Genomic DNA, 144,179 nt, shown 5'->3' with positions numbered 1-144,179 from the left:
TTTATCTCTTGGATAAAATTTCTCTTGGGTCCATTTGTTCTTGGTTTCTTGGAGACACTTGCTTCGTTTCATTGGCCAAAATTCTTTCCGCTGTTTCCTCTGGGTTCAAACTACATCAAGATGGCTTGTGTTTCATAATCATTCCCCCAGAAATCAAGTTCTGTATTATTGTTCAAGATCTTTGTCAGAGAATGTGGCTTTCACGTGGAAGAGGGGATGTATAGACAAATTTGTTCCAGGTTCAAAGGGACTTTGCTTAATATTCTAAGGAAGTAGGAATATATGGATCTAAAAATAGAACATTATCAAGGATCTACAAGCAAGGAAGTAGCAACATTCACTTTGAATTTACATAGCAGTAGTATGAAAATGGATCATGAATGAAAACATATCTAACTCTCAAGGAAATTGTTTTTCAGCAACTTCAACCTTTATCATTCAAACCTTTTTTGTGAAGGCCTGCACCACTTGTCTCCATCATATTATTTATCACTAAGTAATAGTAGTATCTCTCTCTTCCTCTCTTCTCTCTCTCTGTCTCTCTCTCGCTCTTGCTGTCTATCTATCTATCTGTCTATCTATCTATCTGTCTATCTATCATCTATCTATCTATCTATCCTTATTTAATTCCACTGTGCTAGCAAATTTAAAAATGTAATAATGTATGATTGTGACACAGAATAGAGTCTGTGTGTTCACAGTATGAACATCTTGGTAAATGTCCTACGTTCACATAGAAAGAATCCATGTTCGGCCAGGTGCAGTGGCTCACGCCTGTAATCTCAGCACTTTGGGAGGCTGAGGCGGTGGATTATGAGGTCAGGAGTTTGAGACCAGCCTGGCTAACATGGTGAAACCCTGTCTCTGCTAAAAATACAAAAATTAGCTGGGTGCAATGGCAGACTATTGTAATCCCAGCTACTCGGGAGGCTGAGGCAGGTGAATCGCTTGAACCCCGGGAAGCAGAATTTGCAGTGAGCAGAGATTGCACCACTGCACTCTAGCCTGGGCAACAGAGCCAGACTCTGTCTCAAAAAAAAAAAGCATGTTTTGCTGTGTTTCAGTGGAGTATTCTATAAATATCAATTAGACCAAGTTGGTTGATAGTATGCTCAGGTCATCTGTGTACTTACTGATTTAATGTTCTATCAGTTGGTGAGTTTTGAAGCTTCCAAATATAATTGCAGATTTTTCTATTACACTCTTAGTTCTATCCATTATTGTTTCATATATTTTGAGGGTCTACTATTGGATCCATACAAGTATTTAGGATTATTATTTCTTGTTGATAAATTATGCCCTTAATAAAATTTGTAATATTCTTCATCTTCACTGGTAATAACCCTTGTTCTGATGTCTACATTTTCTATTATTAATATAGAAACATAAGCTTTCTTTTGGTGTTTAAATAGTATTATTTTCCCATCATTTTGCTTTTAATCTGTCTTTATGTTTAAAATTAGTCTCTGCTAGATAGCATATAATTGAATCTTATATTTTTAAATCCAATTCAGCAATGTTTGACTTTTAATCGAGTGTTTAGGACAATTGTACTTAATGTAATTATTGATGTGGTTGGATTTTAATCTATTATTTTGCTACTTATTTTCTTTTTTTCTATTCCCTTTCCTTCTTTTCTGTTTACTTTTAGATTAATTGAATCTCAGGTTTTTTTTGTTGTTTTTTTTTTGTTTTTGAGACAGAGTCTCACTCTGATGCCCAGGCTGGAGTGCAGTGGCACAATCTCAGCTCACTGCAACCTCTGCCTCCCGGGTTCAAGTGATACTCCTGCCTCAGCCTCCCGAGTAGCTGGGACTACAGGCATGTGCCACCACACCCGGCTAATTTTTGTATTTTTAGTAGAGACGGGGTTTCACCATGTTGGCCAGGATGGTCTCCATCTCCTGACCTCGTGATCAGCCCACCTCGGCCTCCCAAAGTGCTAGAATTACAAGTATGAGCCACGACGCCCAGCTTCAGGTTTGTTTTTTATACTCACAATTGGATTATGGCTCCTAAAAGTATTTATTGCTATTTGAGAATTATTACTCTTTTAAATTGTTTTTGAATTGCCTACCCTAGAGTTTACAATATGTATCACTAATTTATCACAGGCTACCTTCAGGTAATATTATGCTACCTTTTAAAGAGGAAGAAATTTACACAGTATACATTCAATTCTTCCCTACCATACTTTGTACTATTGTTGATATAATTTTACTGTTACTTATGTAATAATTCTACAATATATTTTATTTTTGAGTTAAACAATTAGTTATCTTTAGAGTTTTTAATAAGAAAATATATTTTACTTTATGTTTATTTTGAACATCCATGGATTGTTTATTTCTATGTGTTGATTGAGTTTCTGTTTTGGTATCACAGTCTTCCTGCCTGAAGAATTTTCCTTAAGATTTCTTTTTTTTTTTTTTTTAAGTTTATTTTAACTTTTATTTTAGGTTTAGGGGCCCATGTGTGGGGTTCTTATAGAAGTAAACTATGTGTTGTGAGGGTTTGGTGTTCAGATTATTTAGTATCTCAGGTAGTAACTACAGTACCCGATAGATTTTTTTTTAATCCTCTCCTTCCTCCCACTCTCCACCTTCAACTAGGCCCCAGTGTCTGTTGTGCCCCTCTTTATGCCCATGTGATCTCAATTATAAGTGAGAACTCTCACTTATAAGTGAAAACAAACAGTATTTGGTTTTCTGTTCCTGCAATCATTTGCTTAGGATAATGTCTCTAGCTCCAATCATGTTGCTGCTAAGAACATGACCTCATTCTTTTTTATGAGCATTTCTTATAACCAAAGTTTGCTGGAAATGAATGATTTTGACTTTTACTGAAAAAGTTTTAATTTTCCCTTCATTTTGAGAATATTTTTGTTGGGTATAAGACTCTGGGTTGATAGATAGTTTTTCAAAATTATGTATAAACCACAATTATCTATTACTCTCTTGTCTTATGATTTCCATAACTTTTGGATCTTTTCTATGTCCTTCTCTTCTGCGTGTATAATGTGTCCTTTCTTTTTTTTCCACTGGATGCCTTTAATGTCTTCTGTTTTTCTACTATTTTCAGCAGTTTGTCTATGATGAATTTCTATCCTCCCTCCTCCTCCCATCTTGCTTGTGCTTCTTTGAGATTTTTAGTCAGCAATTTGATGTATTTTATTATATTTGGAAATTCTGGGTCAAATATCAAATGTCCTGTTAGAAGTGGTCAGGTTGGGGAGAGAGAGAGATTGAGATTTTAAGGAATTGGCTTAGGCTCACAGGCAGGAATTTCCAGCAGGTTCCAATGTTGCAGTGTTGAGTTCAAAGGCTGTCTGTGGACACATTACCTGTCTTTTTAAGGAACCTTAGTCTTTTCTCTTCATGGCTTCAACTGATTGGTTGAGGCCCACTCATGTTATGGAGAATAGTCTGCCTTACTCAAAGTCTAGTGATTTAAATGTTAATCACACCAAAAAATTTTCTTCAAAGCAACATCTAGACTGATATTTGACCCAACAATTGGGCACTATAGTCTAGCCATGTTGACACATAAGACTGACCATTATAGGTGGAAGCTAATCTAGTGACAGTTGAACTGGATTAAGGTTCAGTTATTTCTACAGTTACCTTCCATGGACTTCAGCTTAAATTCTCCAAATGTTGCATTAGTGCTTAGAATGGAGGCAGGGTGCTGGAGAAATTCTTCTTATAATTATGCCTCCACCATCTTCTTTCAGCCATGCCAGAATGTGAACTACATAAAGCGTTCTTTTACTGCACTCTTGCTTCTCCCTCAGCATTAGACTGTTCTTGCTTAGTGCTCTGTGCTAGAATAATTTGTGGGGCAGGGAGAGTTCTCTGTTGTTCTACTGCATCTTTAGTCTTAGTGAGGCGTTGTGTACCTTACCCTTAGGAATAGGTTTCACTGTTTCTCTCAAGTAGAAGCCAGTTTCTGCTTTGTATATACAGTCTGTCTAGAATGCTGTCTTCTTGTCCGTCTTCCAGTTACAGGAGATGACTACTTGTTATTAGCATGTAATCTTAGGCTCAAGGCATTTCCTATAATTTTCCCAGTATTTGAATTTTTTCTTTCATTCTTCCCTCAACAGCAGTGTGTCTTTACCTGTGCCTTGTAATCAAGAGGGTTTGCTGAATCTTCCTCTGTAGCTTAAGACATTTGCTTCATCGGAGAAAAGGGTTTGGAGAAATGCGTCCTGTCTTTTGCCTGTATCCTTTGAATTGCTAACCACCTTTTTAATCCCAATCACCAGCAAGTGTGGGCTCCTTGGTCTCCTGCCCTGCTGTCACTCTTTCTCCTTAGCACCTGATAGAGGCTTGTGGAAAAGAGGTTGTAAATGACTGCAGATTCCTTTTTGTTTCAGGTGCTCCCAGAAATTTTGGATTTCCATGTTATCCTACCTTTGAGTTGGAAGCTGATGTTTTATCTCATCAATTTACATGATTTTATGCAGCTAGATTGGTGTCTCTTCTTAACACGCTCTGCTAGGGGAGACCACCCTTTGTTTCTTGCTTTCGAGGAGAGATTGTCCTATTTTTTTAGATTTTTATTGCCTTTAGAACTCACCTTTTAAAAAGTAAAAGTTTGGATTTCAAAGTTTATCTGGGTTTTTATTGCTGTTAGAACAGGAACAACATTCTTTGCAGAATCTACATCCTAGACAGAAGTAGCATCTTCATATTTACTTGTTATTCCCCATGCCACCAAATAAGATGTGGACAATCTTATTGAATATGTTTGTTGCTTAATTATCCCACTTCACACCTCATGACTGAAGTCATGAGGCTAACTAAATGCTAAAAATATTTATTGATCAATTCAGTGTTAAAGATCATTTCACCATCAATGTATAAGATTTCCCCCCTGAAACTGAATCATATAATATCTAGAAGCTGTACTCTGAATGTTAAAATAAAATAGGCATCGGTTTCCTATTTGCAATTGGTTTTGGCCATCTAATTAGTTGTATTTGTTTTACAGAAACTTACAGTTTAATGACCATTACCTTGATAGCTCATTTCTTATGGTGCAGTTTCATTATACCTCTGTGGTTTCCCCAGACTTTCCTCAGGTTTATGATCCAAACATCCTTTCTCTCCATAGCTCTTTAGTCGAGAATAAAATTTTCATTATTTGCAGTGAGAGAGAGGCTAAGCAGCAACTGAAGCTTGTATTGTTGATTATGTTTTTAATGTTATTACCATTAGGAGTACTAAGCATTGATTAAATGCCCATTGTGCAGTAAACTAAGTAAGATAGCAAAATCTGGTATCCCTGCACGGGAAACTTGCATCCTTGAAAAACATGATAGACATTTCCTCTTAAAAAATATCCAGTAGTACTTAAATTTGCTTTGTGACACTAAAAACCTTAGACTTGCTGGAAAGTTGGTTGTCAGCTGATTTAAAGTCCTCAGGTGGGTCTGAGTTCCTGTACAACATCCCTTTGCTTGAATGGTTTCTGTGCTTTTCCAGGAAGCAAGCTTCATTACTAGATAGCTCTAAATGCTTTCTTCTCCTGAGATAAAGCCCAAGATAAGTTATGGATGAATTTATCTTAGACAGGGGGTATGGTCAAGATAACCCCTGAATATTAGGGTCATTATTTTGAGCACAAGACAGGAATTATTTTTACCCACCTCTTCTTGTGCAGAGGGGAAAAGTCAGGTCATAAGATTAGGTCAATAGGATGGTTGGGAGGCATTTTAGCTGAGCAAGCCATAAGGAAAGTCCAGAAGACATCTTTTTAGCTGTTATTCTGTAGTCGGTGTTTATTTCTTGGTCAGGATGGTAGGGAGGACAAAACTGAGCATGACAAAGGTGATCATATTTTTCTTGTGTGTAAACTCCTAACTCATCACCAAGTTTTGACATACAGTGTTAAACTGAGCGCATTTTAGTTAGAGGACATGTCAGGGTGTGCATCCATTATTTATAGAGAGGAATATGCACTTAATAGAATGTGAATTCATAAGCGGTAACTATTTGTGCATTGCATTAGTTTTTGGGGGCCTATGTGATACTGTGAAACATATATTTAGTCTTCATCCCATTTCCTAGCTTATGTTTTCAAAGAATGTCTTTTGTATGCTAAGAAGATGGCTGGTAGCTGGAGGGCTCTAGATAGCCTCAGGTTCAGGGCTGGTTGCCAGGTCAAACAACCTTGTGATTATCAGATTGGAATTTTTATTCCCTACCCCTACTCCATTGACCTCCATTGAGGAGATAAGGACTGAAGGTTGAGTTGCCAGTGATGTCATCAGTCATGCCTATATAATGAAGCACCCATCAAAATCCAAAAGGATGACTTCTGGGGGCTTCCATCTAGCTGACCATGTTGAGGTTCCTGGAAGGTGGTGCACCTGGAGAGGGCATGGAAACTCTGTCTGCTTCTCCCATACTTCTCCCTCTGCATCTCTCCCATTTGGCTGTTCATTTGTATCCTTTGTAATATCCTTTATAATAAATAGGTAAATGCAAGTAAAGTGTTTTTCTGAGTTCACTGAGCCACACTAATGAGTTAATGAAATGTGGGCAGGGGGCATGGGAACACCAATTTATAACCAGTGGGTCAGAAAACGGGTCACAACCTGTGCTTGTGACTGGCATCTGGGGGACAGTCTTGTGGGACTGAACCCTCAACTGGTGGGATCTGACATTATCTTCAGGCAGATGGTGTCAGAATTGAATTGAGTTGAGGACCCAGAGAACCCAGCTGGGTTTGCTGAAGAGTCAACTGCAGATTTAGTTATCAGTAGGGAAAACCCCTCACATATCTAGGGTATAGTTGGAGAAACTGAATTTGTTTTTTCCTATGTCTTTTCAGGCTGCCATAATAAAGTACCACGGACTCAGTGGCTTAAACAACAGAAATTTGTTGTGTCTTAGTTTTGGAACATAGTAGTGCAAGGTCAAGATGGTGGCAGGGTTGGTTCCTTGTAAAGATTGTGATTGAGAATCTATTTTGTCTCTTTCCTAGCTTCTAGTGGTTTTGTTGGCACTTCTGGCTTTCCTTGGTTTAGAGCTGCATTACCCAGATCTCTGTCTTCATATTCACAGAGAGTTTTTCCTGTGAGTTTAACAGTGTCCAGATTTTTCCCTTTGGTAAGAACACTAGTCATACTGGAGTAAAGGCTCATCCTACTCTGGTATGACCTCATCTTACCTCATTGCATCACCAGTAATCTTAAGATTGTTGCAGATGTCATGAGGTAAGATGAGGTCATACAAGGGTAGGATAGGCCTTTGAGGCATTGGGGGTTAGAACATCAACACTGAATTTGGCAGGTGATACACTTCGACCCACAACAGGTATGTAAGCAACAAGATTGATGCTTTAAAAGATTCTGATCCATGAGCTTTCGGAATCCATCCTTGAAAATGCAATAGATTAGAAATTACAAACAATTATAAGCAAAATTCCAACAAAGCATAGTTGTATAACTGTATAATCAATTAGGAGTGTCAGGACTAAGCTTTCTCTATAATGTTTTGAATTCTCAGATGTATGAGAGCACTCACCTTGTGGCTTTAACTTTAATCTTTGCAGGATACATGCAAAATGAATAAAAACATTTTTGTTAAGGAAGATTGCAAAGAGTTAAGTTTTAGTTTCATAAATAAAGAGAAAAGTGGTGAAAATAATTCAAAACAAAAATAAATCAAAATGTCATGTGTAATGAAATGGCAAGAGATTTATTTTATAATCTACAGGTTGCTTAGCTTGTTTTTGTGCCACAGTAACTTTCCATGGACAGCACAGAGAGGTGGAAAATGTATGGTTATGCTTTTTATTCATGATGTAACTTTGGGTTTGCTGTTTTACCTCTGAGTCTTTAAACTACATATGTAGCATTCTCACAAGTAAAATGGGAAAAGTAAATCAACTTGTAATGAAGACTTGATGAAGCATAGGCTATGCTAATGAAATATTAGTTCTATTCTTTCACTGTTTTTCCCTGCAGATTTTAACCCCTACTTTCCTGTTAATCAGGAACGTGATTAACAGACACTGGCTTTGGGGAAAGGGTGAAGGTAATTTGTAAAAGTACATTTGCTGAAGGAAATATACAAACATACTCATTATGAACATAGACAAAATTGAGTAAATAAAATTTAGAATTTCTCATATTACTTCTCTAACAGAACCCAGTTTATAATTTTTTTAAAAAATTAAGACAATATGGAACAGAAACAAATTTTGAAAATCAGACCTATAAGGTCTACAGTACATTTATCTGCTTAAAGTGATATTTGTATTAACCACACCCCACATTCTATAAAACCTTATATCTCCTAATATTTAGATTTTATTTTTAGATTTATGTATTTAAATAGCAAATTGATTAAAAATTTTTCTGGTAATCAAACTTAGCAAGAGAAAAATCATAAAGATTCCTGTCATACAACGGAAATAAAAATCAATGAGTACCTTTAAATGTTTGCAGGAAAACTTCAAAACAAAACTTGTTAAGCTCTGTATCAATAAGCATTGGTGCAAAAAAATTATTGCTTATCCAATCACTAAGCCCTGTTGAAATTTTTCAAGTGCCTTAGGTCCTGAGAATCTAATGATACCTTAGCTCGAATCTATAATATAAGGGAGAATGAGAAATGGACTATTAAATTTCTAGAAAAATGGGATTTTTTTTGTAACATGTGAGTGTGTATCTTGTGTCTTAAATAACATTCTCTTTTTTTGAATTTCAAATTTATTGACTGGTTTTAATGCAATCCCAATTTCATTAATGGGTTGGTCAGTGTCTGAATAATACAAATACACATATTTCCCATTGAACAATTCCTCCTGCAGTTTTGTTTCATGATTATACCCTGCGAAAAGGTCATTAGCAGATATCCATTAGGCAATTTACAATATTTGCTTAAACTCACTTTGATGAATGAATTATCTTAATCCCAAACTAATTTCCAAAATATCCTGTAAAGTCAAAGAGCCACTTCTATATTTTCAAAAAGACAAAAAAAATTTACTGGTTACTCATTACTAAGCAAACAAAAGTAGCTGAGAATATTGAAAATTAAACCCAAACCTTTAGAATGAGTTATGTGACCTGTTCATTGGACAACAACTAAAAGGAAAAAAATTGTAGGCATATCAGTTTAACTTTTTTTATTGGGTACATTAAGGTATTTTAAGATCCTTTATCACATTGATTTCTTCACTTACTCATTATTTGTTTTTTTCCGTTAAATTATGATTATTTTTGGCCCAAGTGCAAAAAAGAAGATATTTTATTAAATTGAATATGCAAATCTAATTGCAAACACTACATCTAGAGGCATTTGGACATTTTTTTTCCCACCTGGTTTTCAGATTTGTTTAAATACTGAACATAGGTATGAGCCCACAACCTCTTATCTATAATTCTCAAATCCAAAAACCCTGAAAACTAAATTTAAAAAGTAATAATTTCTTAAAAGCAAAACCTGACCTTACGTGAATCAATGTGATGGTAAAACCTGAGGTCATTCCCACTAAATGTGAACAGTCAGATGTTTCACAGAAGAAATGGTGCTATTTTGATTACTGGCCTGCTGAAAAGGTTAAGGTAGATGCACTATATTACATTTACAAACTCTCTAAAATTATGAATACATAAATAAATCTGGCCCCAAGGGTTTCCAATGAGAAACTCCGGACCTGCATTTTCTCCCTTCTTCCCTAGAAGAACGTATGTAAACTTCCTAAATATCACAAAAGTATTAATCATAGTGTGTGTTTTGTACGTTTATTTATTTGATATTTGCTATAGGAATGATGCTGACATCATAGTGACTCATTCTGTGGATAGAGATACTGATACCTTTTGAAAGAGAAATTATTTTTCCCCACTAGAGGACTTAAAGCATTATAATTAACTTAGAATAGATTTCCCATATGTTCATATGATAAGGCAGAAGGTAGGACCATTGATGTTGGTAATAATTTTAGTAAGACCTGTCTTCATTTTGACTATGGGTATTGTTATTATGTGGGTCAATGAAATAATTCATTTCTGACATGCAAAATAACTCATTAAATATAAGTGTCTTTTGGCTTGAAAACCCAATTCATTCTGCTAGAGTGATACATAGGTAAGAGAGTCTGGGATGCTACAGGGCCAGATGAAATTTTAGCTTTTAAGATTGGAAAGTTCTATGTTAGATGGAACAGGTCTCCTGGGAGACAGTTTCATTATATCCTTGATGTTAGCAACATTTCTCTGATAGAATTTTCGTTTTCCTAGTTTCATTCCATTGGTCCTGGGCATGCCCTTTTGCACTACTCTAAATAATTCAATATTTTGTAATAGCTTCTAGTAAAGGGCTCTTTTCACTTGCATTTCCTGCCCTCACATTATCCAATAAAACCTTTACTTTAAATTTGCTATTCCTTAATATCTTTTAATTTTATTCTCTGGACCTTAGTCTATGATTCATCTGTCTTTTATTACCCCAGTTTCTCTACCAGATATGGTCAGAGCTATCTAATGAGAATAATAATACATTTTTATACAAAAGTAGAACCAAATGTAGCAATGTGTATCTTTTTTGCTAATAGTTCTGGGACATTATAGGTTGCTTCTGCCAACAGCCAGTTGCCTCTCAATTCCCAGTAAGACAAATTAAACCTAATGAAAATGGTGACTAGATTAATTAAAAGTCAAGAAATAGCTGGATTTTTTTCCCTTTAACAGATGCAAACACAAAACTTACTTTCTATTCTATAATTAGCTAACATTTGACATTTTGTTATTTTCTTTGTTTTCCTTGCCTGCTTTTTAAAAACGACTGTTTTACATGTTCTGAAATATCTTACTCGGAGTATTTCAAATTCACCTTCTTGCATTGTTGCTCTCCTCTTCTTTTACCTTATTAATGGCATTAGGGAAAATGTATTGAGAATTTTTCTGTTCTTTTTGTTGTAACTTCGACTTAGTAAATCATCGTGCAAGATAGGAGAGTGAACATCACATGAGTTCTACTCCTACTGAAACTTTCAATATTGTAAAGAAACAGACATATGCAAAAATTAGAAAAAAAATACCATGGCCCCTAGTTAAAAGTAAATATGAGTGACTGGAGACAGGGACCTGAGATGTGAAGAGATGAGTGTAAACTACCATCAGACTTCCTAATAAAAATTATGAGGACGCCACCTTAAATTCACTTAACTTATAAATTGGTTAAGATTAGAGTCAATTTTGATATATGTAGTAGATTAAACATGACCACAAATTGTTTGCAGCTCCTCCCCTGGAGTTATGGAGACCATCTTTTCATACTCTTGAATCTGGGCTGCTTTTGCAACTTGCTTTGATCAATAGAATCTGATGAAAGTGATGTGGTAGTTCTGAGCCTAAACCTCAAAACTCTTTACAACTTCAGTTCTTGTCTTCTTGAAACACTGAAACTACCATGTGAAGATTGCAGACCTAGCCATGCTGAGGATAAGAGAGCCTCATGCAAAAGGGGTGCCAGAGGGGTACCTGAAGAAAACGGACAACAACCATCAGGACTGTGACAGGCCATCTTCGCCCACCCCAGCTCCTGATGGCACATGAGTGACCCCAGGCATGACCAGCGGAAGAATTTCACCTCTGAGCTCAGACAAAATTGCTGACCATAGAATAATGGGCTAATCAGTTTATTGTTACTTTGAGCTACTACGTTTTGGGGTTGGTTTATTATGCAGCAAACGGTAACTAATATGTACAAAAGCAAACATATAGACAAGGCCAGAAAAATTTGGTTTAATAAAGGGAATAATTTAAAAGTGTTTTGTATGATAATACAGTTTGCAGTTTCCCTGGAGGTGCACATTTGTCCTACTCTAATGCTGATAATACCATCATCAAAATCAGGCCATTGTACCTCAGTCAAGCTCTTGTCTGTGCAATATTCAAATGGTTGGGTGGAAGATATTTAACCCTTTGTTTTAAAAGAGTTATTAGAACTTTTGCAAAGAGTTGAGAAGAATCAAATCAATGAAATAATTAAACTTGCTACTAGAAAACTCAGGTACTTCCATGTAAATTTTCAGGTGCTTTCTAATTTAGATTTTATATTCATCATAGTAGTAGATGTACACATATATTTTTCACTCCTACCATTTCTGTTCCACTTCTCAGAGCCAACCACCCTTAAGTCTTTTAGCTCTTTCTCCTATTTACTTTTATGCCTTCCGAGAGCATAGTTAAAAGTGATACATTTTGATTTTTCAATTTTAGATATTATCTCTTGATTTCTTTTCATGGCTGAAGAGTACGTAGCAGCCATACATATATCACCACTCCAGCTATACACACTTCCCTTTCCCCTTTTCCTATATATAATACTTTAAATTTACTTAATATTCAGCATTGATTTATGATTACAGCATAAATATTCTTCAAAGTAAAGCCTCGCAATGCGTACTTTCTTACTTACAATCCTTTGTATTTTCTCTAAAGTTAATAATTGCTTCCCTTATTTATTTTCTTAGTCTTCCATGTCTCCATTACTAATTAATTGCCGAATTATCTTCTGGACTTATAAAACTTGTCACAAAATGATAAAACACATCTGGGAATCAACATATTCAACTTTTTCCTTGTAGACAAACTACAGTTTAAGACATCTAGTTTCCTGTCCAATATGGACTTTTCTCCAGGCATAAAGGACAGCTGTTATCCTAGTCTGAAAACTTTCCTTAACTACAGTCCTGGGAATTCCTTTCCTCTCTGCCAGGCTGATGCTACTGTTGCTGGATAAATGGCAACAGAACCACTCTATTCATCTGTTCTCCAATTTCCAACATTTTATTTATATCTCATAATACCCAAATGATTCCCATTCATTCTCTTCATTTGTGTGGATTTATGATTTTAAAAATAATTGCTCATTCTTAATGGAGGTTCTGAGGGAGATTGGAGATTTACATACATGGTAATGTATTATGTTTTACCAAACGTGTTTTAATAGTTTTATTCTTGGTCTGATGAAACCAAACATGTTTTAATAGTTTTATTCTTGGTTTTTCTTTCTTCCTTGGATTAATGCTTTTTTTGTTAGATCTCATTCCCTAGTAACTTCTTCGCAAAGGATAAATGGCAACAGAACCACTCTGATTTAGAAACCCAGGAATTCCATACACCCTGCAGTCTAGAATTCGAACAGTCACACCTAAGGCAGGGCAGAGTACATTCTGCCCAGTTTTCTGGGCAGCTCTCACATGAAAAGACAGTTTTTGAGACATGGTCTGAAAATTTGTTAATGCATGCTCACATATGATTGTTGTTTTGTACTAAGTATAGTATTATAGGATGGGTATTTTTTCTCAGAATTCTGAAAGCATTGCATCAAAGTGATGTATCTTTTGATGATATCTTTTTAAGCCAAAACTTTTTTTTTCTTCTGAAACATTTGGAAACTTTTACCCTGGTTTTCTACAATTTCTACGTGGTGTAACCTGGCATATGTCTCCTTTTATTCATTTTGCTGAGCTTTATGCATTCCCTTTTTATTTTAATACTCGTGCCCTTCCAGAATTAAAAAAACTGTATTTATTTGTTCGTTTGATGTATACATTTTCCTCTTAGTGTTTCCAGTTCTCTCTTCCTAGAACTGTTTTTAGTCATATTCTGAGTTTATGTTATAATTTGACTGTTTTCTTCTCCAATTTTATATCTCTTTGCCTTTTGTTTTACTGTTTTCTTAACTTGGTTTTCCCAGTGTCTATTATATTTTAAAAAATCTTTGTCATATTTTCAATTTTTATGAGTTTATTCTTGTTATTTTAAATATTCTTTTGTTCAATTGATGCAATATATTTTTCTTATCTGATACTAATTATACTATTTTTATAGGCTTTTTCTGCCATAGGCATTGCCTGTGGTTCCTTGAAGTTCCTTTATTTTGTGGAACTGGTTTGTTCTCTTTCATTTTAGAGGCTTTGCGTAAACATACCATAATCCTTGGCCAGCCATTTCTGGAGAGGTCTTTAAAAATTGGAACCTGGCTTGTCAACTGGTGGCTTTCACTGTAGAAAGATATGAGTGCAAAAAACATGTCTGTTTTTATAGGTTTTACAAATTGTAACTCATTTCAGAGTTTTGGATGTGAATTGTAATTTGGCCTTTCCTTATGCAGGCGTGAGCTTCAGCTTTGAATGGCTTTCTAACCATCTATTCATCTGTTCTCCAATTTCCAACATTTTATTTATATCTCATAATACCCAAATGATTCCCATTCATTCTCTTCATTTGTGTGGATTTATGATTTTAAAAATAATTGCTCATTCTTGATGGAGGTTCTGAGGGAGATTGGAGATTTACATACATGGTAATCTACTATGTTTTACCAAACGTGTTTTAATAGTTTTATTCTAGGTCTGATAAATATTTAACTTAGAAAAAAATATTTTTAGCTGGCAGTACATTTAATTGGCATAGAATTTAAAAGGTTATGCTTCTCAATGAACTATCTGGCCTCCGTTTTCAGAGGCACTTGTTTTCAGCTTCTTTTTTTTTCTTTTCTTTTTTTTTTTTTTTTTGTTGAGACAGAGTCTCGCTCTGTCGCCCAGGCTGGAGTGCAATGGTACAATCCTGGCTCACTGCAACCTCCGCCTCCCAGGTTCAAGTGATTCTCCTGCCTCAGCCTCCCGGGTAGCTGGGATTACAGGCGCCTGCCACCACGCCCAGCTAAGTTTTTTGTATTTTTAATAGAGACCAGGTTTCACCAGGTTACCCAGGTTGGTCTCGAACTCCTGACCTCAGGTGATCCACCCACCTTGGCCCCCCAAAGTGCTGGGATTACAGGCGTGAGCCACTACCCCCAGCCTTTCAGCATCTTATATCATCTTCTGAGTGTATAACACCCATTCTGCCCTTTGATGTTTGGCACTGGATAATAAGAATTAAAGATCCTTCCAGATTAGTTCATGTAGAAGTATCTCAGTCTTTACATTAATTTCATTATTCCAGTAAATGATTGTTGCATTGAATGAATATACCATAATTTATATGCATTGGAACAATCCCCATATTGATGAGTATTTCAAATTTTTTTGTTATAACATCTAATGCTTCAATTACTATTGCTATAGAAACAACATTTAATCAAGGAGCATATATATCTGTAGGGCAACTTACTAGTAGAACTGTATTTTTAAAATGTAAGTTTCCATGGAAATTATTCAAATTTAGATTCCAAAAAAGGATTAAGTGAAAATATTTTTTTCAAAAACCATTATAAACACTGGCTTCATAATCTTTTCAATTTTTGCTAACAGATAGAAAAATTACATTGTAGCTTAAGTGTTTTTTTCATCTTTTTATGAAGGAGGTTTGGTAGCTTTTCATATTTTTAGAAGCCTTTTTTTTTTTTTTTGCTTTTCTATGAACTATTAATTCACATTTTTTGCCCGTGATCTATTTGGTTTTAAACAATTCTCTTCTTGATATCTAGAGGCTTTTTTTTAATTAAAGCATTGTGATATAAGCTGTAAATTATTCACCAAATTTGCTGTCTTTCACTATTGTTTATGTGATGTTTTTGCTATGCAGACTTTAAAAAAATTGTTACAAATAATTATATCGGTGTTTCCACTTATGGATTCTGGAAAATTTTTTCTAATATATTAAGGTCTTCCCCTCTCAAAAGTATTAATATTTGTCATGTATTATTCTAATCCTATTATGTTGGCATTTTTTCCTTCCTGGAAATAATTTTGAAGTAAGGCAGGAAGTAGAAATTCAATTGTTATTACTAATGGCTACTCTTTTTCCCAAAATCATGTATTAAATAATTTTTCTTTTTTCCCAGTAACTCGAAATTTTATTATTACCATATCATGTACTAAATTCCTATATGAATTTGGCATATTTCTTGGACATCCTGTATTGTTCTATTGATCTGTTTGTCAATTTTTCAACTAGTGCCATATTATTTTAATTATTGCAGCTTTTACCCATGTTTTAATACAAATGAAAGCTAGTTCTCATTAATATTTAAGTTTAGACTGTTCCTGAGTCTTCTTTCTTATTTAGTCATATAGTTATATGATAGAATAATTTTACCATTTTACAGAAAGAGAGTTTGTTGGTATCTTCATTTGACTTTGTTAATTAGAGTTTAATGTGGGAAATTCCATTATGTGAACTATCTTATACACACCATCATTTATCTTAGCATTTAAGTTTTTGTTTGTGTCGTCTAATAGCAGTATATACATTTTTAATATTAATCTTGAATATTTCTTCTTAAGTTTCTTACCAAATATTTTATTATTTTCAATTCTACTTAATATTTCTCAGTGATCGTTGTTTACGTAACATGTCTATTTTTTCTACAAGTTAACTTTGTATCAAGTCACCAATTAAACTATATTATCATATATATTATTTTCACTGTAGGTTTTCATTGCTTTTTCAAGTTAACAAACATGTTCTTCAAATAATATCACTTTAATGTCTCCTTCCTTTTCAAGCTTTAAATTTAATTTAAATTTAAATTAACAAATCTTTGCTTGATTTGTTGTCTAGTACCTTCTAAAAATGTTAAAATCAGTTACTCTGCATATATATATGTATACATATATATAACATATAATATTATTTTCTTACCAAGCTTTAGAATATTCTCAATAGATTTAAAAATACCTCTTTTCGGTCAGGAGATCGAGACCACGGTGAAACCCCGTCTCTACTAAAAAAATACAAAAAATGAGCCGGGCGTGGTGGCGGGCACCTGTAGTCCCAGCTACTCGGAGAGGCTGAGGCAGGAGAATGGTGTGAACCCGGGAGGCGGAGCTTGCAGTGAGCTGAGATTGCGCCACTGCACTCCAGCCTGGGCGACAGAGTGAGACTCCGTCTCAAAAAAAAAAAAAAAATACCTCTTTCCCTCTTATATCTTTTTCCTCTCTCCTTTTTTTTTTTTTTTTTTTGAGAAAGAGACTCACTCTTTGCCCAGACTAGCGTGCAGTGGCACAATCAGGGTTCACTGTAGCCTTGGCCTCCAGGGCTCCTGCAATTCTCTTGTCTCAGCCTCCTGAGCAGCTGGGACTACAGGTGCACACCACCATGCCTGGCTAAGTTTTCTCTTTTTATGTAGAGACGAGGTTTCACTATGTTACCCAAGCTGGTCTCAAACTCCTGGGTTCATGCGATCCACCTGACTCAGCCTCACAAAGTGGTGGGACTACAGGTAGGATCCACTGAGCCCATCTCCTCCTTCTCTCTTTCTGAGCCCTCATTCTTCCTCTACTATTTTAATGTTGCCATGTATGGTACAAAGAGCAAATGCCAGGTGTTTGTCAATAGAAATGAATGTGGGAAAGAGAACCCGAATTTTCCCAATTTATGGTTTGTGATTTATAAATTGTGTTAATCAATCTCACAGTCATCTTTTGGCAGAGTGCTCCAAGGGAGAGAATTGGTGAACCCACCAAGAATGGGGTTGTAGGACACCTGACTCATTCTCTTCATTCAAACAAGGGATCAGATTAGTGATTATGGCTATATAATAACTCATTTAAAAAACATTTTATTGAGGTAGGGCACGTATACAATTAAATAATAAGATATATAATGTAAAGTACATACACGTTGTACAAATATATGTCTCTGACAACCACTACTGAGATAAAAGTATTGAAAATTTCCAGCATGGCACATGTATCACTTTCATCTCAAGAACTCATCCTCCCTATAGCCTCTGTTAGTTTCACCTCTTCTTGAACCTCATATAGTGGAATCACACAATATGTACTTTTTTTGCCCAGCTTCTTTTACTCAACATAATATCTATTCTGTGTACATCAGTAGTGTACATATATATATATTTTTTAATAATGTATATATATATATATACATATATATATATATATATATATTTTTTTTTTTTTTTTGAGACGGAGTCTCGCTCTGTCGCCCAGGCTGGAGTGCAGTGGCACAATCTCGGGTCACTGCAAGCTCTGCCTCCTGGATTCACACTATTCTCCTGCCTCAGCCTCCCAAGCAGCTAAGACTACAAGAGTCCACCACCACACCCAGCTAACTTTTTGTATTTTTTGTAGAGACAGGGTTTCACCATGTTAGCCAGGATGGTCGTGATCTCCCGACCTCGTGATCCGCCTGCCTTGGCCTCCCAAAGTGCTGGGATTACAGGCGTGAGCAACCGTGCCCGGCCAGTAGTTTATAATTTGTATTACTGTTTCATATTACACTTTATGAACATACAATGAATTACACAGATGCTATTGTCAATGGATATTTGATTGTTTTCAGTTTTGGGAATTATTTATTTTCTTTATTTTTTTTTATTATTATTATACTTTAGGTTTTAGGGTACATGTGCACAATGTGCAGGTTTGTTACATATGTATCCATGTGCCGTGTTGTTTTCCTGCACCAATTAACTCATCATTTAGCATTAGGTATATCTCCTAATGCTGTCCCTCCCCCTTCTCCCAACCCCACAACAGTCCCTGGAGTGTGATGTTCCCCTTCCTGTGTCCATGAATTCTCATTGTTCAATTCCCACCTATGAGTGAGAACATGCGGTGTTGGTTTTTTGTCCTTGCGATAGTTTACTGAGAATGATGTTTTACAGTTTCATCCATGTCCCCACAAAGGACATGAACTCATCATTTTTTATGGCTGCATAGTATTCCATGGTGTATATGTACAACATTTTCTTAATCCAGTCTATCGTTGTTGGACATTTGGGTTGGTTCCAACTCTTTGCTATTGTGAATAGTGCCGCAATAAACATACGTGTGCATGTGTCTTTATAGCAGCATGATTTATGGTCCTTTGGGTATATACCCAGCAATGCGATGGCTGGGTCAAATGGTATTTCTAGTTCTAGATCCCTGAGGAACCGCCACACTGACTTCCACAATGGTTGAACTAGTTTACAGTCCCACCAACAGTGTAAAAGTGTTCCTATTTCTCCACATCCTCTCCAGCACCTGTTGTTTCCTGACTTTTTAATGATGGCCATTCTAACTGGTGTGAGATGGTATCTCACTGTGGTTTTGATTTGCATTTCTCTGATGGCCAGTGATGATGAGCATTTTTTCATGTGTTTTTTGGCTGCATAAATGCCTTCTTTCCCACTTTTGATGGGGTTGTTTGTTTTTTCCTTGTAAATTTAAGTTCATTGTAGATTCTGGATATTAGCCCTTTGTCAGATGGGTAGGTTGCAAAAATTTTCTCCCATTCTGTAGGTTGCCTGTTCACTCTGATGGTAGTTTCTTTTGCTGTGCAGAAGCTTTTTAGTTTAATTAGATCCCATTTGTCAATTTTGGCTTTTGTTGCCATTGCTTTTGGTGTTTCAGACATGAAGTCCTTGCCCACGCCTATGTCCTGAATGGTATTGCCTAGGTTTTCTTCTAGAGTTTTTATGGTTTTAGGTCTAACATGTAAGTCTTTAATCCATCTTGAACTAATTTTTGTATAAGATTTAAGGAAGGGATCCAGTTTCAGCTTTCTACATATGGCTAGCCAGTTTTCCCAGCACCATTTATTAAATAGGGAATCCTTTCCCCATTGCTTGTTCTTGTCAGGTTTGTCAAGGATCAGATAGTTGTAGATATGTGGCATCATTTCTGAGGGCTCTGTTCTGTTCCATTGATCTATGTCTCTGTTTTGGTACCAGTACCATACTGTTTTGGTGACTGTAGCCTTGTAGTATAGTTTGAAGTCAGGTAGCGTGATGCCTCCAGCTTTGTTCTTTTGGCTTAGGATTGACTTGGCAATGCAGGCCCTTTTTTGGTTCCATATGAACTTTAAAGAAGTTTTTTCCAATTCTGTGAAGAAAGTCATTGGTAGCTTGATGGGGATGGCATTGAATCTATAAATTACCTTGGGCAGTGTGGCCATTTTCACGATATTGATTCTTCCAACCCATGAGCATGGAATGTTCTTCCATTTGTTTGTATCCTCCTTTATTTCATTGAGCAGTGGTTTGTAGTTCTTCTTGAAGAGGTCCTTCACATCCCTTGTAAGTTGGATTCCTAGGTATTTTATTCTCTGAAGCAATTGTGAATGGGAGTTCACTCATGATTTGGCTCTCTGTTTGTCTGTGATTGGTGTACAAGAATGCTTGTGAATTTTGTACATTGATTTTGTATCCTGAGACTTTGCTGAAGTTGCTAATCAGCTTAAGGAGATTTTGGGCTGAGACAATGGGGTTTTCTAGATATACAATCATGTCATCTGCAAACAGGGACAATTTGACTTCCTCTTTTCCTAATTGAATACCCTTTATTTCCTTCTCCTGCCTGATTGCTCTGGCCAGAACTTCCAGCACTATGTTGAATAGGAGCGGTGAGAGAGGGCATCCCTGTCTTGTGCCAGTTTTCAGAGGGAATGCTTCCAGTTTTGGCCCATTCAGTATGATATTGGCTGTGGGTTTGTCATAGATAGCTCTTATTATTTTGAGATACGTCCCATCAATACCTAATTTATTGAGAGTTTTTAGCATGAAGGGTTGTTGAATTTTGTCAAAGGCCTTTTCTGCATCTTTTGAGATAATCATGTGGTTTTTGTCTTTGGTTCTGTTTATATGCTGGATTACATTTATTGATTTGCGTATGTTGAACCAGCCTTGCATCCCAGGGATGAAGCCCACTTGATCATGGTGGATAAGCTTTTTGATGTGCTGCTGGATTCGATTTGCCAGTATTTTGTTGAGGATTTTTGCATCAATGTTCATCAGGGATATTGGTCTGAAATTCTCTTTTTTGGTTATGTCTCTGCCAGGCTTTGGTCTCAGCATGATGCTGGCCTCATAAAATGTGTTAGGGAGGATTCCCTCTTTTTCTATCGATTGGAATAATTTCAGAAGGAATGGTCCCAGTTCCTCCTTGTACCTCTGGTAGAATTCGGCTGTGAATCCATCAGGTCCTGGACTCTTTTTGGTTGGTAAGCTATTGATTATTGCCACAATTTCAGAACCTGTTATTGGTCTATTCAGAGATTCAACTTCTTCCTGGTTTAGTCTTGGGAGGGTGTATTTGTCAAGGAATTTATCCATTTCTTCTAGATTTTCTAGTTTATTTGCTCACAGGTGTTTGTAGTATTCTCTGATGGTAGATTGTATTTCTGTGGGATCGGTGGTGATATCCCCTTTTTCATTTTTTGTTGCATCTATTTGATTCTTCTCTCTTTTCTTCTTTATTAGTCTTGCTAGCAGTCTATCAATTTTGTTGATCTTTTCAAAAAACCAGCTCCTGGATTCATTAATTTTTTGAAGGGTTTTTTGTGTCTCTATTTCCTTCAGTTCTGCTCGGATTTTCGTTATTTCTAGCCTTCTGCTAGATTTTGCATGTGTTTGCTCTTGCTTTTCTAGTTCTTTTAATTGTGATGTCAGGGTGTCAATTTTGGATCTTTCCTGCTTTCTCTTGTGGGCGTTTAGTGCTATAAATTTCCTTCTACACACTGCTTTGAATGTGTCCCAGAGATTCTGGTATGTTGTGTCTTTGTTCTGGTTGGTTTCAAAGAACATCTTTATTTCTGCCTTCATTTCATTATGTACCCAGTAGTCATTCAGGAGCAGGTTGTTCAGTTTCCATGTAGTTGAGCGGTTTTGAGTGAGTTTCTTAATCCTGAGTTCTAGTTTGATTGCACTGTGGTCTGAGAGACAGTTTGTTATAATTTCTGTTCTTTCACATTTGCTGAGGAGAGCTTTACTTCCAAATATGTGGTCAGTTTTGGAATAGGTGTGGTGTGGTGCTGAAAAAAATGTATATTCGGTTGATTTGGGGTAGAGAGTTCTGTAGATGTCTATTAGGTCAGAGCAGAGTTCAATTCCTGGATATCCTTGTTAACTTTCTGTCTCGTTGTTCTGTCTAATGTTGACAGTGGGGTGTTAAAATCTCCCATTATTATTGTGTGGGAGTTTAAGTCCCTTTGTAGGTCACTGAGGACTTGCTTTATGAATCTGGGTGCTCCTGTGTTGGGTGCATATATATTTAGGATAGTTAGCTCTTCTTGTCGAATTGATCCCTTTACCATTATGTAATGGCCTTCTTTGTCTCTTTTGATCTTTGTTGGTTTAAAGTCTATTTTATCAGAGACTAAGATTGCAACCCCTGCCTTTTTTTGTTTTCCATTTGCTTGATAGATCTTCCTCCATCCCTTTATTTTGAGTCTATATGTGTCTCTGCACGTGAGATGGGTTTCCTGAATACAGCACACTGATGGGTCTTGACTCCTTATCCAGTTTGCCAGTCTGTGTCTTTTAATTGGAGCATTTAGCCCATTTACATTTAAAGTTAATATTGTTATGTGTGAATCTGATCCTGTCATTGTGATGGTAGTTGGTTATTTTGCTCGTTAGTTGATGCAGTTTCTTCCTAGCCTCGATGGTCTTTACAATTTGGCATGTTTTTGCAGGGGCTGGTACTGGTTGTTCTTTTCCATGTTTAGTGCTTCCTTCAGGAGCTCTTTTAGGGCAGGCCTGGTGGTGACAAAATCACTCAGCGTTTGCTTGTCTGTAAAGTATTTTATTTCTCCTTCACTTATGAAGCTTAGTTTGGCTAGATATGAAGTTCTGAGTTGAAAATTATTTTCTTTAAGAATATTGAATATTGGCCCCCACTCTCTTCTGGATTGTAGAGTTTCTGCTGAGAGATCAGCTATTAGTCTGATGGACTTCCCTTTCTGGGTAACCCGACCTTTCTCTCTGGCTGCCCTTAACATTTTTTCCTTCATTTCAACTTTGGTGAATCTGACAATTATGTGTCTTGGAGTTGCTCTTCTCGAGGATTATCTTTGTGGCATTCTCTGTATTTCCTGAATCTGAATGTTGGCCTGCCTTGCTAGATTGGGGAAGTTCTCCTGGGTAATATCTTGCAGAGTGTTTTCCAACTTGGTTCCATTCTCCCCGTCATTTTCAGGTACACCAATCAGACGTAGGTTTGGTCTTTTCACATAGTCCCATGTTTCTTGGACGCTTTGTTCGTCTCTTTTTATTCTTTTTTCTCTAAACTTCCCTTCTTGCTTCATTTCATTCATTTCATCTTCCATCAGTGATTCCCTTTCTTCCAGTTGATCCCATCGGCTACCCAGGCTTCTGCAATCTTCGCGTAGTTCTCAATACTTGGCTTTCAGCTCCATCAGCTCCTTTAAGCCCTTCTCTCCATTGATTATTCTAGTTATCCATTCGTCTAATTTTTTTCAAAGTTTTTAACTTCTTTGCTATTGTTTTGAATTCCTCCTGTAGCTCGGAGTAGTTTAATCGTCTGAAGCCTTCTTCTGTCAACTCATCAAAGTCATTCTCCATCTAGCTTTGTTCCTTTGCTGGTGAGGAACTGCATTCCTTTGGAGGAGGAGAGGTGCTCTGCTTTTTACAGTTTCCAGTTTTTCTATTCTGTTTTTTCCCCATCTTTGTGGTTTTATCTACTTTTGGTCTTTGATGATGGTGATATACAGATGGGTTTTTGGCGTTTATGTCCTTTCTGTTTGTTAGTTTTCCTTCTTCCAGACAGGACCCTCAGCTGCAGGTCTGTTGGAGTTTGCTAGAGGTCTACTCCAGACCCTGTTTGGCTAGGTGTCAGCAGCGGTGGCTGCAGAACAGCGGATATTCGTGAGACCACAAATTCAGCTGTCTGATATTTCCTCTGGAAGTTTTGTCTCAGAGGAGTACCTGGCCGAGTGAGGTGTCAGTCTGTCACTACTGGGGAGTGCCTCCCAGTTAGGCTGCTCGGGGGTCAGGGACCTGCTTTAGTAGGCAGTCTGTCCATTCTCAGATCTCCAGCTGCGTGCTGGGAGAACCATTACTCTCTTCAAAGCTGTCAGTCAGACAGGGACATTTAAGTCTGCAGAGGTTCCTGCTGAATTTTTGTTTGTCTGTGCCCTGCCCCCAGAGGTGGAGCCTACAGAGGCAGGCAGGCCTCCTTGAGCTGTGGTGGCTCCACCCAGTTCGAGCTTCCTGGCTGCTTTGTTTATCTAAGCAAGCATGGATGGCCAATGAGGGGCACCCCTCCCCCAGCCTCGCTGCCGCCTTGCAGTTTGATCTCAGACTGCTGTGCTAGCAATCAGCGAGACTCCCTTGGCATAGGACCCTCCCAGCCAGGTGAGGGACACAGTCTTCTGGTGTGCCATTTTCCAGGCCCATTGGAAAAGCGCAGTATTAGGGTGGGACTAACCTGATTTTCCAGGTGCCGTCTGTTACCCCTTTCTTTGACTGGGAAAGGGAACTCCCTGACCCCTTGCACTTCCCGAGTGAGGCAATGCCTCGCCCTGCTTCGGCTCGCGCACAGAGTGCTGCACCGACTGTCCTGCACCCACTGTTTGGCACTCCCTAGTGAGATGAACCTGGTACCTCAAACGGAAATGCAGAAATCACCCATCTTCTGTGTCGCTCCGGCTGGGAACTGTAGTCTGGAGCTGTTCCTATTCTGCCATCTTGGCTCCACCCTCCAGTTTTGGGATTTATTTAAAAAAAGGACTTTTTTTTTTTTTTTGAGACGAAGTCTCACTCTGTTGCCCAGGCTGGAGTGCAGTGGTGCAAAACAGGACATTCTTGTACAAAATTACTATTACTTGAAAAAAAAACTGGGATATTTTTATTTACTTATGTATATTAACACATTCTTTTCTTGGCTATGTACCTCAGAGTGGTATTGATGAATCATATGGTAGGTATACATTTAGTTAACTTTAGCAGATAATTCCAAATATTTTTTCAGTCTGCCTATATCAATTCACACTTCAACCAACAATGTAATAGAACTCCAGTAGCTCCATGTCCTTACTACTTGGTACCATTAGACTTGTTAATACTAGCCATTTTGGTGGTAGGAATGGTACAGGCTGAGGTTTTAATTTGTTCTCTTCTGATGAATAAATATGTTATGCTCAAAAGCCATTTGGATATCCTGTATTTTGAAATGCCATTCACGTTTTTGCCTAATTTTAATTGAATTTGTTTTTACTTTTTTATGGTGGAATTTCTTTATTCTGGATATAAATCATTTATTTGATACATACATTGGAAGTGTATTTTTCTCAGTCTTTGAATTATCTTCTTGCTTTCTTAATGACCTTTTGATGAGAAGAAATTCTTAATTTTAATAAAATCCAATTATTATTATTTTTTTCCTTTTAGGGTTAGTTGCAAGCTGTTTACTCCAGTGTCATGAAGGTATTGTGCTATGTCTTCTCTTAGAAATGTTATTGTTTTAATTGTTACATTTAAATCTCTGATTGATCTTTAATATTTTTGTGTATTATGCGAATTAGGGCTTCAAGATTCAGTTTTTCACATTATACTAGCATCCTTTGTTTAAAAGGCCATCTTTTCCACAACTGAATTGTAGTGACATCTTTGTTATTAATCAGGTGACAATATGTGTGGACGTCTATTTCTAGACTCTATTATCTTCTTTTATTTCTGTATCTTGAGCCAATACCATAATTTATTTACCATTATAGTGTTATACTAAATCACTGTGTGGTAGTATAGATTTTTCAACTTTGCTCTTCTTCAAAATAATCTTGGTTAATCTAGGTCCTTTAAATTTTCTTACATCACCTTAGTTTACACATCACTCACACACACACATACACACATTCATACACACACGCACATACACAGAGTGTGCTGGGTTTTTATTGGGATCAAATTGATTCATGAAACTTAACATTGGCTGAGCTTTTTTGCTAAGTAGTTTTTATTCAATAATTTTTGCAACAATAGGGTGACATTGTTGCAACAGTTGTGTGACATTGGTACTGTATTTATCATCATTTTACTAATGAGTAATCTATGCTTAGAGAGTGTAAAAAATACCCAGGTAAAGTCAGTATGCATCAAATAATACAGACATGATTGGCTCAAATACCTATTGCATAACTTGTTGAAAGGCAGTGCAGTTTTTAGAAATTCTGTGAGATCTTTCATTTTGGAACATTGAACAAACAATTGAATAATGAATAAAATAAACAGTATAAATGTCATTCAAGACTATTTGCCCTTGGAGTTGGAGCATAACAAGGAGTTCTCAGTATCACTACTGGCTGTTTATGGTAGATAATAATTACATGACAATTATATAATTTTAGATTATTAGTGATAATAAGAAATGGGCCTGTCACAATAATAATTACCTTTCCCTTCAGGATAATATGACATAGCTGTGACACTGAAGCTCATTTAGTTCTAAAGATCCTATTACTAGAGTTCTATTTCACCTTAATTTTAAAACAGGTCAGATAAGAAGAATATAAGAAAATATTTTGTATTTCTTCTTTTTTCCCTATTACTTGCTTGACTGAAGATACTGGGCAAAATTGGGAGAACATATTTTTTCAATCTGTATATATTGATCTTGATAACTTCAACCTTACCATCCTAATTGTACTAAAATAATAAGTGGGTGATAATTTTTGCTGCAAATAAGATGCTAACAGATTTTCAAAAATTAGGTGTTTCCTGTTTCTCTTTTCTTTACGGGCCATTGCTGTATTTTCTACCTCCTTTATGTAATCATTTTAGTATCCAGTGGTGTCACAATGCCCACTGAATGCCCAAGGTTCAGCTGTGACTCAATCCATGACTACCTTCCCATGCAGTTTGCACAGTCAAAGACAGCATTCTTTGCTTTGAGGCTCACTAAAAAATCCTCATTGTCTGATTGTAAATTCTTTTGACAAGTTTTTTTGACCTAAATTTTTGACCAAACTAAATTAATATTAGGAAAATTACAATAGTGAGAGGGCCTGATTTTAAGGACATTTAATTTCTCAATGGAGATAATTTTCTCAATTACCATATAAATGAATACAGTATTTGACATAGACCCTCTTCTCTTTGTCATTTCATTTAACTTTATTCTTTTGAATGTGCTGATATGCTTGATTTTATTAAATCATTGGTTCTCAAGCACTTCCTTAAAGTTTCCTAAGGAAGGGGTTTATACCTCCTCAATCTTTCCCTTAGCCCCTTTACCGTTACTTCCCAGCAGTAAAATTTGCACTTCTGTGCAAAATTCCATTATCCATATGGTAGAAAATATACCTTTTCAGTTAAGTCTGGGATTAGATGAAAATTTTAATGGTTGTGAATCTGCATAGTTTTTTTTTTTTCTTGTTTTGCTTTATTGGTTCTTGGGTGGGTCTAAGCATGCACTTCTATGTGTAAACTCCATCTTTGGAGAAATATGAACAAGGATCTTCTGGAAAAGGCTATCATTAAAAATCTTCTGAAGGTAAATACATGTTGCACCAGAGAGGACATAATGAAAAATGCATCTAAAATCTTCATTCAAAACATACTTGACTACAGTCGACAACGATAAAGAAGCTCCCTTTGAAAATCGCAGTCATTCTTCATGAGGGACATCAGAGAGGGAAAGCTTGTCTTGTCTTGTCACTGAAGCTTCCTCAGTCCTTAGAACAGTGGCTAGGACATACAGTAAAGGTCACTTGTTGACTGATTAAATTTATTTTCCATTTATTGGATTGTGACTGTGCAGTACGACAGCGGTTGGAGAAACTTTTACAATTAAACGTATCATGGGGAAATGAGGACCATGAGTTTAGGTGGAAACAAAATTGAGGAGAAAACTGAGTAAATTATTAAATAAAATTGATCATCATTCTTCAAGTTCATCTGTTATTTAAGAAATAGCGTCTTCAGCAGGCAAGTACCTACTGAAGGCAGAGTTAGAAATGTAAAGCAAAGCAGTGATGAGAAAAAAAGTTGTCAGAAGCAGAAGATCATGTAGTTTCCAGCTAAAATGATCTTCTAATTACTGCCCCAAGAATCATACTGAGCTAGTCATATAGGGAGAAACATTCCTGTATAATTCCTTAAAGTCCTTAAAAATCATCATCATTATTATTATTATAAAAATATTATTATAGTTGCTATTTTTGAACATGTGAAATATGGCAAGCATTGTGATCATCACTTTGTGTAATCATCACAAAGTGTCCTGTGAATTATTATTCCCATTTGCAGAAGAAGAAACTGAGACAAAAATTAAATAACTTGTTTGAGGCCATGCAGCTGGTAAATGTCAAAGCCATGACCGAGGTTTTCTTATGACAACACTAATGCTCTTAAGCATCATAAGAGTAAAATCTCTGATAATGTATGCTTTTCCCTCAAGATTTATCAGCTCACCTTAGTTTGACGTCACCTTAAATTTCATAAGTTTAATGTGTAGATTTTAATAATATAAATAAAAATGTTCCCATTGGATGGAAATCAACCTGTCTCCACCAGCCGCTCTACCCTTCTTTCAAAAGAACCCTAGGAACCCCTGGAGTCTGGGATCAAACTAATCCTAGGTGAGAGTATGTGGTTTAGAGTATTAGAAATAATGGAATTGATCAGCAATCCCCAGAAGTTTCAGCTCTGGGAACAGAGTCATCTTCAGTCATATGACCTAGGTCTCTATAAATAATGAAGTGGTGGGTGTATTGCAGTATGGGGGGAAAGGAGCAGAACTGCATACTGATTTCTGAGAAGTTATTTAATCTTGAAAGAAACCAGGAACTTTTAAGTGGTCTGTACTCTAGCCAGACTCCCTATATTATCTTCATTATTTATGAATTACTGGAATCTTAATACTTATTTTATACTTTTGTAAATGATCACCCTTCTACTCATTTATTAATTATTTTACTATATATGTGCATATTCTTATTCCTCAAATTTCCTTCTGTTTTGTTTTGAAGAAATGTAATAATATTTCAAATTACTGCCTTTGTCCCCAAGACATCTGCTTGGTACTGAGAATCCTAAGTTTGCATGAAGAAAGAGAAAATATCTGCTAAGTGGTATTATATAAGCAAGTGACTTCTTTAATGGATCCTGGGCTGTTCTTTGTCTTTAAGGAAAATAAACTACCGCCATTAAAGCTTTCTAACATTACTGATGCCTAGAAAGTGTTAATCTGCAATTAGTCAATTAAGTGATATTTTTTGCTACGCTGAGCATTACTGTTTGGTAGTTTGACAATCTGTCGTTGAAAAGGGAAGACAGCCTTTTGAGAAAACTATTTGTAGTCACTGGGTAACATTGATTATCTATGTTTGCCAATGCCTGGAGAAAGGAAAATCATTATGAACGACTCAGATTGCATATAAATATGTTGATAAATATGTTTGACAATGTTGAAATGTATTATTTCTCTTTGCTTGAAAGAAAATTGTTTGCCAATCTAAGGAAGGGATAAATGACATACACAAGGCAGAGTAGCTCCTTCTTTATCTTTCTTTATTTCCCTGCAAAGCTAACATCTCTACTCCTCTGCAAGATGACCTCCTCCTGCATGCACACAGCAGCCACTGGCTCATAGCAGCCCAAGAGCCCCCAAATGCCTCTGAAAATTGCTGTGAAACAGAGATTTGCCTCTTCCCTGAGAACCAGAATGAGTCAGAAGCCCAGTACGTATGGGAACAGTTGAGCGTTTGGATCTTCTGTGCAGTTTCTCCTTTCTGATAAGTTATTCTTTTCCTGCAAATGATTCTCTCCCAGATAACAATCTGAGCAGGGAGGAAAAGAAGAAAGGGATAATTTGTCTATTGAGTCAAACTTCAAGCAGCATTTGATGTACCCTAGCCTCGGAAAAGGGCTAAAACTGCATTTAGTTTGTGGCAAATGTGAATTATCATCTTTCTATGTCAAGTTTTTCATGTTTTTTGATAACATAGCAGATGATACTTACTCAGAGTATTAATCATGGCACTTAACCTACTCTGAAAGAAAACTCAAATACCCTTAGGGAGAGCTTCCATTACCACGATATCCAATATTCATTTTGCCCTAAGTGCAACCTCCAAAGATGCAGTCCTATTTAAATAATCAATTCTTCTCAATCACCCCACCCAACAATGACTGGAAATTACTCCAAAGAAAAGAAGAATGGAATAATCAACTTTGAAAGAAAGCCCTTTTTACGTTAAACTTGGAACTATTTTTTCTCACTCTCATCGTTTATATTTTTCCAGTACATATTATAAGTAAACATATACATCAGTACATATCACTCATTGAATTTGTCAATCAAATCTAAACATCTATAGGGGACTGGTATTTGTTTAGCCAAAAGAAACAAAGAGCAGTGAATTATAAAAAGCAAGTTATAACTGTAGCTTAATATTTGTGATAATTTTATTAATCAAGGTAAATTTGTATCTTTGCAACAGGTGTCTTGAGTATATTTTTGTTGTTGAACGTGGGTCGAAGAGTGAAAACTAACTCATAGAGTTAGAATTTGTATCTACACATTAGTTATCATTGGTCCCAAGGCAAAAGCCCTCTTCCTTTCATTTAAAAATGAATATATAGTTTGGGAAATTAACTGTTTATCCTAACATTGCAAAATATCCAAGTCTGCATTCACAGTGAAATAAACAATGTTTGGGTCTTGGAAGAGCTCCATATAATGATAATGTGAATTACTTTAGTTCATTATTTTTATTGATCAAAAAACTTGACAGTAACAGAATCCTGCTTCATTATAGTGCTGTATAGAACAAACTATACCACAGCAACAGCCATTAGAGGAATAATTTATGATTATAATAATTCCAATCTTTTTATGACACTTTGCCCTGTTTTCTTTCAATTGATCTTTACACAAACTTTATGGTTTTGGCAAGAGAAAATAAAGACCTAGATATGGTCCTTTAGTGCTTTACAGAAAGTCTTTTTCTTTAGTTACATGGATATATGTGACTTCAATGTTTAAGTAGCTTGACTTTAGAGAGTATTAGAGTAAATGTTGATAAATCTGAATAGGTGTCTCCTGGCATTCTATGTCAATGTATCACACTGGCATGGCCTGTACTTTCGTGAAATGCTAAGTCAATGTATAGCTCCTGGATCTACACATTAGTATTATAGGCACTGAGGCAAAAACTCATTCCCTTCAAAATAACGGTGACCTTCCTAACAGAGGTAATGTCTCCTCTGTTCCTCCCCAGCAGCTTTCCAGTCACCCACAGGGATCCTCTCAGCTAAATAGCCATCAGCTTCCTTTCTAATTTTATGGTGGGAGGATAGGAAAAGGACATACTCCCTGAGGCATTTGGAAAGTTTAATTGTATTTTTGAAGCTAGTTTCTCATATGGGATGTAAAATTTTTCAAAATATAATGAATTTGAATAAAATGTAAGATAAAATGAAGGTCGCTATTCCTGATGATTAAAACTATCTTATTAAGTGATTTGCACTATATGTTCTCTACACAATTGATGTGTGTGATTATTTATTGATTTACCTGGGTTTTGTTGTGGCATCGTTTGTACAATGAAACCAAAATGCCACCTGTATTCTTTAACCTTAGTTAATTAAGTAATTTCCTGGTTGATCTTGTTAATTCCATAGGCGTGAGGTTGAGGGGAGGATATTTACTTTTTCTGTTGCTATCTCGTTGTTAATGATTACGTTTGAAGTTATTTCTACTTTTTAAAGAGACATAAACAAGTAGTCTGAAGGTATTGTATGATAGATTTTTCCAGGTAAAATATTTCAGACCTCCAACTTGTAAGTTGCAATGAATTTCTGTTTAGGGTGATCACTGTCCCTTGGGGTTATGTTAGCTATAGCTGGCAGACAGTAAGGGGGAAGTGGGGCACCCAGAATGTTCAGTGCTTATTTATTCTTAATGTGACAAGACAAGGGGCATCACTGAAGATCATGCAAAAAATGTGTTACTTATGTCAGTTGAATGCCCAGATATAGATAATATATGATTTAAGCATTATAATTGACTCTTTGTTCTCATTGTCAACACTTCAGGGTGAAAATGGAGACAAGAGAACCTAGGCCAACGTAGCATGCGCATTTTAAGCACAATTTTCTCTCTTTCTTGGATTGATAAACTTATTATGAGGGTGTGTTAGTCTTAGTTCTCCAGAGAAACAACAAATTAGGAGCATATATGCATATATATAGCTTATATGCATATGGTATTGGTTTACATTGTTACAAAGGCTGAGAAGTCCCAAACTGCAATCTGCAATTGGCAACTTGAGACCCAGGAGAGCCAGTGGTATATTTCCAGTCTGAGTTCAAAGGCCTGAGAACCAGAAGAGCTAATGATCTAAGTAAATTCCAGTCTGAGCTCCAAGGCGGAAGAACACTCATGTCCAAGCTCAAACACAGTCAGTCAGAGAGCGGATTCTCCCTTACTCCACCTTTTGCTCTAGTCAGGCCTTCAAGGGATTGGATGAGGTCCACCCACATTGGGGAGGGCAAACTGCTTTACTCAATCTGTATTCAAAGGTTAATCTCATCCAGAAACATCCTCATGGATACAACCAGAATAATGTTTAATGAAATATCTAGGCACCTGTGCCCAGGCAAGATGACACATAAAATTAACCATCAAAAAGGGATTAGCTATGGTCAAGGTTAAGGCTTTTGAAAGAATGATTTGCTTAAATTATCTTTCTTCTGTATAATTTCTCTATTGAAGATCCATGCACATTGCTCTGGAATGTGATTTGTCTCAGATCAATTCAATTCACCACACATTTATTGAGCCCCTATGCTTACAAGATATAATGCCAAGCTATATGGGAAATTGAGTGGCACAAAAGCCTTAAGAGTGCATAATCTGGTATTGAGAGATGAATATCCCCAGTTACAGTGAAAGGCTGAATATAATAAGCAAAATAAGACAGACATCAATTACTTCCAAAGGAGGACAAAGAAGGGAAGAATTTATTTCTACTGAATCAAGAAATACATAAGAAAAGGTTTAAATTTGCCTGGATTGTGAAAGATGAACACCAGGGCTTGAAAGTGGTTAATTTTATATTATAATAACTGTTCCAATTTGATACAAATATGTTTTTGAAGCTCAGAAAATTTCTTGAATGAGTGAACGTAAATTGTGGCAAAAAGCCGAAAGAGAACACTAATTTTATCACAAGCTTTGCCCTTAGCCATTTTAGAGGCGGAACTATTTTGATGGAATCCCCGAGGAATTCCCTGAACATAAGACGTGCAGTCAAGGTATTTGTCATCCTTCTACCCAGCTTCTACCATAAAGATATGGTCATTCAGAAGGTGGAGTGTTCATTGAGTGTCACCCAACAGGGAAAGAATATAGACCATGAGACATCTTAAAATATAAATTTCAACCATTTTTTTTCTGCAGAAAGTACTTACTCTCTGCAAAGAACTGTTGTTTTATGAAGTATTGAACCTGGAGTAATGATATAATGCGCCTTTTAGTTGCAACCTGTCTGTGATAGGTCATAAAAAATTATCTTTGAAACATAATTTTAATAATTAGCTTTCATATTAAGTCAAAATTATTGCACAGACATTATTTCTATTAGCTGTATTTGTAATAGAATAAGACTGTACTAATAAACACTTCTGTAGAAGTTAATATTTGATATATATTGATCCTGACTCATAATTCTAATCCTTAATGATTAATGGGTACTGTATGTATGTGCAAGATGGCAGGAGAGGACAGAAAAGGTGGATTTTTAGCAGGGTAATAGAGAAGGGTAAGGAGTAAACAAGATATAGGTGTTCTTTACCACAGATAAAGTCTGAAAGAGAAAACCAAAGTTTTCTACTAGAATAGTTAACAATGATGTGCGTTATTCATGTAGCAGCCATTATGTATTAAGTTCTGTGCTAGGCATCTCGATATTATTTACAACCTTATATACGAAAGAATCTGAGATTGAGACAAAATTTAGTAGTTTTTACTTTTTCATTTTTTTAAATTTACACAGAAAGCAAATAATAGAGCTCAGATTCAAATAAGAATTAATTTTACTTCAGTCATTCCAAAGCTCATACGCTTTTTAATATATCACATGGTTCTTATAAAGCCTACATCAGTTTACTTATTTCATCATTGAGATGTCTCTTGCATTCTTCATCCCTTTATACACTTCCTCCGTCCTTGACTTGGCTTGAATGAGCTCATAGCATTGCAAGGTTTTTTTCAATCTGATTTTTCTGCCTCTAGTTTTCCATTTATGCCAGTTGTCTATTGATTGTCTCTCCACTTCAAATGCACTCTTGTTTGTTCATTTGTGTCACCTAGGTTTGTGATATAGCTGAAACCTATAAACATTTCTCTTTTGCCCACAAACACAGGGGTTGCTCTGTTAGCCAAAAGTGCCACACAGACACTGCAAATCCATAGCAGAGGAAGAGGTTTGTCTTTCTGATCCCAAAGGGTTACTTTGTTTGTTTATTTGATTAAATGCCCAGAAAATTGGCAAGACTTGGTGCACAGTAAACACTAAGTAAGAAGGATGTTAACTTTGCTTTAATATAAATAATTTTATTACAACAGAGATGTCTCATCAAGAAATGAGATACTTGTGCATGTACATATTTCCTTACAGAAAAATGTGTTCAATATAGTTAGCTATTCCTGTTGCAATGATCCTCCCACCTCAGCCTCCTAAAGTGTTAAGATTACAGGCATGAGCCACCGTGCCTGGCCATTAGCTATTCTTGAACATAAGTCAGAGCAAGGCAGAGTGAATGTTAAATGAGTGAATATTGCAAAGGAACTCAAATTCCAGATAAGACATCTGGGAAAGGTAATTGTTAAGATCCTTTGACCCTTGATAATTTATTCTTGATTTCATAGAAAAACAATCCAATGAAACATTTACTGCCTGTCTTCTTACATACTCATTTGTGTGTGTGTACCTTGTCTTACCATTGTGTTTTTTTTTTTTTTTTTTTTTTTGCTTCTAACAGTGTTCTCAAGGATGTACCAGTTATACAGTAGAGTTAATTTATTTGTAGTGAATAGGGATGCAAGTTCCTACTTCTAATTTTCAGTTTTAATCACCAGAAAATGCATGGCTGCTTGATGGAAAATACTAGAGTTTAATATGAAAATCTTCATGTCAACATTTCAGTTTTCCCTCATTGCCTTGTTTCCCTAACAAATACTCCACATTCTCCAGTGTTTAGCAGACAATAAATCAGTGCTGTGGCTCATTTAACACTCATATTGGAAGGGATTTATTCTCTCTAAAGCTTCAGCAGTTGGGCCAAATACTCAATTTTTATATTTTCAACCCCTCAAATCCAAAAGATGTGATATGAACCAAACTAACAACACAAACAAACTCTCTGGGGGAAAAATAATACAGTGGATTTAAAATCACTCATAGATAAAATGAGGACACATTCATCTGGGTGGTATAGAATTTCTCTCCTCTGCTCCGGAGGGTGCATTCCTTTTCAGCAGCAAAAATCTATCTCCTTTGGTCAAAGAGATGATTTAGTCTCCAGAGCCAAGACAAAAATCCTGTTGGATATTAGAATTTGGAGAGTTCTATGGCCTCCAAACAGGAATTTATATACCAGAACTGGTCAATGGTCCATCTAGTCGAGCCTCCTGCTTCCTCCTGCATCGAATGATGGATGTGTTAGAAGAAAGGAATGAACTCTCCATGATGCCCCTAATTGAGAAAAATAGCCACACCAAGGAAATTTCTTCTTAACTCTGGTACTGGGTTAGTTTATTTCATCATGCCTGAGGCCTGATAGCTATTTACCTCTATACTACTGTTACAGAGAAATTCTTTTATTTTTATTTTTGGTAGGAACACACTATTAAATTTCTCATAAGTATTTAATTCTTAATTGAATCTTATTAACTTCTGCTGATTAACAACTCACTGTAGAGTGAACAAGCAATCACATTCCACCTCTCAATTTTGCTTAAAAACGTCCAGCTAAATGTACATAAAATAGTGATACCTCTTACTTTATTTCTTAATATTATATGTCTATAAAAAATGTGAACCACTGGAAGTCAACACATAAAAAGTTCTCTGTAATTAGTTATAAAATGTATTATTTGGTTATTAAACTACAAGGAGTGAAAGTTCAATTCATGACTTGTGAGTGTTTCAAGCCCACTCTGTATTATTTGCTTAAACCTTTTAAGAACCTCATATTTCTTTACTAGGAGAAAATTGCCACTGAGCTAGACTACATTAACATGAAATATGTTTAACGATATCCTTGCTTGGAAACTACTAACAATGTGTTAACAGTTTTCGAGGACACTGTGGACAGTGTATTTTATTTTTTTTGACAACAGGGCTGCAAACCACTTTATTCAACTCTGTGTTACGTTGTTAAGCCTTCGATGGAAGGACTTTAAGTAAACAATCTATGTCATCAAAGGACTCAACTCATTGTCATCACCTATAGAATGTTGAGCAATAAGGCCAAGGTCAAATCTTGCATTAGAACTCTGTGCTACTGTGGGTTCACTGCTACTCAGGCTTTGAGAGCAGGCATTTATGCTTGTTGGCAGACTAATTAAGGGAAATGATATGCCAAAAGAGTTCTCGCCTCATCATTTTTTAAAATGTGTTTACTCATAACTGTGCTTGGATTGGTGGTCAGAAGGGCTAGAAGAAGCACTAATCCTCCAACAATTCTCTAATTCTTTTTGCACGAACAGCTTACGTTATCACCTATTTTGAGTGAAAAGCCATAAATTGGTCCCAGGTAATCATAAATCATGTAGTCAAATATGAAAGCTCGTTCCTCTGAATGGTAATAGGTTAGCAATCAAATATTTATTTATATGATTAATGTGAATGGGGTTTATTTAAACAGCATAGAATGAACATCAAGAGAACAGGACTTCTGCCTGCATGGCCCCAGATTTGAATCCTTGGCCCAAACAGTCATTTCTATGTGCAATTAGGCAAGCCATGTATTGTCTATTAACCTACTTCATAAGAGTGACACACACTTTTAGATCATTGTTTATATTATTAACACTATCATTATATTTTATGATTTATAAATTGTGATTAATGTGAATAAACAAATTATGTGAACAGAGTATTCTACAACTAAACTACTTTTAAAAACCAGAGCAGATTATGAGTTATTTGAAAGAGAGATAGAGAAAAAGAAATAAAACTTTGACAATAATATGTTGCTCTTATGTAGCATATTCCATTGTTTTCCTTATTTGAGTTTCACAAACATCATGTGGGGTATGTTAATTATTATTAAAAAACTTTGAGAAGAGTATATTTTTCCCTCTAGGAACTAAGCTCCTTTAGAAAAATAAAGTGAACGTACTTTTGTACTGTTACAAGGTAGTACTAGACCGATAAATATGTCCTCACAAATGGACATAGCACTTGAAAAGGTTTTGGAGCTATATGGCTCTGTACATGTCATTATTATATTGTTTTTAAGTGAATATCATTTTCTCCAAGCCCATGCATATGTGTATAAGCTTCTGTTAGAGGTAAACAGGTAGATGACAAGTTGTTTCTTTGCTTAAATTTTAGTTGCAAGGCAAATTTCCAAACAGCCTCTGTTCCATGTACCTGAAGAGAAAAACAGAAGACAGGAAATGTAAAAACTGGCAAGAATTTGAACTCAGCATGCACTGACATGGGCAATGTGAACACCCTAGAATGTATACTAACACCCAAGTATGCAAAATCTACAGGGTCAAGAATAGAATCTGATACATAACGAATGCTTCATGAATATTTCCTTATAAACACACACACATCTATTACATTTTAGAGGATAACTTATTTTATTTAGTGTGTAGTTTTAAAAAATTGTTTAAGTGATACAAAATAATTGCACATGTGAGTTACAGTCATATTTTGATACGTGTATATAATGTCATGATCAAATTTGAATAATTATCATATCCATCTCCTGAAACATTATTTCTTTGTGTAGAGAACATTCTAAATCCTTTCTTCTAGCTATCTGAAAATATACAATAAATTTTTATTAACTATAATTACCTTATAATGCTATAAAGCCTTAGACTTCTCCTTCTAGCTATAATTATGTATCCATTACACAACCTCTCCTTATCCTTCCCTCCCCCCTACCCTTCTCAGCCTTGAAGAGCCACAATTCTACTCTTTGTTTTTAGGAGCTAAACTTGTTATCTCTCGCATATGAGTGAGAACATGTGATATGTGTATTTCTGTGACGGTCTCATTTCACTTAATATAATGTACTCCAGGTTCATCCATGTTGCCATAAATGACAGGATTTTATTCTCTCAAGGCTGAATGGTATTCCACTGTGTATATATGAACGTATTCTTTATTCATTCATCTGCTGATAAAGACTTAAGATGACTCCATATCATGACTATTGTAAAGAGTGCTGCAATAAACATGGGAGCACAGATATCTCTTTGATATACAGATTTCCTTTCCTTTAGATAAATACCCAGTAGTAGGATTACTGGATTGTATAGTATTTCTATTTGTAGTTTTTTTGAAAAATCTGATACTGTTTCCCATAACATCTGTACTAACTGACATTCTCACCAACAGTGTATGAGAGTTCCCTTTTCTCCACATCCTTGCCAACATTTGTTATTTTTCATTTTTTTGATAAGAGTCATTTCAACAAAGTTAGCCATCTCATTGTAGTTTTGATTTGCATTTCCCTGATGATTAATGATGTTAAGCATTTTTCCATATAATTGTTGGCCATTTGTATGTCTTCTTTTGAGAAATGTCTATTCAGATACTTTGCCCATTTTTAATAGAATTATTTGTGGGGTTTCTTTTTGCTGTTGACTTATTTGAGTTTTTTACATATTCTGGATATTAATCTATTGTCAGATGAATAATTTGCAAACATTTTCTCCCATTCTATAGGGGTCTCTTCACTCTCTTGTTTCCTTTATTGTGCAGGAGCTTTATAGTTTGATAAGACTGCATTTATCTATCTTTGCTTTTGTTGCCTATGTTTTGAAGTTTTATCCATAAAATTTTTGCCCAGAACAAAATTCTGAACTATTTTTCCTATGTTGTCCTGTATTAGTTCTATAGTTTGAGATCTTATATGTAAGCCTTTAATTCATTTTGAGTTGATATTTGTACATATAGAGAAATAGATGTCTAGTTTCATTCTTATGCATATGAATATTCAATTTTCACAGCATCATTTATTGAAGAGGTTGTCCTTTCCACAGTGTATGTTCTTAACACCTTTGTTAAAATCAATTGCCTTAAATACGTGGATTTATTTCTAGCATTTGCTATTCTATTCCATTGGTCTATTTGTCTCTCTTTATACCAGTACCATACTGTTTTGGTTGTTATAGCCTTGTAATATATTTTGGAGCCAAGTGGTATGATGCCTCCAGCATTGTTTTGTTTTTGCTCAGAAATGCTTTGGCTATTCAGAGGCATTTATGGCTGCATACAAATTGTTTTCTAGGATTTTTTTTTATTTCTGCGAAGAATACCATTGGTATTTTGTTAACAATTGCATTGAATCTGGGCCGGGCGCGGTGGCTCACGCCTGTAATCCCAGCACTTCGGGAGGCTGAGATAGGCGGATCACAAGGTCAGAAAATCGAGACCATCCTGGCTAACACGGTGAAACCCCATCTCTACTAAAAATACAAAAAATTAGCCAGGCGTGGTGGCGGGCATCTGCAGTCCCAGCTACTCAGGAGGCTGAGGCAGGAGAATGGCCTGAACCTGGGAGGCAGAGCTTGCTGTGAGCTGAGATTGCACCACTGCACTCCAGCCTGGGGGACACAGCGAGACTCCATCTCAAAAAAGTAAAAATAAAAAAAATTTAAAAAAATTAAAAAAAAGAATGGCATTGAATCTGTAGATCAGTTTGGGTAATATGGACATTTTAAGAATATTAATTATTCTAATCCATAAACATGAGGTGTCTTTTTATTTTTTGGTGTACTCTTCAATTTCTTTAATCAATGTTGAGTAGTTTTTATTGTAGAGATGTTTCACCTCCTTGGTTAAATTTATTCCTAGGTATTATTTTTTGTAGCTATAGTAAATTGGATTGCTTTCTTTATTTCATTTTCAGCTATGTCATCATTATTGATGTATAGAAACACTACTCTTGGTGGAGGCAGTTCTAATGGCTTTCATTTGGCCTTTCTCACCATAGTAGTCCTCACCCTACAGATCAGGGAACCAAGGTGGGGATTCTGCCAGCTGCTAATAGGTCTATTCAAATTATGCATCTGGACCTGGGGAAATAACCAGAAGATGGGTTTGGGAACCCATGTAAGTTGAACCTGAGCTTGAACTCCATTAATCACCTGACCCTCATAACCCCCTATTTTAAATGGAGGAGCACAGTGATGTTTCAGGCCCTGAAATTAATGTCAGTTCAGAGTCAGCGTCCAGCAGTCCCAAAAAGTTCTGATTATTTTCCTTTCCCCAGTATATATTTACTCCAGTAAAAGGTCAGAGTTTCCTTTGGGGAAGGATGTAAAAGATTGACAGTCTAAACTGTTGGCAGTATACTGGGGTCCTTCCTCAAGGGGACTCAGCCTCCCCTTCATTCAAGGGGTTCTGGGTCTATAAACTGGCTCAAGTCTGGAAATTGATTGAGGGTCTATGATTCTCTATTTTTTTTTTTTTTTTTTTTTTTGAGAGGGAGTTTTGCTCTGTTGCCCCGGCTGGAGTGCGGTGGCACGATCACGGCTCACTGCAAGCTCCGCCTCCCAGGTTCATGCCATTCTCCTGCCTCAGCCTCCCAAGTAGCTGGGACTACAGGTGCCCGCCACCGCGCCAGGCTAATTTTTTTTTTTTATTTTGTAGTAGAGACGGTGTTTCACCTTGTTAGCCAGGATAGTCTTGATCTCCTGACCCTGTGATCCGCCCGCCTCGGCCTCCCAAAGTGCTGGGATTACAGGCGTGAGCCACTGCGCCCAGCCTATGATTCTCTATTTTTATGATTCAAGTTAGACTTGTTTTCACTTGATCTAGATGTTTTCTGCATATACAGATCAAGTAAGAACGTAACAGGCTTTCCATTTATTTCGCTTCAAGGAGCACCATGATTAATTAGACAATGTTGTAGATCTACATGGGTCAGACTATTCTGATTGTTGTTTTTCCTCTGCTGCCTCTTGCTGTAACCATGTCCATCTTGCCTTTGGCAATTGAGTGCTGCCACTTGGTCCCTGCCACCTTGGGATCCAGTTACTCCCAATGCATTTAGGTTTTAAAATTAAGTGACTGCGGTTCTCACTGTATGGTCTGGAAGACAGAGGAGAAATCTCAGAGGTCTTCAAGGATGCTGGTTCTCTCCTCACAAATCTATTTCTCAGAGTATTAATGAAAGGTGTATCTTCTGGACCCTCCCAGTGTGGGTGAGTAGGTTTTATGTGAAAAATCCACCTTAGCATTCTAACTCCCTAAGCCTTTGAATCTCTTCCTTTATATTAAACCAAGGAAGATAAGGCATTTCTAGCTCTCATGGTGGGCCAGCTTTTGATCCATATTTCAGCCAACCACACAAATAATTAGTACTTTTATTAACTCCCCAAGCTGCAACATTAAATCCCTGCTTAGTGAGGCCATGTTAATAAATTCAACCTGATCCAGCTTTATTTCCTTCTCCCATTATCCTACAACCTTAATTTCCATTCCCATACATGTTTTCCCAGTTTTCTGCTTGTATACAAAATAGAACACTTAGCTAGTTCTTTGGAGTATAGCACACTTCCTCATTGCACCCCACTTTTAGGGGCTTCTGGGACTTGAGTCCAGTCATTGTTCTAGAAGAAAAGAGGCATGGTGGGGGTGGGTCCCCAGGAGAACCAGCATTGTCTTGCTTGTCAACTGCCTCAGGGGATGCCATTATTGTTTCCTCAGGCAATGCATGGTTAGTTCCTCCAGACAGAGGCAGAAAGATGAATACCACTGTGAGGGCTGTTGCCACTGCCACTGGGAGTAGGGAGGCCACCTCCCCTGGCAGAAAAGGCTCATCAGAATTTAGGAGCTCATTGTCCCCACGCTTCATCGGAGTCCTCCCATACATCCTTATTCCAATGTACAGTATCCTATTCTTTTCCAATCAATGTCCTTATTTTAACAGTAGTCACACTAAGAGGCTGAGAGTTCACCTTTTGTTGTAAGTCAGCTAATGACATGAGGAGGGCTTGTGTTTGATTTTCAACAATCTTAACCTTGTGGCTACGGGAGAGAAGATTCTCCTTCAGAGAATACTTACAAGCTTTTAGGCTACTTATGTGCATCTGCAGCTGAGAGTCCAAATTCCTGAGCTTGTCCTTTAATTCCATCTGTTTGTTTAGTGATGTCAGGAGCAATCAACCAAAATTTCTTGGTTTTCCACAAATATTTGAAGTAGAGTCCTTAGCATTTGAAGGTCTAATGAGATTAGAAAGCCAATTGTAGAAACCTCAAAACTGATTAAAATTCATCTTTAAAATTCCGTTCCTTTAGAACAACTTCTGGTACCAAAATCTCTATTAGTCAGGGTTCTCCAAAGGGAAAGAAACAATAGATTTATATAAAAGAGAATTTTTGGGGGGAGTTGGCTCACACAATCAGAAAGGTGAAGTACCATGATAAGCCATTTGCAAGCTGGAAAATGAAAGATGCTTGTAGCATGGCTCAGTCCAAGTCCAAAAGCCTCAACACCAGGGAATTGACAATGCAGCCCCTAGTCTGAGGCTAAAGGTTTGAGAGCTCCTGGAAGGCCACTGGTGCAAGTCCCAGAGTCTACAAGCTGAATAGTCTGGGGCCTGATGTCTAAGGACAGGAGGAACAAAAGGCAATCCAGTCTAAAAGGGAGAGAAAGAGAAGGAACAAAGCAAGTTGAATACCCACCCTACTTCCCCAAGCCTTGTTCTAGCCAGACCCTCAGTTTATTGAATGGTACTTTTCTAATTGATGTCCTCACTTTAACAGTAAACACCCTACAATGCTGAGAGTTCACCTTTTGTTGTAAGTCAGCCAATGCCATGATGAGGGCTTGTGTTTTATTTTCAACAATTTCAACCTTGTGGCTAGAGGAGAGGAGGGTCTTCCCACCCACTGAGGGTGGGTCTTTCTCCTCCAGTCCACTGACTCACACGCCAGTCTCTTCTGGAAATACCTTCATGGACAGGTCCAGAAACAATGCTTCACCAGCCCCATCTAGGCCTCCCTTAATCCAGTCAAGTTGACACCTAATATTAACCATCACACAAAGTGAGAGAAAAGTCTCAAAAATAATTCATAAATAATCTTTTCTGAAATATTTGGTTTACCAGAAGGAGGAAATGCATTGCCAATTGCAATTTAATTCACTGAATTAATTTTGACTTGATTAGATCCCTTTATAATTTTCTTCCTTTCTACATTCTTGCCCTTTCTCTTCGCATTTTGTACACATGAAGCACACTGTCTTTTCAACACTCGGTTACCTAGTATTTTTATAAAGGTGAAATATTGTTACAGAGAACATCAGAGGTTATCTTGAAATAATTAAAATAATAAGGCTAAAGGTGATAGAAGCTAATATTTATTTCAGGCTTACCAGTTTGAGATTTCACTTTATATCCATTACAATTGGAATGTCAGCTCAAAAGGAGCAGAGATTTTTAGAGTCCTGTGCACTGATGCTTTCTTGATGTCTAGGGTAGTGCTTGTAGGCACTCAGTGAATATTTATTGAATATTGTAGAATGGTCTCAAATTCTACGAACAATGCAGCAATGCAGATATTATTCAATATTATATCCTACTGCTTGGAGACTGATGGGTTGTGCCATGCTACTGGCTTCTCTCATTTTCCAGCTTGCAGATGAGTTATGTATCTTTCTAAACATATATAGGTGAGAAATCAGATAAGCATGAAATCTGGATCTGCTAAAAGACAATCTTGGAAAATTACTTTCATTTCATCTAGACTGCTTAATGCACAGAAATTTGTAGAAGTATGTCGCATGATTACTTATACCTACTGAGCAAGTGGACACACAGATTCTCTAGATTAATTAGGATTGGGGGATAGTAGACTTATATAAAAGGATCCAGAAATCAAACCTAAGTCTGATTATAACCATGTGTTTCCCTGTAATCTATATTCCCTGGCAAGGAGAAATTAATGGAAAGAGGGTAGAGTAAAGACATAAATTCTGAATGTTATCTAATGTTTATAGTGTTACTGTATGCGTGTGCACATGTTTGTATGTGTGGGAGAGTATGAGAGAGAAAGTGTAATGGAGATGGCTTGGAATGTATCTTAGATTCTTCTCTGATGAATTATTCATCTGTTAGAGTTTTAGTGATTGCATCTTTCATAATGTTTGTATAATTGCTTATCTAGGTAAACTTGATTTTTCACACATCTTTGCACAAACATAACTTTGCATATAACTCTATTTCTGAAAGCACAATATAATGCTGATTTAATTATTTGGCTACAAGTACTGCCCTTCACCCCAGATAGTGAATATCCTAATGAGAAAAGGAAGTGAGTCTTATTTCATACATGCCACAAGCATTGTGGGGCTTCAATTAATGTGTGCTGAATTAAATTGCTAGAGATGTAATAACTACTTTAGTTTCACAATAATAAAAGCAAACACTTACCAAACACTGTAGGCCAAGCACAATAGTCTAGGTGATATATCTAGAGCATCTAATATCCTCAATAATCCAACCAAATGAGGACTATTATCATCATTCACATTTTCCTGATTAAAAAAATTAGGGTGAGGTAATATGTTCAAGGTTATGCAGGTAGTGAAAAGAAAAATGGAAATTTATACAAAGGCCCAATTCTTATTTGTTTTTCTTGGGAGAAATGAGGCTCATCTCTTTATCTTCAGGTAAGTTACTTCCTCTTAATGAATGGAGAAGCAGTGATCTGTGCCAAGCTGTTTGTGAAGTACCTAAAAGTACAATCTGAGTCTTATGACAGCCAATCTAGTGATATTTCCACTACTTCATTAAACTCTGACCTACTTGTAGATGACAACACATCTGCCTTGTTGAAAGTCATATCCCAGAACTTGGTATAGTGACCCTCATATTGTATGTAGCCAATAAATATTTTCTGAATTAATGATTGAAACACGATAGAGGTCATTGAAAGTCATATCCCAGAACTTGGTGTAGTGACCCTCATGTCGTATGTAGTCAATAAATATTTGTTTGCTCAATTAATGATTAAAACACAATAGAGCTCTCTCGATTTCAATAAGAACTTGATCCTAAGTTAAAAGGTAACAATTTAAGACACACAATTGCAGTGTTAAGGCCTCCATCTATAAAGGAGCACATTCTTTATTGCCTTGCAGACCAATAATCATTAACAGACTGGATATCAAGTTTGAATAATAATATACTGAGCTAGGTTTTATAAGGACATTAATTCACATGCACATCTACAACAATCCCTGAGGACTTTGTAGAATGTGAATATAGACATTATGTGATTCATGCCTTAGCTAGGCACCTCTGGGGCATGTCATGATGGCTTGCATTCAGCCACAAGTTGGTGAGAAATATTTGGAAATGTCATAACTAGCAAAAGAACATAAAATGTGCAATTGAAAACTCACCCAGAGATTTCAGTGAGGCTAACTCTTCTGAGATCTGCAAGAGGCAGTAAGCCAAACCTCAGCACTGTCTCAGTGATCAGATAAACACACTTTTGCATGTGACAGTAGCCTTTAACAGATGATCTGTGGGAGCCTGCCAGGGGAGGTGGCCTGATTAGCACTTGACTGGGTGCTCTTCCCTGCTTTCTGCTCTGCGCCAGTTTCTGGTTTTGTTGCTCAGACAGGCTTGCTTCCTTTGTAACACTGGTATGCAGCCACAGTTTGGGTCCATTTATTTCACACTCTTATCAATTCTTTTACTGTGTAATGGAAGGCTTCACTTTAAGCACTAAGACATAGGATGGGTGTAGCAAACCTGTGCACCACACACACAAGGTTAAATCAACCTCATTGCCAGGTAAAAATTGAAAATTGTCAGGACCCTAATGCCAACTTTTTTTTCTCCCCTGCCTTTTTTTTTCTTTTAAAATTTATCATTGAAATGGAAAAAAAAAATGTTTATTTCAATGTGCAGGTATCTTCATTCCTCACTCAGTTTATGACTATCAAGAAGGACAGTTTAAACCGTTAAAAGAGAATTAAAGAAAAATTCTGTAAGCATGGCTTCTATCTGTAGCTCTTCCATGAAGTAGCTAGGCACTCTGCCTTGTGTGTGAGGTAACTTCCGCAACATGAGAGATAAATGATTTCTAGTGATCTGTTTTATCCTCTATAATTCAATAATTTTTTTGTTTGAATATTATCTTTTATTTTTTCTGAAAGAATCACTTATTATGCTCAACATAGTAGCCCTACAGAAGAGAAATCTATAATTCCTAGAATCCATAACTCCCACTTTTCTCGTGCTACGTGGAGTTCTGGGGTTTAAGTATGACATGGTTTGGCTGTGTCTTCACCCAATCCTCACCTTGAATTATAATAATCTCTGTGTGCCAAGGACAGGGCCAGGTGGAGATAACTGAATCATGCAGGTGGCTTCCCTCATACTGTTCTTGTGGTAGTGAATAAGTCTCATGAGATCTGATGGTTTTATACACGCGAGTTCCCGGGCACAAGCTCTCTTGCCTGCCACCATGTAAAAAGTGCCTTTGCTTCTCCTTTGCCTTCCATCATGATTGTGAGGCCTCCTCAGCCATGTAGAACTGTGAGTCAGTTAAACCTCTATCATTTATGAATTACCCATTCTCAGGTATGTCTTTATTAGCAGCATGAAAAAGAACTAATACAAAGTGCTTTGGTGTGTTTGAAATATTTGCTATATACTAAATATTTTTCAAGTATTAGATCTCTTGTCTGTTTTACTTTTTTCTTATTTTCTTTTTCCCATGTAAGTTTAGCACAGTGATGTTAAAAAAGTAAAAGTATTAAAAGCTGCTAAATTAACTGCACAATTAGAAACAACTTTGAGACTTTTGCATCTGACCATGCTGTATGATTTTATTAAACCTGCAATCTCACACAAAAAAATTAGAGTTCAGGATACAATGTGTTTAAATATAGCTCCTTGAAGGCATCAGAGCATGTCCAAGGAGCCATGACTTGAGAGAACAAGATACCATAGATTAGATAAATTCATTGAAATGAGCCTGATGTACTGCAATCTAAAAAATTATGTAATTATTAGAAGTGATAGTTACAACTAAAATTTTTAATTTAAATGAGCTAAACAGAAAATTAGAAACAATGATAGATCTTGAATTAATTTTTGTACAAGGTGTAAGGAAGGGATCCAGTTTCAGCTTTCTATATATGGCTAGCCAATTTTCCCAACACCATTTATTAAATAGGGAATCCTTTCCCCATTTCTTTTTTTTGTCAGGTTTGTCAAAGATCAGATGGTTGTAGATCTGTGGTATTATTTCTGAGGGCTCTGTTCTGTTCCATTGATCTATATCTCCATTTTGGTACCAGTACTGTGCTGTTTTGGTTACTGTAGTGTTGTAGTATAGTTTGAAGTCAGGTAGCGTGATGCCTCCAGCTTTGTTCTTTCGGCTTCTTAAGTGTTAGACCTAAAACCTTAAAAACTCTGGAAGAAAACCTAGGCAATACCATTCAGGACATTGGCATGGGCAAGGACTTCATGTCTAAAACACCAAAAGCAATGGCAACAAAAGCTAAAATTGGCAAATGGGATCTAATTAAACGAAAGAGCTTCTGCATAGCAAAAGAAACTACCATCAGAGTGAACAGGCAACCTACAGAATGGGAGAAAATTTTTGCAATCTACTCATCTGACAAAGGGCTAATATCCAGAATTTACAAAGAACTCAAACAAATTTACAAGAAAAAAACAAACAACCCCATCAACAAGTGGGCAAAGGATATGAACAGACATTCCTCAAAAGAAGACATGCAGCCAACAGACACATGAAAAAATGCTCATCATCACTGGCCACCAGAGAAATGCAAATCAAAACCACAATGCGATGCCATCCCACACCAGTTAGAATGGTGATCATTAAAAAGTCAGGAAACAACAGGTGCTGGAGAAGATGGGGAGAAATAGGAACACTTTTACACTGTTGGTGGGACTGTAAACTGGTTCAACCATTGTGGAAGACAGTGCGGCGATTCCTCAAGGATCTAGAACTAGAAATACCATTTGACCCAGCCATCCCATTACTGGGTATATACCCAAAGGATTATAAATCATGCTGCTATAAAGACACATGCACATGTATGTTTAATGTGGCACTATTCACAATAGCAAAGACTTGGAACCAACCCAAATATCCATCAATGATAGACTGGACTAAGAAAATGTGGCACATATACACCATGGAATACTATGCAGCCATAAAAAACGATGAGTTCATGTCCTTTGTAGCGACATAGATGAAGCTGGAAACCATCATTCTCAGCAAACTATCACAGTGACAAAAAAACCAAAGACTGCCTGTTCTCACTCATAGGTGGAATTGAACAATGAGAGCACTTGGACACAGGAAGGGGAACATCACACACCAGGGCCTGTTGTGGGGTAGGGGGAGGGGGGAGGGATAACATTAGGAGATATACCTAATGTAAATGATGAGTTAATGGGTGCAGCACACCAACATGGCACATGTATACATATGTAACAAACCTGCACATTGTGCACATGTACCCTAGAACTTAAAGTATAATAATAATAAAAAGAACTTAGAACCTGGTGAAATTGATATTTCAAAATATCAGAGAAAATATAAATAATTCAATAAATGTATAGATCTCAACAATAAATGTTGAGATAAAAAAAGAAACAAGATAGAAAAGATTAACTGGAAGCTAACTAGGTAAAAATTATCGTAACTGACAGAGGGAAAGACTTTTAAATACAGAAAAAAAGCTTAGATATTCATATGAGACAAGTTAAAAAATTCAAGCATGCATGAGTTTAAAGTATCAAGAGAAAAGAAATAGAATGTGGTAACAACAATATTTGAACATTATTTGGAGAGATAGTTCCAAAACTGATGAAAGACATCAAACCACAGATTCTCAAATATCTAATTGCACATAGCAGAATATTTACAATAAAACCACACTGAGATAGATTATACAAAATTACTGAAAGCCAAAGAGGAATAAGAAAAAATTACAGAAGCTACAATATGTTCAAAGGAGCAATAATTAAATTACTGGCTTGTTTTACAGTAGAAAAAAATAAAGCCAAGGTAAAGATAATAATTACCTGACCTGTTAAAAGAACAAATTCAACAACTATTCCTATAACAACACAAGTTTGAAAGTGAAAGGAGGACAAGATATGCTCAGCAACACAATTCAGAAAAACACTTATATGGCTGTGCTAATATTCAATGAGGTAGCTCTAAGGAAGTGTATATTATGAAAGATCTATTTCCTAAAATAAAAGAGTCAGTCTTATGAAATAATTTAGCACTTTAAAACTTGTAGTCATCTAAAAACATATCCTAAAAAAGAAAAAAAAAACTAACAGAAATAAAAGAAGAAATAGATATATTTGCAATTAGAAGGGGAGATTTTAAAATGCCGTCTTTTGATACTAATAAAACAACAAGCAGGCAAACAATTCTGCAAGGATATCCATAGTAAACTATGTAGACTTAATTGATAGATATAGAACCATAAACCTCAAACTTCACAACACATTGTTTTTCAGCCTTAAATTTCACAATACACTTTTTTTTAAGTGCACATGGGACATTTAACCAAAATTAACAATATGCAGATCTGTAAAACAAGTCTCAAGAAGTTTTAAAGTATTGTTCATTCAATTTGTCTAGGTGTAATCGTCTTGAATTTAAATGTAAATCAATATTACAAGGCATAGGAGGCTTCATCCATACCAAGTTTACTTAGCTTTAACAAAAGATAAATATATGCAATACAGCATGAATACCAGGAGCATAGCAGTAATATCAGGCACACCATCTCATGTCTCCAATATGCTCTTGGGAGGTGCATGCTAATGACCAGTTTAGTTTAGAGAAGCTAGCCTCTCTGGGGCTCCTTCAGCTTTTATGACATGTTGATTACATAATACCCTCCTGAATGTGTGCTTTGCTTCCATTGTCCAGAGTAGATCAGTATCATCCATAACAGGTTACTCAATAAGCAATCTCAACAATAAAGTACAGGTACTCATCAAAACATAGCACTCATTGTGAACCTAGTATATTCCTATACATTTCTTGACTTATTGTAAACTAATTCTACATGTATCATTCATGTACAGGTCTTTCTGAGGTTACAGAGAAGAATTCAGATCAGCTATTAACTCACCTTCCAGAACAGAAAATAATTAAAATGAAGATAATTATAACACATTAAACTATTTGGAAATTAAACAATACATTTCTAAATAAATCATGGTCCAAGAAAGAAAGAGAACAAAAAAATTTGTGGGATATAGGGAAAGTTGTGTTTAGAAAGAAGTTAGGATAAGTCTAGGAAATTAAACACCATAAAGTATAGAAGGAAGGGAAAATAAGATTTAAAACAAATCTGTAGTAGAAATAATAAACAAAGCCAAAGGTTATTTGAAAATAGAACTGCTAAAATGAGCATTCAACATAATAATACACAGATCACCAATGTTCAAAATAAGAAGTGGACCTTAAATTTTATATATTAAAAAAAAGCACAATAATATTATGAATGTCTGTGTTAACCAAAAATGATGAGATCTATACATTTGGAAAGAAATGCTTTATTGCTTAAAGAGGGTTGCAGCCTGCAGCCTCGCCATCCTACAGGCTGAGAAGAGCAGCCTTTGGCAGAAACTGAAAGCAGACACTTGATGGAAGGGAAGGGTAGAACAGGAAGTTCCACCCTATGTATGCATATTTAACAGGTTACAGGAGGAGATATAAATATTAATGGAGGGGGCACACATGCATAGTAAGCAAATATGCATGTTACATGTACCCCATGTTCACTTTGGAGTAGAGCCTTAACACTTAAATATATTACATTTAGGCCCTATACATCAAAAGGTGAAGCTGGGTCATGAAAGTCATGAAGGCCCGCAGTGTGCTGCCTCTGTAAACCTGCTAAAACTATTCTATGGTAAGTGTTGTTTTATCAGCAGAGAGTTACTGAAATTCATCTCTTGTCCAATCAAAGCTGTAATTATGGTCTGTGAAATGGGGTGGAGCATCAATTAGTGATCATCTGGTAGTCAATGGGCTGCAATTGTTTCAATATTATTTATCTAAAGGCTGCTAGAAGAAAAAGAAAAAAATCTTGTGGCAGTTTGAACATAGTTTATTTTTTAAGTGTAGAAGTGCATGACTTAACCCTTATTTGGTATGGCCTTTGGTTTTGTTTAGAATTCGATATCTTATTGTCACAAAAGTTCGTTCTATTTGTCTGGTCTCTATTTTAACTTCTGTATACTATGTATTTGGAAATCTACATAAAATGAACAAATATTTTGAAATACCATATCTACTAAACATTGGATACTTAATTAACATACTTCTCTGTTATATTGGGAAATATATATTTAGTCTTCATCTCTGTATCCTGGCCAGAACTCCACAAACCCTGGGAAGGTCTGCAGTGATGTGTGTCTGTTGTGTGCTAATTAGATGACTGGTGGCTGGGGTCCCTAGATAGTTTTAGTATGGGGGTTAGTCACCCAGAAAGAATTAGGAAAGATTAGAGAGTTGGGACTTTCAGACCAACTTCAGTCTCTGGGGGAGAGGGGCTGAAAGTTGAGTTGATAACTAATGGCTAATGATTTAATTAATTGTGCCTTTTTTTTTTTTTTTTTTGAGATGGAGTTTCACTCTTGTTGCCCAGGCTGGAGTGCTATGGCACAATCTCGGCTCACTGCAACCTCCACCTTCCAGGTTCAAGGGATTCTCCTGCCTCAGTCTCCCCAATAGCTGGGATTACAGGTGCCTGCACCCATGCTCTGCTAATTTTTTTTGTATTTTTAGTAGAGTTGGGATTTCACCATGTTGGCCAGGCTGGTCTCGAACTCCTTACCTCAGATGATCTGCCTGCCTCGGCCTCCCAAAGTGCTGGGATTACAGGCAAGAGCCACCACGCCCAGCCTAATTGTGCCTTTTGTAATGAAGCCTTCATAAAAACCCAAAAGGGCTAAGACAGAAGAACTTTTGGAAGGCTGAACCTCTGAAGGTTCCTAGAGAGTGGTATGCCCAGAGAGAGCATGGAAGCTCTGCCCATCTTCCCCCATGTCTCTCTCTACACATCTTTTCTATCTGGCTGTTTATCTGTATTCTTTGTAGTATTATTCATAATAAATCCATAAAGATAAGTAGAGTGTTTTACTGAGCTCTGTGAGCCACTCCAGCAAATGAATAAAACCCAAAGAGGAGGTTGTGAAAACCCCAACTTATAGCTGGTCAGTCAGAAGCACAGATCACAACCTGTACTTACAAATGGCACCTGAAGTAGGGGGCGGTCTTGTGGTACCGCATCATCAACCTGTGAGCTCTGATGTTACCTTCAGGTAGATAGAGCAAGAATTGAATTAGAGGCCACTCAGCTGGTGTCTGCTGCAGAATTAATTGGTTGCTGGTGGGTAGAAATCCCCACAGATTTTGATGGCCAAAGATGCTGTGTTAAGTGGAGCTAGATGCATGAGAGTAAGAAAAAAAAAAAAAAGAACAAAGAAACACTTTGGGTTTGTGTTTTTCCTTGAATCTCAACATTTCCACAATAAAATCCAGGCCCAAGAGTTCATCAGTGAATTTTTTGAGACATTTAAGAAAGAAACAACATAAATATTACACAAAATATTTCAGGAATAAATAATGTGAAAACAATTCACAAATTATTTTCTAAGGTCAGGAAAACATTGATATCAAAATACCTAGTAAAAAGAAAGGAATGTCACAGGCCAATCTTTCTCACAAGCACAGTTGCCAACTTCCTTAAAAAAATGAGAAAATTAAACTCAGTCATTTCTACAAGGGTAATTCTTCAGGGTTATGTTTGTTTATTCCAGAAATGCAAAGTTTCTCTAACATTTCAAACTCAACCATGGAAATTAACTTTATCTACCCGCTCACATACCAAAGTAGCAAAATAAACCAAAACAAAGTACTTGCAAGTAACAAATATTGGTGAGGACATGGTACAGTTGGAACTCTCATACACTGTTAGTGGGAATTCCATTGGGTACAATCATTTTGATAAATTGTTTTGTAACATCTTCTAAAGTTTAATATATGTATATTTTATGACCCAGTAAGTATACTCCTATGTGTATGTTCAACATAATTGCAGAATTATATTTTAAAATGGCTGCATATGAGAATATACAGAGCAGTACTATTCATGATAGCCCAGAGTGGAAATAATATAAATGTCCACCAGGCATAAATGGAAAATATAATTTGTGGTATATTCATCCCATATATTGATAATATCATAAAATTAAAATTTAAGTTCATGCAATGATATGAAAAAAATCTGAGAGACACAAATTTGAGTACAAAAGCTAGATATGAGGGTGCATATGCTCTGCAATTTGTCAAAAGCAAAAATGAAAAAAGCTAATCAATGGTTATAGAAGTCAGAATAATGTCTATTTGGGGGGGAATAACATCTGGGATGGGCCTGAGGCAGTCTTTTGGAAAGCTGGTAACTTCCTATCACTCAATCTGGATGGTAGTTACACAGATGTGTTTACTTTTCAATAATTATCAAGATGAACTATTATGATTTATGAATTTTTCTTTCTATATACTATATGTTAAAAGAAAATGAACAGGACTATTCTTCCTCAAACAAAGAGATCATGTGATGAAGACTCACCAGAGCTGTTCTCTATAAGCTTGAAGAGCAATGGTATCAGGTAGGTCCAATTCCAAGTGACCAATTGGAAATTGGAAAATTATCTAGTTATGTTTCACAGGGAATTTGTGGATAACCAGAGGATTGAAACTGAGCCAGTCAATGTTTTTAAAAGCACTGTAACAGTTTGGCTACAGAGATTTACCCCTAGGGAGATTAAATGGCTTTACCAAAATTTTAAATAAGATATTCAGCCATTATGTCATTGGCTGTATAATCAGTTGAGGGAAACTGAGGATGCTTAGATGAAGAAAGAGGTGGAAGTGAACAGTGGGTAAAGAAAATCACATTGCCAGTAGGCTCATGTCCTGTGCTCAAATTGAAGCCGTATCCATCTTACTTTTTTGGCGTGATAATAGAACCATAAGTAATAACTCATAACTATTTATAAATGAAAAGTAGAAACTCTGCAACATAGTTGATGGGGCTACATATAACTTAAAGTTAAACTTACTCAGGAAAATAGGAAATACAACCTTATTCTTACATAAATATTTTCAGCTCATGTTATATGATGGTCATATTTCACTTATCCATCCATCAATTGTGTGACACATTTGGAAATTGAAGTACAATTGAGAACCAGAGAATGAATAACAAAGATCTTAAACAAGCAAAGTTTGTTAATTTGCTCACAGGAAACTATCTCCGAATCTAACCCACATCCTTTGATTCTTAACTTAGACACAAGTTTAATACTTCTGGTTTATGTGCTCTCCATAAAATTGCAACACCAAGACTGGGCATTCCGATATTCTAGAACGCCAATATTTTCCTTAAGCACTTTATTTCAGGGATTGATTCATAGCTTCAGTCATTCTCAGCAGGAGAGTGTTTTTTGGTTTGTTTGTTTGTTTGTTTCTGCCCCATGTTCCTCCTTCACTGTCCCTGAAAACAGAAGCCCTCTTTATGCTTTCACTCAGCTCTAGCAAGACTTCCTCATGATCGTCTGTCCCATCTCCCAGGCTGCCAAAGAAAAAGAAAAGTTTTGCTTGGATCTTGTGGGAGGGCCCTGTGAAGCAGGTGGATGCCTCTATAGAAAACAGATTAAATCAGGGTAATCTCTCCCATGTTGGTAGGTGAGGGAACATTACAAGATCTGGGCAGAGGAGCTGCCCAGAAGCAGTGGTTCTAAGTGATCCAAACAGAGGTAATGAAGAATTCAGGAGCACAGTTAGACCAGGCCACAGAGGTGGCAATGATGAGTAGGCACCACTGGTGGAAACAGAAGTAGAAGAAAGTAGGAGAGTCAGTAAAGGCTAATACTTTCTCTCAAAATGACTATGCTTGTTGCTTTAATCCGTTCTTGCGTCTCTGAAAAGGAATACTTGAGACTGAGTAATTTATGAAGAAAACAAGTTTAATTATCTCACGGTGCTGCAGACTGTACAGGAAGCATGGCACTAATATCTGCCCTTAGGGATGGCCTCAGGGAGCTTGCAATCGTGGCAGAAAGTAAAAAGGGAGCAGGCATACCACGTGGTCCAGAGAGAGGGAGCAAACAGGAGAGGGGGGAGGTGCCACACACTTTCAACCAACCAGATCTCACATGAACTCAAAGCAAGAACGCCCTCATCACCAAAGGGATGGCACTAAGCCATTCATGAGGAATCTGCCCCCATGATCCAAACAATTTCCACCAGGCCCCACCTCCAACACTGGGGATCACATTTCAACATGACATTTGAAGGGGACAAACAAACAAATTGTATCACTTGTTGAACATTAATACTGCAATAAATTTGTGTTTTCACCACGTTTTGGAAATGCTTACACATTTTCATATTAGAAATGCATTAATTTTTGACTGATTTAATTTAATTCATGAATAGCTTATTGTATGAATTATAAATATAAAACCATTTGATATTTATATTTTATAACTATAACATACTGTAAATAGGTATAAAAATAAATCATCAATATTTAGGTGTCACACAAGAGAGATATATACATGTATACATGAATATATGTGTGTGTCTACATATACTTCTGTACACACATCTGTAATTAATACATAAATTAGATAGATAAATGCAAATCACTACATGGTATAGCAGAGTTTAGGCACCTAATAGTGGAAGGTAGGAAGAAGCAGGTTCATGGCTGTTAGTGAATAATGACTGTGAATCTAACAGATACAAAAGTGAAAACAAATACATCAAGAGGAAATAGAAGAAATAAAGCCACCCAGTAAAGGGCAAATCCAGTCTCCGGAAGAGATCTCCACCACGGCCTGGATCAGTGTTAGTGTTCACAATGATGACATGGAGGAATGTGAAAAACAGTTATTACACTTTTAAAAATTTAAATACCAAATAGTATAATTCTTTACAAGTATAGCTAGTTTCCAGATGTGTGAAGAAAACTTCCATCATTAAAAAATAATTCAAAAAGCAATTTTCTGAATATTTAAAGAATGTGCTTATCTATGCCTTCCTTTTAAAACTATCCCGTGGCAGAAGTTCATTGAGTTTTTCTATTTAAATAGAAGAGGCTGCCTTTTGTTAATGTACTTTTGTTAATTGCACGCTTAATGAATCTCCACAGGAGTCCCACCGTGAGAGGCACGATCCTATTTCTCAAATAAATATTTCTCAAGCTTCTACTGACATGTGGCCCCAGATGAACTTTTCTGTCTCTACCAGGGCTATCATAATGTGAAATGTTGGAGAAATTCTACAGAAGTTTAGGTTTTTCTGTTGAGAGATATTAAATGTGAACTCTGTGAAGCTGCTCTTTTGGTGGCAAGTTGAGTATCGAGAGATTTTTATGAAGTATGAAATATATCATGGATTTCTGAGTTTTAATTTAAAATATTATAAACAGTTGTATATTCTTTGTTGTTACATTTTCTTAAGGGAGAGCCCCATGATGGCATCTCTGGGCTGGAGAGGCAAAATATACCAATATACTGGATGAATCAAATGATAGGCTTCATACAACTTGGACAAGTAAGTCTATATATAATCAGGTGGATTCTCAATATTATCTGAAAAGATGAATAGAAATTTATGAGCTTATGTGAAATTTATCTGTGTTTTGTTAGCATAGATATTTCATAGCTCAGCTCACACATCACTGCACCCATGTTAAGGAAGGCATATAGAAGGAATGTCTAACACATTTTATTAATTGGGTAAGTAGACCAGTGTGATTTAGCAACATACACAAATACAGTAACACATATTAGAAGCCTTTTCGTTACATTATAACAGGAGTAGCAGTAACTCAAAATGGCATTATAAAGTAAAGATCTTTGGGAGTTACTTTAATGAAAATCTGTAACTTGTAATTATCACATCTTTAATTATGACATTTAATTACGAGCTTAACATTGACCTTTTTCCTCAAGCATTTAAACATACCAACTGAGAATATCCTCAAATTACTAATTTTCTTGCTAATATTTTTTCTCATATTAAAAGAAAAAAATAGTAAATTCTAGCCAAGTCAGTGTCCACAGGTATCAGATTTAAATTAGTGGAGCCCTGAGGAATGATTTTTTTTCTTTAAGAGAAAGCATGTAAAAATAGTGAAAATTTGGCTTTATAAATATTGAACTTATCCCAAAATTCCATACAATGGTAATGACTGGGGAGCTAGTACAGGTTATTAAGGTGTTTTATCAGCCTTTGAGACACTACTCGTCTGTAGAATTACTGAAAATGCACCTCTCTCTTGAAATGTCATTTTTAAAAAGATGATGCATTTCTGAAAGACCCATCTGTTTTTTTAAAACTTCGTAATGACTATTTTCTACATACTCACTGATCCCCTACTTGTTTGATGGGAGCAACTGTTTGAAACAAAACTAAAATCAACCAGATACTAGGCTCTATCTATTCATAGATAGATTTCAGATTGGTTGCCTCTTTAGATGTCATATAAAGTAGCTCTGCTAAGTTCATGGTCTCATCCCTGTTTGGGAATCTCGTTGTGTGCGAATTTGGCAGGTGGAAAGAACTTAGAGGCCGAGGATATCCAGGATGCACATGTTGCCAGCAGCTACTATCAAAGTTTAAGGCAATCTAGCCGGGCGCGGTGGCTCATGCTTGTAATCCCAGCACTTTGGGAGGCCGAGGCGGGCGGATCATGAGGTCAGGAGATCGAGACCATCCTGGCTAACAAGGTGAAACCCCGTCTCTACTAAAAATACAAAAAAAAAAAAAATTAGCCGGGCGTGGTGGCGGGTGCCTGTAGTCCCAGCTACTTGGGAGGCTGAGGCAGGAGAATGGCGTGAACCCGGGAGGCGGAGCTTGCAGTGAGCCGACATTGCGCCACTGCACTCCAGCCTGGGCGACAGAGCGAAACTCCGTCTTAAAAAAAAAAAAAAAAAGTTTAAGGCAATCTAGGGAATATTGATCCCCCAGGTGAAGATCTTCATAGCTCATAGTTTCATGATAGCATAAATTATGTTATCACTACTTCATTAGAGTACTGCTATGGGGCCTCCCATATTGGCAAGATATTTTATTATTCAAAGTTTATTGCAATTACTAGACACTTTCAAACCAGAAACCTATGATATCCCATTTTCCTCATTTGGGTCTTCTAATTTTATTTGCATGTATAACATCTGTTTAGCTCAGAGCAGTGAACAAACTATTAAGACTTAGCTGATAATAGAAGCTTTGGGATTTTTATTTACATATGTTTCAAATATTAGCATAAATACACAGAGAACACATATACACGTAAGTACAAATGCACACATGTATGTGTTTAACTTTTAAACTGTGTATATCATTAATAATAATTATTAACATCTTTTACTCCCAGTGATTTGCCTTTTCATTTATTATCTTGTTTCTCAAGTGGGACATAAGTGTCATGGGAAGGATCTGAAAATGATCTGACTTCTTAGAAAGAGACTCTGAGATGAAAGGTAATTTGCAGATTTATTTGGCAGTGTTTTTGAGCCCTATATTACTAAGATAGTTAGAAAAGCAGAATTAGCACATGGAGAAGCTGACCTGGAATGAAATTGCAACTGAAATTTTATTGGTCCTATAAGAAGCTCTGGAGCTGAGTTGCCCTTTCACAGTGGTTGCTTCTAGTGAGGGTGCAGTAGGGGGTTGGAGAAAGGGGCAAACTAACTTTGAGCCAAGCAGTTGCAATGGCCAAGGCCAATCCCAGGGATCAATGGAGCTATGAGCCACTAGGGTGTGCTGTTCCTAACAGCTGGGGCATGGCTGTGTCATACTTGACCCAGCACCAGTTTTCAATATAGGGGGTTTTGGCATTTTATTTTATTTCATTTTATTTTATTATTTTATTTTATTTTATGTCCCAAAACTTAGAATGGCACCTAGAAGATAGCATGTGCTCAGTAAATAATTTCTTAAAGAAAGTTGTTTATCAAAATCATATAACTTATAGCTTATTAGACTGATGAAACCCTAACAAGATAGCTATGAATCACAGTGCAGAGTGAAGAAAGAAAAATTTTATCACTGTTCTCCTAATTATAATAACATTATGCTTGATATGAAACCGATTAATTGTTAGAGAGGTTGGCAGGAATGCTTTTTCAACATTCTTCCAGTAGATTATAAGGAAGTACTTTGGAAAATACTAATATTATAGTCTAAGAAATCTCATTACTAAATAGAAAAAAAGTGTATAGGTGAGACCAATGGAAAATTTTGAAATTTTAATCAATGTCTGTGAATATGATAACTCTGGAAATAGGTACGTTGAGTTATACTAGCCTGCTTCAAATAAAAGTGTTTTAGGGGACTTCACTTAACACACAAATTATATATTACATTTTAAGCTAGTTTCTCAATTCATTGGTTAGAAAATTGTTATGTCTTTGATTTGAAAAGTCTTATTTCATGTACCTGAATTGAAATTTTCTAAATATTTATGGAAAAATTTAGCCAATTTAATCATTCTAATAACAATTAAGTCTATTCAAATATGACTTGAATGCTGATCTCTTCAGATACATATTAAAATTGGAATAATATGAAAGAGAATTTCATGGCTCCAGGACAAGCATAGAATACAAATATGTGAGGCATTACATGTGTATAGTGTGTAGAGGGAACAAAATATCTGGCTGACTAATTTCTCCCAGCAAAATTTAATGCCATGGAAAATACAGCAACACCAATCAGAAATTCATGGGAAAATTTTATCGAACATGAAGCACGTAATAATACATGTTCAACGAAGTCAAGCTTTCCAACAATATCAAGCCTATGGAAAGTCATGTACCTATTAGAAATCAAGAAATTTTAACCCCAGGTTCTCTTCTTCAGAACAGTGCTTGAAGATAAACTACAGCCAATCAAGCAGTGTCTGATGAAATTATGTACAAAAGGACTGCTGTTGTTTGCACATTTGCCCCTCCCAAATTCATGCTGAAATTTTATATCCAGTAAGATACTATTGAGAGTTGAAGACTTTAACAGGTGATTGGGTCATGGGGGCTCTGCCTTCATAAATAGATTAATCCATTAACTGGTTAATGGATTATCATGGGAATTAGATTAGTGGCCTTATAAGAAGAGGAAAAGAGATCTGAGCTAGCACCCTTGGCTTCCTCACCATGTGATACCCGGTTCCACCTTGAGACTCTATAGAGAATTACTGCCAGTAAGAAGGCCCTCACCAGATTTGGACTCTCAACCTGGGACCTCCTGGCTTCATAAGTGTAAGAAATAAATTTTGTTTTTTTATAAATTAGTTCCAGATACTCTATTATAAGCAACAGAAATATGGACTAAGACAGGAAATTGGTACCAGAAATGGGATTGTTTTAGTTAACAAACACTTTAAAATGTGGAAGCAGCTTCGTAGCTGGGTAATGGGCAGAGGCTGAAAGAATTTGAAGGATCAGGCCCAGATTCTGTTGAGGGCTTAGAAGACAAGAAGACTAAGGAAAGTTTAGAACTCCTTCGAGATTGGTTAAGTGGTTGTGACTAGAATGCTGATAGAAATATGGCCAGTAAAGATCATTCAGATGAGATTTCAGATATAACTGAGGAACAAGATACTAGAAACTAGAGGAAAGGCCATCTTTGTTATAATTTAACAAAGAACTTGGCCACACTGTGTCCATGCCCCAGGGCTTTGTGGAAGGCCAAACTTGAGAGTGATGAACTAAAGTATCTGGCCACAAGAAGCTTTGTAAAAGTTCAGGAGACAAAACCAAGGTTGGAGCCCAGTGATCATTTGCTAAAGAGATTAGCATGGATAGAAGAGAGCTAGGTGCGATTGCTCAAGACAGTGGAAGAAAGATCCCCAGTGATCTTTCAGAGATCTTTGAGGCTGCCCCTTCAATCACAGACCGAGAGTTTTAGAAGGGCAGAATGGTTTCAGAGGACAGGCCCAGAACTCTTCACAGACTTGCTGCCCAGCCTTCTCAAGACCCTGTTCCCCACACCCTACTCCAGTGCTCCACAGCCACAGTTCCAGAACGTACAAGTCATAAACCTTAGGAGCATCCACATGTTAATTTTGAAGGCTTGCAAAAAGCAAGAGCTGTAGAGACTTGGAAGCCTCCACCCAGATTTCAAAAGATGTTTTCAAAAGCCTGAGGCTCCAGGCAGAGACTTGTCACAGGGCAGAGCTACTGCATAGAGCCTTGCTAGGTTGTGGGGTTGGAGTTGCCTCAGAGGGTCTCCACCAGGGCAATGCCTAGCAGAGCTGTGGGAGCAAGACTACCACCAGGACGCCAGACTGAGAAGTCACTAGCAGCATGCAACACCCACCTGGAAAAGCTTTAGGCACTGAACTCCAACCTGTACAAGTAGCCCTGTGGGCTGCACCCAGAAAAGGAGTTGGGCTGCCTGAAGCTTTGGGGGCCCAACTCCTGTCCCACTCCAGGAGGCAGCACATGAAGTTAAAAAAGACTATTCTCGAGGTTTAAGATTTAACGTTTGCACAGCTTGATTTTGGACTTGATTCGGGGCCTGTTATTCCTTGCTTTTCAACTATTTCTCCCTGTTGGAATGGAAATGTCTACCTTATGCCTATATTGAATGTTGGAAGCACATAACTTGTTTTTATTTCACATGCTCACAGATAAGACTTGGAATTTTGGATTTGGAGTTGGTACTGGAACAAGTTAAGACTTTGGGGATATGGAGATGGAATGAATGTATTTGTATGTGAGAAGAACATGAGTTTTGAGAGGCCAGGGGTGGAATGCTATAGTTGAATATTTGTCCTCTCCAAAACTCAGGCTGAAATTTAATTCTTAGTGTGGTTGGATTGAGAGGTCGAGCCTTTAAGAAGTGATTGGGTCCTGAGTACTCTGCCCTTATGAACGAGTTCATCCATGCATGGATTAATGGATCATTGGATTATCACAGGAATAGAATTGGTGACTTTATATGAAGAGGAAAAGAGACCTGAGTTAGCACACAGTATCTTCACCCCTTGATACCCTGGGCTGCTTTGGGACTACTGCAGAGAGTTCTCACCAGCAAGAAGGCCTCACCAGATGTGGCCTTTCAACCTTGGATTTCTCAGCCCCAAGACTGTAAGAAATAAACTTTGTTTCTTTATAAATTTCCCAGTTGCAGGCATTCTGTTATAAGAAACAGAAAATGAACTAAGACAGACAGCCATTAGACGCTTGAAAGATATTTAAGTGTAAAACTGATAGTGAAAAAAAAAGTAGGATTAGATTGCAAAACAAAATATAAATGTTGATTTTTTGACATGTAAAAATGACATAAAAAACTTAGGAGAAAAAGGTGTAAAGAAGTTAGGAGATAGAGTATGTTAGTGTTGTCTCTTTTCTAACAGCTGAGAAGGCAAGTAATAGATTCATAAACATATTTTAATGTACTCAGGAGAATGAATTGTTGAGAAATGGGTTACAGGAGTAGAAAAAACATTAAGAAGAAGAAGAATGTTAATTTATTAGTGCTTATATTAAGTACATAATAGGTTAAAGAAATAGAGAACTACATTTGTATTAGGTAACCTCTTTGATTTATTGTATAAAAGATAATGTTAAAAGTACACAATAAATACAAATATTCCTATATATTAGAGGGTCCATACCCACAAACACACACACACATGCCAACACACACAGCAATGCAATTTAAATACATGCCAAGACTTGTAAGTTAAAACTATAAAAATAGAAATTATAACCTAAAATAGTCTGACAGAACTAATATGAAATATATCAGTCATACCATAAATACAAACTGAGTAAAGGCACATGTTTAAAGGCAAGATTTATAAAATAGCATACAAAATAAACCCAAATCTAGGCCATAAATCTAGAATAAAGAGACACGGATAAAACAATGACTTAGAAAGTTTAAAAATAAAAGGAGAAACAAAGGTATATTCGGCCAATGCAAACAAAAGAAATGCAATTCACATTTTTATCCCAGAGTTTTTATGACAGTGTTCCAGATAACATAACATAAACATTCATAAAGCAAATATTAAAGAATATACTTTAAAAATACAGATAAACTCACTATTAATAGGAGACTTTAATTCTCTCTCAGTCCATGAAATATTATATAACTAAGAATGTAAAATGTAAGCAAAATTAGAACCGACTGATACATAATTCTGAAAATGATAAAACTGGAAAATATAGCCTTATTTCAGGTGTCCTTGGGACACTCATAAACATTAACCATACATTACTTGGCAACAAATTCTAAGTTTTTAAATGCCAAAGAGTAAACATAGCAAAACATCTGTGATCACAATACCAAACTAAATTTGCAAATTAATAACAAAATCAGAAACAAAATTATCCTTTTATAGATAACATTCTAATAATCTTTATAAACTACTCTTAATTGAGAAAATACAAACATAAAAAGTAGAACTTAAGAAAAACAAAATAATAGATAAAAATACTATTACTCAGAACCAATTAGATCTAGTAAACTATATGCCATAAGGAAAATTTTTAGTCTTCAGTTATTATATTAATTTAAAACATAAAGGAAATAGTGAAAACTTTCAAAACAAAAAAGTTAGAATAAAAATAACTAAAGACTTAAAGGGAATATGAAGAAACAATAAATATAAAAGAGAAATTAGTAGGAAAAACAGAATTATAAACAGACACAAATGCTTTTTTGAATAAAAATGACAAAGTAAAAAATTGAACCTATTTAACTTATTTAAGAACAATATAAAATCAAAATGTAAAAAAATTAAGAAGAAAAACCAAGTTAAATGAAGCAGTGAAAATTTTAAATTGCATAACACTAGCAAATAAACTTAAAGAAATAGATAAGAATAGGTTAAGTTTTTAGGAAAATAGATTTTACCAAAATTGCCTGCTGAAGAGGTAAAAGTCTACAAAGATCATGTTCCACAAGGGAAATACAGGGTGCTATGTAAGAACTAATCTCAAAAGAAAGAACACCACAGCCAACTATTTTACAAGGGAATTTTATCAAACATTTAAAAAGTGAATATTTCCATTGCTATTTAAACTATTTCAGAACATGGGGGAAAAATAAGGAAGGAAAATGGCCAAACTCATGTATGAAGCAACTATAATATTGAGCCCAACATTTAATATAAAAAAAGGAAATTTAATTTATCACTACTAATAAAAATTATAAAAGAAACACAAATGCAAAATCCTGTGAAACATAAAAATAAAAACACATGACGAAGTGGAAATTATTCCAGGAATACTAGTGTATATTAATGTTTGGAAATCTATTAATAAAGCAGTGAAATGGCAAGGGATAAAATGCAATGATATATTCCTTAAGTAAAAATGAATGGATATTTGTTAATATGGCAAAATATATGTATTTCAAACACAAAACCAAGAGCATGCTTAATGAAGAAACATTTGAAGTCTTTCAAAAGTAAGGAACAAGAAATAGACACAATGAACACTAGTAACAAACATCAGACAGCAGGTATATAAGATAAAACCACAAAGATGTATAAAAATTGAAAAGGAAGAATTAGCATCTTAACAAATTCATATATGAAATATTAGATTATATATATACACATATACACATGTGTATATATATGTGTATACATATATATATATTATATATATATAGAAGGTTGGGGAATTTTATTTCTCGAACAAAGAATCTGACAAAAGAATCTGAATATATAATGCATGTATGGGGCAAATTCACTGAAAAGGGTGGGGGAATAAGATACTGACCTAAGGAGCTTTGGAAGTGAGTGAAATCTATAAGTCTAAAGACAAAAAGAATTGTACACAAGCACTGTGCTAGAGTTGATAAATTTATTTCCCACGGGGAACATAACTCTCCATTCCTTAAACTCAAGAGTGTTCATAGTGCCTTTCTTCCAAAAATTACAACATAAAAAGGGAATAAAAGGTTAGCTTGATAGGAGATAAAGCTAAAAGGAGAAAAACTAGCTCAAAATCATTGACCAAGGTTAAGAATAAGAGTGATTAATTACATTTCTTTTATTATACTTTAAGATCTGGGGTACGTGTGCAGAACGTGCAGGTTTGTTACATAGGTATACACGTGCCATGGTGGTTTGCTGCACCCATCAACCCATCATCTACATTAGGTATTTTTCCTAATGCTATCCCTCCTCTAGCCCCCAACCCCTGACACGCCCTGGTGTGTGATATTCCCCTCCCTGTGTCCATGTGTTCTCATTGTATAACTCCCACTTATGAGTGAGAGTATGCTGTGTTTGGTTTTTTGTTCCTGTGTTAGTTTGCTGAGAATGATGGTTTCCAGCTTCATTCATGTCCCAGCAAAAGACATAAACTTATCCATTTTTATGGTTGCATAGTATTCCATGCTGTATATGTGTCGTATTTTCTTTATCCAGTCTATCACTGATGGGCATTTGGGTTGGTTCCAAGTCTTTGCTATTGTGAATAGAGCCGTAATAAACATATGTGTGCATGTGTCTTTATAGTAGAACGATTTATAATCCTTTAGGTATATACCCAGTAATGGGATTGCTGGCTCAATTGGTATTTCTGGTTCTAGATCCTTGAGGAATTGCCATACTGTCTTCCACAATGGTTGAACTAATTTATACTCCCACCAACAGTGTAAAACTGTTCCTTTTTCTCCACATCCTCTCCAGCATCAGTTGTTTCCTGACTTTTTAATGATCACCATTCTAACTGGCGTAAGATGGCATCTCATTGTGGTTTTGATTTGCATTTCTCTAATGACCAGTGATGATGAGCTTTTTTTCATGTTTTTGGCCACATAAATGTCTTCTTCTGAGAAGTGTCTGTTCATATCCTTCACCCACTTTTTGATGAGGTTGTTTTTATTCTTTTAAATTTAAGTTCCTTGTAGATTCTGGATATTAGCCCATTGTCAGATGGATAGATTGCAAAAATTTTCTCCAATTCTGTAGGTTGGCTGTTCAATCTGACGATAGTTTCTTTTGCTGTGCAGAAGCTCTTTAGTTTAACTAGATCCCACTTGTCAATTTCGGCTTTTGTTGCCATTGCTTTTGGTGTTTTAGTCATGAAGTCCTTGCCCATGCCTATGTCCTGAATGGTATTGCCTATGTTTTCTTCCAGTGTTTTTATGGTTTTAGGTCTAACATGTAAGTCTTTAATCCATCTTGAGTTAATTTTTGTATAAGGTGTAAGGAAGGGGTCCAGTTTTAGTTTTCTGCATATGGCTAGCCAGTTTTCCCAGCACCATTTATTAAATAGGGAATCCTTTCCCCATTGCTTGTTTTTGTCAGGTTTGTCAAAGATCAGATGGTTGTAGATGAGTGGCATTATTCCTGAGACCACCGTCTGTTTCATTGGTTCATATATGTGTTTTGGTAATGGTACCATGCTGTATTGGTTGCCGTAGCCTTGTAGCATAGTTTGAAGTCAGGTAGCGTGATGCCTTCATCTTTGTTCTTTTTGCTTAGGATTGTCTTGGATATACAGGCTTATATTTGGCTCCATATGAAATTTAAAGTTTTTTTTTTCTAATTATGTGAAGAAAGTCAATGGTAGCTTGATGGAGATAGCATTGAAACTATAAATTACTTTGGGCGGTATGGCCATTTTCACGATATTGATTCTTCCTATATATGAGTATGGGATGATTTTCCCATTTGTTTGTGTCCTCTCTTATTTCTCTGAGCAGTGATTTGCAGTTCTTCTTGAAGAGGTCCCTCACATCCCTTGTAAGCTGTATTCCTAGGTATTTTATTCTCTTACTAGCAGTTATGAACGGGAGTTCACTCATAATTTGTCTGTTTGTCTATTGTTGGTATATAGGAATGCTTGTGATTTTTGCACATCAATTTTGTATACTGAGGCTTTGCTGAAGTTGCTTATCAGCTTAAGGAGATTTTGGGCTAGATAATGAGGTTTTGTAAATATACAATCATGTCATATGCAAACAGAGACAATTTGACTTCCTCTCTTCCTATTTGAATATGCTTTATTTCTTTCTCTTGCCTGATTGCCCTGGACAGAACTTCCAATACCATGTTGAAGAGGAATGGTGAGAGAGGGCGTCCTTGTCTTGTGCCAGTTTTCAAAGGGAATGCTTCCAGCTTTTGCCCATTCAGTATGATATTGGCTGTGGGCTTGTCATAAGTATGTGTTATTATTTTGAGTACATTCCATCAATACCTAGTTTATTAAGAGTTTTTAGCATGAAGTTGTGTATAATTTTATTGAAGGCCTTTTCTGCATCTATTGAGATAATCATATGGTTTTTGTCATTGGTCTGTTTATGTGATGGATTACATTTATTGATTTGCATATTTTGAACCAGCCTTACATCCCAGAGATGAAGCCGACTTGATCATGGTGGATAAGCTTTTTTATGTGCTGCTGGATTCGGTTTGCCAGTATTTTATTGAATATTTTTGCATTGATGTTCATTAGGGATATTGGTCTGAAATTTTCTTTTTTGTTATGTCTCTGCCAGATTTTGGTATTATGATGATGCTGGTCTCATAAAATGAGTTAAAGACGAGTCCCTCTTTGTCTATTGTTTGGAATAGTTTCAGAAGGAATGGTACCAGCTCCTCTTTGTACCTCTGGTAGAATTCGGATGTGAATCCCTCTGGTCTTGTGCTTTTTTTTGGTTGGTAGACTATTAATTACTTCCTCAATTTCAGAACTTTTTATTGGTCTATCCAGGGATTCGACTTCTTCCTGGTTTAGTCTTAGGAGGGTGTATGTGTCCAGGAATTTATCCATTTCTTCTAGATTTTCTAGTTTATTTGCGTAGAAGTGTTCATACTATTCTCTGATGGTAGTTTGTATTTCTTTGGGATCAGTGGTGATGTCCCCTTTATCATTTTTTATTGTGTCTATTTGATTCTTCTCTCTCTTCTTCTTTATTAGTCTGGCTAGCCGTCTATCTATTTTGTTAATCTTTTCAAAAGACCAGCTCCTGGATTCATTGATTTTTTGAAGGGTTTTTCGTGTGTCTATCTCCTTCAGTTCTGCTTTGATCTTAGTTATTTCTTGTCTTCTGCTAGCTTTTGAATTTGTTTGCTCTTGCTTCTCTAGTTCTTTTAATTGTGATGTTAGGGTGTCTATTTTAGATCTTTCCTGTTTTCTCCTGTGGGCATTTAGTGCTATAAATTTTCGTCTAAACAAAGCTTTAGCTATGTTCTGGTATGTTGCTGAGATTCTGGTATGTTGTGTCTTTGTTCTCATTGGTTTCAAAGAACTTCTTTATTTCTGCCTTAATTTTGTTATTTACCCAGTAGTCATTCAGGAGCACGTTGTTCAGTTTCCATGTAGTTGTGCAGTTTTGAGTGAGTTGCTTAATCCTGAGTTCTAATTTGATTGCACTGTGGTCTGAGAGACTGTTATGATTTCCATTCTTTCGCATTTGCTGAGGAATGTTTTACCTCCAATTATGTGGTCACTTTCAGAATAAATGTGATATGGTGCTGTGATGAATGTACATTCTGTTGATTTGGGGTAGAGAGTTCTGTAGATGTCTATTAGGTCTGCTTGGTCCAGAGCTGAGTTCAAGTCCTGAATATCCTTGTTAATTTTGTGTCTTGTTGATCTGTCTAATACTGACAGTGGCAGGTTAAAGTCTCTCACTATTATTGTATGGGAGTCTAAGTCTCTTTGTAGGTCTCTAAGAACTTGCTTTATGAATCTAGGTGCTCCTGTATTGGGTGCATATCTATGTAGGATAGTTAGCTCTTCTTGTTGCGTTGATCCCTTTACCATTATGTAATGCCCTTCTTTGTCTTTTTTGATATTTGTTGGCTTAAAGTCTGTTTTATCAGAGACTAGGATTGCAACCCCTGCTTTTTTTGTTGTTTTTGCTTTCCATTTGCTTGATAAATATTCCTCCGTCCCTTTATTTTGAGCCTATGTATATCTTTGCACGTGAGATGGGTCTCCTAAACAGAGCACACTGGTGGGTCTTGACTCTTTATCCAATTTGCCAGTCTGTGTCTTTTAAATGGGCATTTAGCCCATTTACATTTAAGGTTAATATTGTTATGTGTGAATTTGATCCTGTCATTATGATGCTAGCTGGTTATTTTGCCCATTAGTTGATGCAATTTCTTCATAGTGTCGATGTTCTTTTCAATCTGGTATGTTTTTACAATGGCTGGTACTGGTTGTTCTTTTCCATTTTTAGTGCTTCCTTCAGGAGCTCTTGTAACACAGGCCTGATGGTGACAAAATCTCTCAGCATTTGCTTGTCTGTAAAGGATTTTATTTATCCTTCGCTTATGAAGCTTATGCTGGATATGAAATTCTGGGTTAAAAATTCTTTTTTTTAAGGATGTTGAATATTGACCCCCTATGTTCTTCTGCCTTATAGGGTTTCTGCAGAGAAGGCTGCTATTAGTCTGACGGGCTTCCATCTGTGGGTAACCCAACCTTTCTCTCTGGCTGCCCTTAACATTTTTTCCTGAATCTGACAATTATGTGTCTTGGAGTTGCTCTTCTCGAGGCACATCTTTGTGGTGTTCTCTTTCCTGAATTTGAATTGGCCTGTCTTGCTAGGTTGGAGATGTTCTCCTGGATAATATCCTGAAATGTGTTTTCCAACTTGGTTCCATTCTCCTCATCACTTTCAGGTACACCAATCAAACGTAGGTTTGGTCTTTTCACATAGTCCTATATTTCTTGGAGGCTTTGTTCATTCCTTTTCGTTCTTTTTTTCTCTAATCTTGTCATTATGTTTTATTTCATTAAGTTGATATTCAATCTCTGATATCCTTTCTTCTACTTGATTGATTCAGCTATTGATACTTGTGTATGCTTCATGAAGTTCTCATGCTGTGTTGAGCTACATTAGGTCATTTATGTTCTTCTCTAAACTGGTTATTCTAGTTAGCAATTCATCTAACCTTTTTTCAAGGTTCTTAGCTTCCTTGCATTGGGTTAGAACATGCTCCTTTAGCTTGGAGGAGTTTGTTATTAACCACCTTCTGAAGCTTACTTCTGTCAATTCGTCAAACTCATTCTCTGTCCAGTTTTGTTCCCTTGCTGGCGAGCAGTTGTGATCCTTTGGAGGAGAAGAGGCCTTCTAGTTTTTGGAATTTTCAGCCCTTTTGCACTGGTTTTTCCTCATCTACATGGAGTTATCTACCCCATGGTCTTTTATTTTGGTGACCTTCTAATGACGTTTCTGCGTGGATGTCATTTTTGTTGATATTGATGCTATTCCTTCCTGTTTGTTAGTTTTCCTACTAACAGTCAGGCCCTTCTGCTGTAGGTCTGCTGGAATTGGCTGGAGGTCCACTCCAGACCGTTTGCCTGGGTATCAGCAGCAGAAGCTGCAGAACAGCAAAGATTGCTGCCTGCTTCTTCCTCTGGAAGCTTTTTCGCAGAGGGGCACCTGCTAGATTCCAGCTGAAGCTCTCCTGTAGGAGGTGTCTGTCGACCCCTGCTGGGAGTTGTCTCTCAGTCAGGAGGCATGGGGGGCCAGTGACCTACTTGAGGGGGCAGTCTGTCCCTTAGCAGAGCGTGAATGCTGTGCTTGGAGATCTCCTGCTCTCTTCAGAGCTGGCAGGCAGTAATGTTTAAGTCTGCTGAGGCTGCCCCCACAGCTGCCCTGTCCCCCAGGTGCTCTGTCCCAGTGAGATGCGAGTTTTATCTATAATCTTCTGACTGGGGCTGCTGCCTTTCTTTCAGAGATGCCCTGCCCAGAGAGGAGGAGTCTAGAGAGGTAGTCAGGCTACCCCAACTTTGCAGAGCTGTGCTGGGCTCTGCCTCATTTGAACTTCCTGGTGGCTTTGTTTACACTGTGAGGGGAAAACCACCTACTTAAGCCTCAGTAATGGTGGATGCCCCTCCCCCAACCAAGCTCTAGTGTCCCTGGTCGACTTCAGACTGATGTGCTGGCAGCGGGAATTTCAAGCCAGTGGATCTTAGCTTGCTGGGCTCTGTGGGGTGGATCTGCTGAAGTAGCCCATTTGGCTCTCTGGCTTCAGCCCTCTTTCCAGGTAGTGAATGGTTCTGTCTCACTAGTGTTCCAGGCACCAATGGGGTATTAAAAAAAACTCTTGCAGCTAGCTCAGTGTCTGCCCAAAGGGCTGTCCAGTTTTGTGCTTGAAATCCAGTGCCCTGGTGGTGTAGGTATCCAAGGGAATCTCCTGGTCTGAGGGTTGTGAAGACCATGGGAATTCACAGCACAGTCCCTCAAGGCTTCCCTTGGCTAGGAGAGGGAATTCCCCAACCCTTTGCACTTCCTGGGTGAGGCGATGCCCCACTCCACTTTGGCTCACCCTCTGTGGGCTGCACCCACTGTCTAACCAGTCCCAGTGAGATGAGCTGGGTACCTCAGTTGGGAATGCAGAAATCACCCACCTTCTGTATTTATCTTGCTGGGAGCTGCAGACCGGAGCTGTTCCTATCGGCCATCTTGCCAGCTGGAAGTGATTAATTACATTTCTAATGGGAATTCTTGATATGATGTGATGCGAATTTTTCTTTACCTCTGTGATGTTCCTCCAGAAACATATAATAGTATGACAAATCAAAGATATTTTGAAAAACCAGAGCTTCATATATAGAGAATTTTTCAGTGAAACTCACCTTAAAACCATTGTTAAGGTCGAATATTTCATGAGGGAAGATGTATTATTGCAAGATAGTCTTACTAATCTTTTATGAAATAAATAGATATCTTACAAATTAATTTTGGTATAACTTTTATTGATTTAGGATGAGTTTTCACCCATCTTCCCTCCCATGGAATCACTTGCTAGTGCTAAACAAATAATATTTTATGGTTGAAGAAAATTTTCACATTTTGTAAAGGATAGTGATTGCAAATAATGAGTTTAGTCTTTTGGTCAAAAAACTACTAATTTTAAAATATGAATTTTTAAATGTAAGTTTTTACTTAAAACTTGTCAGATGACCTAATTTTATGAATTAAGCAAGTCACTTTTATTTCAACCTTTTTCAGTGGGTTGAGGCAAAGATCAGATGATATTATGTGTGTAAGAGCACTTTGCAAATTTTAAGGCAGCAGAAAATTATAAGTTATTATTATGAAGCAGTCATTTGCTAAATTGTATGCTAGGATTCTCAAAACAATAAATAGACTTTCTTAAAAAAAGTCACCTTTTGTTTGCTAGAAGAGGAATTGGTAAAAACCTTTAATCTTGTTTTTGTTTTCATCAGATGCTGTCATGCCTGAGAAGTTGTCACATTAACAGGATGACAACATACTTTGGAGGACTAATGATTATTCAGAGCAAGACTATGGACAAAAGAAATAAAAATTTAAAAGGCAGAGAGAATGAAAGAAGGTATATGGTGAGAAGAATATATACTTTACTTTCAGAGCCACAGAAATAGCTTATTTGTATAGATTTTTGGTTAAGAATATTTTTAAAATCATTTAAATAATTGCTTATTGTAGTTGTAATCATATTAACTTTCCAAAATTTGGAAGAATAATGTGAAAATTAATAAATTTTAAGCTTGTTCTAAGATACTTACATGAAATGCCATGAATAATGACAACGTATAGTAATAGTTTATGCTTATATTCTAATGAGTTGAGTTAGCTATTTTTTCTGGTAACACAGTCTTCCAAGATTGTGACATGATAGTTCAAGTCGGCATGGTATCTGAGCTTCTTATTCTATGGTTTCTTTTCAACTTAATGTATTGACCCAACTCTATGATTGCTGATATATCATTCACTCACTCTCGTTTTTATATGTTAAGATCGATGTTTGTTTCTACCTTCAGGATTCAGCTTCTTTTCTGACTTGCTGACTGTCTTCTTAGGAGTTACTTATTACAAAACATTAATAAATAGTCTAACTCTATGAGATTTTCTCAGGAAAGGAAAGACTTTTACAGGTTTTGAAATTACAATGATAAATTTTTGTGTACAAACATGATGTTATTACACCACAGGCAAAACAGAACAAGAGTTGACAAATCAGTAGTTCCTTCAGTTGATTCACAGCTTTTCCACCAAGGTTTGGATTTAAACCAAATTGATCATTGCATACTTTTCATCAACTCAACTAGGCAAGTTCATAGTCAATAGAAGCAAAGAAATACTGAAGATCAAAGGATTTTTGAGTGTCTGCCCTAACTTTGGGCTATATCACTCTTAATAACAGATGGTGTTATTCCCTCTGAAGTCCTGTTTGGTGATGCTATAAATGACTAAAAACTGAGGTTTTAGTGAAAGTGCTGACAAAGACTCTACTAGATCATTTCACAAGATGGCATTAACTTTCATTACTGGTAACCGTAAAGGCAGTGTATTTTAGCTGCATTATAATTACATTGCATTGCCTATAATTCAATATCCAAAAACATTTTAACCATTCATGGGAAAAAAGAGAAAGTTAACATTGAACAAATTACCAAAGATTATCATACCAGCAAAATGTATAGTCACTGATAACATTTTTTTCTTGCCTACAATAAAATCTGAAATCTTTAAATTTCAAAATAAAAGAAAATCAAGAAGAGTGTTAAACTGAGGTTCAGAAAGAAAAACTCAGCTGACCTGGCAAAACTATTCAGCAGCCATTTGCTTCGTGTTGGTAGATTCTGGTTTGAAAGTTAATTAGCATCAAATAAGACAGCTGATACTGATTCAGCAGAGACTGCATACTCCCTCCTCCTGCATATTCCTGCCTCCTCTTCCCTCTCCCTCCATAGAGAGACTTTCCTAAACACAGCAATTTGCCCCATCCATTGACAGCTTTCAGATGGCACTAATATTACCGAACATCCAATGCCTTACTCATAATTATAGTATGTTAGAATTAATAAAGATTTAATGCATGTAGTGATATAAACATAGCTACAGATATAGAATATAATAATAAACTGATTACCAGAAATGAAAAGAACTATATAATGCTGTACCCCAATATTAGAGAATAAGTTAAAAATGAAGTACTCTTAGAACTCAGATTTTCTTATTTCTGGTTAAGCATTTTTTCAACTGTACCTTACTTCTATTGCAAGGGTAGTTGTAGTCCTAAGTGTGGTGATTGTTAGTATTGTAATGGAAAAAACAGCATTTGTATTTGGCAAACTCTTAATACATATTATCTCATTAATATATCTCTGTGGATTTAATAATAAGCTGCTCTCACTGAAATCCCAATGATGCTGATTAAGAACCTGAAGAAATAAGCAACTAATAAATACACATTATGTGAGAGATATTATGCACAAAATTTATAGAAGTTTATTTCATTTTCATAATAGTTCTCAATTTAAGTTTTTGTATTAGTATTTTATGCAAACAGGAAATAAGGTTCGGAGAAGAAAAATAACTTCTCCAAGATGTATAACAAGTAGTGATGAAATTGAATTTGAATCCACCTTATTGTTAACTTTCCATCTGAGCAAGCAAATAATGTGTCCAAGGTTAAGCAGTAGCATTAGAATGCGGTTTCAAATGCAAGATATCAGATTCACTATCACTTGCATTTTCCATAACATTGCACTTTAGACTTTTTAACTGAGGTTTCTCAGCATTTTTTTATGAGAAGAAACATTTTTCAATTTTAAAACCTTGAAATTCTAAGTAAGGTATACTTCTTGTCAATATGAATATTTGCTATATCTGAGAAAGGGGAATTTGTCAACATCAATAAGTTTGAACGCCTATCCAATGTAACACTCAGGTCTCCTTTGAAGATTTATATTATTTGATTAATAACTTTATTATATGTATTATCATGTACATTAGATGATGTACATGTATAGTTTACCTATCTAGTCTGTCGATCAGTCTTCTATCAAATAACTGTATTTGCTTATCTATTATCAGTTTAACTCGATGGGGTTGACATGAGTTAAAAATGTAAATCTAGGCACATTTCTTCTATCTTCACTAAATTAAATGTTGCGAAGACATGTTCATTTATTATCTTCTGTAGCATATGATTAGTTCCAAAGAATTAATGATCCAATTGGCCATATATAAAATATTGTAATTTTTCCATAGAAGGAGGGTGTGCATTGAATTTTCTAAGCATGCAACTCAAACTATATTCTCCTTGGTGGAAAAAAATACTAAGTTTTAAGAAAGAAATTGGAGGATGTCCTAGGGTCTCAGCCACAGGAGATAAGGGGCTATTGTGTTTTGGTGAAGAAAAGTAAAAATAATAATATTATACTAACAATACAATGAAGAAAATGTTATCAAGAAATGGAATTTAAGCATGAACATAGAAAATTCTATGAAGGTATTGCTCCAAGGTGAATCTACAGAGAGGTATCAGATAAAGTCAGCCCAAGTTATAAAAAATATGTATGGTTTTGGAATTCAAGAGAGATAAAATAAAAAATCCTGCACTGTGATTTGAAAAATCACTTTCATAAGTATAAAACTGACCTAACAGACATTAAAATAAGTTCACGTGAAAATGTTGAGAACATACTAATGAATAATGATCTCAAGGAGTTAAAAACTTACTGGAAGAGATGGCCCGAAACATAACACATAATAAATTAGTGAACATGTAAAAAGTGTTTTGAGGCAGGAAAATATAGAAGCCAAGAGTATTACTTGTGTATTAGCTTTCACACTGAGAGCGACACGAGATTGGGTAATCTATGAAGAAAAGAGGTTTAATTGAATCACAGTTCCACATGGCTGGGGAGGCCTCAAGAAACTTACAATCATGGCCCAAGGCAAAGAGGAAGCAAGGCACATCTTACTGTGGCACAGCAGGAGAGAGAGGGGAGTGGGGAACCACCACACACTTTTAAAACATCAGACCTCGTGAGAACTCACTCACTGTCATGGAAAAAACATGGAGGAAACCAACCCCATGGTTCAATCACCTCCTACCAGGTCCCTCCCTAACATGTGGGGATTACAATTTGAGATGAGAATTGGGTGGAGACACAGAGCCAAATCATATCAACTTGAAAGATTATTTTAAGGTCATTGCTGATAATAATCCAGTTAACCTTTCTGAGAGATTACAGTATGCCAGCTGCTATGCTATGGTAATTTGAAACATTGTCTTACATCATTTGAATAATCCAATGAAGCAGGTTATTAAATTCCCAGATTGCAGTTCAGGATTCTTAGAGAGTTGAATTACTTTGTTCAGAGGTATAAGAGATAGAGATAAGACCAGACTCCAGGGTTGTGTAATGTGAGAAATGCTATTTTCCTGACAGAAACTCAACTGCTCTCTTTGCCACACAATTACTGCAAGGTGCCTGTTAATCCATGCTGCCCACATGTTGAGCTGTGGATATTTATTAATGTTCAATGCAATATAAAGAGTGAATTAGCCGTGGCTGATAAAATGCACATCACTTTAAAATATACCTGAATTTATATTAGATTTATTATTATTATGAATCAAGGATATTAAAAGTAGAGCCATATTAAGAAAGTTCTCCACTAGTCATATTTTGCTTTTTGTTGTCTAATATACTTTTCCCCACTGGACCTTGTTTTTCTTTCTGGCAGTAGCCTCTCAATGACTCTCAGTGTACATGGTTTGGTGAAGCTGACACATTCATGCCTTCTGTCTTGTATGATCCAGACCTAACAAATGAGTATATTTTATCTCTTAGGTCATAGCAATTGTTTGAGGACTATTACTCAGTTTGTTCCAATAAGACCCAATTGGAGACTTTAAGAAAAAAGACACTCACTTTTCTCTTTAGTGACTAATCTGCGGGGCATAAATTTAGAGATTTTGGTAAGGGTGGACAGCTGAAGAAAGTCCACTGAGAACAATTTGATATTTGTGTCGATTTACAGGGGAAAAAAAATGACAACAGCAAGACTAAACATAGCGTGTCCCATGGAATGTATGTGATACACTTATATTAAACATTCTTTATTGTCTCTCTGAAATTTAAATTTAAGGAAACATTATTTTATCTGACAGCCCTAAATGCAAGGGAAGCAGAGATGAGACTTGAGGAAAGACGGTCCAATGACATCATCTGAATTTATAATCTAATGTCACCAAAAGTCAGCTGACCCTTTAACCTTTAAGTTATACGATACAAAAGATCATTTATGTCACTGGTAACAGAAGAAGCACTACCTAACAGGATGTTCTAAAAAACAGGAAGAAAAATAATTTGTATGCTTAAAACTGTTGGAACCACTAATATAAATAGAAGACATCAAATCACGTTTTAGTGTGTTTGTGAGAATAACGCAAAAGAGAAAATGGACTTACACAACATTTTGGAGTTTGCAAAAGGGCCATTTGAGATCAAATTCTAAAATTATTTATGTTTGATACATCTAGAATGCAAAGGTCAAGGTTATTTTTCATGAGAAGGGATTAAGCAGCCAAAGGAGAAGAGAATGTATTCCTCTATAAAGCCAAAAAGAATCCAAACATAAAATGCATTGAGTATTTTATATCAATACCTGAAAAAAAGCACAAAGTAGTAATGCCAATAACAAACATTCAGATAGAAAAATAATGTAAGAAAACACATTGGATAGGTAATAATGAAGCCTTTTCCAATTATCCTACCCTCAATAATTTCTCCCTCCTATATATTTTTATATCACTTATCATCTATACCGTTATTTATCTCCCATTACTGCTTTTCAGGCAATGATGTCTCTCATGTTATAAAACACATTTATTCTTTATTTTGAGATTATAATTTCTGTAAGAACAGTGTCAAGAGGAAACATCGTGGGTGATGAAAATGCTTATTGATAGCAGTGATGGTTTCAAGGTTGCATGCATATGCTAAAATTGATTAAATCATACAGTTTCAATATGTGCAGTTTATTGTACTTTAATTATACCTGAAAATATTTTTTAAAGCATGTGGGCTTGGTTGAAAGTTACCTGAAGACTCTAATACCAGGCTAAAAATTAGAGAATAGAGGAATAAGTGAAGACCCAAAGGAGTTAGAGAAAGAGCTCAGCTTTAAAGGAGGCTTTCTTACAAAAGATGATCAATAGTTACAAACATAAGGTGCAATATATTCTGTGCTCCACAATTAATGGACCCACATCAGGAACTTAGTGTCAGAAAGCTTCAGGCAGTAGTCAGTGTTGTCTGTTTCTAGAGATCTGTTTTGGAGTTGATTCATGGATTGGTATATGGTAAAGATAAAGCTCTTGGTTCCAATCCCTGGAGATTCCGGAGATTTAGAGCTAGAGGAAAATGACAAAAACAAGGGACATTGGGAAGTAGCTCTGGAGCTAAGAGAAAAGATCGTAGAGTTTTGAAATCCATAAGAAAAAAAAAAAGGTATGTATCTTGTGGAAAAGAAAGGGCACTATGAAGTGCTATTGACAGATCAACTAAAACAAGGACAGAGTTGGTACTATATCCTGATATAAGACAGTGAGTTTCATGATAAGCCTCATCTGCTGGTGAGGATAAGATTATGTAATGTATTGCCAGGTTTGATTGAGGATGGCTCAGTGGTTGGAAGAAGCTTGCACTTAAAACCTCAAGTTGAAAAGACATGGGACAGGAAAAGGCTAAGACACAGAGCAATTTATTATGTTTCTATGCACCTAAACTCCTGGCATAGTGTTACTGGCAAATCAGGCACTTATTAGATGCGTGTCAATAGATTGCCACATCAATAGACTCAAGGAATTTGCATATGATAACAAGGTTAAATATTTCATATGACTCATCTGGAAAAATGAAAGATAATAGATATGATTAAAGTCTATGAGATTTTGAGGGATCTGAATTGAGTGAATGCAAATGTCCTCATTAAATGCTTGATTATTAATATGATGAGGCTCGCTTTAAACTTAGAGGCAATTGTGAATAAATAAAGGTAATAACACTAATTTTTTAAAAAAAGGTTAATAAACATTTGGACCGATAATGGAAGAATGAGCTTGAGTGAAAAATTTAATGTAATTCAATTACATAAACATTTGGGGACAATCCCAAGCTTATTTGGGGTTGACATTATGCAACAAAACTATGTGCTCCTGTAAAATTCTTCGACTTTTTCCCTTAAGAACTCCATGATGAAATTCAGGTCATTTTTATCTTGTTTTTTCATTAAAAATACTTAACTTGTGGTACATAGTATTTTACTGAGTTACTTTGAGCATTTTCCTCAGATAGAAATGATTTAATTACATATAAAATAACTTGTTGACAATCAATGACATTAAATAGTATTTCATATTTTTACTTATTATTTTATTTGATTAAAAGTAATTACTATATATTTTCCCCTTTGATTACCAACAATAGTGAATTCAGATTCCAAAATAGCTACAATAGTGATTTATGTATAAATTATATACAGATAATTTAGCACATACGCCTGTTTCTGTGCTATTTAATATAAAACTTATTAATAGTTGAATAGTTATAAGTCATGTTTCCATAAACAAGAACTCTTCATTTTTTATTTTTTATTTTTTATTTTACTTTAAGTTCTGGGATACATGTACAGAACGTGCAGGTTTGTTACATAGGTATACATGTGCCATGGTGGCTTGCTGCACCTATCAACCCGTCACATCTAGGTTTTGAGCCCCGCAAGCATTAGGCATCTGTCCTAATGCTCTCCCTCCCCTTTCCTCCCACCCCCCGACAGGCCCTGGTGTGTGATGTTCCCCTCCCTGTCTCCATGTGTTCTCATTTAAACAATAACTCTTGATTAAAAGTATTGGACATCTAAATGGTTTCATCCAAATCCGCTTTACAGGAATCCAAGTGCTTTTATTAAAAATATTATTAAAATGCAAAAACATTCAGTCGGCTTAAAACTCCAATTTTTTTGTAGGACTGTCATTCTGTGCCAATATGTGTGAATGACTTCTATTCTCTAAAAACTACCTACAAAAATAAATTACTGCAAAGGGGGGTTCACTGTCAGTATTTTACTTGACCTGACAGGACAGCCAATGTCCTCCACTTCCTAGTGTCAATGCGCCAGCATCCCCTAGTGGGCATTGTTAAAAATAAAACTTAATTCTACTGATAAGAAAGGTTAAGGATGTATATTAATGTATTAGGTTTATTTTGTTGGAATTCATTTGCATAATTAAAACAACTTTGCATTTATGAGTGCATATTGTCAATAAAACATTATGTAACTGCAAATACTCTGGTTGGGATGGTACCAGCTATCATCTATTGCTCTGAAATATTTGTGTATTAAAAAAGTTTACACATGCAGTATTTTTGGATTTATATGTGTGTGTACAAAGTAATTTAAGCTATTCATCATTTATATTTGTTTGAATATTCATAATTTATATTTGCATGTTTGACAAACATTTTTTATTGAGGTTTGTGCTATGTGTAGTTACAATTACAGATAGAAGTTTGACTCTTAACTGGAATTATTGTGGCATTAAAAGCAAGCATTGATTTCTATATGAGACTGATTTTATTCAAATCCTAATTTGCCTGGTGATTAGCCTTGTGACCAAGAGAAATTTTTTTACCCCTTTGAAATCTTGTTTTCTTCATTAATAAAACAAGGGTAAAAATATACATACTGACTCAAAATTTTTAGGGAAGGTTTTCCAGAGTCTGGTGACATCTGTGATTAACAATACATATGTTTAAAATGCATAAACATGTACACAATTTTAATATTAAACATTAAGAACAATGTAAAAAAGCTAAGGAATTCTTTTTTCTGTTTTCTTTTCTTTTTTTTTTTTTTTTTGAGACAAAGTTTCACTCTCGTTGCCCAGGCTGGACTACAATGGCATGATCTCAGCTCACTGCAACCTCCACCTCCGGGGTTCAAGCAATTCTCCTGCCTCAGTTTCCTGAGTAGCTGGGATTACAGGCACCCACCACCACGCCAGCTAAGTTTTTGTATTTTTAGTAGAGAGGGGGGTTGGCCAGGTTGGTCTTGAACTCCTGACTTCAGGTGATCCACCCTCCTTGGCCTCCCAAGTGCTGAGATTACAGGCAAGAGCCAGAGCGCCGGGCCAATACTAAGCATAAAATGCATTATAGATGGTGCTTTGGGCTGAAATAAACACAAAGTAAATAAGCAGATATTTATTTTTATAAGAATAAATGAAATATTTTCTGTTATTGAAGAATATCTGATATAGGTTAGCTGTTGAGAAGTTTACCATAAATGCTTATTAATTAATTTATGGGATATACAGGAGCTCTAAAAAAAAGCCAAATCAAGTGCTAGAGCTTACTCATGAAATGGTTTTGAAACTGGGCTTGTAAAAATGCTTCTTTGTGAAACTGCTTGTAGATATGAAAGAAAACCCTGCTAGAATTCATTCTTAAGACATTAGATTATCTCTATATGTAGAACTAGTTCTGCATATTTTGTCTGAATTAAGTTTTTTAGAAGGTTAAAATAAAATGTTATTATGGAAAGTGAGTGAAAATTTGAGATTATCAGGTAAATTTCTTAATAATAAGGTTTTGAGAGAGATTTATTGAATGCCTGAAAAAGTGGGAACAGAAGAAGAGTGAGGCACAAAACACTGAATGGGTGCAGTTGACAGAAAAAAAGGCTGAAAAGCAAACTTCATCTTTTGCAGTTATGCCCTGTGATATCTGGAAGCTATCTGGAAACATTGTTTTGGTGAGTGCACTTCAGAATTTCTTGGTTTCATGCTTTATAAACAGTCTGGTTTATGGTTCACTGAATAAAGCAGATCTTCTTTGACCACAGTGGTCTGTGGTAAAGTAAAGCCTTTAGCCAAATGGATTCCAATATTCATTCCCATTGGCTATGCTCTTAAGTTACCATATGTTACATGGTATATTTACATATCCATTAATGCTTCTATGTTCTCCTCCCTGCAAGATGAGAACTTCCTTTGAGCATCAGCAATCTTTCTTTTATATGCAACATAGTAGAGATAAGCAGGTCAGATTTTTCCAATAAGTTTGCAATAGCTATAAGGAAAATTTCCCAAATATTTGTGTCTGTAAGAACCACCTACAGTTATGTGAAAAATACAGATTTTTTTTTCTGTATTTTCTGAGCACAGAATCATAAATTTCTTTTAAATGTGTTTGGAAATCTATATTTATAAGATGCAACCAAATTTATTCTTATGGTTTTAAAACTTCATACATAAATTCATAATCATAAATTGATTATATTTAAAACAAATGTATAACAAGAATGTGAGCTCAGAGAGCAGAATTTAAACATTAAAAACTATTAGAAGTCATTAAACAAACTGAAATTGTAGTGGTGATCCCTTTCCAATAACTTTAAGTATAATTGTTCATCCTTTAGGATGATGAAACTGACTTTTTTTTTCCCCCAGACTGCTCTTGGTTTTAAATAGAAAATGACCAAAAGATAACTTACTAATTCACCTTTCTTTTATCTTCTTATTTTATTTTAGCCTGATATATTTTCTGTGGCAAGGAAAAAAAACCACTAAGATATCAATAGCTCTAAATTTCTTAAATTTCAGTATGTAGGTATCCAGATTTCATGAAAACAAATGAAAGATTTGAAGTTACTTATTAGCAACTTTTTCTTTTGCTATGTAGCAAATTACCATAAATTTAGCAACTTAAAATGACAAAATTTTATTATCTCACAGTTCCCTGGGTCAGAATTCCAGCAAATTTTAACTTGGCTCTCTAGGATCTTATAAAGCTGAAAATAAGTTGTTGTCAGATGTGTACTTATCTGGAGTCTTGACTAGAGAAAGATATGCTTCCAAGCTCACTCAGGCTGTTGGCAGAATTCATTTCCTTGCAGTAGTAGACAAAGGTATCCACTGCATTCCTGGCTGTCAACCAGGGACCACTCTCAGCTTCGGGAGCCCACTCTTAGATCCCTGCCATGTGCCCCACTCCATCTCAGCAATGGAGAATCTTCTTCACATTGGTTCCTTCTTGCACTTTAAATTTCCAATTCCCATTCTGCTACTAGCCCGAGAAAATTCTGCTTTTAAAGGGCTCATGTGATTAGATCAGTCTCACCCAAATGCTCTCCGTATTGTAAAAAGTCAACCAATTTGGGGCTTTAACTACATCTTCAAAATCCCCTCACAGCAATACCTGGAGTCATATTATTGAATAACCTGGGGATTGGAACATTGGAATGCCATCTTGGAATTCTACCACAGCAGCTCACTCATTGAAGCAGATTTTTCAACTTGTAAATGTTTTGGAATATATTACAAAGTCTGCCTCTATACTCCTACTGGACTTCCACAATTTGTACAAGTCAAAATGAAGAACATTAGTTCTAAAGAACAGTCAAGAACCACTGTGCAATGTTGGATAAAAACATGTTACTTCTACACAGAGGTTCAGAATCTTTTCTGATCAAGAATCTCTTTGAGAATCTGACAAAAGGTTGTAACCTGTTTTCCACTTCTTGAAATGCACACATTTCAGTCATTTTTTGAATGTTAAGAGATTCTGATCTAAGTGAAAGAGAACAAAAATGAGATTATCCAATATCTATATATGCCTCTGATAAACCTATTAGAAAACAGTGTTGGTCAACTAATGTTAACATAAGACTTGATTCACTTATCCAGTGCTAGCATAATGTATATTTTAATCTAGCTCTCTTAGAAACTATTCTCTTGTCAATCAATAAGAGTTTCTATTTTTTTAAATTCTAAAATATTTACTTGAAAAATAAAGACTGGATATATTTAGGATGTACAATGTGATTTTATATGCATATAGACTGTATATTCATTACTGCAGTCAAATTAACACAGTTATCATCACTACCCATGTTGTTCATTAGATTTCTAGAACTGGTTCACGTCAGAATTGAAAGTTTTTACCTTTTAACCATCATCTCCCCATTTCATACACCCTGTCCAAACCCTGGACGCCGTTGTTCTATTCTCTGCTTGTATGAGTTCAACATTTTTTAGATACCACAATATGAATGAGAAAATACAGTATTTGTCCTTTTGTGCCTGGCTTATTTCATTTAGCATAATGTCCTCTAGTTCATCCATATAATTGAAAATGACAGGCTTTCCTCATTTTGGCTGAATAATATCCCATTGTATCAATGTACTGCAATTTCTTTATCCATATATCTGTCAGCAGACATTTAGGTCATCTCTATATCTTGGCTGTTGTAAATAATGCCGCAATGAACATGGGAATGCAGATATCTCTTCAACATACTGATTTAATTTCCTCTTTGACAAACTGATTGCATTTTCTTTGAATATATACTCACAAGTGGGATTGCTGAATCATATGGTAGTTCTATTTTAGAATTTTCCTAAAATAAAGCAAAACACAATGAAACGAATATTGAACTATGTTAGCACGTGGGATAGACTTCTGATGGTACACCCAGCTAAATTTATACTCAAAATTTTTTAAAGGAAGGAAGCAAAAGACTGAATTTAGCCTGACCAGTTGTTGAAAGAAATGAATTAAATCCTCTGTTGTTTGCAAACCAGATTATGTGTCCATTCTGAGAACCTCATCCTGCTCTGTTTCTACTTTGCCACATAATATGTAGCTAAATATGTCACACCCTCGTGACCAAAGGAATTATGATGCCTTGGAAAATACCTGAACTAGTCCTAAAAGACAGCTTAATCATCTGACAAAATAACAGTATCTGCTTCGCTGTTTGTAAAACTCGGGCTCTAAGTACCTTATTTTTCTTATTATTATGGAATAAAATAGCACATGGAATGAAAAAACAGGGAAATGTACTGGAGAAATGTATTCGGTATCCTCAGTGGATACCCAGTGCCTGCTGCCTCAAAGGTCTGTGAAGGAAGATTTGATTTCTTTCTCCTGAGACACAAAATTGCAGGTCCAGGATGTGTGTTACTGTGTAACAGTGATTATCTTACTTCATGGCTCTGTGGCAAATGCATGCCTGGTTTGTGGAAAGATGAAAATTAAATACAGACATCAGAAGATTGAGAGTGAAAGGGATTTGTTAGGTGTTTTCACTAAAATGCTAAAGAACTCCCATTAAGCTACATGTTTTAATAATTAAAACATTGCTTTAAATTGGCTTCAAAACTTAAGAATATCCAGAGAAACTAGAAAGGGTATTAGGAACTAATTACATTAAAGTATTGAAGATGAATTTCTCATGGTTTGGTAGCTTCATATTATTATTTCTTTAAAAACGATCAAGGCAAATATTATAGAAACATATCAAAAGATGCTTTTCTAGGGCTCTACATTAATAGTCAGTACTAAGCAATTTTTAACAGAATTTATTGAGTTAGCTCACCTTGGTTTTAGGAAAACACATGGCACCTTTTAGGAAGTTTGCGGAAAGAAACTTCTTGTTTCTCTTCCTGACCAGAAAAAAAAAAAGTCAAAATGACATTTATTTATTAAAAATGATCAGTTTGGAAGTGTGAAGGACTGGATTTCAAAACAGTACTTTCTAATCTGGATGAAAGAGAATATTCATATATGATCAATACAATCTATTCAAATCCAATCAGCATGATTTTTATATTTTCACTTTTTCTTCTTCTAGAAAAATAACATTAATATTTTGATTAAATCAACCACATAGAAACCTCAAGCTTCAAAATGAAGTGAATTTCCACCAATTTCTTTGTGCAGTTAGGAAATTTTGGAGGTTCCTCTTGTTTTCCCACACTAGAGGGAGAGGGCATGAGTGAGACTAGGCTGATCTCCACGCAGAGTGACATATTATTCATATCCTGACATCATTTCATGTGCTTTCCAGTGTAATTGGATTTCTTCCATCTTGTAAAATCTACAGTTTAGATCGTGACTCTTATTTCAGGGATTGATTCTAGTTTGTCACATATAAGATCAAGGTTGAAGAATATTTTCTTTAGCGAACTGTATCTGTGGCAACCATGCAAATGTTCCTTTCGAGCTTCCAACTGAAAGGACTGTAATGGAGCAACAGCTCTAGCTGCTTCCTGCTGTATGGAACAAAAATCCCTTGCCACACCGACCAAAACCTGTACTTCCCATAGGCTGCTCCATGCAATGGACTGAGCAGGATGGGGATACCAAGACAGGTTTGTTTCTGGAAACCATAGGACTCCCGAGCTGGTTGACTTTGGTTCAAGAACCCTTTGATGACTTTGCCAAACTGCCTTACTTTGCAAGCTGTTCAGAATATTTACAACATCTCCCCTTTTCTGTCTTCTTCAGTTGGGTGTAAGACCCATACTGTGGATCAACAGCTCTCCTATTATTCCATGACTCTTTTTCTATCTTCTTCCTCAGGGGTTTTCCCCAACAAAATCACTGCGTGTTTAATCTAGCCTTGGAGTCTGCTTCTCAAAGAACCTGAACCATCACAGTTTTTTATGTGAAGTTATATAATTATACTATTCATAAGGCAGAGGGAAGGAAAATGAATATTTTAAAATTTTTATAGAATTATGGAGTATTTCAGAATTACGTATCTGTACAAACAAAAATGAGTCTAATAATAAAGTAAGACTGAGAAAATTTGGGTTCATCTTAACATTCCAGGACCCTATTATGGTGGTAACAGATTTAAAACTGTAAGAATGTTTCTTTTCCTACTTACTGCATTTTATTAAGTCAGATCTTTTCAGCTATGTAAACAAACTTTGTGATATCTTTACAAAATAATTGAATTTATGGTTTATATCTGAATTCACAGGCATGGCATGGATGAGTCAAGCTCTAGTATATCTTCAGTTTATTCCAACTGTGTTATTTGACGTGAGTTTTCTTTTTGCTTATCTCCAGCTCAGCAACCAACCTTAACCAAACTAAAGGTAAAACAACCTGCTAACATCAAACATGAGAGCATCCCCATCTAATAGGCTCCATTGACATTACCTTCCTCTGCATACAGAAAACAAGCTCAATATTGCATTCTGAGTTATGTGGAAAATATATTCTTCCCTGCTCAATATTATGGACAATGGTGTGCAAGAAAAGAAGTTTTTAAACATTTTAAAAGTAGAAATCCATTTACATATACAGTTTTATGATTATAACTCTCAACAGTTATTTCAACATCTTGACTTAAAGTTTTAGGAAACTCTTAAACTGAATGTAAAGATAATTTATCTTCTATATATTTTTAATGAATGGTTTGGTACTTTAAGTTAAATATTTGAATGTGCATACACAGACACAAACATTTTTTGTACATAATACTTTGTGTATGATTTTTAATTATGATTTGTTTAAATTACACAAATTTTAGATACACATAATTAAATTTGAAACAAATTTTAGTGGAAGTACAAAGTATGTAAGTTGGTACTAGTATATTATAGTTTTAAAAAAATCACTGAGTTGTTTATGTATATACACACACACATTTATATGTATAAAATATTTGTTATCCTTGATCACTTATTTTGTCTTAAATGTGCTGTACATAGACATGGAATCAACCTAAATGTCCGCCAATGATAAACTGGATAAAGAAAATGTGGTACATACATACCATGGAATACTATGCAGCCATGAAAAAGAATGAGATCATGTCCTTTTCAGGAACGTGGATGGCTCAGTAGGCCATTTTCCCTGGAAAACTAACAGAGGAACAGAAAACCAAATATACACTCTCAATTATAAGTGGGAGCTAAATGATGAGAACGCATGGACACACAGAGGGTAACAACACACACTGGGGCCTTTCAGAGGGTGAAGGGTGGGAGGAGGGAGAGGATAAGGAAAAACAACTAATGGGAAATAGGCTTAAAACCTGGATGATGAAACAATCTGTACAACAAACCCCCACGACACAAGTTTACTTATGCAACAAACCTGCACTTATAGCCCTGAACTTAAAAGTTAAAAGAAAACAAGTGCTGTAAATTAAGAGTGTACTTCCAGGGAGGACAAAATTTGCTGAAAAATCAATTAAAATGGGAAATGGGATGAGGTACAGTAATTCAAACAGAGGTTTTGTCTATATTTTGCCAAATAAATTTTTTCTTTAGCTTAAATTGACATAGAATATTTATTATATGCATGTACCAAGCCAAAGTTTGATAGACCTGTAGCTCACTAAACTAATGTGTTTTCATGGTGTTGTGGAAACAGTTTGACTCTATTTTAGTGCTTTGCCAAATGATATTATCTCTTTTAGGCTAGCTCTCTTAAGTGTCAGTTAGCAGTTAGAAGTACAGACCTTAGAGTGTAACCTTGAATTCCCCATGTGCATATTTATTTAATTAGGCCAATTTTCTTACATATTTAATCTTTATTTAAATATACAGTATTACAGAGTGTTACATCTACTGTTTGTCATGTGTGTGTGTGTACATATGTATGATCTTTATTTGCAAAAATAATGCCATTGACAGTGGTTTTGATTAACTTGTGGATGTGGTTGAGAAAATGTATGCATCATTAACAATGCTTTCCACACTGAACATATTACATTTGTGGTTGCAGGAGCTGTTTGAAAAACCTGTTGTGATTTGCTCTTGTCTTTTTCTGTTTGGTGTGAAATCTTTATCCAGAAAAAACTAATCTAGATTGCAGCAAAACCTACCTCTAATAGGGGATTCTGCTCTGTTAGAACGTAGGACACGTCACTGCAGTGATGCAGAGAGAAGGCTGGTAGTTTTTTTTTTTCCATCACTATTGATCTTTTTAATTTTTAATTTTTGTGGCTAAATAGTCGGTGTATTATTGATGGGGTATATGAGATATTTTGATACAGGCATATAATGTGTAATAATCACATCATGGCAAATGGGGTATCCATCACCTCATGCATTTATCCTTTGTGTTACAAACAATCCAATTATATGATTTTAGTTATTTTAACAGGTACAATTAAATTATTATTGACTATAGTCACTCCATTGTGCTGTCAAATACTAAATCTCATTCATTCTTTCTAACTACTGTTTTTGTACCCATCATTGTTATTGATAATAATCTATCATTACTGCAGATTAGCAGTAGAATTTATTGAATGAATTGTTAAATTGTACAAAATAGTTTTACCAAACATAGCGTGGTCTATCTGATCATACTATGCTAAAGTACAGCATAGTCAGATAGAAATTAACATACATTGGAAAGGGAAAATTATCAAAATACTATCACTTTTTGTGGAAATAACATATGAATACAACTCACAATTTTTAAGTTATTAAACTATGTATTCAGGGTGTACACAAGTAAAGTAAAATGCAATGTTAATGTTGTGTTACATGAATTATATTTTTGGGTGTTCCAAACTTCTTAGTTTATAGTGAAAGCATTATTCAGACATTGAAGCCACTGCTATTTATTGATGCTTTCTGTTAACTCTATGACACTTCCATCTTCTAAGTCCTCACAAAGGCACTGTGAAGATTTACATTCATAACAAGTATGGAACCCAGAGTAGAGGGATTGTAGCTATGAAATTTACCTCTTAAACCCGTAGCATATCTTTGGCAATGAAAATAAGTTACATTAAAATTTCCCCCAAGCCCTCCTTACCTTTGAGAATAATAATGTTCTTAATTCTACTAAAACATTTGAAAAGCTAGGACGAGTCCAAGAATCTGCCAAGAAGGGAAAACTACCAGGTGTTTAAATGGCGAGCATCCATGGGATACAGTTGAATGAATAAAGATGAATAGGGATGAAACATTTAGTTTGAAGTAAATTTAAGTGAAAATTAATCCAGGCTATGACTGAAATATAATTTAATCTGTTTATTTTACTCTAGTTAACCCCTACATATAAAAATATGCACTGAGAAAACAGGAACTTGGTATAATATATATTGCAAAAACATATGGTCAGTATCCAATAAGAGTGTCAACCTCAAAACCAAGAAAACATACTGCTCCCACTAGACAAAAATTAAACTTGGGAAGCCTGTTAAGTGCACAGCCAGAAAAAAATATGATGTATATTATAGGAAATGGGAAAGATAAACCAAACAGGAAAAGATAAAACATAAAGTTGCCAACTTGCTAAGAAATTTCACCAAGATGGGTCCTTATCTTTCACAGATAGATAATCATACCTATGATGGAAACTGTAAGCAAAGGATTGCCCCACAACAAAATACTTTTCAGTTTCTATTTATTCGTTATTTTTCTTTTATAGGAAACAAAATATCAATAGAAGCATAATTGGAGTTTTTTTGGGATTAAGCCCTCGGCCGATCATGTCTGCAGAGAACATATTTTCCTTGTTTCTATGGCAAATTATTTAGGCGTTATCTTGTATTTTCTGAAAGTTATAATTTCAAATATTTTCTTTATTTTAGACCAGGTATCAGGGATTGAGTTTTGGTATATAAATAGTTTAGCATTTGCTTTTCTCTGAAAGATAGCATATTAGGGTTCTCTAGAGAACGACAAAACCAGTAGGGTGTGTTTGTGTGTGTGTGTGAGTGTGTGTGTGTACATATGTTTGTGTATGTATAGAGAGAAGGAAAAAAAAGTTAATTTATTTTAAAAAATTTAAAGGAATTCCAGTAAGTAATGCATATAACATACAAAATATGTGTTAATTGACTGTGTTATCAGTAAGGCTGCCGGTCAACAGTGGGTTATTAGTAGTTAAGTTTTGGGGGAGTCAAGATTTATACACAGGTTTTTAACTGCTTACGGAGTTAGTGCCCCTCACTCCAATGTTGCTGAAGGTTAACGGTACTAAATTTAAAAAACAGTTATTCTTAAGTAGATCACATACACACATGTAAAATTACGACACTCACATGTTCTGTGTTCAAACATGTAAAGACATAACACCACATATTGTGCTTGATTTTAAATAATTAAAATTCTGCAGAAGTATAGTTTGGTAATCGTAATAGATATTCCTAGGAAAGTATAAAGCCCAATTATTTTATATTTAGTTTGTTTCCAATATTGTTTTAGTTGTAAATGTGTGTGAACTAAATACGTCTAGCATTGGCATAATCATATTACCAGTTCACTGCTTTAATATGCAAGATGTTATGTTTGCTCATGCTCATCAGCTTCTTAACCTTATCATAGGTAGGGATGCTAAACACATTTCTACTGATTTCAAATTATTTAAAAATATGTGAATAATTCTGTATATTTTTGTATTTAAGTGGAAACATAGAAATTAATTCCATATATTTAATCATGATTTTTAGTATAATATTTTATGACCACATATCATAAAATCATTGCTATAAATGTTCAGAATTGTTAACATACTTTTAAAGGACTATTAGAATGAAAAGGATGTATTTCGGATATGAGAATGACACAGGACATGAATTTTGGAGTCCAGAATGAAATGCTATGGACTGAATTGTTTCTCTCCAAAATGCATATGTTGAGATCTATCTTAGCTCAGGCTGCTATAGCAAAATATCATAGATTAGCTGGCTTATAAGCAACAGAAATTTATTTATGATAGTTCTGGAGGCTGGGAAATACAAAATCAAGGTGCCAGCAGATTCAATGTCTGGTGAGGGCCCGTTTTGTTTTTCATAAATGATTGTCTTTCCCGTGTCCTCACATGGCAGAAAGAGTGAGGGACTTTTCGGGAATCCCTTTCATAAAAGTACTAATCCCATTCATGAATGTTCTGTCCTCCAGATCTCATCATCTCTCAAAGAACCCATCTCCAAATACTGTCACATTGGTAATTAGGTTTCTACATATGACTTTTGAGAGAACATAAACCTGCAGTCTGTAACCACCCCTAACCCCCAGTGTCATGGTATTTGAAGATGGGGTCTTTGGGAGACTATTGGATTTAAATGAGGTCATGAGAGTAGAAATTAATGTCCTCAATCTCCAACGATGGGATTGGTGGCCTTCATAAAAAAGATGACAGTGTGCTTGCTGTCTCTTTCTCTCGTTGCCATGTGAGAACATAGCAAGAAGGCATTTCTGGCAAGAAACCAACAATGCTGGCACGCGATTTCTAGCTTCTAACCTGCCACCCAGTCCATGGAGTCCTGAGCAGACTAAGAAAGATACAATAACAGAGAAGTAAGATTAAAATAAATATTCAGAAAGGCCAATATTAAAGAAAAAAAATAAATGAAATCCTTCAGTTAAATATCAAACCTGGTTATTGAAACTAAATGCTATGCAAAGTCACTGAGCTACTTGTGAAATAACAATATTGCATATAAAGTCATTATCAGCTGATCGAAGTGTTATATTTGCCCCAGTTTTGTCACTTGGATTCCATGTTCACGGTGTACATAGCATATATGGCCAGAAATTTTCAAAGTGCCTGAATATGTGTTGCCAGTTGTAAATACAACTATGTCGTTGTCATCAGTTGATGAATCTCATCTTATATGTTACTCATATAGGGTAAATTTAAGATATCTTTAAATTTATTATAATATCACTAAAATTAAAGAGCACCTTATAGTTTTATGCTTTACACATTTCATAATTTACTTAACAAAATAATTTAGGTAAATAAACCACTAGATTAAAAAAAAAAGTAATTCTAGTGGTTACAGGTTAGTCCCCAACCTTTAAATTTTCAGGTAAATTCTGTTATCACTCACGGTGGATGTGATTCTGTCTTAGGCACTGGATGTAGTTTCTTAGCCTTATCTTCAACAGCTGTGGAAGAAACCTTCTAGCCCTCTCTGATTTTACTTTAGATGTGGAATAGTCTATCCTGAAGCTTCTTCATGTATAGAGCCCTCTCCACTTAAAAAGGAGCATGACTTGGGATTAGGAAAAAATGTTCTACAAGTTCCTTAATTGCTTTACCAACTCTCATGAGAAGCAGATAGAAGATTTCAGTTGCATTTAAAAGATTGATAAGCAGATTTCAAAATGGCTTCAGGGCAGATCTTCAAACCATAAATAATACTGTCACTGAGAAATCATGTTTCTAAATATTTTAACTATCTGGAGAGAGTGCTCCTTTCTCAGAAAAGTATATGATGACCTCTCCTTTAAAATAAGCTAAATTTGTGTATATGTTAATAGTAAATAATCGGTATTCTCAATTTCATACGTAATTGGTTTATTTTTCTGTCTTTGACTATTGACTAAGAAAGCACAGGCATCCATCTTAAAATGCCACAGGTAAGACATCCTCAGAGGCCACCTCTCTAGACCGTGTCATTGAGGTATTTTCTGTGTGCACCCTCATAGAGGTGGTGGAAGAATGTGTATATAATTTTCTCAGAAAAGGATATTGTAGTGAATTATATTTTGCTAGATAAGTAGATGACTAGAGATAAATAGAGATAACTAAGATAGAGGAAGAGATAGTCAGTGAATGGACTCAGATAAAGAATGCCTTAATTGTGTACTGGCTCTGCTACTCTTAACTGAACTTGAGTGCATCGGTTACTCTCTTTTTATGAAAATAGGATTGTAAAACCTATGAGATGATGGATGACAAAGTAATCCAATATTAGTGACTCAAATGGCACATCCTTGTTTAAATAATCCTAATGCAGTCTGACATATCCTTTAAAGCACATGGGGAAAAAGGAGATAATGAAACTCCCGGTTGGAATAATGTGTGTTTGTCTATTCATCTAATTCTTCTTCCTTAAGAAAGAACTGTATTTGACCCAGCCTTTTGAAAAGTTGTACCAATATTTGTATACATCTTTCATGTATTTTTTTCTCTAATAGGTGCTTTTTTTTTTTTTTCTTTTTTTTTTTTTTTTTCTGAAGCTTTGGTAGTGTAACTGAAAAAGTCCTGGAATTGGAAAAGAAAATCCAGAAGTTGAGTTCCATGACTTTTTTGCTGTTTGCCTTTGGGTAAGTCTATGATATCCAGTTTCTGCATCTCTCAATTTTGTTGTAAAGACTAAATAAGGTAGTATACACGTACACATGTACAGCTAGACTGTAAATCACTATTCAAGTATGTGTTGCTTTCATCATGTTTCTACAGAAAAGAGGAAACTTTTCTATTATGTAATAGGTTTTTAATTTACAAACTCTAAACTTGATTACAATTTGTACTAGCATTTGGCCATACTGTGTTTTTTCTAATCAACGAGTAACTGTCATGCAGGAGGTTGGAGGGAAAAGAAAACCCGCATTCTTCACATAGCTCTTGCATTTAAGAGGTTAAAAAATTGTTTTAGGTCACAGACGCCTCTGGTTTTCACAGTTTACCATGGTTTCATTTGAGCTTGCTGCCATGAAAGGTGTGATTGGTCTTAATACAGAGTTTTACTTCTAATTATTATTATTATTATTTTATTTTTTTTGAGACAGTCTTGCTCTGTTGCCCAGGCTGGAGTGCCATGGTGCCATCTCTGCTCACTGCAAGCTCCGCCTCCCGGGTTCACGCCATTCTCCTGGCTCAGCCTCCCGAGTAGCTGGGACTACAGGTGCCTGCCACCATGCCCGGCTAATTTGTAATATTTTTAGTAGAGATGGGGTTTCACTGTGTTAACCAGGATGGTCTCGATCTCCTGACCTCGTGATCCGCCCGCCTCGGCCTCCCAAAGTGCTGGGATTACAGGCGTGAGCCACCGCGCCCGGCCAGTTTTACTTCTTAAAGAAAATATCCAAGACATAAAGATCTGCTTTGTAGAAGAAAGAAAAGGAAGGAAGGAAGGAAGGAAGGAAGGAAAGAAAGGAAAGGAAAGGAAAGGAAAGGAAAGGAAAGGAAAGGAAAGGAAAGGAAAGGAAAGGAAAGGAAAGGAAAGGAGAGAGAAAAGAAAGAAGGAAAAAAGAGAGAGAGAGGAGGAAAAGGTAAAAAATATATATTAAATGGTGACACTGGCACCAATATTGAGAAAAGTATCTTCTAAAATAGGAGATAAACAATACTACATTTTACTGTGCTTAAACGTTTTAATGTCCACCAAATGTAGGCACAGAAAAAAACCAACATACACACATTTTACAGACTCTGACTAAAGGGGAAAACAATTCTAAAGCAGATGCTTCTTTTCTCCCTTTTGAACAAATATTTTATTGAAATTCTTCACACCAGACTTTATTAATTAATCTGAAAAAGAGAGTGACGGGTGATGCTGATTCTAATCACAGGAAACAGATAACAAACTGTGGTCCATTTTTCCTGTCTCTGTCTGACATCAGCATCTGGTTCCTTGGCAGGCTCTGTCAACCTTTGCGTTGACATCCTAGGAGCTGCCTCGGCTCTGTCAGTTTCCTGGATGTAGCCGTTGGGCTAAGGCTCACCACAATCATTTTATTTTGTTGTTACTCACACTGGGTCTTGATGAAATTCTTCCTTCTGCTTTTGCAATCATAGAAACATTATATGCAAAGTCAACTTAGTGATGTTTTTCTTTAACCCTGAGATGTCTATGTAAGTGCTTTATTTTTTAAGGTTGAATTTTATCTTAGATATACTTTGAATTAGCCTAGGAGGATGGCTATTTAATGCAGGAGAGTCAGATAATTCCAAAGCAAAGAAAGAAGTTACTTTACAGGTCCATAGGAGTGCATAATGGAGCCACTGATGTGAAACCAAGCCAAGGAAGGCTAGAATGAAAGGAAGTGCTCCTAAATTTCGTCTCATTACTGGATTGCTTTGCTGAGGAAGGGGAGGACAAACCCAAGGTGGTGTCTAACACAATTGATCAAGAATTTAAAAACCTAGTACAGAGGGGAAATAGGAACAATCAATGGATTACTCTTCTCACTTTCAAAAATTTAAAGTTACAATTAAATTTAATATAGTCATGGAATCTTGGAATGGTTTCAAGTGAAACACTATGTGTTGCAAAGTAGACTATAAGACATTAGTAGCAATCACGTTAAAGATGTTGTCTTTGTTACATATTTTGTATCATATATTTAATTTACATGATTTATGTAATGATCACAGCCATGCTACTGCTTCCTGGCAAGGAAAAATGGTATGAACCAAAGGGTATTTAAGTTATTAAAACTTTCAGTATTTTCACTTCAAAGCAGAGTTTTGTGGTCCTGGCTTCAAAATGTGGAAATGTTTTTTAAAATAGATTTATTTTTGTCTTTTTATAGTAAAATACATATATTTTGCATTATAAAATATTCAAACTATATTGAAAGTCATAAATATGGAATCTTCTCCATTTTCTTTTCCTTATTCAATCTCCTCCCAAGAGATATCTGCTGATCAACAGTCTTTCTATGCATTTACGTGTGTACAATTTACACAAAAAATTTATTTTTTAGATGTAAATAGGATCATAATATGTGTGTTAGGAGACTCGGTTTGATATACAACAAAAATGACCTGGAGATGTTTTAATGTCAATTCATAAAGACTTTTTTTTTATACCTGCATCATATTTCATATTATGACTATTCTATGGATACATAACATACAGTTCCCCTTTCGAAGGACACTTGGGTCATTTCCAATATTTCAGAATGATGAGACAGTATCACAATAAACCTTCTTACATATTCATATGATTGTGCACATGTGTAAATATTCATGAAGAATAGAATTGTTGAAATGGAGATTCTGGATTTAAAGATAGAACCATTTAAGTTATTGGTGTATATTACCAAATAGGCTCAGTGAAATGTTTACTAATGTATTCTCCATCAATATTAGAGGTTCTGTTTCCCCACATCATTTTCCAATTCTTCCGAATGTTTATCTCTGTAATGAGATACCTCATTGTGTTTTTTTTTCCTGACCTTAATCAACCACTTTATTTTGAGTGATTTTCAAAATCCAGATTCAATTTTTCACAATTAAGCATATTCTCCAAGAAGTTATGTAATCACTGAAGGAAATTCTGAAGGAGCAGTTCCAGAGGGGTTTTAAACATTTGTAGATATAACAGGTACCCCAACATGACAACTTTAGAGACAAATGTGCTGAGTTGAGTGTTTATACCTAATATATTGGTTTTTAAATTAGCAATATTATCTTAGAGTCATAATTTTTAGAGAAATTGTATTTACAAACACCAATGAAAAGTTATACAACATATTTAAAAGTAAACTCTAAATGTACTAAAATTGTAAGTATGAAAAGAGAAAGCTAAAAGAAAAAATATAGGTTAAAAGCCAATAGAATAAAACCTTTGAAATCTTTGTTTAGAGAATCATTGCTTTTAAAAGATTAAATTTAAAAAAAAAACACAAACATATGAAGGCTGAGAATTGATAAGTTGAATTATATTAAAATTAATTAAATAGTCCATGGACATCCTTAGATAATGTGGACAGACAAGTGACAGACTAGCAAAAGATAACTGCAATGCCTAAAACTTTCAAGGATTTCATATCTAGAATATTTGAGGAAGTCCTGCAAATCTAATAAAACAAACAATCTAAAGAAAAAGGTATATACAAAGGACATAAATAGGCCTTTGAAAGTAGGGGAAATCCAGATGGTTAACACATATATGAAGAGATTTTTTTCTTTTCTTTTCTGAGAGGGAGTCTAGCTCTGTCGCCCAGGCTGGAGTACAGTGGTGCGATCTCAGTTCACTGCAACCCTCCACCTCCTGGGTTCACACCATTCTCCTGCCTCAGCCTCCTGAGTAGCTGGGACCACAGGCGCCCACAACCACGCCCAGCTAATTTTTGTATTTTTAGTAGAGACGGGGTTTCACCATGTTAGCCAGGATGGTCTCGATCTCCTGACCTCATGATCCACCCACCTTGGCCTCCCAAGGTGCTGGGATTACAGGCGTGAGCCACCATGCCTGGCATGAAGAGATTTGTTTGTAAGAAATTCAAAATGAAATAAGCTACGACATCACATCAAGAAAACTTAGAAAATGTGATAATATGACCAAAACTGTAGACAAGGATAAGAGGAAGCAACAGCCCTTGTCTAGACCTATTGGAAGGATAAACTAGCACAGCCATTCTGGAAAGCAGTCCAGGTGTGCTTATCTCTGTCAATCAGCCATGGCTGCACTGTAAGTCACTACAGAACCCCAGGGGCCTACAACCCCAGTGGCCTCATGCCACTGTGTGTCTGTGGGAGCAGTTTCCTGATCTCCATCAGGTTCTTTTTATTTTTATTTTTTTTATTCTTATAGTTTAGGTTTTAGGGTACATGTGCACAATGTGCAGGTTTGTTACATATGTATCCATGTGCCATGTTGGTTTGGTGCACCCATTAACTCGTCATTTAGCATTAGGTATATCTCCTAATGCTGTCCCTCCCCGCCCCCCCCACCCCACAACAGTCCCCGGAGTGTGATGTTCCCCTTCCTGTGTCCATGAGTTCTCATTGTTCAATTCCCACCTATGAGTGAGAACATGCGGTGTTTGCTTTTTTGTCCTTGCGATAGTTTACTGAGAATGATGTTTTCCAGTTTCATCCATGTCCCTACAAAGGACATGAACTCATCATTTTTTATGGCTGCATAGTATTCCATGGTGTATATGTGCCACATTTTCTTAATCCAGTCTATCTTTGTTGGACATTTGGGTTGGTTCCAAGTCTTTGCTATTGTGAATAGTGCCGCAAACAAACATACGTGTGCATGTCTTTATAGCAGCATGATTTATAGTCCTTTGGGTATATACCCAGTAATGGGATGGCTGGGTCAAATGGTATTTCTAGTTCTAGATCCCTGAGGAATCGCCACACTGACTTCCACAATGGTTGAACTAGTTTACAGTCCCACCAACAGTGTAAAAGTGTTCCTATTTCTCCACATCCTCTCCAGCACCTGTTGTTTCCTGACTTTTTAATGATGGCCATTCTAACTGGTGTGAGATGGTAACTCACTGTGGTTTTGATTTGCATTTCTCTGATGGATAGTGATAATGAGCATTTTTTCATGTGCTTTTTGGCTGCATAAATGTCTTCTTTTGAGAAGTGTCCGTTCATGTCCTTTATCCACTTTTTGATGGGGTTGTTTGTTTTTTCTTGTAAATTTGTTTGAGTTCATTGTAGATTCTGGATATTCGCCCTTTGTCAGATGAGTAGGTTGCAAAAATTTTCTCCCATTCTGTGGGTTGACTGTTCACTCTGATGGTTGTTTCTTTTGCTGTGCAGAAGTTCTTTAGTTTAATTAGATCCCATTTGTCAATTTTGGCTATTGTTGCCATTGCTTTTGGTGTTTTAGACATGAAGTCCTTGCCCATGCCTGTGTCCTGAATGGTGTTGCCTAGGCTTTCTTGTAGAGTTTTTATGGTTTTAGGTCTAACACGTAAGTCTTTAATCCATCTTGAATTAATTTTTGTATAAGGTGTAAAGAAGGGATCCAGTTTCAGCTTTCTACATATGGCTAGCCAGTTTTCCCAGCACCATTTATTAAATAGAGAATCCTTTCCCCATTTCTTGTTTTTGTCAGGTTTGTCAAAGATCAGATAGTTGTAGATATGTGGCATTATTTCTGAGGGCTCTGTTCTGTTCCATTGATCTATGTCTCTGTTGTGGTACCAGTACCATGCTGTTTTGTTTACTGTAGCCTTATAGTATAGTTTGAAGTCAGGTAGCGTGATGCCTCCAGCTTTGTTCTTTTGGCTTAGGATTGACTTCACAATGCGGGCTCTTTTTTGGTTCCATATGAACTTTAACGTAGTTTTTTCCAATTCTGTGAAGAAAGTCATTGGTAGCTTGATGGGGATGGCATTGAATCTATAAATTACCTTGGGCGGTATGGCCATTTTCATGATATTGATTCTTCCAACCCATGAGCATGGAATGTTCTTCCATTTGTTTGTATCCTCTTTTATTTCATTGAGCAGTGGTTTGTAGTTCTCCTTGAAGAGGTCCTTCACATCCCTTGTAAGTTGGATTCCTAGGTATTTTATTCTCTTTGAAGCAATTGTGAATGGGAGTTCACTCATGATTTGGCTCTCTGTTTGTCTGTGATTGGTGTACAAGAATGCTTGTGATTTTTGTACATTGATTTTGTATCCTGAGACTTTGCTGAAGTTGCTAATCAGCTTAAGGAGATTTTGGGCTGAGACGATGGGGTTTTCTAGATATACAATCATGTCATCTGCAAACAGGGACAATTTGACTTCTCTTTTCCTAATTGAATACCCTTTATTTCCTTCTCCTGCCTGATTGCCCTGGCCAGAACATCCAACACTATGTTGAATAGGAGTGGTGAGAGAGGGCATCCCTGTCTTGTGCCAGTTTTCAAAGGGAAGGCTTCCAGGTTTTGCTCATTCAGTATGATATTGCCTGTGGGTTTGTCATAGATAGCGCTTATTATTTCAAGATATGTCCCATCAATACTTAATTTATTGAGAGTTTTTAGCATGAAGGGTTGTTGAATTTTGTCAAAGGCCTTTTCTGCATCTTTTGAGATAATCATGTGGTTTTTGTCTTTGGTTCTGTTTATATGCTGGATTACATTTATTGATTTGCATATGTTGAACCAGCCTTGCATCCCAGGGATGAAGCCCACTTGATCATGGTGTATAAGCTTTTTGATGTGCTGCTGGATTCGGTTTGCCAGTATTTTATTGAGGATTTTTGCATGAATATTCATGAAGGATATTGGTCTGAAATTCTCTTTTTTGGTTATGTCTCTACCAGGCTTTGGTATCAGGACGATGCTGGCCTCATAAAATGTGTTAGGGAGGATTCCCTTTTTTTCTATCGATTGGAATAGTTTCAGAAGAAATGGTACCAGTTCCTCCTTGTACCTCTGGTAGAATTCGGCTGTGAATCCATCAGGTCCTGGACTCTTTTTGGTTGGTAAGCTATTGATTATTGCCACAATTTCAAAGCCTGTTATTGGTCTATTCAGAGATTCAACTTCTTCCTGGTTTAGTCTTGGGAGGGTGTATTTGTCAAGGAATTTATCCTTTTCTTCTAGATTTTCTAGTTTATTTGCATAGAGGTGTTTGTAGTATTCTCTGATGGTAGATTGTATTTCTGTGGGATCAGTGGTGATAACCCCATTTTCATTTTTTATTGCATCTATTTGATTCTTCTCTCTTTTCTTCTTTATTAGTCTTGCTAGCGGGCTATCAGTTTGGTTGATCTTTTCAAAAAACCAGCTCCTGGATTCATTAGTTTTTTGAAGGGTTTTTTGTGTCTCTATTTCCTTCAGTTCTGCTCGGATTTTAGTTATTTTTAGCCTTCTGCTAGCTTTTGAATGTGTTTGCTCTTGCTTTTCTAGTTCTTTTAATTGTGATGTTAGGGTGTCAATTTTGGATCTTTCCTGCTTCCTTCTGTGGGCATTAGTGCTATAAATTTCCCTCTACACACTGCTTTCAATGTGTCCCAGAGATTCTGGTATGTTGTATCTTTGTTCTCATTGGTTTCAAAGAATATCTTTATTTCTGCCTTCATTTCATTATGTACCCAGTAGTCATTCAGGAGCAGGTTGTTCAGTTTCCATGTAGTTGAGCAGTTTTGAGTGAGTTTCTTAATCCTGAGTTCTAGTTTGATTGCACTGTGGTCTGAGAGACAGTTTGTTATAATTTCTGTTCTTTTACATTTGCTGAGGAGAGCTTTACTTCCAACTATGTGGTCAATTTTGGAATAGGTGTGGTGTGGTGCTGAAAAAAATGTATATTCTGTTGATTTGGAGTGGAGAGTTCTGTAGATGTCTATTAGTTCTACTTTGTGCAGAGCTGAGTTCAATTCCTGGATATCCTTGTTAACTTTCTGTCTCGTTGATCTGTCTAATGTTGACAGTGGGGTGTTAAAATCTCCATTATTGTGTGGGAGTTTAAGTCCCTTTGTAGGTCACTCAGGACTTGCTTTATGAATCTGGATGCTCCTGTGTTGGGTGCATATATATTTAGGATAGTTAGCTCTTCTTGTTGAATTGATCCCTTTACCATTATGTAATGGCCATCTTTGTCTCTTTTGATCATTGTTGGTTTAAAGTCTATTTTATCAGAGACTATTGCAACCCCTGCCTTTTTTTGTTTTCCATCTGCTTGATAGATCTTCCTGTATCCCTTTATTTTGAGTCTATGTGTGTCTCTGCATGTGAGATGGGTTTCCTGAATACAGCACACTGATGGGTCTTGACTCCTTATCCAGTTTGCCAGTCTGTGTCTTTTAATTGGAGCATTTAGCCCATTTACATTTAAAGTTAATATTGTTATGTGTGAATTTGATCCTGTCATTATGATGTTAGTTGGTTATTTTGCTCGCTAGTTGATGCAGTTTCTTCCTAGCCTCGATGGTCTTTACAATTTGGCATGTTCTTGCAGGGGCTGGTACCGGTTGTTCCTTTCCATGTTTAGTGCTTCCTTCAGGAGTTCTTTTAGGGCAGGCCTGGTGGTGACAAAATCACTCAGCATTTGCTTGTCTGTAAAGTGTTTTATTTCTCCTTCACTTATGAAGCTTAGTTTGGCTGGATATGAAATTCTGGGTTGAAGATTCTTTTCTTTAAGAATGTTGAATATCGGCCCCCACTCTCTTCTGGTTTGTAGAGTATCTGCCAAGAGATCAGCTGTTAGTATGATGGGCTTCCCTTTGTGGGTAACCTGACCTTTCTCTCTGGCTGCCCTAAACATTTTTTCTTTCATTTCAACCTTGGTGAATCTGTCAATTATGTGTCTTGGAGTTGCTCTTCTTGAGGAGTATCTTTGTGGCATTCTCTGTATTTCCTGAATCTGAATGTTGGCCTGCCTTGCTAGATTGGGGAAGTTCTCCTGGATAATATCTTGCAGAGTGTTTTCCAACTTGGTTCCATTCTCCCCATCATTTTCAGGTACACCAATTAGACGTAGATTTGGTCTTTTCACATAGTCCCAAATTTCTTGGAGGCTTTGTTCGTTTCTTTTTATTCTTTTTTCTCTAAACTTCCCTTCTTGCTTCATTTCATTCATTTCATCTTCCATCAGTGATACCCTTTCTTCCAGTTGATCATATCGGCTCCCGAGGCTTCTGTAATCTTCGCGTAGTTCTCGAAACTTGGCTTTCAGCTCCATCAGCTCCTTTTAGCCCTTCTCTCCATTGGCTATTCTAGTTATACATTTGTCTAATTTTTTTTCAAAGTGTTTAACTTCTTTGCTGTTGTTTTGAATTTCCTCCCATAGCTCGGAGTAGTTTGATCGTCTGAAGCCTTCTTCTCTCAACTCTTCAAAGTCATCCTCCATCCAGCTTTGTTCCGTTGCTGGTGAGGAACTGCATTCCTTTGGAGGAGGAGAGGTGCTCTGCTTTTTAGAGTTTCCAGTTATTCTACTCTGTTTTTTCCCCATCTTTGTGGTTTTATCTACTTTTGGTCTTTGATGATGGTGATGTACAGATGGGTTTTTCGTGTGGATGTCCTTTCTGTTTGTTAGTTTTCCTTCTACCAGACAGGACCCTCAGCTGCAGGTCTGTTGGAGTTTGCTAGAGGTCCACTCCAGACCCTGTTTGGCTGAGTGTCAGCAGCAGTGGCTGCAGAACAGTAGATTTTCATGAGACCACAAATTCAGCTGTCTGATAGTTCCTCTGGAAGTTTTGTCTCAGAGGAGTACCTGGCCGAGTGAGGTTTCAGTCTGTCCCTACTGGGGGGTGCCTCCCAGTTAGGCTGCTCAGGGGTCAGGGACCCACTTTAGGAGGCAGTCTGTCCGTTCTCAGATCTCCAGCTGCATGCTGGGAGAACCACTACTCTCTTCAAAGCTGTCAGACAGGGACATTTAAGTCTGCAGAGGTTCCTGCTGAATTTTTGTTTGTCTGTGCCCTGCCCCCAGAGGTGGAGCCTACAGAGGCAGGCAGGCCTCCTTGAACTGTGGTGGGCTCCACCCAGTTCGAGCTTCCAGGCTGCTTTGTTTACCTAAGCAAGCCTGGGCAATGGCGGGCACCCCTCCCCCAGCCTCACTGCCGCCTTGCAGTTTGATCTGAGACTGCTGTGCTAGCAATCAGCGATATTCCGTGGGCATAGGACCCTCAGAGCCAGATGCAGGACACAATCTCCTGGTGTGCCGTTTTCCAAGCCCGTTGGAAAAGCACAGTATTAGGGTGGGACTGACCCGATTTTCCAGGTGCCGTCTGTTACCCCTTTCTTTAACTAGGAAAGGGAACTCCCTGACCCCTTGCGCTTCCTGAGTGAGGCAATGCCTCTCCCTGCTTCAGCTTGCACACAGTGCGCTGCACCGACTGTCTTGTACCCACTGTTTGGCACTCCCTAGTGAGATGAACCAAGTACCTGAAACGGAAATGCAGAAATCACCCATCTTCTCTCCCGCTCACGCTGCGAGCTGTAGACCAGAGCTGTTCCTATTCGGCCATCTTGGCTCCCACCTCATTGTGTTTTTAATATATATTTCCCTGATTATGAATAAAGGTGAACCACTTTCATTTTTTTTTTCACTTGTATTTATTCTACTGTGAATTGACTAATTAAATCTTAGACTCATTTTCCATTTAGTACATTTCATTTTCCAAGTTATATATGAGAATACTATATATTCTGGATAATAAGTATTTGTTTTTTAAATATGGTAACAATTTTGGCTTCAAACCATAATTTATATTTTAATTTTTTGATAGTTGACTTTCTCTTAATGAAGTTTTAAATTTTGACATAGTCAAATCTGTTGATATATAGCTTTTGGTTTTGGCTCTTTTTAGGTAGTTTTCATAATTCAAAGCTACTCAGAATTTTATTTGATATTTGTCTTTAACAGTGGTTTGTTTAGTTGTCTGTTCTTTAAACCATTAGTGTGTATCGCAGTGTATAACATGGAGTAGTGTTCTAACTCAATTTTTTATTCTTCACTTATAGCAGTAATTTTCCACCAATTGTTGACTAAGAAATTAATTTCTTAAATTATTTAAAATGCCCCCTTTATCTTAAATTTAAATCTCTTTAATCAAGTTGTTTTATTTCATTCTATTTCCTTTGTTGATTTGTTTTACTGCAACCCAAAATGATAAATACTGCAGTTTTATAAAGATACCCTCATTTGTAAGTAATTTGTTTTTCTCATAAGTAATAATAGTGATATTATTTTTCATTAAATTAAAATAAGAAATCAACTAGTTTATGAACCGTTCTTTATTCCTGTATCTTCAAACAAATCTATTTTGAAAGTGCAAAATAACAAAATTAGAGATGGTGTGGTAGACATGGGCAAGTTAAAAGTCAGACTCTTTGTTTTGTCATTAAGCTGAATCAGTAAGCCAAGCAAAGCTTGGTTCTATCCTGTGCTGGCCTGTGTAATTTGAAAGTCAGGCTCTTTCTTGGTTTTCTGTCAGTTTCTGTTCAAATGGACATGGTTTCCTCAATTGCCATATTAAAAGCTAAATACACTGAACAGTTTATGGGTCTTTTGTGAATGATTTACAAATTAACTGTGGAGCCAGACAAACTATTGTCATTTCATCAATGATGAAATTTCTCTCAGGGCAACTTGTGGCTGAGAAGAAACTTCAGTGGATGTTATTCATGTGTGTAAGTGTGCCAGAGAGAGAGATCCAAAGTACATTCCCACTTATCACACCCCATTAATAGTAAAAGAAAAACACAAACTACTGAGATGAATTGTCTTATTTTTTTAGAGTACTCTGCTTGGAATAATATGCATTTATTGGAATGATTTTACACCAATCAAAATGAAAAGAGCTAGTCATGCCAAGGATATTTCTATTCATTTTTTCATTCATTTATGCATTTATTTGAAACACATTAGTTGAATATCTGATATAAGTGGTATGATGTAATTGGGTGGTTATCATGCCTAATGGGGAACTGAGGAAATTTGCATGGAAAAGAGAATGTTGATAAGGACATCATTACTGAATGGTACAGTGTGCTTCTTGGGGTCTAGGAGGGGTTTGGGACACTGAAAATCTCAGCATAAACTTCTGCTCTGATAGTCCGAGGGCAATCCTGTGACAAAGTTCATCGGTACTAAAGGCATTGGAAGGAAACATAAGCTAGGGGAGGGGCACACTAATTGGTAAAGAAATATGAAGAGCTCTTCTCACATCCCTCAGAGGACAGACACTACACCCAAAAATATGACTCTATATTTTAAAAGTGAAAGAAGCATGAATGCGGTTCACTTCTTTATTAGTTTCTTGTTGCTGCTAGAACAAATTATCTCAAGTATAGTGGCTTAAACAACATGCATTTATGATCTTACTATTCTGGAGTTCAGAAGTCCAAAATGGGCTTCTTCTGGAAGCTTTAGGGGAGAATCTCTTTCCATTCTTTTTCCAGCTTCTAGAGGTTTCCTGGACCCCCCTTCTATCATCAGAGTCTGAAATTACATTGTTCTGAACTTTCATCCTCACGTGCTTCTTCCTCTCCTTCCTATTACATCTCCTGCACTGACTCAGACTCCTCTGCCTTCTTTCACTTACAAGGACCCTGGTGATTACATTGGGTCCACCTGGGTCATCCAGAAAAATCTCCTATTCTCAAGGCCCTTCATTTAATCACACCTGAAAGGCCCTTTATTTCTATAAAGTAACATATTCCCAGGTTCCAGGGATTCAGATTTGGACATCTCTGTGAGGCCATTATTCCCCTTACTATATGTATTAGGCCATTCTTGCATTGCTATAAAGAAATACCTGAGACTGGCTAATTTTTAAGAAAAGAGGTTTAATTGTCTCACAGTTATGCAGCCTGTACAGGAAGCATGATACTGGCATCTGCTTACCTTCTGGGGAGGCCTCAGGTAACTTACAGTTATGGCAGAAGGCAAAGAGGGAGCAGGCAGGTTATGTGGCCAGAGCAGGAGCAAGACATGAGGACAGCAGCAACTGGACAGTGCTAAACCATTAATCTAATCACCTCTCACCAGCCCCTACACCCAACATTGGGGATTACAATTCAACATGAGATTTGGGCGGGGAAACACATCCAAAATGTATCACCATACCCTCCAACAAGTTTACTTTCTGATTACATCAGCCAAAATCAGCTTCAGTTGTTTTCAGTGAAGAACAATGATTGAAACACCAGAGTTTCAGGTGTGCTTATTGTAACCAAAGACCACCCTAGACCTACTGAGTAAGATTGTCTGAAAGTAGACAAGTGAATCTGCATTTATTGTTGGCCAGGTGATTCTGATGCATAGTAAATATATGGATCTATTATTTTAAAGTCACATTTATATAAAAATAGTTTTTACAGTCTCTTTCAAGAATGCGCTTATAATTTACATTTTCAGCTTACTGTAGGACAGTTTGGAAAGCAATGGGATTTAGTGCAAAGATCTTAGACTTTGGAACCAGACTTCAACTTGAATATCTGATGTCATCTGGTTTTAGCTCTAATCCTTGTATTAGTCTGTTTTCATGCTCCTATAAAGATACTACCTGAGACTGGGTAATTCATAAAAAAAAAGAAGTTTAATTGACCTACAGTTCTGCATGGATGGAGAGGCCTCAGGAAACTTACAATCACAGCAGAAGGTGAAGGGGAAGCAAGGAATGTCTTACTTGGTGGCAGGAGAAAGAGAATGTGAAAGAGGAAGCACTAGACACTTATTAAACAATCAGATCTCATGAAAACTTCCTCACTATCACAAGAACAGCGTGGGGGAAACCACCCCATGATCCAATTACCTCCCATCAAGGTTCTCCCTCAATACCTGGGGATTATAATTTAAGAGGAGATTTGGGTGGGGACACAGAGTCAGACCATATCAGTCCTTCTCAGCTCTTTCCATTCACAATTAAGATCAAGTCCATTTCCCTCTAACAGTATGTTTCCTCATTCATAAAATGGGCCAATATTGCCTACCCTCAGTATACTAATATAAAGGTGAAATAAGGTATTTATTCAACAAATAACAGTGCCTAAAGCATAATAGGTATACCAAAAATAGTTCTTTAACAAAATGCTGTAAAATATATATATCCATGTAAAACCATATCAACTATATAATTAACTTTATAAATTCTAGTTGATATTTTTCTTAACTTTCTTATACTATTGCATTATCTAACTGTCCTTTAGTGAGAACAGAGATCCAGAAATTATTTCAACCCCTCCTCTGTCCAGATGTCTTTTTTCTCTGCATTCTTCTACAACTTCCGGATGCAGGCTCTGTTGCCTGTTGATTTTTGCTTAGAGTCTTTGATGAAGAGGCTGTGGCATGTTAATCTCTGTAATACATTTTTCTGTGGGCTTTTTCAGCCAGTCTCTCTTTCATCTGGACCTCCTTTAGCCTTCAAAGGCACAATTCAGGGCCAAACCTGAGGTAGGTTTAAGGCCTGGAGTAAATCACATTGGGGGGCCCCTTCCTTTCTGGTTTAAAGGAGAAAGGGAGAGGTGATAAGACATAAAGAGAAGGGGTCCTTAAGCTTAAGAAGCATGAAGGCAAAAGCATCAGTATTCCAGGTGCCTGGATTCTGTGTTCTCTAACATTTGTGGGATAATTGAACACACTTGCTGTTACAGTCACTGAAATTCAGAACTGGGTAATTGTTAAATATTTTTTAAAATAAAGAATTGGGATCAGAGGCTTTCCAGTGGTATTTCTAGAAACTATCAGTAAATTTCTTACTTTTCCTTCAAACATTATTTCATAGTCAAACATATGTTATTTTCAATTCCCCAAAACTGACATACACATTTACAGTTGGCATCTGATAAGGTTATTTTTAGAAAGAGAAACTGAACTATATTAATGCTGAAAAAAAGAGCCCACCACAATTGTAATATATCCAGGAAAATAAGTGAAACATCTGGTCAACCAGCTGTATTTTGATGTATGTATATCATAAGACTAAATTTACTAATTTTTGTGAATGATTTTCGCCCTCTGCCTAAATATATTGATTATGACTCCATTTTCTTTCGAATGTGTATGTATGTAGTTAGAAATGAGTACAAATACACCCTAGCAGGTGGGTCACTACAGTGCTCTGTTGAGAGTTTAGGTAAGATTTCTATCACAGAATGTCAAGTGTACTATGAAAAATGTAGTAAGATTTTTTGTGAAATGCCTAATAATTCATTTGAATTAAACTTTGATGAGGCAAAGTCAATTTCTTTGTTCCTAAACAAAGACTTCTAAATAAATTTGTAAACAAGATGTCTAAACAAATGTGTAAAAAATCGACCTATATTCATCTCCCTTAACTATTGCCCAGTTAGAATTAACAGATGCTTTTGAGGGCAGTGTCTATAGAACTATTTATTTTATCTCACCTAATTAACATATTTCTGCCTTAGAGTGGCTAAAATACTCACAAAATAGTTCCTCTGATTTTAAACTCGGTTTCTCAGTGTCTTGCCCTGCAGGAAAATGAAGTAGAGAAGTATGTTTCTACTTCTTAAAAGGACAAGAACTACTCCTTTTTCTTTTCTTCCTAAATCATTTTTTAATTCAAAATAAAGGTATTAAGTTAATGTATGCATATATTAGAAACATAAAGATTCTTCATTGATAAGTATAAACTGGACAGTGTTTCATGCTTTGATTACTCTCTATTTACAAATAGAGAATATTTACAAAGAGAGAATGTTTTCTTTCTTTATTTTTCAGGAATATAAGAAAATCAAGATACTTAAAGATTCAAAACTAAAATTCTTCCTTCTACCTGATGTTCTGGTTTCTTTTAAAGGTATTAAGCATTAGGCACCTGCCATATGCCCAATATGGCATTATACACAATGAGAGACACAAAAAAATCTCGGACAAGTTATTTGTTCATTGAAAAAAACAGAAGAAAACAAAATTTCTTGTTTCTTAGGTGCTGACTCCTCTAGAAGTCATTCAAGTTATGAAGTATTATCATAAGGTAGTGAGGAACTTGCTCCAGACAGCATAGCGAGAAGTCACCATTCCTCTTTTCTTTAATGTGGCTCCCCCAAGGTATGTAACATCCTGCAATTTGCCATTCCCCAAGACAGGAATATGAATCCCGAGCTTCCAGGCACAAGCGGGAAGGATTCACTTTCCTAGTGAATATGAGCAGAGAGTACAATGTGAGAGGTGACTGTTGGCAAAGAAAAGAGAGGGGCCTGGCAAGTTAGAATATCCCCACTTTACATCTCATTATACTGAAAGGGGCAGACAAGGTGTGGAGAGATATTTGGAATATCCTTTCTCAGTGAAGATGGGAGAAAGGCAATATGTTTAGGGCCACTCTCATGTCAGAGGGCAGGAGTTGGAAATCATGGGTAAAGATGTGGCTGGTTTGGGGTTAATGTAGGAGATATTGGTAGCTGTACCAGACTGGTGAGAGAGAATGGGGAGTAAGGCCCTGGGTACCAGTCCTATGAGAGGGGCTCCAGAAAAAGAAGGGTCTGACAAGGATGCCAGGAAGGAGATATCTGCGTTGCATATGTTCCTTTTTTGTGTATCGACAAGGAAATATTTATTTTTATATTTTTTAAAAAGTAAGTTCAAAAATTATATATATATTATAATTTTAAAAGCTAAGTATATTCATATGCATAGAACATACTTTATTATTTTATTTTTATTTTTTATTATAGTTTAGGTTCTAGGGTACACGTGCACAACATGCAGGTTTGATACATAGGTATACGTGTGCTATGTTGGTTTACTGCATGCATCAACTCGTCATTTACATTAGGTATTTCTCCTAATGCTATCCCTCCCCCAGCCCCCCACTCCCTGACAGGCCCCGGTGTGTGATGTTCCCTGCCCTGTGTCCAAGTGTTCTCATTGTTCAATTCCCACCTATCAGTGAGAACATGAGTTGTTTGGTTTTCTGTCTTTGTGATAGTTTGCTGAAAATGATGGTTTCCAGCTTCATCCATGTCCCTACAAAGGACATGAACTCATCCTTTTATGGCTGCATAGTATTCCATGGTGTATATGTGTCCATACGTTTCTATTTCTTCTGTACTGCTGCCTTTGAGGGGGATGAGGCCATTTGAAGTTATATTTTAGCGTATAATTTCACCTTAAAATGCAAGACAGTGTTGGTATCCATGAATTAAAGAATCTACTCCATTACGAGTCTACTCTATTAGATTCCATGCCTATCTTTTTTTTTTTTTTTTTTTTTTTTTTTTTTTTTTTGAGACGGAGTCTCGCTCTGTCGCCCAGGCTGGAGTGCAGTGGCGCGATCTCGGCTCACTGCAAGCTCCGCTTCCCGGGTTCACGCCATTCTCCTGGCGCAGCCTCCCGAGTAGCTGGGACTACAGGCGCCCGCCACCACGCCCGGCTAATTTTTTGTATTTTTAGTAGAGACAGGGTTTCACCGTGGTCTCGATCTCCTGACCTCGTGATCCGCCCGCCTCGGCCTCTCAAAGTGCTGGGATTACAGGCGTTAGCCACCGCGCCCGGCCGATTCCATGCCTATCTTCCAAACAATCTTTGAGAGAGAAGTACACTCACCCATCACATTAATTTCTCAATTTTATTACAATGCAGTCTATCATTTTGACTACTTTATAAAATTTACACAGATATGCATTTACACTTTTTTGTCTGTCACAACCTCGATTTGACAGGAGAAAAAATTTGTCAACATTTTTCAAATGAAAAATAAATATAAAATGCATTGCTCTCAGAAAAGCAATGAGAAGAAAATGTGAAGGAAAGGGTGAAATATGAAAATATACTATGACCATAGTTAGCACAGAAAAAATTAAATGTTGAAAAATGTAGCATTATACTTAAGAATTGAGATCTATGTGATGAATTCTGTATTTCTAACTAGAGGAAACTGCCTTCATGCTAGCAGCAAGTAACTGGGCTTTCTGTTATTTGTTGAGCAAATTACTAGGAGTTGCAAAATAAGAGGCATGCAAAATCATCTTACAGCTGACTTGTTCTGCAAAGTTCGGTGAATGTAAGGGGTGAACGCTTTGTCTGGCAAGGAGTAACAGAGATCCAGGAGGTTAGAAAAAGTGGCTGCCACCCACTGCTGCCTATTGAATAAGTATTATAATATTGGCAGCAGCACCTGGATTTTACTCAAAGTGGGGGAGAGAAAACTGAACCCTGGCAAATCAAAGCAACAGTCATGCTGAAAATGTGAATACGCACACACACACACACACACACACACACAAACAGAGAGAGAGAGAGAGTATATAATTTTTTTCGTTTGTTTCTCTTCAGGCAAATTAAAGTATGGACTTCCCAGCTAATTACTTTTATCCTGAGTCCCAGGGAGTCGACCACCTTCACAATAATTTACAGGTTTTCTCCCTGCCAGTTCTGTTCTGTGTTTCATCCAAAAAGGCAGATACCCCATTTGTATCAAATTATGCATGACAGTTTGGGAAGTAGGTTGGGTACTTCTATGAAAGCCACAGAAAAACAAGCTATTGTGTTTCATTACCAACACCGCTTTCAGTTCCGGAGGCAAGAGCTTTTGCTGTTTTCAAAGATATTTTATCTCAATTTCGTGTGCCTAGTTGTGAAGAATTCAAAGTTTCCCTCGAAAGGTTTAAAGGGTTTGTAAAAAGTATACCTCCCAGGATGCCTTCTGTTCTTTGAATTTAGAAGAACAGAGAAAAGCAAAATATGAAACCAAACAGAGACAATGAAAAATATTAAAAAACACAACAACAGAAACAAATCATGGTATATGAAATCAACTTTAGTTATTCTGCAAATGAGAGGATTTTTCTTACTTCAGTTAGCAGTTCATTTGGAATGCAATTAACTTGCCCTGTTGGGATCTTTTATGAGTTTTATGTATGTATGTATTTATGTATGTATGTATGTATGTATGTATGTATGTATAACTTTATTAACTTTTATTTATTTCTGGGCAAAGAATATGGGCAATATCACCTACCTCAGTAGGCTAATATAAAAGTAAAATAAAGTGTTTATACAACTTATTTACAACATAAATAAGATATTTATGCTGAACTTCAACTAGTTCGGTGGGGGAGCATTCCATTCTTGGCTGACTGCTGAGGCTATGTGGTCTTATATGCAGCCTCTACCAGAGCCAGAACTTTGTCTCAAAAAGAAAATAAACTCATGCCCAATAAAGCATACCTTTGCCTCATAATCTTATAAACTTCATACAGCCTTTTTTTCAGCATTTTCATCTGTCATAGAATTAGCTGGGTCAAAAAGAAGGGCAGTTTGCACTTTAATCAAAACCAGCTGAAGATATTTTTCTGGCCCTGGGTCACACCCATAGTTGACAGCCTCCTTAGTTACTGGTTAATGTAACCAAGCTTCTCATCCAAATGTGTTGCATGTTAACTCTAAATTCAGGAGACCATTACATAACAATAAGCGGTACAGGAGCAGTGATGAGTCCTTTACTTTATAGATAGTATCCTGACACAACACAGATTCCTTGATCCGCAGAAACTTCAGAGATAGCAAACACCTCTATTTTTTCATGATGTTTAATTGCTCTGCCACTTGAATGTGTCTAAGACATCAATTTCTTCACAGTCTCAAAATACAATTAAGATAATATGGTAAATGATGAAGACTTGTACAAGGTTCTATGGATTGGATTGTGAAATGGTCAGGGTTCCTGCCAACTAAACTGTGTCTCAGAGTAAGAGAGCTGAGATGATCCTGAGACAAAATAATGAAAATATATATTCCTTCGAAATGACAGCAAAGTAGATATAGAAAAAAGAACATACTTATTTCATGCCGGGTATCAAGGTTTTACTCATTTGCAGCCTCAGCTGCAATTAAAGTCTTTATCTGATTATGTTTATTGATAGTCTTTGCTGGTCTCCGAAACCTATCTACTTCTGTACCAGCTGAGCTGGAGAGCTAGAAGGAATGTGATTCGAGTCCTGCCTTGCAAATTTTACATCTTTGATATTGGTGGTAATGTTTGTGATTCCACTAGAAATATAATCACAATTGACCTTTGCTCAGTGCAGGCATTAGGGGGACTGACCTCTTGACATTCAAAAATTTGTGTATAGATTTTGACTCCCTAAGACCTTTACTAACAGCCTACTGTTGACCAGAGGCTTTCTGATAACAAAAACAGTTGATTAAAGCATAGTTTATATATATTATATGCTGTGTTGCTACAATAAAGTAAGCTAGAAAAAAGTATTATTAACAAAATCTAAAAGAAGAGTAAACATATTTGGTATTCATTAAGTGAAAGTGGATTATCATAAAGGTCTTCATCTTTGTTGTCTTCATGTTGAGTAGGCTGATGGGAAAAGGAATTGGTCTTGCTGTGTCACATGTTGCAGAAGTGGAAGAAAATCAATGTATAATTGGATTCATACAGTTGAAACTCATGTTATCCAAGAGTCAAGTCTATTATAGTATTATTCACTTTGACTTTTAAAAAACATTCCAGAGACTTCTTTATAACATTTCATGTCGGAACAGCTTGTGGTCCAGGGGGCTAATATGGGAACCCGCCAGTTTCTAAGGACATACTTCAAACATGCATTCATGAACTGGGTAAGTGTGCATGTGATATTTTTTGACTCCCAGTAAGCCTATAATGTTATAAACAAATATGAAAATGCAGTTTGTTGCTACCCCTTATAAGTTGTATCTCTAGATCACATTGACCTTCTGTAATCTCACGAGTTAATGGAAGCCAGGAGATCCAGCATCCCCCACTGCAAAAAAAAAAAAAAAAAAAAATCACCATTTTCTCTGTATTTCCCTATCTCCTTCCTTAAGGAAGAAGATTTATAGAAACTTATCATTACCATTTGTAAAGATAAGAGTTACTTTCTCAAAGTTACCAGGCCTTTTCTGGGTTTGTAGGTACATGGAATAATTTTAAAATAGAAATTGGGTGAGAAGTCGCAAGCATCTACCATGATTGGTTATAAAAATCAAGTAGGACCTCGATGGGATGCCCATCTTGATGATATGTGCTCTACAGCCCCTATAATTAGTTAAGTGCTGTCAATTACCTCTGCAAGCCTCAACATTTAGGTTCCCATGGTGGTCTGCTGCCTCTCACGGCCCCCACACTCAACTTACCTCTGAAAGTCATGTTGGTCTTCGACCTCCTCAACTCTGGAATCTTTTTATTCTCATTATGTCAGGGAGACCATTTTGATGGCCCCATCACCTACCAGCTACTAAAATATTAAAATTTTAGAATTAAAATACAAAATTTTAGAATTAAAATACAAAAATTTTAGAAATGTTTGTTCTTTTCCTACCAATGCGTTTTAAAAGGCTTTGGTGTAGAAGGTACACTCTGGGTTCTCACTAACCATAGTTAATGGTTGAATGACTAAGCAAGAAAATTTCACTCAGTTTTTATAATCTTTCTTAGCTTGATTTCTTATTCTATGATTTACCAAATGGTATTTATCATCTCAGTGATGTCATGAGCTATGATGGAATCCATATTGTAACTGCTAAAATCAACACGTGGAATGGAGTCTTTGTTAAGTGCACTCACAGTGATGAAGTCAACTTAACTCAACTTAACCAAAACATTATATTCTCTTATCCTTCATCAAATACTCTCAGGATCTATTTTGATGTTTTCGCCAGAATTTTGCAAATCAAATGAACAAACTACACTAACATTTTATTTATTTATTTGAGACGAAGTTTCTCTCCTGTCACCCAGGCAGGAGTGCAATGGCACGATCTTGGCTCACTGCAACCTGCCCACCCAGGTTCAAGTGATTCTCCTACCTCAGCCTCCCAAGTAGCTGGGATTACAGGCCCCTGTTACCACATCCAGCTAATTTTTATATTTTTAGTAGAGATGGGGTTTCACCATGTAGGCCAGGCTTGTCTCGAACTCCTGACCTTAGGTGATCCACACTCCTCAGCCTCCCAAAGTGCTGGGATTACAGGTGTGAGCCACCGTGCTTGGCCTAACATTTTAAAAATGTAAACATTTGTTTCCAAAATAAGCTGGGAGCTTATTCTCGCTATAGAAATGGAGACAAAAGGAGTGGGAGACTGGCTGAGAGCTCATGAAGATTTGGTTCTAGATTCAGGGTGTAATTCCTTCAAGTGAGGAAGTCATAAACATTTTCAAGCAAAGCAGAAGTTCTTTGGGTGACAAAGGCGGTTTGGTGGAGATTGGGCATTGGAGCATCCCAAATGCACTACATCGTGCCTTGTAACTCTGTCTGAATATCAGGATCCCACCTCTTATCAATATCTGAAATTTTGCAGACGATATTAGGAAAGACTATGAATTTGACTCCTTTTATAATTCAGCAACACAAAGACTTGAACTTTGCATTTAGATTTTTATCACTTTTATTCTGTAGCTGCCAAGAATGAGAGATTCTTTATCATAGTCCTGGAAGATTCTTAGGGTTTAGTTACTTTACCAGGTAGTTAGAGGTTGTAGCATGGTGGGGTATTTAGCTGTTTAGACTTGTTCAAAGCAATGCTCCACAATCAGAGTTCTCAAAATTTCATGTTCTTTCTATAGCAACTATCATTTTGTTTTCTTAAGGCCAACCCTCAATAAGCACTTAATTTCAGTCTATAACCAGTGAGAACTTAGCTTTCTGTTTCATCTCCTATCTTTTCTCTAAATAATAATTATATTTTCACTTGGCAGGTAACCAATACCAGATTACCTGATTTCCCTGAGGGTGTCTTGCCTGCAACCCACTTTCTATACCCAATTTCTATACCAGTGAGGGTTTTGTAATGCAGAAATCAACAAGAGATGCTGCTAATTTTAACAAGAAAGGACTTTTTAAGGAAGTAACATAGATAGGTCACAGAATCCATTGGGAGGCTGAAGAATCAACTTCAGATAATGAGAAAGAAACTTGAGGAGCTGGATGCAAGGTAATGACTCATCCTGGTTTTCCCAGGGATCTCCCTATTTTAGCACTGAAAGTTGATACCTTGAAAAATCCCTCAGTCCTTTGCAAACTAGAACCACTGGTCACCCTCACTGGGTAGCTACAAAAATAGCTAAGGTCTGGCTAAATTGCCACTGTCACTACCACAGATGTCAGAAACTGTCTCTGATTCCACTGTGACCACTGATTCTAGAAATAATGTACCATTACCCACTTCCAAATTCTAAATGGTTACACAGAGTCTATGTTGGGCACTGGCTGCAGAGTCAAAATTTATATCCAGATCATCTCTTTTGACCTCTGGCCTCTTTCTACTAAATGCCAAAGGTCAACTGTTTTGGCTTTCTTAGCTTCTCTTGTCAGAGGCTTAGCTCTTGGCTTTCACTAGAACTCTCATGAGGATACGCAGACCAAAAAAAAAAAAAGACATTCTATTATAGGGGTAAGTAAACAGGATGAGTGAAGAAAGGTAATATGGTTTGGCTGTGTCCCCACCCAAATCTCATCTTGAATTGTAGCTCCCATAATTCCCACATGTTCTTGGAGGGACCTGGTGGGAGATAATTGAATCATGGTAAGTTAACAACAAGATGAGTGAAGGAAGGTGATATGGTTTGGCTGTGGTCCTCAGCCAAATCTCATCTGGAATTGTAGCTCACATAATTCCCACATGTTGTGGGAGGGACCTGGTGGGAGGTAATTGAATCATGGGGGCGGTTACCCCCATGCTGTTCTCATGATAGTGAATAAGTCTCATGAGATCTGATGGCTTCATAAAGGGGAGTTCCCCTGCACAAGTTCTCTCTTGCCTGCTGCCATGTAAGATATGACTTTGCTCCTCCTTTGCCTTCTGCCATGATTGTGAGGCCTCCCCAGCCATGTGGAACTGTGAGTCCATTAAACCTTTTTTTCTTTATAAATTACCCAGTCTCAGGGATGTCTTTATTAGCAGTGTGAGAACTGACTAACACAGAATGAAACCAAAAGAACACTGGAGTTATCAAAAATCATATAAGACCATAGTATATGAAAACCATCAGAATATGAGAAAGCTTATTTAGCAGTTTGATATAAAGCTATGGGGGTAGATAATACATAGATTATAGTATACTTGATGAGTGAGCATAAGGATAGACTAATTCAGCATTTACCACCTACAAATTTCCAAATGGGTCAGAGTGTGAGCTTCTCAACTGAAGCCATTGATGTGTTGGGTTCATTTATTATTTGATCATGCTATTTTCAATGGACATTGTTTAATGTTTTAAGGAAAAACAATACAAAATTGAAATTAAATTGAAAATAAAGTATCTCATGTAATTTTTCTGAAACATTGAATTTGAACTTCTGACTAGTAAGCCTTAGAGATAATTATATAAAACTGATGATCAGCTTGAAAACACCTCATTCTCAGTTCCATGGAGAATAGTCTGCACCATCTAGTCTTCTGTACATATGTTTTCTCTACATTGACATTCACTTGTTACATCGTGGTAGAGGATGGGAATTAAAAAAAATCTTTATTTTATTTTATTATTATACTTTAAGTTTTAGGGTACATGTGCACAATGTGCAGGTTTGTTACATATGTATCCATGTGCCATGTTGTTGTGCTGCACCCATTAACTCGTCATTTAGCATTAGGTATATCTCCTAATGCTGTCCCTCCCCCCTACCCCCACCCCACAACAGTCTCTGGAGTGTGATGTTCCCCTTCCTATGTCCATGTGTTCTCATTGTTCAATTCCCACCTATGAGTGAGAACATGAGGTGTTTGGTTTTTTGTCCTTGCGATAGTTTACTGAGAATTATGGTTTCCAGTTTCATCCATGTCCCTACCAAGGACATGAACTCATCATTTTTTATGGCTGCATAGTATTCCATGGTGTATATGTGCCACATTTTCTTAATCCAGTCTATCCTTGTTGGACATTTGGGTTGGTTCCACGTCTTTGCTATTGTGAATAGTGCCACAATAAACATGTGTGCATGTGTCTTTATAGCAGCATGATTTATATTCCTTTGGGTATATACCCAGTAATGGGATGGCTGGGTCAAATGGTATTTCTAGTTCTAGATGCCTGAGGAATCGCCACACTGACTTCCACAATGGTTGAACTAGTTTACAGTCCCACCAACAGTGTAAAAGTGTTCCTATTTCTCCACATCCTCTCCAGCACCTGTTGTTTCCTGACTTTTTAATGATGGCTATTCTAACTAGTGTGAGATGGTATCTCATTGTGGTTTTGATTTGCATTTCTCTGATGGCCAGTGATGATGAGCATTTTTTCATGTTTTTTGGCTGCATAAATGTCTTCTTTTGAGAAGTGTCTGTTCATGTCCTTCGCCCACTTTTTGATGGAGTTGTTTGTTTTTTTCTTGTAAATTTGTTAGAGTTCATTGTAGGTTCTGGATATTAGCCCTTTGTCAGATGAGTAGGTTGAGAAAATTTTCTCCCATTCTGTAGGTTGCCTGTTCACTCTGATGGTAGTTTCTTTTGCTGTGCAGAAGCTCTTTAGTTTAATTACATCCCATTTGTCAATTTTGGCTTTTGTTGCCATTGCTTTTGATGTTTTAGACATGAAGTCCTTGCCCATGCCTATGTCCTGAATGGTATTGCCTAGGTTTTCTTCTAGAGTTTTTATGGTTTTAGGTCTAACATGTAAGTCTTGAATCCATCTTGAATTAATTTTTATATAAGGTGTAAGGAAGGGATCCAGTTTCAACTTTCTACATATAGCTAGCCAGTTTTCCCAGCACCATTTATTAAATAGGGAATCCTTTCCCCATTGCTTGTTTTTGTCAGGTTTGTCAGAGATCAGATAGTTGTAGATATGCGGCATTATTTCTGAGGGCTCTGTTCTGTTCCATTGATCTATGTCTCTGTTGTGGTACTAGTACCATGCTGTTTTAGTTACTGTAGCCTTGTAGTATAGTTTGAAGTCAGGTAGCGTGATGCCTCCAGCTTTGTTCTTTTGGCTTAGGATTGACTTGGTGATGTGGGCTCTTTTTTGGTTCCATATGAACTTTAAAGTAGTTTTTTCCAATTCTGTGAAGAAAGTCATTGGTAGCTTGATGGGGATGGCATTGAATCTATTGTCTATGGCCATACCACCCTGAACGTGCCCTATCTCGTCTGATCTCTGGAAGCCAAGCAGGGTCAGGCCTGGTTAGTACTTGGATGGGAGACCGCCTGGGAATACCAGGTGCTGTAGGCTTGTCTAAAAAAGAATTTTAAGCAATCAAAAACCTTTCTAGTTTCCCTTAACTTCTAATTAGCTTTTGTGGAATTGTTAAGGTACTGGTCAGGCTGGATAAATGATGAGTTCTAAGAAATAGCCTCCCTCATTGTTTATCTCTTACCTGATAAACTGAAAACTAATAGTGACTTTGAAATCATCTTCAAAAACTCAGACAACAACCTTTATGGTTTAATCTCCACATACTGCATTCTTAAGACTTTTAAAATGCCATCAACTTCAAGAGAAATTATTGTGAATATAACTTAGCAAAAAAGTGGCATGCATAGTTGTAATAAAAATATGTATATCTATATGTCAGTCTTTAGAATACAAAATTGAGCATTTTGTAAAAATTACATTGAGACACAGTGTAACATTTGTTCTGTTTTAACAAAATAAGCTGCAAGGATGAAATCAGAAGCAATATTATTGGAACAAAGATGACCCGATGACTTTTAATCTTAGGCCTTTTTACTTGGTGAATTTTGTAATGAGAGACTGATAACCCCAGCTCGACATTTTCAACCATAGAGTCCAGATGAGTAAAAGATAGGTCTGCAATCTTTTCAAACGCGTATGTAGATGTTTAATAGATCTTTTAGTTGCCACAGTCACTGTGTTCTCTGTTGCTGACCTCCAGCTTGCATCTGAAAGATGTAGGTGAGATTTTGTTATAAACTGGCTCCAACCTTTGTCTGGGAGGAACAAAGGTGTTTATAAATAGCTGTTCTTTTGATGCCTCCTGCACTGAGATCCAGAAGGATGTGCATTTATTATGACACTCATTTTGTGCATTATTAAATGAAATAGTAGAGAGAAGTGTATGACATCACTTACATGGCAAAGCCATTAATCAGCCAATGGCAGAGGCCACATTTCCTCTTCATCAAATTCTGACAGCTTTAGTGTCTATAATGTCACTGTCTATTTTGAAAGAGTTGCACCTATTCAGGCTGAATTAAAAGTCACCAATAGCAAAGTGTAGCCTATCAACGGGTAAACATTCATCATTAATCAACCAATTAATGTGTCATACTTCTGTGGACGCGTCAGCTCTCACTTGAATATTTTTCTTTGTTTTAACCAAGAACTCAACACAGCTCCTTGATGTGGTAAAACTACTAAAGAAGAAGGCAACACAATTGTATGCTGAATGGCTTTTTCTTTATTAATCCTAAGAGCAGTTATTGAATTAGTTTTAAACATTTGATATGAGATTGAGTGAATGTTTACTAGACTTGATCTTTTAGGCCAATCTTCCTGGCTTATCTGGTTTTCTGGGAGAATACAAATCCATTGTATTTTACATAAATGTGAAAAATCTGTTTTACAGCAATTACATTGTCAGCAGTTACCAAAAATGTAAAATATAGGCATGAAGAATAATAATGTTTATGGTCCATTTTATTTTAGCAGGCTTAGCCCAAGAATCAAGTAAAGTATACAGAAGATGAGAATTTGATCATGAGGAGAGTTTATTTCTTGAAATCAGAATGAAATACATAGATTAATTTTCTTTCCATGAATTTATATTTCGATGTTTTACTTTCAATGATATTTTCTTCTTGGGACATCTTGGAGATATTCTATCAAAATATTAAAATTACTCTTCCTCAAACATTAAAATTGTTATCAACATTTTTCTTTTTTGAGATGGAGTCTTGCTCTGCTGCCCAGGCTGGACTGCAGTGACTTGATCTTGGTTCACTGCAACCTCTGCCTCCCGGGTTCAAGCAATTCCCCTGCCTCAGCCTCCTGAGTAGCTGGGACCACAAGCATCTGCCACCACGCCTGACTAATTTTGTATTTTTAGTAGAGATGGGGTTTTACCATGTTGGTCAGGCTGATCTTGAACTCCTGACCTTGTAATCCGCCCACCTCGGCCTCCCAAAGTGCTGGGATTACAGGCGTGAGCCACCATACCCTGCTACCTTTCTTATTTTACATAAAGGATCCAAGGAATTATGTGTTTCCTAAATACTAATGTAATATTTAGTCACTTACTTTAAAGGAGTTTGCTGTATTCTAGTCTCCTGGTATATATATACACACACCAGGGTATAATGTTTAACATTGATGTAAATGTTTAACATGTTTGGCAAGCAAAGAACCAGCTCTTTCATTTGATTAAGATAGATATCTGTACATACCTTAAATGTGTGTTTTGAGGCATATGGAAGAAGAAAAGAGGTGATGAGTTGCAAATCAAGATAGTATTGAAAATGGTATGTCCACAGTGCTAGATGTCAAGCATCTATCTATATATAATTATATATATTTTTATATATATATATAAATTTGATGCAAAAATAATTGTGGTTTTTGCCATTAAAAGTAATCTTAATTTTTAACCTGTCACCTGTTTTATTCTTCCATATGCCCCAAAACACACATTTAAGATATGTACAGAAATCCATCTTAATAAAATGAAAGGGCTGGTTCTTTGTTTGCCAAACATGCTAATATACTTTGTATATGTGGATGGGAGTGCAGGCAGACTCTAGGAGCTGGAGAATGGTTTCAGATTGAGAGTCAACAAGAAAATGAGAACCCTAGTCTTACATCCACAAGGAAATGAATTCTGCCAATGATACTGAGATTGGAAGGGGACTCAGATAACATTGCAGTTTTGGCCAACAATTCAATTTCAACCTGGTAAGACTGTACAGAGGACCCAACTAACTAGTTTCTGGACTTTTGACCCCCAGAAAAAGTAACATCTGAAATTTGTGTTGTTTTATGCTGCTAAGTCTATGCTAATTTGCTATGTAGCAACAAAAAGCAAATAGAAAATATATAATCCTTCCTATATCTCATAAGCATTTTATTACTCATGAGAACATGGTTGGCCTATCCACTGAACAGCAGGACAAATGCAGTAATAATTAGTCATTGCTGATGTTTGACTGATTGTGTTATGTAAACACCATAGCTGTACATGTATTTGCTATTATGTTGTTATGGATATACAGTGAAATCTATTTTATTTAACAGCTTGTTACTTTGACTTGTAAGCTTTAAATATTTTGACATATGGTATATAGGCTTCCACTTGTACTCTAGCTCAGGGTATAGGAAATGTTGGTGATGGGCATGGTCAACTTCCTGTTCTAATATTCAAAGTATTTCTACTGTTTCCAGTATCGAGTTAGCATCTCCGTTCTCTGTGCTTTCTCCAAACACCATCTGCATACCCCGGAATCATCTAAATCATGTCAAATTATCATTTATTTATTAGTGAGTTTCTCCTTCTACTAGATGAGCTTATCTCAGTATCTTTAATCAATAGTAACAAGCACAGTACTTGACATCTAGCACTGTGGACATACCATTTTCAATACTATCTTGATTTGCAGCTCATCACCTCTTTTCTTCTTCCATATGCCTCAAACACACATTTAAGATATGTACAGATATCTATCTTAATAAAATGAAAGAGCTGGTTCTTTGTTTGCCAAACACGTTAAACATTTACATCAACCAGTCCAAACCATAAGTTGTTGTTGCATTGAAATCTGATCCTTCGGGAAATATTAATGAAAGTGATTTCTATTCCTTGCAAGGCAATTGATTATTAAGTGTTTAGCAAGCTTAATCTAATTTCCATAAAACTAAAATTGAGGCCTTATAGTCCCAAGTAATGTAGACCAAGAATCAACATTTAAAAAGCAGAGAAAAATAAATATCATTTGGAAGAGTAATGGAAAATATTTTTTTTTTCTCAGAGAAATTTGTGTGTGACATTTGCACATGAAGAATCTCAAATGAACTTGACAAATGTTTTAATATTGTTAGTGTCCACATAAATGCTTCCAGTAATTATTTGTCTTGAGCTAAAATTTTTCATAACTATTACTTGACATTTTATTCTTGTTAATAATAATAGCCATTTATTATAGTAAAATGTTGACAATAAAACCAAAGGCATAATGAAGAAAATAAAGATCATTCATGCTAACAGGACTTCATAGTAGCTTTGAACAAGGGTAAAAGAGTTTGTCTACCTGCATCTAACACCATGACCTCAAACAATCAACTTAAACTCTCTTTCTCTTTGTTTCATCAACATTTGACAACAATATTCACATAACTGTATTATTGTAAAGATTTAAAGGTTAATGAATTTAGAACGGAGCCTGGCATATAATAATTACTTAGTAGGTTTTAAATATGTTGGTGGTGGTGATGATGATGATGATGATGTTGGCAGTTGAAAGACGATTACTTTTCTAGAATTTAAATCAATAAATGCTACTACTATTATTACTTGTATTGTTGTTATCAACAATTTCACTGGATTAATCCTAGAGCAATTAAAGATATAATTTCAATAAAAATTATATCATAAACTGTATAAACTATATGTTCTGATCTTTTTCTGTTATGAAACATTCTTTAAAATGCACATTATCTTATAAATAGAAAACATTTTAATTTTCTTTTAATCTAGTTTAATTTTTTGGATGTTTAGTCATTACTATCTAGGAATGAATAATACATAGGAATCAGTTTCTACATCAGAACTTTGAAAGTATCATCAAATAGTAATTATTTGATAACAATTCCATATTGAGAGTTGGTTCTGATTCAAAACTCAACCCGGTTATTTATATCTTCCCCACCCCGTCGTTTTCAGAATTTTTACTGAACACTACAATGACTGTATAAAAAGAAAAATTGATTGATAGCAGAGTTGGAAACTAGCAAAAGATGACATCTCTAAGCCTGAAAGCCAGAAGGAATGTTGGGAATATATTGTTTAGAGGATAACTTTGCAGAAAGGTCAGGAAACATGCAAGCTACAACATGAGAAGAAATCTGTTCCAGAGCTCAGAGTGGGTGGGAAGGACAAAGTGGGAGCTGCCAGGGCAGAAGGGAAAGCTGGTGAATAGTCTATAATGGAAATTCTGGCTACAATTAAATCACTTGAAGACATTTTTATTAACATAATCATTCTGAGAGCTCACCCCAGAGGAATTAAATCAGAATCTTGGTCGGGAAGAGGGGTGAGGTTGGGAGTAGCCCACACATTGCCTTTTTGTAAAAACTTTCCAGATGATTTTATGTGTGTAAAAATGGTTGTGAATCATTGGTCTAGGAAGCAAATATAAAATATGCTTGTGTTTCCTGGAAAGTACAAGGTTGCCACAATGGAAAGAATTGCTGTTACCCTTGTTCTCAGTATCTACAGGTATGAGTGGTAAGCTAAGTAAACTGAAGGTACTTCTACAATGAGATTGACAACTAGTATGAGCATGACTGTGAGGGAAGATGAGGCAGGGTTGGGCAGTGACCCAGCAAGTATTTGTTATAAAATATGAAGCTTTTGTAGGAAATTCTTGAGGAGAAAAAAAAAGATGACAAATAGTCAAATATACCAGGCAAAAAAATAAATATAATGGATTTAAAGTTTTAATAGTAACATTCATATAAGGGGACATAAAAACAGTCATGCTCTTTGTAGAAGTAAAACCAAATCATAGACAAAAAAATGTTAAAAGAGAAAAAATATATATTCAGCAAATGCAAATATAATATAGTAGTGGTTGCCATATAATATCAACATCATATGAAATTAAATTCAAAGCAAAACCACTCAAAGGGACAACGATGAGTCATTTTATATTGATAAAGGGTGCAACCTACAAAGAAATTGTCAAAATAATGTACTGAATAAAGTTGCATCAAAATATTTCAAAAATGTTATTTAATACCTATGAAACATTTTTATAGAATATTTTATAGAATATCAATATTTCAGTATCATGGAAATATAATAATGCAGAAAACCCATAAGAAAAAGTAAACTTCAAATTTGAATGGAATATAAGATACTGAAGACAAATATTTCTGTCATTTTTTATATTATTAACATATTTTTTAAAGGAAAGGCAAGTTTCATGTATCTGCAATTAATTTACTGTTTTATTTGTCAATCTACCAGGACAGAGTTATGAGATTACAAAGAACACAACATTCATCAGAATGGGAGGTGATTGGATCAAGGATGGATTTCCCCCTTGCTGTTTTCATGATAGTGAGTGAGTTATCAGGACATCTGATGTTTTAAAAGTGTGCGGCACATCCCCCTTTCTTCTCTCTCTCCTGTCTCCATGTGAAAAATGTCCTTGCTTCCCCTTCCCCTTTTGCCACAATTGCAAGTATCCTGAGGCCTCCCAGTCATACTCCCTGTTAAGTCTGCAGAACTGTGAGTCAATTAAACCTCTTTTCTTTATACATTACCCAGTTTCAGGTAGTTCTTTATAGTAATGTGAAAACAGACTAATGCATCACCAAACTGCTTGCCGCAATGGCTGAAGTAATTTCCATTCCCACCAGCAGTGTATAAGCATTCTCTTTTCTCTGCAACCCCAATAGCACCTTTATTATATTTTCTGAATTTTTAATAATAGCCATTCTGACTGGTGGGATTTGTGATGTTGAGCATTTTTTCATATGTTTGTTGGTTGCTTGTTTGTCTCCTTTTATCTGTTCATGGCCTTTGCCTACTTTTTAATGGGGTCGTTTTTTGCTTGTTAAAGTTTCTTACAGATTCTGGATGTTAGACCTTTGTTGGATGCATAGTTTGCAAATATTTTATCCCACTCTGTAAGGTGCCTGTTTACTCTGTTGATAGTTTATTTTGCTGTGCAAAAGCTCTTTCGTTTAATTAAGTCCCATTTGTTTATTTTTGGTTTTGTTGAAATTGCTTCTGGCATCTTCATTCTGAAATCTTTGCCAGATCTTATGTACAGAATGGTACTTCCTAGGTTATTGTCCAGGGTTTTTATAATTTTACATTTTACATTTAAGTCTTTAGTCCATCTTAATTTTTGCATATGGTGAAAGGAAGGGGTCCAGTTTCAATTTTCTGCCTATGGCTAGCCAGTTATCTCAGCACCATTTATTGAATAGGGAGCCCTTTCTTCATTGCTTGTTGTTGTCAACTTTGTTGAAGATCAAATGGTTATAGGTGTGTGGCATTTTTACTGGGCTCCCTATTCTGTTCCATCGTTCCATGTGTCTGTTATTGTACCAGTTCTGTGCTGTTTTGGTTACTGTAGCCTTGTAGCATAGTTAGAAGTTTGGTAATGTGATGTCTCCAGCTTTTTTCTTTTTGCTTAGGATTGCTTTGGCTATTCAGGCTCCTTTACATTCCCTGTGCATTTTAAAATAGCTTTTTCTAGTTCTGTGAAGAATGTCATTGATGCTTTTATAGGAATAGCATTGAATCTATAAATTGCTTTAGGCAATATGGCCATTTTAACTAATTGATTCTTCCTATCCATCAGCATGGAATGTTTTCACAATTTGTTTGTGTCATCTCTGATTTCTTTGGTCAGTGTTTTGTAATTATTATTGTAGAGATCTTTCACCTCTCTGGTTAGCTGTATTCCTAGGCATTTTTTTTCTTTTTGTGGCTATTGTAAATAGGATTGCATTCTTGATTTGGCTCTCAACTTGGAATTTATTGGTGTATATAAATGCTACTGATTTTTGTACATTAATTTTGTATCCTGAAAATTTGCTTAAGTTGTTTATGAGATCAAGGAGATTTTGGCTGAGAATATGAAGTTTTCTAGGTATAAAATCATTGCATCTGAAAACAGAGATAATTTGACTTATTCTTTTTCTATTTGGATGCTTTTCATTTCTTTCTCTTGCCTGATTACTCTGGCTAGGACTTTTAGTACTTTGTTGAATAGGAATGGTGTGAGAGGGCATTCCTGTTTTGTTCCAGTTTTCAAGGGGAATGCATCTAGCTTTTGGCCATGAAGTATGATGTTGTCTATGGGTTTGCCATAGATGACAAAGTTATTATTTAGAGGTACATTCCTTCAATGACTAGTTTGTTGAGTTTTTATAACATGAAAAGATTTTGAATTTTATCAAAAGCCTTTTCTGCATCTATTGAGGTAATCATGTGGTTTTTGTTTTTAGTTCTGTTCATGTGATAAATCACATTTATTGATTTGCATATGTTGAACCAAACTTGCATCTCAGGGATAAATCCTACTTGATCATGGTGGATTAAGGTTTTGATGTGCTGCTAGATTCAGTTTGCTAGTATTTTGTTGAGGATTTTTGCATAGATATTCATCAAGGATCTTGACCTGAAGTTTTTATTTTTTGTTGTGTCTCAGCTAGGTTTTGGTATCAAGATTATGCTAGTCTCATAGCATGAGTTATTGAGGCGTTCCTCCTCCTCAATTTTTTGGAATGGTTTCAGTAGGAATAGTACCAGCTCTTCTTTTTACAACTGGTAGAATCTGACTATGAATCCATCTGGTCCATGGCTTTTTCTGATTAGTAAGCTTTTTATTACTGATTCAATTTTGGAACATATTATTGATCTGTTCGGGGATTCAATTTCTTCAGAGTTCACTCTTCAGAGGTTGTATGTTTTCAGGAATGTAGCCATCTCTTATGGTTTTCTAGCTTGTGTGCAGAGGGGTGTTGATTGTAGTCTCTGAGGGTTTTTGTATTTCTGTGAGGTCGGTGATAATGTCCCCTTTGTAACTTCTGATTGTGTTTATTTGAATCTTCTCTCTTTTTATCTTTATTAGTCTAATTAATAGTCTGTTTACCTTATTTCTTCTTCTAGAGAACCAACTCATGGACTTGTTTAATCATTTGTATGATTTTTCACATCAAAATTTCCTTCAGTTGCATCAACCTCTTGATAACTGAGTGGTAAAGAATAAGCCTGTCCATTTTATCCACATAGTTTCTATCAGTGTTTTGTTTTGCTTTTTGTTTTTTTGCAGTTTATATTTCCCCTCTTTTTTTTCTTATTAATTTAATTCACCTCTGCTAAACTGTAAATTAAATTGTTTCTTTTTTTTTTTTTTTTTTTTTTTTTGAGGTGGAGTCCTGCTCTGTTGCCCAGGCTGGAGTGCAGTGGTGCGATCTAGGCTCACTGCAAGCTCCACCTCCCAGGTTCACGCCATTCTCCTGCCTCAGCCTCCCGAGTGGCTGGGACTACAGGCGCCTGCCACCATGCCTGGCTAATTTTTTGTATTTTTAATACAGACAGGGTTTCACCGTGTTAGCCAGGATGGTCTCGATCTCCTGACCTCGTGATCCACCCACCTTGGCCTCCCAAAGTGCTGGGATTACAGGCATGAGCCACTGTGTCCAGCCACTGTAAATTGTTTCTAAAGACAAACAGAATCCTTTTAAATTTTAAGATAAATATAATTTGACAGGGAAATCAAGGTCACCCTGGGTACAATTATATATGCTTAATCCAGAGAGGAGCCTTCTTTCTGCCATCTTTAATTTTAAAAGAAAAGTCCTAACTCATTTTGGAGAAGATAATTTGTTGTCACTTTTTCATAGCTTTCCCCATAATCAATTGCTGTCAAACTAAAGTATAGCGAAACTTGACAAATAAAGTACTTTGGTTTAGTAAAAGTTATTTTTTCTTATAAATCTATTTTCAAAGTCCAAGTGTGTTATAATTAGGATGTATTATATTATTCACTAAAAACAACTGCTGTGTCTCATCAGATTAGTACCTGTGAGTATAACAATAACAAAAATTGTTATATTTGTTTCTACACCAACATTGTTGTTCCTAAAGTAGAAATTTAATATATAAATACATAATATTGGGTTATTAAAGATTCCTTCAATATGCCTTAGGGATTTAAAAGAAAAAGACACAATAAAATGTAGGCTCACAAATTATAGTTTAGGCATTGATGTTCAATGGTAGATTTATTTATTCATTCAAATAATACTTACAGAGGTCTCTACTATGATCCTAGCCCTATCCTGGGAGCTGATTATTTGTTACTCAAAAACATTCACAGGAAGCTCACATTTTAGTTGAAGGTAGACAGAGAATAAGCCAGTCAACCTACTTGTAAGGAAAGAAGCCTTTCAGATAATGATAAGCACTTAAAAAAATTCAAGTGAAGTGAGTTGATTAAAAAGTTACAGGGCATGCCTGAGAACTGAATTCAAGACATTTTAACTCTTTTTAAAATTAGAACATGCTCATATTGTATATAATGTATATATTAATTTCATACATACGTGTGTATATACATATATGCAGACACACATATATGCACATATGCATATATTGATTTTTTCTTTATCTAAAAGTACATAGTATGAATGTCTATATATATTTATATCATATACATGCAATTGTTTAAATAAATTTCTAAATAAATAATGTATCAATAATATTTTACACTATGTATATTTCCTAAGATTTAAATTGACTCACTTTTCAACTTCTATAAATTGATGACCTTTATAATGAATTTACACTTTTACAGAATGATGATTTTAGGAACAACTTACAATTTATAGGTATATGTTATTTTTAATCTTTCATTTTTATCTCTATTTATGTTGTCAAATAAATAAGTTACTGACTTAAACTTCTTGCCTTCTAATTTATAGTATTATAAACTTAAAATGCTTCTCACTGCAGACACATATTTAATGATACAGAGGAAAGTCTTGCTTATAGTGAACATTCTTTCAATTGAAATATAGATTCTCCATTTTTAACAGTAAGTAAAATGATATTCTGGCTCCAGGGTATGTTTTATAATTCACTTCTAATGGCCTGTTAATCATGAGAATGTCTTCATTTTCTCAGCTTGTATCTTCTTCTGTAGCTTTTCCCCTCCAATCCCTCTAACTGACACCAAGACCAGGAAACTTCCAGGTTAGAAATTATTTTATCACTATCTTACTTAGCTTAAGCTTTCCGTGAATTTATTATTTCCATTTTCTTTTTTTCATATATAATAAACTCCATTTGAATTGCCATAATTCTACATTTTAGTACTCAGAAATAGTTTAAGAGTTGGAATTTTTTTCTCCTTCAGTAAATTTTAGAAAGAAAAAGAATATAATATGCGAACATCTTTCATCCACATAATAAATTATAAATTCACACATCTTTGAAAAATGTTCAGTTTCCTAGCAAAACAAGCGTGTACATTAACACTCATCATAGAGAGTCACACACAACTACATTCCCTATGAAAAGAATCTTTATGTACTTTACAGAATTTATGAAGATAAATCCTTTTAAACACCACTGAATGATACCATCTGTGGTTGGAAATACAACACATACTCAGTATCGCATCACAAAGAAGGCAATATGAGTTGCAGCTCCTAAGTGTCTTGTATCCCTGGATAGTTAGAATGTCTTTCTATATGCTTTTTTTTTTTAAATCGAGTAACACATATTTATTCTAAAATACAGATGTGATACAAGAAAAAATATTCATAATATCACCAAACAGAGATAACCATTTCTTTTCTGTTATCTTAATTGAAATGCTTAGTATTGTGCTTGGCATGTGATAACCATTCACTAAAAGGTAGCCATTATTATTAATAATAAGTGTCCAAGTTTTGGCTATACTTGATATCATGTGTTCAAGGAAGGACATTCAGGGTGGGAACATTTACAGAGACTGAAGAGACAGAGGCTTGGGTTGTAGAAGCTGAGTGAGAAAGGTGATAGCATCCAGATTATATATATAATTCCAAAGATTTTAGCTTTTATACTCAGAAAGTGGGGAGCAGTTAGAAGATTCTGAGCCGATGAGTGGCATGATTTATTCTTGAAATGGGTCACCCTAGCTTCTGTGTTGAGCACAGAAAATAGGAGAGAGAGGTGGAGGGGAAGACTAGTGTAATAATTCCAGAGACATTTATGATATCTGGCCCAGGTGGTAACCATTGTCATGTTTCACCTGAAACATTACAAATAGTCCCTGCTCCCTTTAACTGTCCTTCTTACTCTCTTCTCCTAAATCAATGATGTTGGATAGAAACTAAAAGTGAAAGAAAGAATGTGGAAGTCAGCTGTAGAGTCTCAGTTCAGGCAGCCAGCTCAAAGCAAGACCACACTGAAGGCAGGAAAAGAGCTTCAGTTTAAGAGAAGTTTGGATTATTTTGATCATTACATTGGATTAAATTAATTAATAAATAAACTGAGACCGTTCTTGTGAATATAACTGACCATAGATATATTTTTTAATTTCTTGGCTGGGCACAGTGGTTCATGTCTGTAATCCTAGCATTTTGGGAGGCCAAGGCAGGGTTGAGGGGCAAGGGAGATCACTTAAGGCCAGGAGTTCGAGACCAGCCTGGGCAACATGGTGAAATCTTGTCTCTAATAAAAATACAAAACTTAGCCAGACATGGGGCAAGTGCCTGTAATCCCAGCTACATGGTAGGCTGAGGCGGGAGACTTGCTTGCACCTAGGAGGTACAGTTGCAGTGAGCTGAGATAGTGCTATTGCACTCTAGCCTGGATGACAGAGCAAGACACTGTCTAAATATGTATATGTGTGTATATATATATATATATATGTATGTATACGTGTGTATATATATATGTATATGTGTATATATATGTATATGTATATATATATGTATATGTGTATATATATATGTATATGTATATATATGTATATGTGTATATATATGTATATGTGTATATATATGTATATGTGTATATATATATATATTTAATTTCTCAAGAGAGGACATAAGCTATGGGACTCAACCGATATTTTATCTGAGGGCCAGAGAAAACCAGTTTCAAGAGAGCTTCTATGGTAGCCAGAATTAAGAAAAAAAATGTTTTTTGCTTTCCGTTTATTTATTTATTTATTTATTAATTTATTTATATATTTTATTATACTTTAGGGTTTAGGGTACATGTGCACAATGTGCAGGCTTGTTACATATGTATCCATGTGCCATGTTGTATTGCTGCACCCGTTAACTCGTCATTTAGCATTAGGTATATCTCCTAATGCTGTCCCTCCCCCCTCCCCCCCCCCCCACAACAGTCCCTGGAGTGTGATGTTCTCCTTCCTGTGTCCATGAGTTCTCACTGTTCAATTCTCACCTATGAGTGAGAACATGAGGTGTTTGGTTTTTTGTCCTTGCGATAGTTTACTGAGAATGATGGTTTCCAGTTTCATCCATGTCCCTACAAAGGACATGAACTCATTATTTTTTATGGCTGCATAGTATTGCATGGTGTATATGTGCCACATTTTCTTAATCCAGTCTATCGCTGTTGGACATTTGGGTTGGTTCCAAGTCTTTGCTATTGTGAATAGTGCCGCAATAAACATACGTGTGCATGTGTCTTTATAGCAGCATGATTTATAGTCCTTTGGGTATATACCCAGTAATGGGATGGCTGGGTCAAATGGTATTTCTAGTTCTAGATCCCTGAGGAATCGCCACACTGACTTCCACAATGGTTGAACTAGTTTACAGTCCCACCAACAGTGTAAAAGTGTTCCTATTTCTCCACATCCTCTCCAGCACCTGTTGTTTCCTGACTTTTTAATGATGGGCATTCTAACTGGTGTGAGATGGTATCTCACTGTGGTTTTGATTTGCATTTCTCTGATGGCCAGTGATGATGAGCATTTCTTCATGTATTTTTTGGCTGCATAAATGTCTTCTTTTGAGGAGTGTCTGTTTATGTCCTTCGCCCACTTTTTGATGGGGTTGTTTGTTTTTTTCTTGTAAATTTGTTTGAGTTCATTGTAGATTCTGGATATTAGCCCTTTGTCAGATGAGTAGGTTGCAAAAATTTTCTCCCATTCTGTAGGTTGCCTGTTCACTCTGATGGTAGTTTCTTTTGCTGTGCAGAAGCTCTTTAGTTTAATTAGATCCCATTTGTCAATTTTGGCTTTTGTTGCCATTGCTTTTGGTGTTTTAGACATGAAGTCCTTGCCCACGCCTATGTCCTGAATGGTATTGCCTCGTTTTCTTGTAGGGTTTTAATGGTTTTAGGTCTAACATTTAAGTCTTTAATCCATCTTGAATTAATTTTTGTATAAGGTGTAAGGAAGGGATCCAGTTTCAGCTTTCTACATATGGCTAGCCAGTTTTCCCAGCACCATTTATTAAATAGGGAATCCTTTCATCATTTCTTGTTTTTGTCAGGTTTGTCAAAGATCAGATAGTTGTAGATATGTGGCATTATTTCTGAGGGCTCTGTTCTGTTCCATTGATCTATGTCTCTGTTGTGGTACCAGTACCATGCTGTTTTGGTTACTGTAGCCTTGTAGTATAGTTTGAAGTCAGGTAGCATGATGCCTCCAGCTTTGTTCTTTTGGCTTAGGATTGACTTGGTGATGTGGGCTCTTCTTTGGTTCCATATGAACCTTAAAGTAGTTTTTTCCAATTCTGTGAAGAAAGTCATTGGTAGCTTGATGGGGATGGCATTGAATCTATAAATTACCTTGGGCAGTATGGCCATTTTCACGATATTGATTCTTCCAACACATGAGCATGGAATGTTCTTCCATTTGTTTGTATCCTCTTTTATTTCATTGAGCAGTGGTTTGTAGTTCTCCTTGAAGAGGTCCTTCACATCCCTTGTAAGTTGGATTCCTAGGTATTTTATTCTCTTTGAAGCAATTGTGAATGGGAGTTCACTCATGATTTGGCTCTCTGTTTGTCTGTGATTGGTGTACAAGAATGCTTGTGATTTTTGTACATTGATTTTGTATCCTGAGACTTTGCTGAAGTTGCTAAACAGCTTAAGGAGATTTTGGGCTGAGATGATGGGGTTTTCTAGATATACAATCATGTCATCTGCAAACAGGGACAATTTGACTTCCTCTTTTCCTAATTGAATACCCTTATTTCCTTCTCCTGCCCGATTGCCCTGGCCAGAACATCCAGCACTATGTTGAATAGGAGTGGTGAGAGAGGGCATCCCTGTCTTGTGCCAGTTTTCATAGGGAATGCTTCCAGTTTTTGTCCATTCAGTATGATATTGGCTGTGGGCTTTTCATAGATACCTCTTATTATTTTAAGATATGTCCCATTAATATCTAATTTATTGAGAGTTTTTAGCACGAAGCATTGTTGAATTTTGTCAAAGGCCTTTTCTGCATCTATTGAGATAATCACATGGTTTTTGTCTTTGGTTCTGTTTATATGCTGGATTACATTTATTGATTTGCGTATGTTGAACCAGCTTTGCATGCCAGGGATGAAGCCCACTTGATCATGGTGTATAAGCTTTTAGATGTGCTGCTGGATTCGGTTTACCAGTATTTTATTGAGAATTTTTGCATCAATGTTCATCTAGGATATTGGTCTGAAATGCTCTTTTTTGGTTATGTCTCTGCCAGGCTTTGGTATCAGCATGATGCTGGCCTCATAAAATGTGTTAGGGAGGATTCCCTCTTTTTCTATCGATTGGAATAGTTTCAGAAGGAATGGTACCAATTCCTCCTTGTACCTCCGGTAGAATTCGGCTGTGAATCCATCAGGTCCTGGACTCTTTTTGGTTGGTAAGCTATTGATTATTGCCACAATTTCAGAGCCTGTTATTGGTCTATTCAGAGATTCAACTTCTTCCTGGCTTAGTCTTGGGAGGGTGTATTTGTCGAGGAATTTATCCATTTCTTCTAGATTTTCTAGTTTATTTGCATAGAGGTGTTTGTAGTATTCTCTGATGGTAGATTGTATTTCTGTGGGATCGGTGGTGATATCCCCTTTTTCATTTTTTATTGCATCTATTTGATTCTTCTCTCTTTTCCTCTTTATTAGTCTTGATAGCAGTCTATCAATTTTGTTGATCTTTTCAAAAAACCAGTTCCTGGATTGATTAATTTTTTGAAGGGTTTTTTGTGTCTCTATTTCCTTCAGTTCTGCTCTGATTTTAGTTATTTCTAGCCTTCTGCTAGCTTTTGAATGTGTTTGCTCTTGCTTTCCTAGTTCTTTTAATTGTGATGTTAGGGTGTCAATTTTGGATCTTTCCTGCTTTCTCTTGTGGGCATTTAGTGCTGTTAATTTCCCTCTACACACTGCTTTGAATGTGTCCCAGAGATTCTGGTATGTTGTGTCTTTGTTCTCATTGGTTTCAAAGAACATCTTTATTTCTGCCTTCATTTCATTATGTACCCAATAGTCATTCAGGAGCAGATTGTTCAGTTTCCATGTAGTTGAGCGGTTTTGAGTGAGTTTCTTAATCCTGAGTTCTAGTTTGATTGCACTGTGGTCTGAGAGACAGTTTGTTATAATTTCTGTTCTTTTACATTTGCTGAGGCGAGCTTTACTTCCAACTATGTGGTCAGTTTTGGAATAGGTGTGGTGTGGTGCTGAAAAAAATGTATATTCTGTTGATTTGGGGTGGAGAGTTCTGTAGATGTGTATTAGGTCCACTTTGTGCAGAGCTGAGTTCAATTCCTGGATATCCTTTTTAACTTTCTGTCTCGTTGATCTGTCTAATGTTGATAGTGGGGTGTTAAAATCTCCCATTATTATTGTGTGGGAGTTTAAGTCCCTTTGTAGGTCACTCAGGACTTGCTTCATGAATCTGGGTGCTCCTGTGTTGGGTGCATATATATATTTAGGATAGTTATCTCTTCGTGTTGAATTGATCCCTTTACCATTATGTAATGGCCTTCTTTGTCTCTTTTGATCTTTGTTGGTTTAAAGTCTATTTTATCAGAGACTAGGATTGCAACCCCTGCCTTTTTTTGTTTTCCATCTGCTTGATAGATCTTCCTCCATCCCTTTATTTTGAGTCTATGTGTGTCTCTGCACGTGAGATGGGTTTCCTGAATACAGCACACTGATGGGTCTTGACTCCTTATCCAGTTTGCCAGTCTGTGTCTTTTAATTGGAGCATTTAGCCCATTTACATTTAAAGTTAATATTGTTATGTGTGAATCTGATCCTGTCATTATGATGTTAGTTGGTTATTTTGCTCATTAGTTGATGCAGTTTCTTCCTAGCCTTGATGGTCTTTACAATTCAGCATATTTTTGCAGGGGCTGGTACCAGTTGTTCCTTTCCAGGTTTAGTGCTTCCTTCAGGAGCTCTTTTAGGGCAGGCCTGGTGGTGACAAAATCACTCAGCATTTGCTTGTCTGTAAAGTATTTTATTTCTCCTTCACTTATGAAGCTAAGTTTGGCTGGATATGAAATTCTGGGTTGAAAATTCTTTTCTTTGAGAATGTTGAATATCAGCCCCCACTCTCTTCTGGCTTGTAGAGTTTCTGCCAAGAGATCAGCTGTTAGTATGATGGGCTTCCCTTTGTGGGTAACCCGACCTTTCTCTCTGGCTGCCCTTAACATTTTTTCCTTCATTTCAACTTTGGTGAATCTGACAATTATGTGTCTTGGAGTTGCTCTTCTCAAGGAGTATCTTTGTGGCGTTCTCTGTATTTCCTGAATCTGACTGTTGGCCTGCCTTGCTAGATTGGGGAAGTTCTCCTGGATAATATCTTGCAGAGTGTTTTCCAACTTGGTTCCATTCTCCCCGTCATTTTCAGGTACACCAATCAGATGTAGGTTTGGTCTTTTCACATAGTCCCAAATTTCTTGGAGGCTTTGTTCATTCCTTTTTATTCTTTTTTCTCTAAACTTCCCTTCTCGCTTCATTTCATTCATTTCATCTTCCATCGCTGATACCCTTTCTTCCAGTTGATCGCATAGGCTACCGAGGCCTCTGCAATCTTCGCGTAGTTCTTGATACTTGGCTTTCAGCTCCATCAGCTGCTTTAAGCCCTTCTCTCCATTGGTTATTCTAGTTATCCATTCGTCTAATTTTTTTTCAAAGTTTTTAACTTCTTTGCTATTGTTTTGAATTTCCTCCCATAGCTTGGAGTAGTTTGATCGTCTGAAGCCTTCTTCTCTCTACTCTTCAAAGTCATTCTCCATCCAGCTTTGTTCCGTTGCTGGTGAGGAACTGCGTTCCTTTGGAGGAGGAGAGGTGCTCTGCTTTTTAGAGTTTCCAGTTATTCTACTCTGTTTTTTCCCTATCTTTGTGGTTTTATCTACTTTTGGTCTTTGATGATGGTGATGTACAGATGGGTTTTTGGTGTGGATGTCCTTTCTGTTTGTTAGTTTTCCTTCTACCAGACAGGACCCTCAGCTGCAGGTCTGTTGGAGTTTGCTAGAGGTCCACTCCAGACCCTGTTTGGCTGGGTGTCAGCAGTGGTGGCTGCAGAACAGCAGATTTTCATGAGACCACAAATTCAGCTGTCTGATAGTTCCTCTGGAAGTTTTGTCTCAGAGGAGTACCTGGCTGAGTGAGGTTTCAGTCTGTCCCTACTGGGGGGTGCCTCCCAGTTAGGCTGCTCAGGGGTCAGGGACCCACTTTAGGAGGCAGTCTGTCCATTCTCAGATCTCCAGCTGCGTGCTGGGAGAACCACTACTCTCTTCAAAGCTGTCAGTCAGACAGGGACATTTAAGTCTGCAGAGGTTCCTGCTGAATTTTTGTTTGTCTGTGCCCTGCCCCCAGAGGTGGAGCCTACAGAGGCAGGCAGGCCTCCTTGAGCTGTGGTGGGCTCCACCCAGTTCGAGCTTCCAGGCTGCTTTGTTTACCTAAGCAAGTCTGGGCAATGGCGGGCGCCCCTCCCCCAGCCTCGCTGCTGCCTTGCAGTTTGATCTCAGACTGCTGTGCTAGCAATCAGCAAGACTCCGTGGGCATAGGACCCTCAGAGCCAGGTGTGGGACACAATATCCTGGTGTGCCATTTTCCAGGCCCATTGGAAAAGCGCAGTATTAGGGTGGGACTGACCTGATTTTCCAGGTGCCGTCTGTTACCCCTTTTTTTGACTAGAAACTCCCAGAGCCCTTGCACTTCCCGAGTGAGGCAATGCCTCACCCTGCTACGGCTCACACACAGTGCACTGCACCGGCTGTCCTGCACCCACTGTTTGGCACTCCCTAGTGAGATGAACCTGGTACCTTAAACGGAGATGCAGAAATCACCCATCTTCTGTGTCGCTCAGACTGGGAGCTGCAGACCGGAGCTGTTCCTATTTGGCCATCTTGGCTCCACCCCATTCATGGTGTTTCTAAGATAAATTCTTCATGTTGAGTTGTAATTGAATTTTTTTATAGTTCAGTGTTTGTTTGTGGATTTTATTTAGAAAGTCTTACTTCACTCCTATATCACAAGGTGTTACACTATCTTTTCTTCCGTTACATTTGTTGTCTGACTCTTCACTTGTGGACCTTTAATCTATTGAATATATTGTAATTTTAACATTGAATGTGGGATTAGATAAGGATGCAGTTTTCTTTTTTCTCCATGTTGAGCCATTTGTGACAATCTCAACTGCAAAGCCCCATTCATTCGTGTGGCCACCTAACCATTTATAGTTTTAAAATGTGACACAAACAAACTGTAAACTAAGAGTGTAACAATAGCTTTGATATTAGTGTTGAAATGGAGAATACGACTTGGAATAAGTGGGAAAGAGCATCTGAGTTTATGGTCTAATCTGCCCCCAGAAATCAAGTGTTCTGTGAGCTACAATTTCTGATTCTATAAGTTATCATTTGACTCTAATAAAATAATTTTGTCACCTTTCAAAAGGAATCTTGATTATATGCTAAATGATTGCATCCATATGGTTTTGGAATTGCTATTTAAAAGATAAAGCTTCCCTTTTTAAACTCTCTCTGTGTTTCTTTCCCGCCTCACCCCAATATAATCTGATTTAGTTAAGAGTGGACGTGAATGGATTCTATTTCTTCAAAGAAAAAAAAATCTCACAATTACTATAATTATTATGTATGGAACGGAGAAAGAAGAGGAAAGGAATGTAATATGGTGATAGGTTAAAAGGATCATGGGCTTTTAAGGTAGATGTCTTTGGGATGTAAGTCTTGGCTAAATAATTTTTAATGTACATATCTATTTCAATACTCAGTTTTCTCATCCATACTGCATACATTTTTGATGTTATTTTAATAAAATAACAGACCTGTTAAGTTTCTAGCCAAATGTTTGGTAATATAATAGTCAATACATGTTAATCTTCCTTCTTTTACTTTCTTAAATATAAAATTAGAAAGTCAATTTACAATTATAAATGCAATTTTCTTTATAAAGATAATGTTTTAACTGGCTTACATTTTATGTTTTTCAGACTTGCATCATTTATATTTTTAATTCATCGAAGATGAGAAAATTGATTAACACAAAATCTTTTCATGTCTTTTCTGATGAGAGACTAGCTGAATCCAAGAAGAGAAGCCCTTGAAGAGCGTATTGAATTCTAGACAAGCATTCACACATTGGCTTCTTTGGTGCCAGGTAATTAGAATTTGTAATTTGGTCTTAAATTGCAGACTACCCAAAGGCCTTGATCAGTGGCCTTTTGACTGCCTCCACCCTGTTTGGAGGGAACAAACAAAACACAAATCAGCCTTTAAAAATATGCCCATTGATTTCTCCTCATCGCCCCGTACATATACAACCCCAGCAGATATATACTTACATTGTGTATAATGTCAACATATATCAAATGCACCAGTTAAACACATAGCTCCTCTAAACTACCAAGTATGTTATTATTACTATTATTTTAATTTTTAAAACATTTCTAACTTAACAGAAACATTGGCTGGGCAGCACTAATTGTGTCATTCCTATGTACTACCAACTTCTCACCAGTATTGAACTTGATCTTCAAAACTCTCCCCAGATAGGGCTATTTTTCCTTTGGCTCTATTGTTATTCCTTCCTGTTTTCCGTCCTCTGTTTTTGATGCTTTTTATTTTGGTTAGCATGTTTCTGATCAGCATGAAAACTGCCCAGGAGCTTTTCTGTCTTGCAGAGCTAGTTAATGAGATTGTTGCTGCCTTCAGATTCTATAAAGGACTTCTTCAATATTGGGTGAGATTAAAGTCAAAATCAAGAGAATTTATATTTCAGTTGACTCTATGTAAGTCTGTTAAAAAAGTCATGGACTCAGGGTCAAACATCAGAGCCTCACTCTACAGATTATTAATTGTATGACTGTATTTCTCAGTCTCCTCATCTATAAAACCAGGTTAGCAAAAACTGCCTGCCTACTTCAAAAGGCACATATAAAAACTAAACTAAAAGCCATACAAAACAAAGTGGATAGCTCATTTGCTTTACTTGGAATGACAGTTCAACATAGTATTTTAAATTCCTGTCTTTTAAAACAGTGATTTCACACATATTGGCTCATTAAATTCTTCTTATTATCAAGAGTTGTTGAGAACACAAAACAATGGCCTTTTCTGTCCCTTTTTTTAGATAGTAATTATTCTTTAGTAAAGTCGGGTTGTTTTAATTGAAAATGAATTTAGGTTTTTAATCAGGATTAGCACAAGTCGATATGTTCTCTGTTGTTTAAAGTTAAAAACTAGTATTGCTATATTTCAATGATTGCTAGAATAAAGAAATAAAAATTCAAGACATTTTGAGTAAAGCTTTATAAATTATATAAATGCATAATTATATTTGCATAGGTAAACAATAAAATTTTTTTTCTATTTTTAGTAAGCAATAAGTTAATATATTTATTATGTAAGAATGAAAATGATTCAAATATTTGCCTGATTCTAATCTTAGATTAAAGAATGAAGAAAGGATCAAATTGAGACAGCCAGGCGGGAAGAGTTCCCTGGCAAAACTCCACTCTGCCTGAGCATTGAGGTGGAGCCACAGAAGCCCAGGTCATTTGCAACAGGGAGGAGCCTGGCCCTTCCTCTTCCTGTGTGGAATCTGGGATTTAATCTGTGAGGAGGGAAGGCCAAGGACAGGAAGCACAGGCTCTCACTTTTTCCCCTTTTTTTGTTTATGCCTAATAAATCCCATTTTTCTCACTCTTCACATAGTCTTCAAGCCTAAATTTTCATGACTGTGGAACAAGGACCCCACCTTTAGCTGAACTAAGGAAAAGTCTTGCAACAAAATTCTTTGCTAAAAATACATGAGGTTGCCTTCTTCTTAATCTAAAAAGAAATAAATATATTTCAATGGTTGGTTAATGTTTTAGTAATTCAAAAATTATCAAGCATTTGTTCACAACCATAAGTTGTGCATTGTTTTATATTCCTACTTAATAATAGTCCATACTTGTCCTAGACTGCTGATGTTGATCTTTGTGGCTCATTGCATTGATTATAAGCAGTGTTTTGGGTGTGCGTGTCAAATGTAGGGGTTTTTGGCATGGCTGCTGGTAGTATGTATCCAGTATCCTGTATTAATTCTAATATTTGCATTTTGAACATATTTACAAGTTGCTAAAATAGCAAAGCTTCAAGATGAGCCTGGCTATTATGGCAAAACCCCGTCTCTACTAAAAATACAAAAATTAGCCTGGTGTGGTGGTGCATGCCTGTAATCCCAGCTACTTGGAAGTCTGAGGCAGGAGAATCTGTTGAACCCAGAAGGTGGAGGTTGCAGTGGGCCGAGATTGCACCACTGCACTCCAGCCTCGGTGATAGAGTGCGACTCTGTCTCGAAAATAAAATAAAATAAATAAAAATAGCAAAGCTATGTATGGTTTCTCTGAGTTTTGTAATTTATCATTGCTAACTGCAGAAATTTATTATATGATACACATAAGTGAATTTGGATTGGGTTTAATTTTATATTTTTGAATATAATTTTTCAAGATAAATTTTATCTTAGACATCAAGAAATAAAAATAAATTAGATATACAAACAAACAAACACAAATGTATGCAGTCCTTGCCCAATTTAAAACATTAACTTTTAGGATAAGTTAAAGGTATACGTTGCAATTCCAGGAGTAACCAGTAAAAATAATACAATAATAATATTATATCTAGAAATCTAATAGAGTAGTTAAAATAAAACATTAAAAAGTTTTATTAATCCCCAAAAAGACAGAAAAGTTGGGACACACACCGCACACACAGACACATAAACACAAAGAGACAGATACAAAAACAATAGCAGTTAGAAGACCTAAATAAAATCATCATCATAATTATACCAGGAAAAGATTGCTAAACAGAATTTTAAAAGGATCGATTTTATCCTGTCTATAACAGATGCATGTTTGTTAGAAACAAAAAGATTGAAGCAAAAGGATGAAAGAAGATATACTAAGCAAACAACAGTAAGTTAAAGAAAGTTAGATGACAATACCAATATTGGAAAAAACTCAACTTCAAGATGAAGAGGACTATGAAAGAAGGATATTGTATAATGATAAAAGGATGAATATATTTTAAAAGTATAATAGTTGTAAATATATGAGCTCAATAAAAGATTATCAAATGTAATGAAGCAAAAACTGTCAGAATTAAAGAGAGATGTATAGAAATTCACAATTAATTATAGTTGTTGACTTTAACTTCTCTCATTCAATAATGAATACATTACCAGACAAAGAACCAATAAAGATATGAAAGATGAAAATGACACTACCAACTCCTTTAACCTAGTTAGTTATTTATAGAACATAGCACCCAACAACTGCAGAATGAATATTTTTTCCAATCTCATGTAGAAAGTTCATCAAGATAGACCATATTATGTGCTATAAACAAATCCCAATAAATTTCAAAAACAAAAATAAAATAAGTTTTCTGACCACAATAAACTTACTTATAATAGGAAACATAACCTTAAAAATGTTTTGAAAAGAACCAAACATTTAGACATTAACTCATTTCTAAAGAACTTATGAGCAATTAGCAAGTATTCTGTAACCAAATAATAATAATAAAAGTGCAACACATCAAAATTAGTGGAATACAGTTAAAGCAGTGCTTTCAGAACATGTGACTTTAAATTCTTATATTAGAAAGCATAATAACCTAAAGATACAAACTTTCATCTTTCTTTGGAAAGTATGAAAAAGAATATCAAACTCAAGAAAAAAGTAATGAACAAAAAAATAGAAATAACATTCTATAGAAAAATCAATAAAAAAGGTAATTATTTGAAAAATTTAAAAAGTATATATAAAAGTCTAGCTAGACAGTTCAAGATAAAAAAAAGAGAGAATACAAGTTACCAATACTGGGAATGAAGACAGGGACACCATTTCATACTCTGTAGAGATTAAAAATTAAATAAATACTATAAATAAAATTATGCCAATTATTTTTTCAACTTAAATGAACAATAGCTGAGAAAACACAATTACCAAAATAAATACAATAATGAATAGAAAATATAAATAATTCTTGTATTATTTTCCTGTTGCTGGTGTAACAAACTACCACAAACCTAGTGACTTACTTGAAACTACACAAAAATTTGTCTTACGTTCTGTAGGTCAATATCTAAAATGAGTCTTTCTTACTGGACTAAAATCAAGGTGTCATTCAGACTGCCTTTTTTCTAGAGACACTAGGGAAAAAACTTTCCTGCCTTTTCCATTTTCTAGATAGCATCTGAATTACTTGGCTCATGGTCCCTTTGTCTATCTTCAAAGCCAGCAATGACCAAGTAAGCCTTTCTTGAATTGCATCACTCTGATACTGCCTTTTCTATCTTCTTATTCTACATTTAAGGACACATGTAATTACATTGAGCCTTTCCAGATAATCCAAGATAAACTCCTTATCTTAAAATAAGCTGGTTAATATTAAAATTGCTCTCATAATTCTACTTTGCTATAAAAAGTAGCATATTCACAAGTTATGGAAATGAGGATGCAGACACTTTTGTGAAGCCACTATTCTGTTTACCATAGTTCACTCTATATATTAAGTCAATTAAATTAAAAGCTCAGAACTTTGGCTTAGACAACTCTAAGC

At 36.1% G+C, this 144,179-nt stretch overlaps 2 long non-coding RNA genes and 1 pseudogene across 3 annotated transcripts; 2 read left to right on the top strand and 1 right to left on the bottom strand.

The window, feature by feature from the left end:
* Positions 1 to 29,214: 29,214 nt before the first annotated feature.
* On the bottom strand, positions 29,215 to 85,625 carry LOC129487576 (uncharacterized). 2 transcript variants are annotated; one of them, XR_008659376.1, is made up of 5 exons: positions 85,193 to 85,625; positions 84,167 to 84,211; positions 78,021 to 78,164; positions 77,220 to 77,360; positions 29,215 to 29,500 (listed from the first exon to the last, which is right to left on the bottom strand). It is a non-coding gene; the product is annotated as an uncharacterized lncRNA (long non-coding RNA). The 2 variants fall into 2 exon arrangements; XR_008659377.1 differs by having other exon boundaries at positions 77,220 to 77,287.
* Positions 53,530 to 141,984, top strand: LOC129487575 (uncharacterized). Its single transcript, XR_010122339.1, has 16 exons — positions 53,530 to 53,625; positions 56,486 to 56,578; positions 61,952 to 62,121; positions 72,196 to 72,330; positions 80,675 to 81,565; positions 86,585 to 86,702; positions 93,549 to 93,635; positions 109,185 to 109,263; positions 109,393 to 109,514; positions 113,932 to 114,038; positions 116,137 to 116,372; positions 124,268 to 124,413; positions 125,576 to 125,672; positions 139,553 to 139,719; positions 140,243 to 140,301; positions 141,010 to 141,984. It is a non-coding gene; the product is annotated as an uncharacterized lncRNA (long non-coding RNA).
* On the top strand, positions 119,488 to 119,607 carry LOC129488900 (uncharacterized; annotated as a pseudogene).
* Positions 141,985 to 144,179: the final 2,195 nt, after the last annotated feature.

This window comes from Symphalangus syndactylus, chromosome 8, assembly GCF_028878055.3.
Source record: "Symphalangus syndactylus isolate Jambi chromosome 8, NHGRI_mSymSyn1-v2.1_pri, whole genome shotgun sequence".
NCBI lineage: Eukaryota > Metazoa > Chordata > Mammalia > Primates > Hylobatidae > Symphalangus > Symphalangus syndactylus.
The sequence above is the reverse complement of the archived record's forward strand: the minus strand, read 5'-3'. Positions and strand labels throughout refer to the sequence as shown.